This window comes from Labeo rohita, chromosome 5 (genome assembly GCF_022985175.1).
Source record: "Labeo rohita strain BAU-BD-2019 chromosome 5, IGBB_LRoh.1.0, whole genome shotgun sequence".
Lineage (NCBI taxonomy): Eukaryota > Metazoa > Chordata > Actinopteri > Cypriniformes > Cyprinidae > Labeo > Labeo rohita.
The window spans coordinates 43,326,052-43,447,947 of record NC_066873.1 but is presented as its reverse complement, the minus strand read 5'-3'; the positions used below and the strand labels follow the sequence as shown (position 1 = coordinate 43,447,947).

General features: G+C 32.9%; 2 protein-coding genes across 3 annotated transcripts; both read right to left on the bottom strand.

Annotated features, from left to right (window-relative positions):
• Window positions 1-2,951: 2,951 nt before the first annotated feature.
• Window positions 2,952-64,972, bottom strand: lmx1ba (LIM homeobox transcription factor 1, beta a). Its single transcript, XM_051110140.1, has 8 exons — window positions 64,520-64,972; window positions 63,079-63,265; window positions 8,364-8,596; window positions 8,105-8,283; window positions 7,131-7,208; window positions 6,211-6,277; window positions 5,931-6,095; window positions 2,952-3,801 (listed from the first exon to the last, which is right to left on the bottom strand). Exons 1-8 carry the CDS (start codon window positions 64,584-64,586, stop codon window positions 3,644-3,646), a joined length of 1,134 nt encoding a protein of 377 aa, XP_050966097.1. The 5' UTR covers window positions 64,587-64,972; the 3' UTR covers window positions 2,952-3,643.
• A 10,461-nt stretch (window positions 64,973-75,433) lies between these two features.
• Window positions 75,434-107,504, bottom strand: mvb12ba (multivesicular body subunit 12Ba). 2 transcript variants are annotated; one of them, XM_051110142.1, is made up of 10 exons: window positions 107,270-107,504; window positions 98,769-98,891; window positions 92,328-92,435; window positions 89,632-89,728; window positions 89,144-89,273; window positions 86,142-86,291; window positions 82,042-82,133; window positions 80,363-80,418; window positions 80,119-80,178; window positions 75,434-77,996 (listed from the first exon to the last, which is right to left on the bottom strand). In XM_051110142.1, the coding sequence occupies exons 2-10, from the start codon at window positions 98,880-98,882 to the stop codon at window positions 77,910-77,912; spliced, it is 894 nt and encodes a 297-aa protein (XP_050966099.1). In that variant the 5' UTR covers window positions 98,883-98,891; window positions 107,270-107,504; the 3' UTR covers window positions 75,434-77,909. The 2 variants fall into 2 exon arrangements, with proteins under 2 accessions (XP_050966099.1, XP_050966098.1); XM_051110141.1 differs by lacking the exon at window positions 107,270-107,504 and adding an exon at window positions 107,038-107,257.
• Window positions 107,505-121,896: the final 14,392 nt, after the last annotated feature.

The following is a 121,896-nucleotide window of genomic DNA, read 5'->3' as shown; positions in this document are numbered from 1 at the left end:
TCTCTCTGAAACTATTTTCAATTAACTTTATTCTTCAATCATTGTTACATTTATTTCAGATATCTCAAATGTAAAACTAAAGCATAGTTTGAGGCCAAAATGAACCATGTCTGAAATGGACTATATTTTAAAAGAAAAAAAAAAGTTTTATACAAACATCTCTTACTGAAACTATTTTTTAATTCAAAGTATTTTTTGATAAGTTCCCCTGTAGTCAAAAAATGTATCCCTTAAAACTGATCTTTGATCATCAAAATAACATTTTAAATGTTGTTTCATTTACTATACGTGGATCTATGAATATGCAAATTAGCCCCGCCCCCACATAGTCACACCAGCCAGAGCCCCCTGATCCACTAATTGTAGCAAACGCGATATAATGGCGAAACACGGATAATGACTTTTTACTAGCGGACAACTACAGTGAATACTGTAAACTGTGTTAAAGTTACTTACTTGACGATGTTGTGCCCTCAAAATGCCTTAAAGGCTGGAATGCAGCCTAGTTTGTGATTCCAGTTCGCTCCTGCGAGCACACTTGCGGGTGAAGTGCAGACGGCAATGCGGGAGAAGTGCGTCTGACCCCGGGCTACTTTTACACTTTTGCCGCGGCTTATTTTTTAAGTTAGTGGTTAGCGCCTAGCGGTTGTGCTCTATTTAATGCTCTATGTGCTCTGTTAACAGTGTTGCCAGATCGGGTTGACGATTTCCAGCCCAAAAGCTCACCCAAACCCGCCCACTTCAACAAAAACCAGCCCAAAATTTTTACTGCCAAAATAATGTGATGGAATTTTATTGCCATGTCAATCAAGGTTGATAAGGACCATTTTTATCTCCTTAAAAAATAAAGATGACAAAATAAAATAAAGATAAATCAGTTTCACAGCAATATGGATGAAAACAGGGCAAATGCATTAAAGGGAGTCAGAAAATATGCTTAAAATGCCCAGAAATATTTTAATAATAATAACAACAACAATAATGTGCTTACCGTTGTCTTGTGCTTTATCTTCAGACAGAACTATAGCACGTATTTCATAAAGTACACATCATGCAGAACTTTGCACAGTTAAAACTGTTCAAGTCCAGCAGCTGTCAATGGCAACCAAGTATACCAGAGTAGTCTGGACTGTTTAAAAGATGTTCTCATGCAGGACAGCATCGTATAGTCCCCATATTCAGTTTTGATTTTTATTAAATCATTCAACTGTTCTCTTATTTCATTTACAAGTATACTTAGAAATCTTCTATTCATCTCTCACTACATGTAATCCACGTTGTGAGATTTAAGTCACTCTAAAACTTTTTATCGTGTAACTTATATTTAGGCCACTTTGCCATCGCAATCACTCAAATAAAACGAACGAATGAATATATAGCTGCACATTCAAAATCTTGCCCTTTATAGCGCCAAAACCCCATCACTCACGAGTCATCACATCTCACCGTCATAAAATATGGTAAATTGATTGACAGGTCTCTGTTAAATGATGTTGATGACTGCACTACACATTTTTTTACTGTGATACTTTGAGCTCGAACATATTAAAATAACATGACTAAAGATAAAAGCGAAGAAAAAAGCAACTGATTGGGCAGCTTTTAATTGTTTTAAAGCAGCCCAAATTTTGTTTACCCGCCCAATGCGTTATTCTCCGGTCCAAGTCGATCAAAAGAAGCCCAAATGGGCGGCAACCCGCCCAATCTGTCAACGCTGTCTGTTAAATGCTCTATTTAATATCTGGTTTTGTGCTGATAGTCCTGTTGGTTACTGGAGTTTGTGACGTAGCGAAAAAAGGGCTGTTTCAAAGGCATTTCTGGGACAGCCTTTGGGAAACTACAGTTTTAAGGAGAAAATACTCAGCAGTAGTGTTGATTAATGGACTGGCACATGGTTTGTCTAAAAGCATATTAAAAACACCACATAGACAAATAAACAACCTAAAAACTTGATTTTCACTACAGGGGGACTTTAAAGGGGTCATCAGATGCCCATTTTCCACAAGTTGATATGATTCTTTAGGGTCTTAATGAAAAGTCTATAATATTCTTTGGTTAAAAATTCTCAATGCTCTGCAAAAATCATCCCATTCTGAGGGATTGTTCCTTTAAATGCAAATGAGCTCTGCTCGCCCCGCCCCTCTCTTCTCTCTGTGGAGTGACGAGCCTGTTTACTTTAGCCGCGTTTAGCCGTGAAACTTGCTAACTAGCACGTTTAGGAAAGGTGATTGCAGAGATTAATAAAAAAACCTTATACTCACTTCTGCTGTAGGTGAAGTTGGGTCATGAATGATTTGCGCAAAAATAGATGCATTTATGTAGATCAGGAGGTGCATTCCCTTCACAAACAAACATAATCCACTGCATCTTCAGGGGCTCAGATGTCAGGAGTAAACAAGGACTACCATGTTCATTATTACATCCAGCAACACAACACCTCAATCGCTCAATCTGAGATATTCTTGTCTAACTTACAGCCCTGCTCCAGCATCAAAACAATGGAGGTTGGACTGTTACAGCTGATTTAGGGCGGGTCTGAGGTAAGACGCTCATGTCAATCAAGTATCGTGGGAGCAGCCTCTGTCATCTGAGAATGGCTCGATTTGAAAAAGGGGATATTATTTTTACAGATTAATTAAAAACCACTGCATAAATTTTATCATGGAGTAGATGTGCACATATAAAGTCAACACATTAATGTTCAAACAACATGTAAAAGTGAACTTTGCATCCGATGACCCCTTTAAAAGAAAAATGAAAAGTACATCTTTTACTAAAACTTCAAAGATATCAAATGTAAAATTAAAGCATGTTTTCTATACGTATATATATATATGAAAATGGGCTATTTTTTTTAAAGAAAAATGAAAAGTTAAAAGATTTTTTTATTTGTTTATTTTTAGTACCAACAAACTTTGGTAAATTTAGCAAGTTTGAGCAAAAATGCATCCTCTACAACGTCCAAGAATGCAAATGACAAATAAATAGCACAGCGAAATAAACATATACATCTTTAAACATCAACAGTAATACTACAATCTCTTCCGGGGACTTACATAAAGATGCTTATGGTACTTACTCTAACACAATTCATTTTAAATAAAGCTTTGCAGGTTTACTTGGCACATGTACGTAATAAATAGCTAGTCGTCTTTATCAACACACAGCTGTTTCGGCTGGAGTCTCTTTCGAAACATTTGAAATTCATTCAACAACAACATTTGTTGTACCGTATGCAGTGTTTCCAACTTTTTGCATGTATTGCATTTGTCTATTTACGGTCTAAACTTGTTTTGTCAGTTCAATATACTGCAGCAAATGTCCTGTAGCTCCTTTGGAGATATTTGGTTGAGATTTTTTTCTACAAAGTCTAGATGAAAACCTTCTCATCTCATCTTCACATAGGCTTGGCCAGCACATCTTTGAACCTGGTTAGACTCAAGAGCTCCCCAGCACGTCTCCTACAGCTCAAAGCCGAGATCTGGTTTCATCTGTAGCGTCAGTCGTTTGGTTTAGTTTGGTTTTCTTGTCCTTACAGCCTTGAGATTCTAGATGGCCTTTTACTGGAGGTTTGTTGGCGTACAGGAGACATGGACGTGGCTGTTAGGTAGTTTTTGTGGCTGCTTAGTCTCAGGATTTGGTTTCAGGAGGCAAAGTAGGAGCTCTGCATGGAGTAGAGGCGGTCGATGGGGTTTCCCACGCGGGTCTGAAGGGATCCGGCTTCGGACGCGGCCATGAAGCAATCGCTCAGACTGGTTAGAGACGTGTCGCTGTCAATGTCGTGGAAAATCGAGTCGTTTCCTGAAGAAGAACAGCAAAATTAGATCTAAGGTACCGAAAAAGTCACATGAAAAAAGTCTCTTCGGCTCACCAGCGCTGCTTTTGTTTGATCAAAAATACAGCAAAAACAGTAATAATGTGAAATATTATTACCATTTAAAATAGCTGTTTTTTATTTGAATATATTTTAAAATTTAATTTATTTCTGTGATGCAAAGCTGAATTTTCAGCAGCTTCAGATATCATTCAGAATTCATTATATACTGATTTTGGAAGTATTTATTTTAATTGTTGAAAACAGTTGTGCTGCTTAATATTTTTGTGAAAACCATGAAATATTTTTCCAAGGATATTACAAGGATATATTTTTTTTGATAAATAAAAAGTTTATTTATTTATTTATTATTATTATTATTATTATTATTATTATTATTATTATTATTATTATTATTTCTACTATTTAATTTATTTATTATGAATACTTATTATTTATTAATTATTAAGTTTTTTTTATTATTATTACTATTACTACTATTTTTTATAAAATGTCTTTACTGTTACTTTTGATCAATTTAATGCTTCCTCACGAATTAAAATAATTAATTTATTTAAAAACAAATCATACAGACAGTCCTATCTTTATGTGATAAAATACAAAAAAATAGCACAAAATGATAAATAAATAAATAAATAAATACAGGTGGATAAATAAATAAATAAATAAATACATAATTCAATTAATTAATTAATTAATTAATGGTAATGTACGTAATAAAAATATTAAAAATACAATAGGAACAGTGACATAGTTTTTCATCTAATATTTATATTTTATTTTATTTCAGCTTTACTTCAGCTTAATCATTTAAGTATTAGTTAAGAGTAACCCTGCACTCAAGAAAAAAAATTTAGCAAATGTAAAAAAATAATAAAAATGTATTTAACTAATTTCTTTAAAAAGAAATCATACAGATCCTAAATGTTATCTTTATGTGATAAAATACAATTGAATTGAACTGAATAAATAAACTTAAAAAAAAAAAAATAATAAAATTGTTAATCCTTAATAAAAATAAATGTTTTACACAACATTTACTCAAAATCACTCATCATAAGAAATGTAAGTCGAGTACTAATTTTAAGAAGAAAAAAATCACATTAAATATTCTTTTTTTTTCCTTCTTCCAAAGAACCTCATTATCAATAAATGCAAATAAATAAATAAAACAAATAAAATAAAATAAAACTGAATGGTAGTGGACACCCAGGCAGTGTATATATATATATATATATATAACCCTTTTTTTAATTAATTGGTAATCAGATCCTTAATATCAGGTCCACCACTAAATGCCACTATTTGCCATATTTACAAGCAAATTAACTTATTTAATGTGCTGTCTAAAAAAAAAAAAAAAACTATTTTCAATCATTGAAAAGTAAATAAATAGATAACTAAATAAATAAATAATAATTACAACTATTATTAACTATTATAATTATGATTAATTATACATAAAACTGAAATAGGTTTTTCATCTAATATTGGTACCGGCCATGAAAAAGCAATACTGACTGATCTCTAATAGTAATAGTAAAAGTTTTAGCAGGCACAGCTAATAAACAAATATGGTAAACTCATTGAACTAAAGCTTTTAGTACAAAAAGTTTAGTATAAAGAGTTTGTTCAGTCCTCAAGGACGCAGTTTACCGTAAGCCATAGAAATATGATTACCCACCCGACTCTCAGCTGCTGTTCAAAGCCGTAATTGGCTATAAAGCGTTACATAAAAGAGCATATAAACTACTCATTTGCGTCAACTCGCAGCAGGACAAAAAGCGCTCATCAATGCGTAATCGTGTGCGTCTGAAGGCCGCAGATCGACGCTCGCTTTTCTCGGGAGCGCTGAGTGTAATTTTATAGTGTAATTTTATAGGCTTCTCAAAAACTAATTGACACTGTTACATAAGGGTGAAGACAGTTTAATGGCACATTTATTTTTATTGGGCCCATACGTGGCATTAGCAGCCGCTTCTGGTCAATATCATTGTGTAGAAATGCAGCGGGACGAGAGGATTGCTGCGGTAACTTCTCTCCAGAGAGAGCGCGTACAGGATTACGTGATTCTCTATATGCGTTCGACGCTCACCGTATGGATTCATGTGATCTCCGGGCATCTGCGGCGGGGTCAGGCCCTGCTGGAACGGGTCTGTGCTGTATCCGTTTGTATCCATGGAGACTAATTGATGTTGTGGAGGCGGAGCCAGCGGCGTGTAAGAGTTCATCAGATTCTCCATACGGCTTGAGATCACATCTGCACAAAACACACCGTGAGAGAGTTATTAGAAACAGAAAACTGGGTTAAAATGGCTAAAGACTAGCATATGTTGGCTCTGTTGCATTTGAGACACTGTGTGTGTGTTTAGTACCTTGTCCGAGTCTCTGAGAGTTTTGCTGCTCTTGTTGCTGCTGTTGTCGGCGTGCTAATTTCTTCATCTGACCGTGAAAAAAAGAGGAACAGACAAATGTTGAATCATTTTTAAGATCATAAATGATTTTATGGTTAATGAACCATATTAAAGAGTAATTTTAGCCAGGGGTTCGCAGTTGTTGTTATTTTATTTAATTGTTGTTATATATATTTGTTATTTGTTTATTTAAAAACAAAACGATATATATATATTATAATTAAATTATTATTATTATAATATATTATAATTAAATTATTGTTTTTATACTTTAAATTTGTTTTAATTTCAGTTGCATTTTAGTTGCTTTTTTAGTTTTTTTTTTAATTATTATTAAATATTACTATTTAGGCTTATTTTTTATTTTAGGTTCAATTTTAGATCTTCAAATTAAACTAAACAAAAATCAGAAATGTTGTTTTGGCAGCTACCTGAAAAAAGTTTTAGTTTTTCATCTAATACCTATATTTTGTTTTGTTTTGTGTTATCTTAATTTCAATTTACAAAATGTTTTAATAATTTTAGTATTAGTTAATAATAACCCTGCTTTCAAGAAAAAAATAAATAAATAATAAAAATGTATTTAAATAATTTCTTTAAAAACAAATCACATGGACCCCAAATGTTACCTTTATGTGATAAAATATTATTGAACTGAATAGACAAAATGTAAACATACAATAATAAAGTTAATCCTTAATAAAAATAAATGTTTGACACAATATTTACTCAAAATCACTCATCATAAGAAATGCAAGGTGAGTGCTAATTTTAAGAAAATAAACACACTAAACATTCTTTTCTTTCCTTCTTTCAAAGAACTTCATTATCAATAAACACATAAATAAATAAATATGAATAAATAATCTGAACATGCTCACCTTTGCTCTTTGGTTCTGAAACCACACCTGGACGACTCTAACACTCAAACCGGTCTCAGCTGCCAACGTCTCTCTCACCTGAAATAGCAAGAACAATACATTACTTCATTTAAAGTCATCTCACATACCCAGACATTTAACCAGAGGCATTAAATGTTTGGCATTTTTACATGCAATACACATCAGATGGCCGATAGTTTTGCCATTTTTACAAGCAATATGCATACTGTCATCCATATAGGTTTTGTCAATTTTACATGCAATATGCATCAGATGGTCCAGAGTTTCTGCCATTTTTACATGCAATATGCATTTTGTCAACCATAGTTTTTGCCATATTTTCATGCAATATGCATACTGTCATTCATATAGTTTTTTTTTTTTTTTTGGCATTTTTACATGCAATATGCATCAGATGGTCCAGAGTTTTTCCTATTTTTATATGTAATACACAAGAAGATCTATAGTTTTTACTGTATTTATATGCAATATGCATAATGTGGTCCATATAGTTTTTACCATTTTTACATGCAATACACCTCAGAAGATCCATAGTTTTTGCCATATTTACATGCAATATGCATACTCTCATGCATTCAGTTTCACATGCAACAGTCATTTTTACATGCAACATGCATCATATGGTCTGGAGTTTTTGCCAATTTTAGATGCAATATGTATAAGATGGTCCGTACAGTTTTTGCCATTTTTGCATGCAATACACATCAGATAGTTCATATAGTTTTTCCTATTTTTATGTGTAATACACATGAGAAGATCCATAATCTTTACTGTATTTACATGTTTTACATGCAATATGCATACTCTCAAACATTTACTTTCTGTCATTTGGTATGAAAAAAACTGTTTGGTCCAGAGTTTTTGCCATTTTAACATGCAGTATGCACTTTAAAGAACCAAATACATTAATTAGGTTTTATTCCATCTAGAAATCTTCTGAGTGAAGCTCTCACCTTTCGACATGGTTTGGATGACACCTCAAAGGAGGCCTTGAATGCACGCCGCTGCTGGGTGGTGAGTATGGTGCGTGGTCTTTTGGGTCTGCGCGGGTCTTTGCTGTCATCTGCGCCTTTGCCCTGACCTCCTGCTCCTTTCTCTGGCTTCACATCCAGATCTTCATCCTCACTCTTGTCTGCAGAAACAAGCATTTTAAAACCACCTTTCTATGGAAAGCAGCTGAGATGAGAGGAAAGGAAAGATTCATGTTCTCACCGGAATCAGACATGTCCGGGCTGACTGAGTGCAGCAAGTCCTTCTCTCTCTCGTAGTCAGTCTTGCACAGCAGCTGTCCCTCCTTCAGGACGAACTCATCTCCTTTACACAGCTGTCGCTCGCACACACAGCAACAGAAGCAGCCGAGATGATACACACTTTCTAGTGCACGCATCACAAACTCAGTGGGAGCGATCTTTTCCAGACAGCCACTGCATTTGGCCGCAAACAACCTGATGAGGAGAAAGAAAACAAAAATTAATGCTATTTAAACATTAAGTGTTTGCCATTTTTACATGCAATACACTTCATATGGTCTAGAGTTTTTGCCAGTTTTAGATGCAATATGCATAAGCTGGTCCATACAGTTTTTGACATTTTTACATGCAATATGCACACTCTCATGCATTCAGTTTCTTTCATTTTTACATGCAATATGCATCAGATAGTCTGGAGTTTTTGCCAATTTTAGATGTAATATGCATAAGAAGGTCCATACAGTTTTTGCCATTTTTACACGCAATACACATCAGATGGTCCAGAATTTTTCATATTTTTTTATATGTAATACACATCAGAAGATCTATAATTTTTACTGTATTTACATGCAATATGCATACCATTTTTAGATGCAGTACACATCAGAAGGCTGATAGTTTTTGCCATTTTTACATGCAACATGTATTTTGTCAACCATATAGTTTTTGAAATATTTACATGTAATATGCATACTTTCATTCACATAGTTTTTGTCATTTTTACAAGCAATATGACTCAGAAGATCGAAAGTTTTTGCCATATTTACATGCAATATGCATACTCTGATGCATTTACTTTCTGTCATTTTTATATGCAATATGCATCAGATGGTCCAGAGTTTTTGCCATTTTAACATGCAATACGCCACAGAAAATCTATAGTTTCTTTTCTGTATTGACATTCAACACTGATAATAGAATTTTTTTTAGAGCACCGAATCAGCATATTAGAATGATTTCTGAAGGATCATGTGACACTGAACTTGATTTGAACATGACATACTGTAAGCTACACAGCAGGACCTCCTGTTGTAATTATTGGAAGTACAATGTGAAACGGCGACGCACAAGAGCGAGTCATTTCTTCGGTTAATACTCAAACCCCCTGACGTGAGACTCGCTGCAAAGCTCAATAATTCTGAAGCATTAAGCAGATCTTCCCTCAGAGCTCGGTCTTCTCCCACACCAATAAAGTTCATCCATAAATATCACAGGCACACAGATCAATGCATGACTGACACCGGACGCCCCGGCGGTGCCGCGCTCCTGATTATGACTTTGAAAGAGATTTTTAATAAGCCTCGAGATACGATGGTATCATGAGGTGAGACGCGCAAAAGAGTTTTACAGAGGAGTCAATATTCAGCGACGGACCCATAGGAAGGAAAAATCACAGATGAGATCTCTTTAATATCTCGATTGTTTCTCCCAGACAGCACTGAAAGAGACTTGAGCTGAAATCTCCTGCTATACTTAGATGTTTCTCCTGAGGAAAAAGACCTCAGATCTCAAACTATGCTCAAAGTTTGCACACATTTCCACTCTCTCTATCAATGAATGACATATTCGTTTTTGTATAAACACTATCATTCAAAACAATTAAAGAAGTTACTACTTTCATACAGCAAGGATGCATTAAATTGATCAAAAGTGACAGAAAAGACATTTATAATGTTACAAAAGTTTCTATTTTAAATAAATGTTGAACTTTCTGTTCATCAAAGGACCATGAAAAATAAAATGCATTACAGTTTTAACAAAAATATGAAGTGTTTTCAACATTGATAATAGAAATGTTTCTTGAGCAGCAAATCAGCATATTAGAATGATTTCTAAAGGATCATGTGACACTGAGGACTTGATTAATGATGCTGAAAATTCAGCTTTGCATCACAGATATAAATTACATTTTACAATATATTCACACAGAAAACAGCTGTTTCGAATTCTAAAAATATTTCACAATTTTACTGTCATTTTAGTCAAATAAATACAGCCTTGGTGAGCATTAGAACTTCTTTAAACTTAAGAAAAAAAAGAAAATCATACCAACCTCAAACTTTTGAACAGTAGTGTATATTATTTCTCCTAAGGTATTTCACAAGAAGCAACCGAGACAAAGAGTCTGCAAACAAGACTGCACTGAGCCAAAACAAACAACCTTTGAGCAACACCATGTCCAAAGAGTATAATAATAGTGTGTAAACACTATTGTTTAAAATAATAAAAGAAATCACTCCTTATATTCATTAAGGATGCAATAAATTGATCAAAAGTGAGAGTAAAAACATTTATAATGTTACTAAAAATTCTATCTCTGTTCTATCTAAAAAATTAATCTCTGTTTCAACAAAAATAGTACGTGTTTTCAACACTGATAATAATCAGAAATGTTTCTTGAGCAGCAAATCAGCATATTAGAATGATTTCTGAAGGATCATGTGACACTGAAGCTGCTAAAAAATCAGCATCACAGATATGAATTATATTTTAAAATATATTCACATAGAAAACAGCTATTGTAAATTCTAAAAAATCTTTCACAATTTTACTGCTTTTACTGTATTTCTGATCAAATAAATGTAGCCTTGGTGTGCCTTAGAAACATCTTTCAACATTAAAAAATCGTACCGCCCCCAAACTTTTGAACATTTGCATTTTATTTCTCCTAGGGTATTTTACAAGAAGCAACCGAGACAAAGTTGATCAATGAAACGGAGTCAAAATGAGCAGCCTTTGAGCAACACCATGTCCAAAGAAGCAGTTCAATCCTCTCACCTAAACCTCTTTTCTTTCTCTATAATCAAACGTTAAAGTTTCCCTGCTTCCTGTGTCTGTCACTTCACATTATGCTGCTGTCTGTAATTCCCATGATCCTGCTGGAGATCTTCCTTTCTTCTATTGTGCTTGAGAACTAATCCTGTCTTTTTTTCTCTGTCTTTGTTGACAGGACCTCAGCGACAGCAGCGGCTTTGTCTCGAGTCTTTGTCAAAACAGCCACGCATGACACTCTTGTATCAAGAGGGGTGTTTATAAAAAATATTGTCTCATGAAGAAAAAAAGTCGCCGACATGATGCAAGTGTGTTGTGGGTGGTTGCTAGAATAGTCAAAAGTCAAGAATGCCCATTCATACATTCAAAAGTAGTTGTTTAATACATTACGCTATTAAAAAAAAAGTTGTAAATAAAACAATAGCATTTTTTATTTATTTATTTATTTTTATTTATTTATTTTTTGGTTATAGCATTATAGCAATTTTTTTTTGGTGTATATGATTCCTCATGAACAAGTACACTTTTAATACTTTTTTTTAATTATTATTGTATTATTTTTAATTAATAATTATTTTATCATTATTTCTTAATTATACTTATATGAAACGTATAGTTTGAACTATACTAACATATACAGTACTTTAAAGTAATTTCTATTAAAAGTTATATTTTCTAATGATGTTATACATTTCTAATGATGATGTTGCAATTTAGTACATGCAAAATATATTAAAATGCTATAATTATATTTTTGAATGGCAAATTGGAGCACATAAATATTAACCTATAATATTAAATTAAACGTATTAAATAATATTTAACCATTTAAAACACTTTTTCCTATATATTTTGTTTAAATTTAATACATTTAGAAGAAAGTCATAATTTCAGACACTTAACTGCATTTACAATTAAATTAAAATACATTATAGTTAAAATTGTATTAAATGCAACTAGTTGTTTTTTTGTCCCCACTTAAGTTGGACTTAAGTACATCTTTTTATGTAATTTCATGATTATTTTTAATGAATGGTATTTGAAATATTTTGAAATATACAAAAATATACACTTCTTTAATGTAATTTCTATTAGAAGTTATTTTTAATTTAACATTTCTAACAATCATGTTATAATTTAGTACATTCAAAATATATTAATTGTATTTTAAATTAAAAAAATATTGTTATTACAAAGTGCACTTTTAAAAGCATACTTAAATGTGCTAATAAATAAAATGTTGAAAAATAGTCATGAAAGTGACTATTTTGAAAGTGGTGTGGAAACAATTTTCATACAGAAAGTACTAATAAATTTTAAAAACATTTACAGATAAATTGCAGTTAGCACATAGACTTAAACATGACATTTTTAAGTATAGAAGTGAGATATTTTTCTTGCAGAATGCACTACAGTCATTTTTATTTACAACTTTAAAACAATTCTTTTTTAATGTTAGTGGTCTTTTAAGATTTTTAAGCATCACTTCCAAGTACACTAAGTGTACATTAAATTAACATTACCACATTAACAATTAAGCACTACTTTTTTTTTTTACAAGGAATGCTTTGAGTAATAATATGGAAATTAACAAAGAAGATGCATGTGGTCTCTTTTATGTCTAAACGTGTGTGAGAATGCAGTAGTTTTGATTGACACAGTGCAGTGGTTGAAACTAATCCCTCTTTAATGCCACTAAGAACAGTCTAAAGAAGTGAAAGTCTTCATGCTCAGTCAATCATGCTTAGAAAAGCCTTCAAATCTGTGATCTTCAGTGTGTGGATGTGATACTCATGTTTGCATGTGTGTGGGGGGAGTTTATTTATCCTCCTCTGTGTGTTTGTTTGCTATAGATCAGAAATGTAACAAACACAAACAATAATTTATCCCTCGTTTGCCGCCACCAAAGTTGTGGAGCGCAGCCGCGTCTGAATGGGCTTACGGAGAACCAGCAAACATCTCCAAACACCAAACACCAGTGGAATGACACACAGAGCTTAAGACCAGAGATTACTCAGCACAACAGCTCTCAGATCAGCTTTAAGTGCTTTAGAAACATGAAGATATCATGTAGAATGCAAAACAGGTGCCAAAATATACAGTGATACTCAAGAGGAAAAATATGCTGCTCATTCATAACTAAACAGGTTTATGGTTTTAGTTTATGCATAAACTTTGTCTCAGTTCCTTAAAAAAAATACAGACACAAATTATTACCATAAAAGAAGAGTATAGAAATATATATATCATTCAGAAATTTTGTGTCTGTTTGTTCGGTCATATGCTAATCTGTAGGACTAAATGAATGTGGAGCAGCTCTGATCATTCGGTCGTTGGAGATGATGAGAAATGATTGATTTTATTTTGAGATCTCTGACATTCAGTTGCACGACGTTGGTAAATCCAACCATATTACATTAATTTCATGTAAATAATAACCACATTAAATACAGTTAATAAAGTTCTATCTATCTATCTATCTATCTATCTATCTATCTATCTATCTATCTATCTATCTATCTATCTATCTGTCTATCTGTCTATCTATATCTATCTATCCATCTATCTATATCTATCTATCTATCTATCTATCTATCTATCTATCTATCTATCTATCTATCTATCTATCTATATATATATATATATATATATATATATATAACAATATTTTTCAATATATTTTAGCACATCAAGTTAATTTGTTTTTTTCAATACTTCCATTTATACATCATTTATTTTATTTCAGTTTCAGAAATTTTTGTACATTTAAAATAATTTACTAATTTTATTTTATTTCAAGTAATGAAAAGAATGAAAATGATCAAGCAATAAACATAAACAAAGTTTTCATTTTTCATTTTGATCTTAATTTATTTTTCCAAATTTATATATGTGATTTTGTAATTTTTGGTAATTAAAAAAAGCAAAAAAAAAAAAAAAAAAAAAAAAAAAAAAAAAAAAAAAAAAAAAAAAAAAAAAAAAAAAAAAAAATATATATATATATATATATATATATATATATATGTGTGTGTGTAAATGTAAATCTAAGCATATATACTTTGTCTCTATTTAAAACATTAAAACATACTTTTTCTCTATCATTTTTATTTAAGTGTAATACTATTTTTTGTTACAATTTTTTTAAATATTGTAAGAGATTTAATAATTTTGCATTGCATATACATACACAAAATTGCATATACATAAGTAATATGTAATATAAAAATAAAATAAAATATAAAATAAAACAAAGTTATTAAATCACACACACACACACACACACACACACACACACACACACATATATATATAGTTACCTACAGTTATCTTTTCTATATATTTTATCTAAATGTAATAATACATTTTTGCAATCATTTAAAAAATATTGAAAGGCAGTAAATAGTTTTGCATTAAAATGCTATAATTATATTTTTGAATGGCAATTTGGAGCACATAAATAATATATACAGTTAATAAATATAATGAAAAAAGTTAAAATATTGTAAAATATTAATATTTAAAAATAATAGTATTAATTTATATGTTAAATTTAATACAATTTTTAAATACTAATATTTAAAAAAAGTTTTTAACTTTTTTCATTATTTTTACACTTAATGTACTTACAGTAGGGCTGGCAAACGATTAATCACGATTAATCGCATACAAAATAAAAGCTTGAGTTTGTCTAATACATGTGTGTGTAGTGTGTGTAATTATTATGTATATATAAATACACAAATTAAATGTATATATTTAAGAGAAATATGTTATTTATGTACAAAATATTTTTATTTATATAAAATATAAATTCTAGATAAATTATAATAAATACATATACTTGTAAATATTTCTTAAATATGTACATAATAATTGCACATAGAACACACATATATATTAAGCAAACTCAAACTTTTATTTTGTTTGCCAGCCCTAATTTACAGTCAAAAACCTCTGAAGCTCCCAAGAAAAACATATGTATGTTAAGGACACTTTTGTCCACGAGAAACAATTGAAATATTAATAAGATCTCATTTGTGATGTTTCTTACTTTATGAGTTTACAAATTCACCTGATGAACCTCTAAAATCCACTGGTCTCTGCAGACACATGTATTCAATTGTAACTGGTACGTCATTTGAAAGTAATTACATCCTTTTTAACCAGTCTTTTCACATTGCCCTTTGATGCCATTATGGACTTGCAGGCCTCTGTGTGTGTTTGTGTGTGTGTGTGAGCGTTTGATTTTTCCAACCGCCTCTTCCACATCCATACAGCGCAGATGCACGTGCACTACAAAAGAGCTAAACATGTCATTAAACACTGACGCTTTCCTCTGAAGGTACTGTATGGAAAATACCCTGTAGTCCACACAGCACATTTACCACGTTTAACTGCGTTCTGACCCTATCAAAGCGTATAAACCACATCCAGTCTCTTCTGTAAAATTCAAAAGGTCTCGGATGTATTGAGTGTCGGATGTGGGACTCCTGATTTAATAATAAAATGTAAAAAATAATTATCTTCCTTAATATTTTTGTCTTGTTAATTGTAATGAACTGTAATTCACTTCACATTTTGTTTAAATTTAATACTGTCAGTGTAGTTAAAATCAATAATATTACTGAATATTAATTTTCTTTTAATCCCCAATCATTTCAGGTATTAAAATGTCACTTTTATTTAGTTAAAACTACTTGTTTGTCTTTTAATAGGCTGATCTATCTAATATCACAACAACCACTTCAAACATGTCACCATTAATCATGTAAACTAATGATTATGCTTTGATTTCACTGCAGTGTCTGTGTGAATTAACACTAGATGTGGCTAATTAGGCTGAAGTGAAACGCTGAGAGAGCGCAGAGAGAAGGCTGCAGTAAAGGGAGCGTGTGTTTGTCCGGGGCCCCAGAGTAAACTCCAGCCCCAATACAACACCTCCAGAAGCTCATCACTCATCGCTCAACACATATTAGCATGCTAATCGCCCCGCAGACATGCTAAATTCCCGATTAGGATCAAAATGTAAACACAGGGAAGCGGAAAGGAAGCGTGTCAACGTACCTTTCAAAAAGGGTTGTGAAAAAATAGACTTTGATGAATATTATGAAATCTGATAAAAAAAAATGTCCACGCAAAATAAAAACAGAAAGATAATTAAAGACCATTTTTAATATGGATGTAGAAAAGTAAGCCTAATGCAAAAAAAAAAAAAAAAAAAAAGATTAAAAATGATTTAAAAATACAATTGTAATTGTAATAATGTTCAGATGATAAGATAAGAAATAAGCAAATTAATTTTCAAAAAAATATATTTATTAATGTTTTATAATACATTCTATATAAATACTTAATATAGAACATTTATTATATATTTGATTACTTTCTCTTTATTATTTTAGACCATAAATGATTTCGTAATATACTGTAAACTGTGTAAACTGTGAATATTTTAGTTTATTTTACTTTGTTTTATTCATGCACAGTACTTTTTATTATTTTAATGTAATGATAATTTAATACAATTATTTTCATTTTTCTTACTTTAATTTATTGAATTGTAATTGTATTTTTTTAATTACTTTCATTTTTCCTCTTCCTCTTTTTTCATTTAAATTATATATATTTTTTATTTATTATTTAATTAATTTTATTGTTATTTATTTAATTAATTTTTTTTATTTAATTTTTTTGTTAGTTTTCCTACCTACACAGCCTGGCATGATTATGCCTTAATAATACTCTTAATAATACTCTCTAGCTAGGCTATATAAGACCTTTAATATTTTTACAATTATTTATATATTATTGTATTTTATTTTATTAACGTAATATAATGTACTTTTTATTATTTTCATTTATTTAATTGTAATTTTATTTTTAAAATTATTTTCTTTTTTCCTCTTTCTCTTTTTTTGTTTTATTTAAATTAACACTAAAATGTATGTTTTATTTAAATTATATTTAATTTTTAAATTTATTATTTAATTTATTTCATTATCATTTATTTCATTTATTTATTTATTTATTTTTTGCCATGAATAAGCCTATGATTCCCAATAATACTCTCTCCAGCTTGGCAATATAAGACAGTTATTATTTGTTATATATATATATATATATATATATATATATTTATTTATCATGGCTTAATTGGGAAAACATCTTTATTTATTGATTGTTTGGTTAATTAATCGTTAATATGCCTACCTAGACAGCATTTTTGGGCTTGAATATGCATTTGATACCCAATAAAACTATATAGCTAAACTATAAAACACTATTATATTTTATATATATAAATTCACCTGTTCAATTGTAATGCTCATAGAAAACTAAATTATGATCTGTTTTAAAGAGAAATCATGCATAACCACACAAAAATTAAACGCTTCAAAAGCAACAGCAATAGGAAGAGGACAGAGATGTAGTCAGATGAGAAAGGAGAGAGAGTGTGTGAAAAGGAGCGCTCAGATACAGCAGGTACACAGTGTGTGCGTGTGTGTGTGTGTGTGTGTGTGTGTGTGTTGGACAGCTGGTTTTCCTAAGTTTGGCAGCTCTATTCAGACTGAAGTTTACTCAGCTCGACCACAACAGCAAACAGAGTACGAGCGAATAATGGAGCATGCATACAAAAGACAACACACACACACACACACACACACACACACACACACACTGTGCTATACTTACTTTACACTTTAAAATACAACCTAAGCTTTAGCAAAGACCTTACCAACAACTATTTGTGGCTGTATAAGGTTCTTGAGTTGAGCTATAGAGTCTTTTAGAGACTTTGTAAGTTCTTCAGATCTTAAAGCACTAAAACAGATGGTTTTCTGAAGATCATTTGCTTAAAAAGTTCTCCTATGACATACGTTCTCCTTAAACCCTTACTGGAAGCTTCATTTTCAGCGTCTATTAGGAAATAGAAGCGCCTAGAAGCTGATTAGAGGGTAATGTCTTACAGATCAGAACAGATCTTAGCTCATGGTCTAAAAATGGGCTCTCAGAAGTCCAGGTTTTGTGTAGGTAGTAGTAGAAACCCTGGCCGCAGCATCTGTGCAGTATCGGGCCGCATTATCAAAGCCAGATCTGACCACAGGCCTGAATGAGTCCATTCTCTCTCAGCTTCTTATTGGCTGCGCTTCAAACCGAGTGCTGAGCAACATTATTGGGTATCACAGGCATACTCATGCCCAAAAACGCTGTATAGGTAGGCAAACTGACAAAAATAAAATAAAATAAAATAAAATAAAATAAAATAATAAAAAACAGACAAATAAATAAATACATTAATAAATAAATAGATAAATACATATGTGAAAAAAAAATATATATATATATATATATATATATATAAAATCTAGAAGTGGGGAAAATATATATATATATATATATATATATATATAAATATATATATAAATATATATCATATGATAGTGTCACTTACTAAACTTTGGGGAAAATGTGCTGAATGTGCACCAAAATAATAATAACAAAGAATGTTGAAACATTAATGCTAAAATTAATGACTTATATTTTTTTAAAGAATGAATAAAGAAAATTAATAAAAATTATTAATGGTCTAATACAGCCTAGCTAAATAGTATCGAATTAAACTAATATAATAAGAATGATGTTTTCACATTAAAGCAATGATAAACTTTAAGGGAAATGTCCTGAAATGTCATAAAAATAGTAAAAAAAATATGTTAATAAAGATGACGTTAAAATAAATAAGTTAAAATTAATATTGTCTTATATCTAGTTCGATTGCATTATTGGACACAAATGCATGCCCAAAATGTTGTACATATAATATTTAATTTTTAGGTCAAATAAAATAAAATAAAATATAGAAAATGATGCAGAAATTAAGCAAAATGCATTTTCATTACTACAGTGTAAATTAATAAAATGAAATTAAATAATATAAATAAAATATACAGAAAAAGATATAGAAAATTAGAAAATTAAACAATGCAAAAACAAAATAAGTTTCATTACTATAGTGCTAAAAAATAACTTAGTAAATAAAAAAATTATAAAATAAAATAAACTGTAAATAAAATAAATAATGAGACTAAAATATATGGAAATCAATAATATAAAATTAAACAGAATGCAAAAATATATATATTTTTATTACTATAGTGCTAAATAAATTAATAAATAAATAAAATAAAATAGAATAAAAAAAATATAATAAATAAAATAAAATAAAATAAAATAAAATAAAATAAATTGCATGTTCGAGCCCAAATACGCTGTCTTAAAATAATCATCAACAAAAAAAAAAAATCAATAAATAAAATATTTGACTGAAGCAGGGACTGAAGCCATATCTGGGGACCAGAATATCATAGTGACTTGCCTAGCAAACACCCACAGCCACATGGCAACAAAGCAGGTTTAAATGGGCAAACACCACTCAAACTTTCAGAAAGAAAAAAAAACTATAGTGACATACTTTTTCATCCCCACTAACTAACTTAGTAACCGAAGCGTTGACCGAACACTCCTTTCCCTTAAATCTGAAGCAGTTTAATGAGTCTCTCTCCTCATCTGGCCCATTTCCATGTTGGTTTGGCTGATGCAAAGCAGACGTCGCTGTTTAGCAGCTCAGCGGGACTCCATATGTTGCTAAAGTGAGCGATCTGACAATATACCCAGAGCTGCAGTAACGCGGCTGCTAATTGCTGTCTAGGGCCTGCAGCTGCCTGGCTTGAACACAGACCAATCAGAAAGAGGCCAGCACATGATTGACAGGAGGATATTGCTACAACCCCCACCTCCCGAAGCGTCCCATTGGCTGACACAAAGAACAGCGGGTTTATTTTACATGAGGGGCATCTGTGCAAACCAATAAAGCCTGGTAGAAGCACTTGAGTGGCGAGCCAGATTTTCCTGAAGATCTATAGCGTTGGTTAATCTCTGGCTTAACGTAGATGTCAAAAGGCCGGCGCGGCCTCCGGAGCAGATGTGCCGGCCATTGTTGTCCGGTATACACCATATGAACTACTTCTGGAGAGAATCAAAGTGAAGAGATCATGACGGAGAGTTAATTAAGTGGACGCTACTTGAAGTGAAGAGCTCTTGCTTTTAGGCTCCGTTCCAAGAACTAGTGAGCTGCCTAGCTGTTTACCATCTACGTAGGGAGCGGAATGACCCAAACAGAACTACATGAAAGCTCAACATACTACACACTTTGTGAATTATTCAAAAGCAAAGCTATCAAATTTATCAAAAGCTATCAAAATGACACACTAAGCTTAGCTGGCATACACATATACATTTCTTTAATATTTATTGTGCAAATGCACATTTAAAGGAAAAAAAACTTAAAGGAAAAGAAAAAATACACTGTTGATAAATGTTAAATGATACAACAATCAATTTTAATAAGTTAAAAATTTCTTAATATTTTTAAGTACAGCATATAATTATATATAAAATATATTTAAATGTAGAAATAGAATTATAAGTATGACAAATATTACAGAAAAGATATAATATGAATAGATAAATTGGAATTATATAGAAAATAAATATAATATATTGTAAAAATGGAATTTTAAAAATATAATTAAATTACAAATAATTTATTACATGGTCTTATATAGCCTAGCTAAATAGTATTAAATTAAACTAAATAATGAGAACAATGTTTTTGCATTAAAGCAATGATAAACTTTGGGGGAAATGTGCTAAAATGTCATAAAAATAGTTTAAAAATGATGTTCATAAAAATATTGATGTTCATAAAAATTAATAAGTTACATTAATAAAATGAATATAGAAAATTAATATTATTATTTTTTTAATGGTCCTATATAGCAATATTGGGCATCATAGGCAAATTTATGCCCAAAATTCTGTACATTTAGGCAAAAAAATAAATAACTAAATAAATTAATAAATAAATAAAATATAATATTGTATAATATAAATATAATAAAATTACAAATAATTTATTACACATATAAACACACATGCACACAATATGTTTACATTTATACAAATGTAAATATTATTATATTACTACATATATTTGTATATTTATATGGATTATGTAATATAATGATGCTTGATAATTTTAAGTATAGAATAATTACATATAAATATAATATAATATGAATATAATTTAATAAAATAAAATAAGAATAAATAAAATTCTAATTATATATTAATAATATATATAGATTTTATATAATAAAAGTAAAATAAAAAATAAAAGTATATATAATAAATTATATTTAAAATATTCATAATTATTAATAATTATACACACACAAACACAATATATATATATATATATATATATATATATATATATATATATATATATAATTTTTTTAATATAAAATAAATAGAATGGGCTTCTTTAATATATGTAGCAATAAAAATGATTGTAAGTATAAATTAGAATTGTAAATAACAAATAGAATATAAAATGAGAATATTAAAAAATATAAACAGAATTTTAAGAATAGCATACAATTAAAAATAATTTATTATACATATTAATATACATATAAATACACATATACATTAATGTGTGTGTATTAATATGCATATTATATGTCTAATACATTTCTTATTTTTTTCTATGCTTATATTAATTATATATTATAATTACTACAAGTATAGAATAAGATTATATCTAATATATTAAGAAAAATAGGAAGATATCTTAGAAGGATCATTATGCCTCCCATGTGGATCCATCTTGGCACTTACAATGCCTTAAGATGCTGCCTAGGTAGGCAGCTCACTAGCTTTTGAAACAGAGCCCCAGTTTAGCAACCATGAGGTTACGGCATTGAAACACAAACGTTAAATAAGGCTGAGTCTTTGCCTGAGGCTGGATAAGCTCACAGTGCGGTTTTAAATTACCGCTGACCCCCTTGCTCGGCCCACAGAGACTAAACAAACAGTAATACGGGGCGTTTTGAAGAGGAGGTCCTCGAGCATGTGAAAGGAGGACTGCGCTGGAGACTATTTAACAAGGGCCCTTAATCTGTGGGTGAGGGTTTACGACGCTGACCCGGCCGAGAGATTACGGCCAGTCTCGAGTGCCTCACCTCGACCCCGATCAATCCCTCTTAGAGGAGCTTTAGCCACATCTGAGAGTGACTCTGGATCAGTCTGTGTGTTTTCCCACCATTTTTACGGACCTTTGGCTGTGCAAAGGGATGTTTGTTTGAGTTTTAATTAGCACTGGTAATCCTTAGATTATTAGACCTGAGGTCTGGAATGTTTACTCGGCCAGAGCCTGCGACATATCGGGCTAATTAATTATTGATGCCTTGAAATTCCTCATTTGATTCTCTCTTACAAAAGTCTCAATTCACATATGTATGTATACATAAACATCTGCACCATAAAGCTAACTGTCCCCAGTAACTACCTAGACTGGATGATTGATTGATGACCCAGGCAATTAAATTCATGCATTAACATTACATGTTTATGCTTAGAATAAAAAGAAAAAAAAATTCAAAAAGTAAAATGAAATAATCTATATTCTAATTATCCAAATTATGAAAACAGATTAATAATATATTTATTATATTAATAGCAGTTTTAATTATTTTGTATAATTCATGTATGCATTTAATAATAAATATTTATGCTTAGAATAAAAATAAAAAAACTGCAAAATGTAAAATGAATTAATACTATATACTAATTATCAAAATTATGAAAATACAATAATATATTTATTATATTAATAGCAGTTTTATTTATTTTATCATTTATTTATGCATTAACATTACATGTTTATGCTTAGAATAAAAATAAAAAAAATGCAAAAAATAAAATAAATGTATATTATATACTAATTATCAAAAATATAAAAGCATACAAATATATTACTTGTATTAATAGCAGTTTTATTTTATTGTATTTTTTAGCATTTATTCAAGCAATAATATTATGTTTATGTTTAGAATAAAAAGAAAATAATTTGCAAAAAGTGAAATGAATTAATACTATATACTAATTATCAGAATTACGAATACACAATAATATATTTGTTACATTAATAGCAGTTTTATTTTATTTTATTATTTTTATAATTTATTCATGCATTAACATTACATGTTTATGCTTAGAATAAAAAGAAAAAAATGCAAAAAGTAAAATGAATTAATACTATATATTAATTATCAAAATTATGAAAACAGATTAATAATATATTATATTAATAGCAATTTTAGTTTATTTTCTAATAATCTACTTGCATTAACATTACATTTATGCTTACAACAAAAAATATTTTTAAATCTTTTTTTAATTCTTATTTTAAAGATGTTTCAATATTTCTACTGAAAAAACAATACAAAATATAGATTTAGAAACGTACTTTCTACACTGTATTTTGCCTGTTTATATATATATATATATATATATATATATATATATTCTAATTTTTTTTAGAAAAATTTTACTGTATTTGTGTATCATGTATCATTTTTTAACATGAAATAATTTTGAGCTCAAATCAACTTTTTATTCATATTTTATATATATTACTGAGTGTACATTATTTCTTACTTATTCAAAAGACTTTAAAGTATGTAAAATCATCATCCTCATTTTCTTCTTTAAAAACACATGAACTGACATGTGTTTCCCACTAATGCACGAATATTTTCGAACTCCGTAAAAGTTCAAAATCCCCATCTATTTGTCTCATTTGGCCTTGTAGTTGGAACGCTGGAGCACAGAGAGCGGAGAGCCAACTCTGTCTCCACTTTAAGAGTAAATATTGGATGTGCGCTGACACGCAGACACTCAGCTCTGACTCCACAACAAAAGACCCAAACGGAGCACGAGCCATTGTCAGAGCGACACGTTTCCATAGCAGCACTGGCACATTGTGGGATGTTGGATCCTGATGAAGGCTGAGCCGAGAGAGGCTGAATCCTGCAGACTCAAAGAACCGGGGGGAAAGTCCAGCTCTGACAACTTTTGTGGTCTGTGGCGACTATTACAGTACAGGCTTCAACCAGACCGAAAAATATGAGACATTTAGAGTCAAGACAAGTCAATTTAAGTTTTTTTTATGTAAAATGTATATGCAATTAAATACAAATGTGTATCTATACCACTGTATGTGCTGTGACCCGCATTAGATGCAGAAAAACTAGCTCTTAAAAAAAAAAAAAACACAATAGTCCTATATGCTTTATAAAATGTATAGTTCTAGTTCAGAGTACAATTGATCTAAAATAGTAGCCCAAACATTTAAAAACTGCCATATTTATACTGAAAAATAATGAAATAAAATATTTAAAAATATAAATATATTAAATAAAAATAAATAATAAAGTCAAGGTAAATTTTCCAAAGGTAAAGTTGCAAATAAAAACACACACACACATACATAGTCGATGAGGGAATGCTGTGAGTAACCTAAAGCGATGAGTGAGCTGTAGTAAAGGGTAAGCAGGTGCTTTACCGAAAAACCAGCTCCTTTAGAAAGAGGTGATTCAACTTACTAAACAAACAGAGATCTGGAGAGCAGACGTTCAGACAGTAAATGTGAAGATTACCATAGAAACCATGAGAAAAGATCATCTACAGTCCCAGAGAACGACTGCCAAAGCAACATGTCTTATTTTCATTTAGTTTATAATAAAATAAAATAAAATAAAATATAAATATAAACTATTTAAAAATATAAATATATTTAAAATCTAAATAAAAATAAAAAGATAAATATATAGCAAAGCCATGGTAAATTTATATAAATAAAATGACTAAAAACTACAGACAGATTAAAAAATAAATAATTAAAATCGACACAGTAAAATTACTAAAACTTTAACTAAAACTAAAAAGAAAACAAACAAATATAAAAAATAACATTTCAAAATATAACAGCTGTTATAAAAAAAATGATAATAAAAATGAAAAACAACACTAATGCATTACAACACCTTAGAACTGTTATATATATATATATATATATTACAATGGAAAAAAATGTTTAAAAAAATGAAATAAATAAAATCCAAAAATATATATACAGTTTGAAATGTAAAAAAATATTATATATATATAAAAAATGGCAAAGTCACACAAAATAAAACACTAAAATAAAAACAGAAAATATAAAAGTTACATATAATTTATATATACAATTTTACCATTAATTTACCATCCTCTTCTTTTTTTCTTTCACATACAGAAGCAACATTTCTTATTTTTGTTTAGTTTAACTTGACTAAAATAACTAAAAATGAAATAAAATGACTAAAACCTATATACATATACATTTCTTTAGAGTCAGTTTAACTATAGACACAAAAAAAACAAATAAAAATGACAAAAATTGCACAGCAAAATTACTAAAACTTTAACTAAAACTAAAAAGAAAATGACAAAAAAAAAAAAAAAAAAAAAAAAAATCTAAATATAACAGCTGTTACAAAAAAAAAAAAATAAATATTGATAATAAAAATTAAAAATAACACTGATGCTTTACAACACCTCAGAACTGTGTTATAATTTTTTTCATAATGGAATGCTGTTTTAATAAAACTGAACAAATAAAATCCATAAATATATATAAAATATGAAATGCAAAATATATTACAAAAATCATTAAAATTAAAATTAAATTAACTGAAAGTACAAAAACGGACAAACACACACACACACACACACACACACACACACACATACATACATACATACATAAATACATATATATATAATTTTAACATTAATTTACCATCCTCTTGTTTTTTTTCTTTCACATATAGAACTTCCTCTGATGATTCCAACCACAAAAACATCCATAAAAGCTCAAAAATATGAATATGGTCTCTGTAACAACAGCCTTTAACTAAAGCAAACAACACGTGGTGACTTTGAAACATTAGATGTGGGTCAGACTCGTGGGCTTGGATGACGTACTGTAGAAAAACGAATAAAACACGCTCGTTCTCTCTCCCACACATGCAATGTAACCCGGCGAGACTCAGATGCTATAAAGAACAAACCCTGAACAACCGCAGTAAACAAAGAACTAAAAGGTGTTTTGAAATTTGCGTTGCGTGCTGAAACATGCAAATGTCAAATTTTATTGCTGATAGAGATTTCTCAAGACATCCTTCACAATTCGATCTTTGCTGATCAGCAAACAGGTTGAACTAAATTCCTTGTACTGATCTCATCAAACAGCGCCACGTCAATGTGCTGGGTGTGTGTGTGTGTGTCCAACTGACAATGTTTACGTCACAACAACTCCAAATCATCAGAATGAAAAAGATCTCAAAAGAAAAGAAAACTAAATTTGAAAAATTTAATTTTTAATCTTATTTTTTTTTCTTAACACAGCCACCTAGCAACCAGCCACTCATTACTGTTATTATTATTACATAATTTTGAGGTGGTAACAGGCTTCCATAGCTGAGAAACACCCTAGCTTCAACTTTAGCTTGTTTCTGTTTTAATTTTATTTTTTATTATTTTTTTTTATTGAAGCCTGTTTCCATTTCAAAGCAAAAAATAAATACATAAAATAAATAAATTAATTAAATAAATAGATAAATACATTAAATAAAAAAATAATAATTTCTGAGATTTACATATATATATTATGTAAATTAAATAAAAATAAATTAAATAAAAAAATAAGAATAATAGAGTATATAGATTAAATAAATAAAACAGGAACAATATAAAGTAACTTTTATAAAGTTTAAAATAAGAAATATTATACACAGTAAATAAATAAAATGAATATATTTACATTTACAATTAGAAATAAAAAATATACAAATAAAAAATTAATTAAATAATTACAAAATAAAAAATAATATTTTGAGGGGTTTTTTTTACTCTGAGGTATCATTTAGGAATTTTACTTAAAGTTCAAAATGAAATAAATATATTAAAATATAAAATAAAATTCTGAGATGATTTAAAAAAAGAAATAATATAATATATAAATTAAATAAAAATAAATTCATAGAAAATAACAATAATTCCTTTTATTCAAGGCACCTTTCACAGCCCTACAGCAAAATAATTAAACTAAAATAAAATAAAAACCAATCAAATCAAACATCACTAAAAGCTATTCTAAATAAATAGATTTTAATCTGAGGTTTAAACTGGGAAACAGAATCCAGTTGACGGATATGCAATGGTAAAGAATAAACATGATTTAAAAAAATAAATAAATAAAATATTATATAAATTAAATAAAATATAAAGTAACATTTTGAGAGTTTAAAATAAGAAATAAAATATTATGTAAATATGTAAATATAAATTAACATAAAAAAAATTATAAAGTAACTGTGAGATTTTTTTTTTTTTACTTTGAGGCAGGAACGGCTTTCATACCTGAGGAACTGACTAAGACATTAAGTTGGTATTTACAGGAAACAAAACAGAGACATAACTGCATCTGTTTAACCAACATAACCACCAGCCGTATGCAAATTTCCAGCACAAAGCCTGACAGCACAGACCCATCAATCACCCTCGACGTCGTCCTGTTCCTCAGCTCAACGAGTTCACACCGAGCGCGGTAAAGATTGATCAAAACACGCTGCAGCTCTGAACGCAGGGCTCCTTCAGGCAGTATCAGTATCAGGCCTTGTGTCCTCACAGCATTCCCATCTTCTCGTGGGCCTCAGGCTAACACACAGAACTGGTTGCAGGTGTTTGACACCCACTGGCTCTCTGTCTTTCGCTCTTTCTTTCCCTCCGGCAGTCGATCACCTGCTGTCCCGCCCACAGCATTGACAGTTCACGCTTAGAGATTCATGTCTAATGACTCCCATGGGTGACCCTCACCACCACACTACACACATGCATGGACAGGACTGGGTATATACATGTTTGCATGAGAAACAGAACGGTTTCATTTGTCAAATTTATTTGCATAGCACTTTCACAATTTACATTGTTTCAAAGCAGCTGTACAGAAAACAATGATGTTAATGTTTATAATATCTTAAGCGTGACATGTATATCCACCTTTTTCTTCTTGAGTGCGGCTGTTTGTAAATTTTATGGGTGTGGCTTCTGGTCTGATCTGCATCCAGCTATTTTTAGCTGTACAAAACAGCTTGTTTTGCTGCTTGATATTGCAAATGGGTGTGTTTTACCATATTATTTTAATTTAATAAACTTAATGCATCTTAAATATGAACACAGTTTAAAATATAAAGTAACATTTTGACCGCCTAAAACGTGAAAAAATAAATAAAATGATAATGTAGCATTTTATATAGCTTATATAAAAAATAAATACTAATAATTATATAAATAAGCAATAAATTAGTATATAGAGTCTTTGTTTTGTACTGATTGTATTTTATTGATTTTTGCTGTAGGGTGTCCTTGAGTGCCATTTTTTATTTAATTTATTTTTATTTAATTGACATAATATTTTATTTCTTATTTTAAACAATCTCAGAATTTAATTTTATATTTGAATGTATTTATTTAACTTTGAACTTTAAAATAAAAATGTATATTATTTTATTATTTATATGTTTATTTTTTCCTTTGAAATGGAATCAGCCTTCAGTAAAAATACCAAAAAAAATTAATGCAGAAACAAGTTAAATACTAGGATGTTCCTCAGCTATGGAAGCCTGTTACAAATCTCATAATGAAATGTCATTAATAATAATAATAATAATAATAATAAAGGTTTATTAATTTATTCTTTTATTTTTATAATTACTAATATTTTTATATAACTAATATGATTAATATTACTATTGAAAATAGACCATATTTTAAAATAAGAAATAAAAATTATACACAGTAAATATAAAATGAATAAATTAAAATATAAAGTAACCTTTTATAGATTTACAAAAAGAAATAAAATATTATACAAATAAAAACTCTAAATTAAATAAGCAAAAATATAAAATAACATTTTGGGATTTGATCTTTTAACTTTGAAGCATTTTCAGTGAAACTGTAAAGTTTTAGAAATTGTATTGTGTGTTTTTGTTCATTTCTGTTCAAATTAAAATTAAAATAATATTTTGAGCTAAGATGTATTAGTTATTTTTATATATATATCTATAGCATTAATTTCTTAATTGCACAAACGCAAATGTTTAGTTTTAGCTTTAGTTTAAGAACACTAAATTTAGTTTAATATATAATGGCATATGCAATATGCAGATAAAGTTTGACTTACTTGTATATCCAACTTTATATAAAGAGTTAGGTGATAATATAGTTACACTTAATGACAAAATAAATAAAATGAGGCAGCTGAGGTTTATATATATATATCTATTTTTGCAAATGAACTGTTCATATATATATTTTGTAAGCATACTGTATAAAAGCGGAAAAAGTTGGATGCAGTATTTAACTTTATATACAGAGCTGCAATTAATTTTTTCACCCAGGCAAGATTTGCTATATAGTATGTATTAAGCTTCTCTTTAGTCCCATCAAAAGCTGAGACGCACACACGCACACACGCACACACGCACACACGCACACACACACACGTTTGTTTTTGTGAATTGTGGGGACTTTCCATAGACTTCTATAGATTTTATACCGACCAAACAATATTGTCTATCCCCTAACCCAACCCTAACCCTAAACGTAGCCCTCACAGAAAACATGTTTGCATCATTACACTTTCATTACACTTGACACACACATTACACTTTCATTACACCATCATTACACCACAGGCCGGTCCCCACAATGTCAAAAATTTCAGGTTTTACTGTCCTTGTGGGGACATTTGGTCCCGACAATGTAGCAAAAACAAGTACACACACACACACACACTTGTATTAACTATCAGCCATAAAGTGAGTGACAGGAGCTTCATTGCGTCTTTATCCATGTGTGTTCTCTGTGCCAGGGCTTCTTTTGTGTGGGCGGGACAAAGGGACGTCTCAGAGGAGTGTGTGCTCACAGCTGCCGGCTGAGAGGCTGATGACAGACGGGTGTCTAATTCAATCAGGACCGAGCCCAGGCACACGAGCGCAACACACACTCTCAACACTGCTGGAGGACACATGCTTGTGTGTGTGCATGACAGCGTTATTAATCTAAAACCATAAAATAAACCTTAACTGGAACAAAGTCAAGACAACATTTCTAATTGCTAATTCTATAATTATATATAATTATTATAAAATTATTATAAAATTATAATATACTATGATCCTTGTTTTTAAATCTCGAATTGGTTTGGCTCTTACGTGAATTACTGACTGAGTATCAACCCACTAGATCCCTTCGGTCTTCCAACCAGGATCTCTTGGTCATTTCTAAGTCGAGGCTTAAGTGTAGGGGAGATCGTGCATTTTGCATGGCTGGCCCCAGGCTTTGGAACGCCTTACCACTCTCCATTAGACAAGTTACTTCTGTTAATATTTTTAAAACAAGTTTAAAGACATTCCTATTTTTGAAAGCATTTGGCTGATGGGATACTTGTAGAATTTATTGTTGTATTGTATGTTTGTATGTTGTTTGTTTTTGCTTTTCTGTTTTTATTGTTTTATTGGAAAGCACATTGGTCGACTGAAGTTGAAATTAATTGTGCTATATAAATAAATTGTCATTGTCATTGTCAGATAATTCTAAAACATTTTTTAATCTTAATTTGTTAATTTTGACATTTACTAATGCATCATTCAATTCAAAAGCTGTATCTGTTATTATTATCTATTATTTAACGGACCTGAGCCAGTATAAACTAACAATGAACAGTTCTATTTTCATTAGCTGAAGATGTTAATGCATAAACTAAAAAGATTTTACTGATGTTCTTAAATAACTACAGCTAAAACTGAACTAAAAATTAACAAACGCTAAATAGATATATACACTACCAGACAAAAGTGAGATTTGTTATGTTTTTTAAGACTCTTCTGCTCACCAAGCAGATCCGAAATACAGTAATATTGTGAAATATTTTTACTATTTAAAATAACTGCTTTCTGTATGAATATATGTTAAATTAGAATTTATTCCTGTGATCAAAGCTGAATTTTTAGCATCATTACTCCAGTCTTCAGTGTCACAAGATCCTTCAGAAATTATAATAATATGCTGATTTGCTGCTGAAGGAACGTTTATTATTATTTTTTATATGTATTGTTATTATCAATATTTAAAATAGTTGAGTAATTTTTTCAGGATTCTTTGATGGATAGAAAGATCTAAAGATCAGCATTTATCTGAAATAAAAAGCTTTTGTAACATTATACACTATACCATTCAAAAGCTTGGGGTCAGAATAATTTATATATATTTATTTATTTTTGGAAATAAATTACAGAAATTAATACTTTCATTTAGCAAGGTTTTCAACATAATAACAATAATGCTTTCTGAGCAGCGAATCTGAATATTAGAATGATTTCAGAAGGATCATGTGACTGGAGTAACGATGATAAAAATTCAGCTTTGAAATCACAGGAATAAATTACATTTTTTAATATATATTCAAATAGAAAACAGTTACTTTAAATATTAAAACTATTTCAAAATTTTACTGTTTTTGCTGTACCTTGGATCAAATAAATGCAGGCTTGGCGAGCAGAAGAGATTTCTTTAAAAACCATGGTGTAACACTGGTGTTTTACCCAAAAAAAAAAAAAAAAAAAATGTAACCAAGTAATCAAGATTTGGGCTGATAAAAAAAGTAAAACTACAAATTGAGCTTAAAAATATAAAATATAAATAACAACAAATATAAATCAAACTTGCATTCGTTTACATACCCCTTCTGTAGATTTATAACCAGCTGGCAAAATGTATACAAATGTAGCAGATAAAATAAACGTATGCAATGAATTGTGTATACCATTTATCCATATTATAAGTGACTTACAATTAATATAAGCAGAAACATTTAATGCAAGAGAATTATATAATTATATTAAAGTCGTGCAATTATATTAAAGTTGAAGAATAATTCAAACAATTATTTTTTTTTTTTGCCTTTATATGAAAAAGATCAATATATCTGTCTTTTTAATGCAGGATTTGAATTACTATCATTATAGTAAATGCAAATAAATAAATATTCTACAAGGTAGTGTACCCTACGGTAACTGTTGAGTAAAGTTACAGAAAGCTGATGTTCATATTGCATGTTTTGACTGACAATCAAATAAAGGTCTGTCATTTTGATGACATCTGACATTTGAACTTTCTGTTTGGCTGTATATGATCTCAACATGACAACATAATGTAAACAACATGCCGCTTTTGGCATCTGCCACACCGTTTTCCTTTCATTAAAGCAAGCAGCACTTTTTATCATGTCAACTGCTAGACGTGATAGTTGTGACTCATCTGACAGGCTTTAAAAGATTCGTTACACATATTCACCAATCATGCGGAAAGCCCAGACAAGAAGATTCAAACAACAACTCCTGGAAAACATGCCAGTGGAAACATCACCAGCTTGATTTTTGGTGAATTATGGCTGATCAATGAAGAAACTTCAAGAAAAGTACCAGGTTCAATACAAGATCAGCTCTATGAATGGCATCTGTCAAAGACTGAACCCAGAACATTTTTTTCCTTCAACCAATTAAGGGATTTAACTTAATTATTTTAACTTGTAATTTTCTATTGTAGTAACATTCTTCGTAAACACGTTCTCATTCAAAAATCAGATCAGATGAAGGATGGGCAGAAGTAATAAACATTATTTCCCACGGGGATTGAAATGACGAGAATAACTCTCTCGCTCCCTATGTCTTAGTTATCTAATTATTGACAGTGATCTCCAACAGATAATCAGAGATGACCGGCAGGTTATGGGTTTTATTAGACCTCGGTGAACCTGTGGCCCTGGACTGGCCCTCGCCCCGAGGATGTGCCACGCTGGAAAATAATTCTGCTATAATATACACACTTAACGCTGGGGGGATAAAATAAAAAAATAGAATAATACGAATGACAATAAAATAAATTAAATATTAAATTAAATAAAATTTTTAATTTAAATGAAACACATTTTAATGTTAATTTAAATTAAACAGAAAATGAAAAATGAAAATAATTTAAAAAATAAAATTACAATTAAATAAATTAAAATAATAAAAAGTAATCAAATAAAATAATATAAACATGCTGTCTGTAATGTGCCTTTTTTGCTTATGAGAATATTGCAGTATGCAAACAGTAAATCAGAATAATTTATCAAAAAAGCACATTTCAGTATAAAGAGCTAAGTGCACTGAAAATACGGTTTAGTCAATCACACACACACACATAACAAAATGAAAAAAATGTAACTTAAATAAAACATAAATTGTAATGTTAATTTAAATAAAACAGAGAAAAAGAAGAAATAAAAAAAAAAATAATAAAAAAAATAAAAGTACAATTAAATAAAGTAAAATAAAGTAAAATAAAGTAAAATAAAGTAAAATAAAGTAAAATAAAATAAAATAAAATAAAATAAAAATGCTGTCTGTACTGTGCGTTATTTTGCAAACAGTAAATCTGAATCATTTATCAAAATGCACATTTCAGGATAAAGAGCACAGTACGGTTTAGTCAATCACACACATATAACAAAACGAAAAAATATAATTTAAATAAAACATACATTATAATGTTAATTTAAATAAAACAGAGAAAAATAAGAAAAACAAAAATGAAAATAATTTTAAAAATAAAAGCACAAATAAAGTAAAATAATAAATTGTATAAAATAATACAATTAATGCAAACAGTAAATCGGAATCATTTACAAATTGTAAGATACTAAAACAATCACTGAATATGGATATCAAAAAAAAAAAAAAAAAAAAAAACACATTTCAGTATAAAGAGCAAAATGCACTGAAAATATGATTTAGTCAACTACACACACATGTTCCCCCTACAGAGTAAAAAAGTTGCAAATAAAACAATGAAATATATTTTAAAACAAAAACGTACAAGGTACTGTCCCAGTAAAAGCTTTTGTGCTTTTTTCTGAGAGTGTACTTGCTTTCTTTCTAATTATTTGCGAAATTCAATTTCTGAGTGAAAAAGGCTTCAAAGTGAACCCTACACCGGCTTTTCTCTTCAATGTGTATATATACAGACATCAAGAAAGCGGAGCACACTCACAGCACTGTTTTCATACGTGGCTCTTTTGAACAGAGATTGGAAGTGAGTATAATTGTGGTGGGGGTCATAATCCGTGCGATGAAAAGCCGGGAAAGAAAACACGCGACAGGGGCCAAAAGGAATCTCAGTCCGGCCGCCTCCGTGCACAATATGGGCTCTCATACAGCGGGGCCGGGGCCATAAACCACACCGCGTTATTCACTGCGCTCTTAACACCCACAGACCTAATAAAAGATGACTGTCTGTGCCTCCCTCATTCCCCTCTTCTGCCTCGTACTCTTATTTTCTCCATATATACTGTTCTGGCAAACGTGTGTGATTTTGAACACACTGCGCTTAGGTTCCCGTTACTAGGCTCTCAAAACAGAATGGAGTGATAATTCAGCTGCCATCGTGTTTTATATTAAGCCTCTGGATCCTGAACCCGTGTCTCTAGCAGGTTTAAGACCAGGACGAGTTTTCGATGCACTCTTTTAGCTGATTTGGATCTGATTTAGAATGCACTTGTCTTCAGAAATTGTAAAAATCAATGCCTTAAATAAGAGTGTTTAGGTGTAATGAGAGAGAGTGCCGCTTTATTTCAGTGTATCAAGTGAATTCACCTGGCACACACTCACACACACATCTGTTAAGGATTTGTGGATGTGAACGCTGCCCGGCCATAAGAAGACTCAGTCTCTTTAAGCCTGTTCTTTAACTTGACTCACTCCAGTTGTCATAACCACTCAAATTCATGCAAGTACCACCAGCAAAAAGAAAAAATCTGACAGATATCATAAGAGGACTGTAAGATGAAGTCTCTTCTGCTCACCAAGCCTGCATTTATTTGATCCAAAATACAGCAGTAATACTGTGAAATGTTTTTATTATTTAAAGTACGTGCTTTCAATTTGAAAATATTTAAAAATGTAATTTATTCCTGTGATCAAAGCTGAATTTCTTGCATCATTACTCTCAATCAACACTTTTATTTGGTAAGGATGCTTTAAATTGATCAAAAGTGATGATACAGACATTTATGATGTTACAAAAGTTTTCTTTCTATTTGAACTTTCAATTCATCAAAGAAACCTGAAAAGATTCTACTCAGCTGTTTTCAACATCATCATCATAATAAATGTTTTTGAGCAGCAAATCAGAACATTAAAATGATTTCTGAAGGATCACGTGACTGAAGTAATAATTCTAAAAATTCACCTATGAAATCACAGGAATAAATTACATTTTAAAATCTATTCAAACAGAAAGCAGTTATTTTAAATAGTAAAAATATTTCAAAATGTTACTGTTTTTGCTGTACTTTGGATCGAATAAATGCAAGCTTGGCAACTTCTTTAAAAAACGTTTAAAACACACACACACACACACACACACACACACACACACACACACACACACACATATATATATATATATATATATATATATATATATATATATATATATATATATATATATATATATATATATATATATATAAACAGAATATAATATTAAAAAATTGACTTGTTAAATATATATAGAATTTACATTTTTACTTTAAGGTACTTTAAAATATAATTTATTTCTGTGGTGCAAAGCTGAATTTTCATCAGCTGTTATTCCAGTCTTAAGTGTCACATGATCCTTCAGGATTCATTCTAATATGCTGTTTTTTTTTGTTGTTGTTGTTTTTGTTTGTTTGTTTGTTTGTTTGTTTTTAGAAATATCAATGTAATTTTTTTTTTTTTTTGGAAACTGTGATTTCTTTTTCAGGATTCTTTGATGAATAACAAGTTAAAAAGAACAGCATTTATTTAAAATATAAATCTTTTAATTAATTTAACACATCCTTGTTGAATAAAAGTATTTATTTCTTTCAAAGAAACAGTAGTGAATATTGTTAGAAAACCTTTCCATTTTAAGTGCATGCTGTTCTTTTTAACTTTTTATTCATCAAAGAATCCCAAAAAAAGTATCACGGGTTACAAAAAAAATATAAAGCAACAACTATTTCCAGCACTGATAATAAATCAGTATATTAAAATGATTTCTGAAGGATCATGTGACACTGAATTAAACACTGAATACTAGAGTAATGATGCAGAAAAATTCAGCTTTTATCACAGAAATAAATTAGATTTTTAATATATATTAAAATAGAAGAACGTTGTTTGACATCTTTTTATAACATTTCTTTTCTGTATTTTTGATCAAATAAACCGCAGCCTTGATGAGCATTTAATGTATTTAAAATATGTTAAAAATCTTACTGATTCAAAACTTTTGAGCGGTTGTGTGTGTGTGTGTGTGTGTGTGTGTGTGTATATATATATACACACACACATATATATATATATATATATATATATATATATATTAGACACACACACACACACACACACACATTACATTTGCAACCTCTCTAACTCTTTGATACAAATATAAAATGTATATATTTTCTCTGTATGTGTACATATCAGATTCTTATTTCAAGAGCAAGAAGGATCCTTTTCCATTACATGAACTTATATTACAACAACAAAATGACTCATATGTTGTCACAATGTCACAGACTTACAGAGTGCATACAGCATGTACAGTATGACAGTAACGTCAAGAAGTGGAAACTTACTCAAGTCCAACACAAGCAAATCCTCAACAGCCTGTGGCTCGAAAACAGGCCAACGAAGGAAACAGCTTGAAGCAGTTCTGCTCTCTTCCGTTCACAGGAACACATTTCCATGTCGGAATGAAAATCTTAAGTGCAGTGCTGTCGTGAAAGGATGGATCTCTTACCCACGGCTCGCTGAAATGACGCGCTTCTATCTGATGCATTTAATACGGCACCATCGACCGTAATGGCTTTATTGGCATGGAAGAAGTAAATTGTCCCGGTTGAAAGATATCATAAAGCCAAACGAGGCTAACCAAGGCAGACGCAGATGATAGCGCTCGCTCACTCAAATCTGATAAGAATTTCATGCACACTTACCTAATCAAATCATGAGGCAGACAAATGACATGCACACACTTCTGCCCATAAATACACACTCCAACACACATACAGACACCCCAAAGAGGAAAACTGTCTGAATGTCATCAAACAAATACTGCTGGATCTTTTCTCTAACTTCATCATTATTGAGCAATATCTTTTAAATCAACTGTGTTTCGGTGATTTTTAATGGATCTATGAACTCCTCAAGTTCACACGGGTGCTTCACAAATGTTGCACAAACCTCCTAGTAACCACACAGCACACCCTAGCAACTACCGACAACATTCTAACATTGTGAAATGTAATATATATATAGTCTTAAGTCGCACAGGTATATTTGTAGCAACAGACAAAAACACATTGTATGGGTCAAAATTATAGATTTTCTTTTTTAATGAAAAAAATCATTAGGATATTAAGATCATGTTCCATGAAGATATTTTGTAAATTATCTAGCATAAATATATCAAAACTTAATTTTTGATTATTAATATGCATTGCTAAGAACTTAATTTGGACAACTTTAAAGGCAATCTTCTTAAGATTTTTCATTTTTGTGCACCCTTACATTCCAGATTTTCAAATAGTTGTATCTTGGCCAAATTTTGTCCTATCCTAAGAAATTATACACTAATGGAAAGCTTATTTACTCAGCTTTTAGGTATAAAAATGGAAAATTTACACTACCAGTCAAAAGTTTTTGGACAGTGAGATTTTTAATGTTTTTTAAAGATGTTTACTGCTCACCAAGCCTGCATTTATTTGATCCAAAGTACAGCAAAAACAGTAACATGTTGAAATATTTGTACTAATTAAAACAACTGTGTTCAATTTGAATATATTTTAAAATGTAATTTATTCCTATGATGCAAAGCTGAATTTTTAGCATCATTACTCCAGTCACATGATCCTTCAGAAACCGTTTTAATATTCTAATCTGCTGGTCAAAAAAAAAAAAAAAAAAAAAAAAAAAAAAAAAAATATTATTATTATTATTATTATTATTATTATGTTGAAAACAGCTGAGTAGATTAAAATAAATAAATCTTGGATGAACAAAGTTCAGTAGAACAGCATTTATCTGAAATAGAAATCTTTTGTAACATTATAAATGTCTTTACCATCACTTTTGGTCAATTTAAAGCATCCTTACTAAATAAAAATATTAAGTTTTATAATTTCTTTACCAAAAAACGAACAAAAAAAAAACTTTGAAAAATATATTCAAATAGAAAGCAGTTATTTTAAATAGTAAAAATATTTCACAATATTACTGCTTTCGCTGTATTTTAGATCAAATAAATGCAGGCTTGGTGAGCAGAAGAGAAAAAACATTAAAAATCTTACTGTTAAAAAATTTAAATTATTGACGCACTTTCTTTAAAAAAAACTCTTTATTTTTTAAAACTCACGACTTTGAAGTTCTCTCATAGCCATCATTATTCTGTCGGTGTGTCAATCAAACCGCTGCCTCGGGGACCCCGGCCTCATGTTGCGTTCAGATTAGAAAATGCGTGTGATTAGAAAATGCCTGTGTCACGGCTGTAATGAACCCAGGAGACTAACCTCACTGCCAGCGCAAGCCTCCTCCTGCACGCGGCCCGAATGCGAGCCGAGAAAATCTAATCCTCAGAGCTATGCGTGCGATTCCCCCGCTGCGTCAGGTGCAGACAGGTTCAATCGTGCTAACGGGAGCGAGAACGGCCCCTTTGTGCTCTCAGCACTTTGAAGAAGCGAAAAAACTTGTTTGCTTTTAAGCTCTTCAGGTGTGAGTGATATGACATGAAAGCCAGGAATTCCTTGATTTCACATTTTCTAGGATTCATTGCATGCATCAGAGTTATTGTTTGTGTAGCTGTGCTGTAGTGATGCACAGGCATCAATCAGGTCAGTGTCTATAGTTTTGTCACATGGCTCCTGGAGACATGCCAGATACGAGGGACAGACAGACAGAGACGTGCAGTGGGGTCTGAATGAAATTACAGGCATTCGTCTCCCCGCGAGTGAGCAGAGATTATGCAAATGAGCCACCGCTGGGTTATTGCAAGAGGAATATCAATGGAGTAATTACTGTTACACGACGGGCCGATGTCTTTCCCCCAAATCACTGTCACACACACACATACACACACAAAGAGGCCGAGAGTTAATAAAGAGAGTGTCTGGGAGGAAGAGCTTCCCTGAGGGCCGCAGATATCTGAACACTGCTAAATGGCTGCTTGGGTTCCTACCAGGAGCCCACAGCACAGATAAAATGATTGAAGAGCATAGGGGAGAAAAGAAGAGAAAAGAAGAGAAAAGAAAAGAAAAGAAAAGAAAAGAAAAGAAAAGAAAAGAAAAGAAAAGAAAAGAAAAGAAAAGAAAAGAAAAGAAAAGAAAAGAAAAGAAAAGAAAAGAAAAGAAAAGAAATGTAGCAACTCCAAGAGGGTCCTTGCACCATCAGTGCTCAGGCCCTACAAGAACAAAAAAAAAAGCACAAGTATAGCACAAGATAGAAAAAACGATAGAGTGAACGATAGAACGGACAATAGATAGATAGATAGACAGAATGATAGAACGATAGAATGAATGATATAGAACAAATGATAGAATGATAGATAGATAGAACGACAGATGGAACGATAAAACGATAGAACGATAGAACGATAAATAGATAGATAGATAGATAGATAGATAGATAGATAGATAGATAGAATGAATAACAGATAGATAGAGCAAACGATAAAACAAACGATAGAATGAACAATAGATAAATAGAATGATAGAACGAACGATAGAACAAACGAATGAACAAACAATAGATAGATAGATAAACAGATAGATAGATAGATAGAATGACAGATCAATAGAACAAACGACAGAGCGAATAATAGAACGTATGATAAAGTGAACAATAGATAGATAGAACGATAGACAGAATGATAGAACGACAGATAGAATAAATGATAGAGCGAACGATAGAAAGAAAGATAGAACAAACGATAGGATGAACGATAGATAGATAGACTGATGATAGAGCGAACGATAGAGCGAACGATAGAACGAACGAACGATAGATAGAATGATAGAATGATAAAACAATAGAATGATAGATAGAACAATAGAGTGATAGAGCGAACGATAGAACGAACGATAGAATAATAGAACAATAGATAGAAAGATAGACAGATAGAACGGTAGAACAATAGAACAATAGATAGATGATAGAACAAATGATAGAGCAAACGATAGAACGAACGAACTATAGAATGATAGAACAATAGATAGAATGATAGAATGATAGAACGATAGATAGAACGATAGAACGATAGATAGAACGATAGAACGATAGAACGATAGATAGATAGATAGATAGATAGATAGATAGATAGATAGATAGATAGATAGATAGATAGATTTGTGTTGTTGTCTTTTCCCTGTACGCTTGTGTATTGTGTGTTTTTGTGACATATCAGGACACAAATTTGTATAATGACATGGGTATGACATAGATATTACAAGGAGAGGGTGACTTATGAGGACATTGCCCCATGTCCCCATTTTTCAAAAGGCTTATAAATCATACAGAATAAGTTTTTTTGAGAAAGTAAAAATGTGCACAGTTTCCTGTGAGGGCTTGGTTTAGGTGTAGAGTTGGTGTAGGGAGATAGAAAATTTGGTTTGTACAGTATTAACCGTAACCATAACGTCTATGGAATGTCCCCACAATTCACAAAAACAAACCTGTGTATGTGTGTGTGTATGTGTGTGTGTGTGTTCAACCCTCCCTGAAGATGTAACTCAGAGATCTGACGTCCCCCCTGGGTACTGACTGCAAACCCACCAGCTGATATTACCCCCATCTGCAGTGTCATAGAGTACACACACACACACTCACAACGTTTCCACAATATTAGCTTTTGGAAATAAAGCGCCATGTCTCCCATGAGCCCTAGGTGACAAATTTTCCTTGTCAAATCTCAGCGCTCTGGAGCGAAGCGTTCATCTGACACTACAACAACACACCGACCCACACACACATATTCAAACCATCCGACTGACTGTAGAGATGCAGTGTAATCAGACTTCTGTGTCATATGTTTACTAAAAATATCTAAAACATAAGTCTTTTCACTTGACACATTTCTCTTTCTCTGTCCTAATTTCAAATCTGGATCTCATTTGGTGCTTAGGTGATAAAAATAATTAATTCAGCAAACGTTACTTTTCTCCACGACATGCTCCCCCCACCCAGAGATACCCTATAAATCTGTGCAGTAATGTCAGCTGGGCTGCTGTTTGTGTCTCTTTCACACACTCACTCTGATGAGACTTTGATCCTTAAAGCCGTTATGAATCTACCACATAAACGGTTGTTTCTCCTGGACACTTTAAGTGCCACTCTGCCCCGCTCTAGACGTCGGGACGGAAGTCCCATCAGGGGGGAAAGTCTGCGGAGGCTTAGCTGTCTGTCGAGGAACGCCCGTGACAGAAGATGTTTAGCATTTCACTCATGCTGAATCAGATGCACTATCAGAGTCCTAAACTATTTAGATTTGTTTAGTTTAAACTGACAGCCTTTAAGAATTTCAGAAGACAAAAAAAAAAAAAGTTCTATAATCAATCATAAAAAAATGTGTATAAAAATTAAAAGTATCTGCCAAAAACATCCAATGCTCATGAATAATAATAATAATAAATACATAAATATTATTTAAAAATATATAAATATTTATACACAATGATAGTATGTTACTGCCTTTAATGCTTTTGATCATTTTAATATTTTTAAATAATTGTATTCAATTATTTTTTTCTTTTGCAATAAAAATATGGTATTAGAGTAATCAGAACAAACAATTTTAATTACACACACACACAACCTTAACTCAAAAGTAACAAAAAAAAAAAAATAAAATAAAAAAAATAATCACCCCAAAGGCATTGCGGTGATAAAAATATTTTTTCCATTGTATTTGGGGGGGGAAATGTGCTTGCAATGCAATGCAATAAAAGCAATAAAATGCAAAAAAAAAAAAAAAAAAAAAAAATGCAATGCAATAAAATGCAATAAAATAAAATAAAATAAAATAAAAAATGTTATATATTCACATAAAAAACTGAACATGAACAAGTAAAATTCTTTGCCAACAAATATGCGAACGACTCCAATAAACAACTATGCATCAAGGCATTACTATTGTGACAAACAGGCTCTGATTAGTATTACTGGCAATATTTTATTGCATACAACAAGGCAAGACATGACAAACTCTCTAAAGATGCCCCAAAAAACACATTTAAAAACATTCCTACAACTAGATTCAAGGGAATATATTCTCATCGCTGTTGTGGTGAATAAAGTGACAGTGAGCCTGACTGAAATTGTGAGTCAGCAGGCACACACTCAGTGTCTCACACACAGTGGTTGGTATGTGGCATGGTAAGAAAATATCATGCGGTCACACTTCAACTCTATAACCCGTCTCACTGCGGCATGGCCACCGTTCTCACCCTAGTGCCGCCAGCAAAACATACACACACACACACACACACACACACACACTGATTCTGACAATACTGGTCAAGAACATGTCCAAGGCATATTTCACATGCATAATCAAAAAGAAAGAAAGAAAGAAAGAAAGAAAGAAAAAGAAAGACTCCAGCTCAAACTCCAACACAAAAGTACCACACTAAGCGAGTAATACTAGTAATGCAGAGGTGCACAGAGCTGAGAGAGGAACTTTATCGAACATACTGCGATTTATAACGACAAGAAACCACGTAAGAACAACAACATAAATCTGGGACAGACACCACGAGGGGCGGAGGCTATAAACTACAGCGAGGTCAAAGGAAAATATTTTTGGGAGACACAAGACAAGGAAGCAACTGGATACTGTATCAGCATAAAAACAATAACAAAGGGAAATTGAATTATCTGTCTTGGGGAGCAAAGTTCAACCGCACTGTCAAAGCTGTAGTGTTTATTCAGTCGAAAAAATGGATCGATGTTGTATAGTGAATCAACGGGATGATCACTGATGTGTAGATATAGTTACTGAAGCCTGAAAGTATGCTTAAGAAAACCAGTCTTAAATGGTTTGTCAGTCTTAGCTGGTTTGCAATAATGTGTATATTCTTGTTTAGTGGGACATTTTAACGCATACTAGCCTAAATATTAGCATGACTTTGAGAAATCTGAGAAGTCTGGAGGACAAAAATTGGATAACAATAGTCTCAAGACAGTGTTTGAGTTTGGAATGACAAAATTTGAATATGTAAACAACAGAATGATAAAAGAATCGTAATTTTTAGGTCAACTTTCACTTTAAATTTGGGGGGGGGGGGTGTTGTCAAAAAGTGAAAATTAAAGGAATAAAGAAAGGCAATGAATAAAGAAAAATAGTTAAAGAACTAGAACGTATTGTAAAGTAATACATTTGATCTATTTGCAAATAATATTTTTATTTTGACAGGTTAAATCACTGTCCTAACTACAACTTATAAACACACTTGTCAAAGCCATGCAATGAATTTACTTAAAGTGAAAGTGTAACAAAGTTAAAAATTAATGAAGCATATTCCTAATATGCATTAAGAATGGAATCTAGGTAAATATGCACTAAATTGCATACATTTCCAGGAAACATTAAATAAAGCCAGGTTCATAATTCTTGCTTAATTTTGTTGACATATTAGAGTTTAAAGTTTTTACTGAGGGGATTTTGGATATGCATTGTAACTGAAATCTACAGATGCAAAAAGATGAAGTGCAATAATACAACCATGCAAACGATATATGAACAAACCCCTCAGTAAAAACCTTTAGAATATAGATAGGAATAAAAGTCTGGTGTATGCACGTGCTGCTGAGGTGGAGAAAAAACTTTTTAGAGAAACCGGCATTAACAATATACACTATTTGAAATTTACAAATGCAATCATATGAAGTGTAATAATACAACCATGCAAATGAAATATGAACAAACCCTTCAGTAAAAACCTTCATAATATAGATGGGAATAAAACTGCTAAGTCTGGTGTATGTAAGTGCTGCTAAGTGGAGAAAAAATGTTTTCTGAGAAAACAGCATTATAGATATGCATTGTAAGTGAAATCTACAGATGCAAATAGATCAGATGTAATTAATTAAACACTTAAAAGTGTATCTGGATGTCTTTCCACTAGTCTGAAACAACAAAATAGCCAAAAATATCAAAATTGACCAGTGCAGGAGAAACATGTATTTGGCCTGTAGTGTCTCGCCTTAAAACAGCTGAGAGATCACGCTATGACCAGACTGCCTTCATACCGTAAGCTGCATGTGATGACCCAACTAAAGTTGCTTTGATGTGGATGCTGCTGGTTAAGATAGTGGGAAGGAACTGACCCAAACCATGTGCCGCACAGACCCGAGATCAGCCCCGAGCATCACACAGGCGCCACGCACAGTGGCAGGTCTCCGCACATCTCCCCCAAAACGCCTCCATCCACCTCCGTCAAAGCGCGATGCTGAAGCCCCTGCTGGGAGCAGAAAGCTAGAACGGGGCTCGGGTTACGGGCTACGGCCTGGGGAGGGAGTCTGCGTCGCTTTCTTCTTTCAGACCTCCAGCCTGGACCCACTACCGGGTAGAGACAAACCCAAGCAGGGCCCGTGGCCGGCGGAGAGCCCGGGTGACCTCTGCCAGCAGGGCGAGGTGACGAACAGCTAAAGCATCACGGCTGAAGAAGGATGGGGCCGCCAGTGGCCTCCAGCAGGTTTCTTTGAGGAGAAAAGTGCCACAGCCTTAGGGAAGGAAGATTTTATGAGCTGGAAAGCTGCAAGAAACCCCTTAAGCATGTGTATTATCACTTTTCCTAATAAGGAGTTTCTTGTCAGTAGGCACTAAGTGAGTTGTTGTCGTCGTCAGGACTGTGCAAAAATCAGAACTGAAGAACTGGCTTTCGTAGAACTGAATGACTGTAAATTTGAATTGAACTAGCCCAGTTTTGTTATTGTTAACTAAAATCAATTTTGTTCATTTAAATAATGTTTAAATATATATATATATATATATATATATATATATATATATATATATATATATATATATATATATATATATATATATATATATATATATATATATATATATATATATAAATAAAACTTAAATAAACTTAATAATAAACTTAAATGAAAATTAGAAATGCTGTCTTGGCAACCATCTGAAATAAGCTGAAGTTTAAGGAGAAATAAAATAAATTAAATAAAATAAAACAAAATTAAATAAAATATTAGATTGAATAAATAGAGATTAAAAAACTTAGAAATGTGAAGTTTAATAAGTGTGAATCTGAATCAAATTGATCCAGTATTGTTATTGTTAACTAAAACTATTAAAAATTATTTTCATTAATTTAAATAAGGTTAAAATAAAACAAAATAAAATAAAAAATAAATCAAATAAAAAACTTAGAGTTAAAAAAACTTGGCAACAAATTCAAATAATTTGAAGTTTAATGAGGGTGAATTTGGATCAAATTGTTCCAGTGTGGTTACTGTTAATTAAAATTAGAACTATTAAAATCATTTAATTAATTGAAATAAAATCATTAACATTTGAACACTGAACATTAATAAAAAATGTAAATAAAAAAATAAATTAATAAATAAAATAAAATATAATATAATATAATATAATAAAACAAAAATCATATGAAAAACTTTAACTTAGTCTTGAGAACTAACTTAAATAAGTTATTTATTCAAATATACTCAAATAAGAAATACTAAAATTGCTAACACAAAAAAAAACTTAAAAAAAAGTTACTGAAATAAAACTTAATACATGTGATGCATTCTGGGAAATGAAGTGTTCTTCCACCCCGATTACCAATAGTCAATTAAATAATCTATCTATCTGACTTTTAACAAATTTTTCAAAACTTTTAAACAAGCTTTTGTCAAGACACAAACTTTGACAAATCTCAAAAAACTTTGATTTTCTTGTTAAAAATGAGTCATAAACTTATTTGAATTTCATTTAATGAAGTCTTTTTCCTTGCATTCAGATATGAAATGCAGTTTTACATCCTGTTTTACATGAATTCAAATGCAGAAATTTAATCCTAAATTCAGTTCTGATTACAGCAGCAAGTTGTTCAACTGCAGCCAATTTTTAAACATAATCGCTCCTTAAAGTCAAATAACTCTTCCACATGTAAGAGACACCGTCCAAAAAAGAACAGTTAGCATGTGCAATCTTCACACTTAACCATTTAGTGAACTCACATTATCCTGTGTACGTGTTTAAACCATTCTGCAGCGATGGTCAAAGAGGTTCACTCGAGACTTGTGCTGGTGTCAAAAAAGTCCACTCACTTTCGATTGCATGTATCAGTTTTGACGCACAACCTTCAAATTTAGCAGAGGGAAGTTACAGGCTATTTCTGGGCCGCTGAGGAGGAAGACATGCCCTACTTTGAGCTGGTCATCGGTACCAGGCAATCCCCTCACACACGCAAACTCACTGCGAGGTGTTGTAAGGTCATGGAGAACGGGGAGAAGAGTTTGCCAAAAGACCCTAAATCAACAAGATTTACCCCCAATACTTGTGCAACAGCAGTCACAGAGCATGACGATGAATCACAGAGCAGATAAACCCACGGATCTCAGATTAGTGTTGTATTACTTAGTCTTGGCAGCCTGTAGCGCCAAAGGCTCACACTGTATACATTTGCTGTATACAGTGTGTAAACTACCATTCAGAAATGTAAGGTCAGTCTCTTACGCACACCAAGGCTGCATTTATTTAATTAAAAATACAGTAAAAATCATGAAATATTATTTTACCTTAAAAAATCTGATTTATATGTGAATATAGTGTAAAATGTAATTTATTCCTGCGATGCAAAGCTGAATTTTCAGCATCATTACTCCAGTCTTCAGTGTCACATGATCCTTCAGAAATCATTCTAATATGCTGATTTGCTGATCAGTGTTAAAAACAATTGCGCTGCTTCATATTTTTGTGAAAACCTTGATAAATTTGATAAATGGAAACAGCATTTCTTTAAAAAACTAGGAAGGAATTAGTACTCAAGTGTTTCTCCAAGACATCATTGAGGTTAAATGGAGTACAAATGGAGACTTTGAGATGTGCTGAGTGTCAGCGGAGAAGTTTAAAGTACTGCACACTGCCAGCTGTCATCACCTCCGAGCGTCCCAAACCCTCCTACCCCGGCCAACACTGTTCTGTGTGAAGCTCCTTTAGGGTCAGGAAACCCAGTTTACAAATCATCTTAAGATGAAGAAGCACTAGTGCAAGGAAAGCATTGCGTGGGTCTTTGCACTGGAGGCATGAAACATGATCCTCAGAACACTCCTCACCGAGTGCTGTTTTTGCAGCCCAGGACGGGAAAAACGGCTGGTGATCAGCTGCGGTACCAAAACAGAGCGAATGCTGTGGTTTATTTATGCCTCCTCCCTCCCCTCTCCGCAAACTGAAGAGTATTTCGAGGTCCTGGTGACCCGCTGTGCCCGGGATCCTGGATTTACACCCGGATACACGGCCCTGGACGGCCTGATCCCTTTGATAGACAGGGAGCACAGTAGATCTTGTGGTTTGTAATAAAACGGAGCGCTTGGTTTTTACAACGTGACGCCTCTGCTTGCCTCCTCATTTGAGGAGAGTTATGGAGAGTTCGAGCAGTGGGCATAAATAGACGAGTGTTTAAACGACTCACGCTGATTAGAGACTGAACTCTTTAAACTTTTCATGGCATTAGAAAATTAAGATTAAAGTTTAATTTTTAAAGTTTTATTCAACGTCTATATAGTTTTTATTCATTTTAATTTCTGTTTTAGTTTACTAATTTTAGTACCTGAAGTCTAACTAAACGAAAATGAGAACATTTTGTGGCCAACTACCTAAAATTAAAGTATTTTAAAATAATTTGTTATATAAACAAATTGAAATTGATATATAACATCATATTAAATATATATATATATATATATATATATATATATATATATATACATATACACTACCGTTCAAAAGTTTGGGGTCAGTAAGACTTGTAATAGTCTTTAAAGAAGTCTCTTATGCTCATCAAGGCTGCATTTATTTGATTAAAAATATAGAAAAAAAACAGTAATATTGCAAAATGTTTTTACAATATAAAATAATGTTTTTTATTTGAACATACTTTAAAATAGAATTTATTCCTGTGATGAAAAGCTGAATTTTTATCAGCTGTTACTCCAGTCTTAAGTGTCACATGATCCTTCAGAAATCATTCTAATATGCGGATTTATTATTAGAATGATCAATGTTGGATAATATCAACAGTTGTGCTGCCAAATATTTTTTGGAACCTGTGATTTTTTTTTTTCAGGATTCTTTCATGAATAACAAGTTTAAAAAGTACAGTGTTTATTCAAAATATAAATATTTCACAACAATGTAAATTATTTATTATTAACTTTTAATAAACTTTTAATTATTAACTTAATACATCCTTGGTGAATAAAAGTATTAATTTCTTAAAAAAAAAAAAAAAAAAAAAAAACAATTAAAATGTACTGACCCCAAACTTTTGAACGGTAGTGTATATATATATATATAATATTATATAAAAAGTTAATGCAATTATAAATTGCATTAGTTATTGCAATTTTAGTTTCAAATATAGCTGCAAGCAGCAATTGCGGGGCCAAGCACAAAAGAGGCAGAATGAGGAGCTAAGCATGGCACGGAGAAACAGACAGACTACAACAATGACTAATTAAAGCCATTTTAGGATGAGATCAGTTGAAATGGCTGAAAAATTATAAATACAACCATTAATAATATAATTTAATGGTTTATCACTTTTGACCAATAGGTGGTGCTGTTTTCAAATTGTTGTGACGTGTTCTGTGTGAGGTGACAATGACACACAAAGTTTGGTGTGGTTATGTCAAAGCTTTGCAGAGATACAGTCTGAGAGTCATTTTGGCGTCATGCCTCAAATGTGTAGCGGCGCTGTACGAAAACGTGTCTTTCGACACAAAATCTATAACTTTGATGTGAGTCCAATTTGGTGAAAATCGGACCAACGGTCTAGGAGGAGTTCGAAAAAGTAGGTTTTGAACATTAATCAAAATTGTGGACAGGAAGTTGGGCCAACTATGGTATATTTGCAATGCAATCAGAAGTTATTAGCATTTTTGGAAATTTCATTATTAATGTTTAATGAATGGTGTATTACTTCTGACCAGTAGGTGGTACCAAATTAATGTGGAGTGGTCAGTGTGAGGTGACAATGCCACACAAAATTTGGTGTCAATATTTCAAAGCTTTGCAGAGATACAGCCTCAGGTGCAGTTTGGCCTCTTTCCAGCAAATTCGTTGATGCGCTAAACAGAAACTATTGAATATCGAAACGAAATCCATAACTTTTTGCCAGCATGGTCTGAAGATGATCTGAGTCAAACTTGGTGAAAATCGGACTAACGGTCTAGGAGGAGTTCGAAACATTAATCAAAATGGCGGACAGAATATTTGGCCAATATTGGCATAATGGGTATCAATGTTCTCGGCCTGACCCAAGGAATCTAATCTATCGCTTTCATTACAATAGGCTAATGTAAGCACAAGTTATTAGCATTTTTGTAAATTTCTTTATAACTTTTGGCCACAAGGTGGCGCTGCCACCAAACTTTTTGAGTACTGTCAGGGCATGGTGCCGAAGACACATACCGAGTTTTGGAACGATACGTCAATGCGTTCATAAAATATAGCATTTTTGGACAAAATTCAATATGGCCGACACCCAAAATGTCTGACTCGGCATGATGCACCGAATCTTAAGAGATCAGTTTTGTGATTTTTGTCTGAACTATTCAGAAGTTATAAGCAAAAACAGCCATTTTTCTTATCTCCTGACCACTAGGTGGCACTGCGCTGAAACACTGCAGGCAGCCTCAGGTCATGCTTGTTATTACACACACTAAGGTTGGTCTCAATATGCCAAACCGTTGTGGAGATATAGCCTCACAACCATTTTTGCGTGCTTTTCGTAGAATTCATTTGCGCATTATTCGAGAACGGTTTCACTAATCAACTGGAATTCCATGACTTTTTGCCAACATGGTCTGATGATGATCTGAGCCAATTTTGGTGAAAGTCAGACAAACCGTCTAGGACGAGTTCGAAAAAGGTTTTACGAACAAAAATGTATAGAAAAAAAAACTAAACCTTAGGATTTTTGAATTTTGGACATTCGACTCGGCATGAGCCAAGGATTCAGAGGAAAAATTTTTCCTTTTGTGCCATATGGTTCAAAAGTTATTAGCATAAAATGATTGAAAATTTGGACAAGTGGTGCTGCTAGAAAGTTTGAGTTAGAGACTTCAGACTTGCTATGGTTAATGTTGAGACTGTCATCTGTGAGTGTGCCAAATTTCACAAATTTCCCGCAAGCGGTTCTATGGGCTGCCATAGACTCAAAGCGGAAGAAGAAGAAGAAGAACGCCAACGGATACAATAGGTGCCTACGCACCTTCTGTGCTTGGCCCCTAATTATTTAATTTTACAAGCACAAAGAGTAACACGAGAGACATAAAACTGGCAATTATACAACTATGTAGCAAACCAGTTTCCTGACACAACTGCTCATTACGGCAAAAAAAAAAAAAAAAAGTTCAATTAGAATCACGTTTGTTTGATGGTTGTTTAACTTTGCATGCTTAGATTGAACACACTAGCATGCACAATAGCAAGTAAGCACACTAACGTGTGATACAATGTAATAAGCATAAAAGGGAGATAAATTGACTTTGTATCTTTTAAAGTATCTTTATTCTAGAGCTCACATTGCAAGGTTTTTGTTTGTCTGTTTGTTTTTGTTTTAAAAAAAAATCAAACCAAATTGTGGCTAAACAATTTTTTCCATGGTCAAGTCCTTATGGAAACCTCTAAAACTCTTTAAAATGAGAATATTTAAAGCTTTAAGGGAAGTTAAAATATTTGCTCATTCACTACAATGCATTTAGTTATTAAACTGTGCAGTTTAAACTGGAAAATTATGCCTACATGGCATGCACAAATCTTGAAAAACAAAAAGCAGCTTAAACACACAAGTGTGTGTGTCTTAAGCCTTATATTTTTATATTTTCAATTTTCAATTTTTTTTATTTAAGGTTCTAGTAATGTTTTGTCATTTTAAATATGTTTATATAGTTGTATTCATTTTAATTTCAGTTTTAGTTTTACTTAACTTAGTACATCAAGTTAAACTGCATAAAAATGAGAATATTTTGTTGCCAACTAGCTGAAATAAAATGATTTGTTGTTGATAAATTGTTTTTTAATATTTCATTTTAGGCAATGCTTATTTTAAGTATCAAAAACGTTTTTTTTTTATAGTTTTTAGTTTTAGATAACTAAGCCTGCTTTCACTCAGGTTTTCAGGTCCAGGTTTTACAGTGAATTTTTTTGGCCAATTTTGTGACCCAACCAAAAGTAACTAAATACCATTTCAATTTCCATTGAACTTTCAACTGTTATTATTACTATTCATCTGTTTCGGTCACATGACCTTTTTCACTCATTCACCATAATTATGATCATCAGCATTGCCGATGATTACAAAAACACATCCGCAAGAGATGTCAACAAAAAATGTTGCCGGTTTGGATTTAATCTACACCAGGTCTTAGAAAACATACAAGTTATAATATAATAAGTTATAAAACATAGATACGATTTATATTATATATATATCAAGTTCACACATTGTGGTCGGTAAGTCTCTTTTGCTCATTAAAGCTGTATTTATTTGCTCAAAAATACAGCATCATTACTTCAGCATCATTACTTCAGTCTTCAGTGTCACAGGATCCTTCAGAAATCATTCTAATATGCTGATTTGCTGCCCAAGAAACATTTCTGTTTATTATCAATGTTGAAAACAGCTGTGCTGAATAGTCCTAAATATGCACGGGATAAACCCAAGCATTTTGAAATGATGAAAGTCTCGTCTGTTGTGGGACGGGACAGTTGAGGAAGCTCAGAAGTCTAAGGGAATGTGGTTTTGAGCCGGTCTCCTGCAGACCACCTGTCAGCCCCACATTAGTTCTGACCCACTGGAGGTCAATGCAGGGGGAGGCTGTGGAGCACCTGAGCTCCAGATAATGAGCTTCATCTCACTCCATCTGTTAAACAGACGTCCAGCCGCAGTTGGCTGAGTAAATAAAGGCCCGCGGATGCTGGAATCCACCTGCTACCAGATCGATTGCTACGCAGGACAGAAGGACAGCAAAACAAGACCAAGATGCATCTTACGGTTCTGTTTGATTAAACTGCATCAATGAATAAATATTATTCTTCATATTAAGAACATTTACTTTGTTGTGTTTTTTTTTTAGCAGGTGCACGTGGCAAATTTACAATTTTTGCACCACTAAAAAGTCTCTATGTGTTTGTTTTAGACTCTTTTCAGAGGTTTTTGTAGGCCTTGGTTAGTTTTTAAATGGTAAAATGTGGTGTTTGCAACAATGAACAGTGTGGAAGTAGCTAGAACAAAGGAAACACCATTATCACAACAAGAAATAAATAAATAATATGTTATATAAAACTATATAAAAAGGTGATATAATATTACATTAAAATTTTTCTAAAAATGTATTTAATTTAACCTTTAAAATGTATTAAAATTATATAGAAGTATAAATAAATAAATATTAGATATAAATGATAATATTATATTAAAAATGATCATTATATAAATTAAATAATGATATTTTAAAAATTATTTATAAAAAAATATATTTTAGTTTTGATTATTTCATTAAGCACAAAGTAAGCATAGAGTAAAACGAGTGACATAAAACTAGCAATTATAAAACTACAGGGCTCAACGCTAAGGTTTTTTTTTTTTTTTTTTCAAAAAACATAAATAGTTGCTGTTATCGTTGTTCTTGACTCATGTTATCTTTTATTTTAATAAATAAGCTTATGAACGCTACTTTAAATGCATTATACAAAGGGAAATAAAAAGAAAACGCCATGCAAACATTTCTTAATACAGTCAGTTCCCCTCAGAGATGCATTAATATAAACCCTGTTTCAATATTTAGGATAATATTTCCAATATTTTGCACAATGTGAACCGTGATCTTGCTCTACCTGCTACAACATTTTTTCCTCTTTGCGTTCGTCTTCAGCGTCTCTGACCTCTGTTAACGGATGTTTAAAGAGTTCGTAATATTTCCACACTCATGACATTTTGAAAATTTATTGCAAAAAAAAAAAAAAAAAAAAAAATGATAATCTTTCGTGCCGACGCCGCAGTGGCCCGATCAGTGACAGATTCGTCAACTGTCCCTAGCGCCATTCACGCTGGCCCCGGGCCATCGAGCACTCCTTACCGTAAAGCCCTGAACTATGTACTGTATCAAACCTGTTTTATACAGTTAATTATACTGTTCAGAGCTCATTACGCAAGTAATCATAGATTAGCCTATTAGAACCAGAGATTCAAGTTTGTTTATACTGTTGAATGCTTTAATCTGATTGGCTGACAAACGTTCTAAGGTGTGCAATTATTTTCAGAGAAACGAAACATGAATGTAGTTCCAGGCAGTTCTTGACTGCATTACATGTCCATATCCCTTTGCCACATGACTTCAGTTATTTCAAAGGTCCTTATAGCCAAAAACAGCACAATGACACTGGCCAAACAAATAAATACAGTAAACAATAGGATAAAAAAGACAGATTACTTGCGTGTGGCAAGGAAACGAACGACGACGACGAGAGTAAAACGAACAGGCATATTTAATCAAATCCAAACTGGTAATTCCAACAATGACAGGAGAACACACAACCAAAATAACCTTGAGATCGGACAACGGAACTAGAACTGAGAACAACTTATAAAGGGTGGTGAATCAGACACAGACAGGTGAAGCAAATTAACCAATTAGGACATAATGAGGACAGGAAGAACCAAATATGGGCACAACAGGAAAAACAAACATAAACAGTCCAAATGGCACACAGATCTCTGACATTACCCAACCCGACTGACGGTGGCGGAGCAGGTGGAGGTGGAGCCCGAGGTGGAGACGGAGAGCCGATAGTCCTGGGCGACTCCGAGGATCCGGAGGGTCGAGGCGGAGCCCGAGGCTCTGGCGACCGAGGCGGAGCTCCGGAGGTCCGCGGTGGAACAGGAGCAACCGAGGACAAAGGTGGAGCTGGAGGGAGGGAGGAGCCCAACGGAGCCGGTGGGATGGAGCGACGAGGCAGAGCCGGAGGAGCGGAGTCCTGAGGCGAAGGCGGGACAACGACCGACCAAGGCGGAGCCGGAGGGACGAGGGAGCCCGGTGGACCTGGTGGGCCGATGGGCGACGGTGGAGATGAGGGAGCTGAGAGCCGGGGTGGAGCCGCTGGGTCGGAGGACCGAGGCGGAGTCTGGGACTCAGAGGCCGGAGGTGGAGATGAGGGATCCTCCAACCACGACACCGATGGGGACTGACAGACCTGCAGCGAACCCACCGCACTGATGGTGGGCTGAGGGTGAGCAGATGGGCTGCCAGGAGACAGCGGTGGCGGGACTGAGGCTGCAGAAACGATAGACAGAGGGAGGGTGGGTGGGAAATCCAGGCAGTCAGGTAATTTAGATGGTGGAAGAAGAGCGGGCATGTCTTCATATATATCTTCAACGAAATTAGTCAAATCTGTTCCAGGTTGACAGGCAGTTTGGATGGTGGAAGAAGAGCGGGCATGTCTTCGTATATATCTTCAACGAAATTAGTCAAATCTTGTTCTAGAACTATTAGTCCCAGATCCAGGCGTTGCTCACCCTCAGCGGTGGTGCAGTGGGCGGTGCTGTCCTCAGCACCCTCACGCCCATCAGGAACGTCCACCGTCGCAGGCTCTGTGGCCGACTCTCGCACCTGGTCAGAAAGGAGAGGCTCTGGCTCCTGGGCGATCCGCAGTCCTGTCGCTCCACATGGCGATGACTCGGTCACGCTGGGCTCTGGCTCTCCGTCCACGGTGGGCTCGGACTCATGCTCCGCGAAACGGGGTGATGGTTGGCTGGATTCTGAGTCTGGAGTGGGGCTGGTGTCATCCTCCGTGGTCCACGAAAGATCTGCTGGACACCAGCACCCACTCAACATAGGCGGCGAGGCTCTCTCGAGGACCATTTCCGGATAGCTGAGCTTGTGTGGTCGGGTTAAGTCCAGTTAGATAGAACGAGCAAATGCTGCTGACCGGGTAGTGTGTCATGGAGGCGAGGTACATAAAGTCCTTAGTGTGGTCCTCGAGAGAACGATTCCCCTGCTCCAGGATAGGGAGGAGGACGGTAGGGAGATCCATAACGGTGAAAAAACAGAAAATAAAACACTGAATAAAAAACGAAAAGAAAACGTGGGGAAAACGCCGCTAAAGTTTTGTGGTCTGATCTTCTGTCACGGGTTGCGTGTGGCAAGGAAACGAACAACGACGAGAGTAAAACGAACAGGCATCCTTAATCAAATCCAAACTGGTAATTCCAACAATGACAGGCGAACACACAACCAAAATAACCTTGAGATCGGACAACGGAACTAGAACTGAGAACAACTTATAAAGGGTGGTGAATCAGACACAGACAGGTGAAGCAAATTAACCCATTAGGACATAACAAGGACAGGAAGAACCAAATATGGGCACAACAGGAAAAACAAACATAAACAGTCCAAATGGCACACAGATCTCTGACAGCGTGATTCACTGTAATAAAATGTATGAAAGTGAGATCAACTGACAGTAGCTCTAATGTAAAACTAGTATTTTTTTGAAAATACTAAAAACTTTTGCAGTTAAAGATTTCTAATAATAACCATGCCTTTACAGAAACCTCCAAAACTCTTTAAATGTTTAAAGCTTTAAGTGACGTTAAAAGATTTGCTTATTCAGTATACAATGCATTTAGTAGTTAAACTATGCAGTTTAAACCGGAAAATGATGCCTACATGCTCAAATCTCGAAAAACAAAAGACAGCTTAAACACACGTGTGTGCGTCTTAAGCCTCATAATATCAATCTCATGTTCTCTTATTTGGTTTAGGAACAGAGTTGCAGGGGGGGCTTTTTCAGAGCCCCTCCTCTTCTATTCCATATTGTTCGGTCGCCTCTTTCTTCACCCTCTTTCTCCACACGAATAAGTGGATTAGGGAACAGGCTTCCGGTGGGCACAAAGCGACGGGGAGCTCAGTGTCACAGTCAGTGATAAAAGTGTGGAGCTCAGCTCTACAGCCGGGGCGGAAACACGGGGGTCATACTGCTAATCCCATTATAGGAAGAAGAGACCACAAGAAAGACAGAGGGAATCTGGGTGGTGCACGGCAGAAGAAGGAGCTCAGGGGCCTGCAAGGAAAAATGTACTGCTCAAAAAAAAACTGGAGTTTTCAAATATGTCAACTCTGTCGTATGTTTCTCCTAAAGTCCTTTGGAGAAGTAAAAATAAATGCAAATGAGATGTGAAATGATATTAAATGAATGTGGACAGCAGCTCAGATTATCTAATCTTGAATTTGATGATGAATGTCTGATTTCATACTAAAATCTCCACAAAACCATAAGTCATAAGTAGCACAGGTATTTTTGTAGCAATAGCCATCAATACATTGTATGGGTCAAAATGATAGATTTTTCTTTTGTGTCAAAAATCATTAGGATATTAAGTAAAGATCATGTTCCATGAAGATATTTCCAGCATAAATATATCAAAACTTAATTTTTGATCATTAATATGCATTGCTAAGAACTTCATTTGGACAACTTTAAAGATTTTCTCAATATTTAAATTTTTTTTTTTTGTACCCTCAGATTTCAGATTTTCAAATAGTTGTATCTCAGCCAAATATTGTCCTATTGTCCTAACAAGCTATACATTAATTAAAGCTTATTTATTATGTTTAAATATGTTTAAATCTCAATTTAAAAAAAAAAAAATGACCCTTATGGTTTTGTGGTCCTGGGTCACATATGAAGAATAAAAATATGTCATGTGTCATCTTGAATATATATATATATATATATATATATCTGCATATAAAAATATTCATACTTTACACTTTATTTATATAATATCTATTCAGTAAAACAAATAAATAATTTCTTCATTTCTGCTTCTACACCATTTTTTCAGTAAAGCAAAATGCTTTTAATATTTTAATATACTTCATATTTTCTGGAACCTTTTTTCAAGTTCCAAAAACACTTTTTTCAGGATTCTATGATGAATACAAAGTTAAAAACAGCATTTATTCAAAATAGAAATCTTTTGTAGCAATACATACGCTAACATCTAAAAGTTTGGGGTCAGTACTTTCTTTATTTATTTATTTTTTATTTTATATTTAATTTTTTTTTTTTTTTTGATTGGTTGATTAACTGATATAAGGTGACAGTAAAGAGTTCTATTTTGAATAAATTTTTTCCATCAAATAATCCTGAAAAAAGTATCAGAGGTACCAAAAAATATGAAGCAGCACAACTGTTTTCAACACTGATAATAATCAGAAATGTTTCCTGAGCAGCAAATCAGCATATCAGAATGATTTCTGAAAGATCATGTGACACTGAAGACTGGAGTAATGATGCTGAAAATTCAGCTTTGATCACATAAATAAATTACATTTTAAAGTATACAAAAACAGAAAACCGTTATTTTAAATTCTAATCATATTTCACAGCATTGCTGTATTTCTGATCGAATAAATGCAGCCTTGTTCTCCACTAAATGTCATTGCTGTCTAAGAGAAAGAACTGCAAGATCTCATAGAAGTGGTATAAAAGTGGGGTTATCACAGGGAATGTGCTGGTGTGAGACGTGCCACACTGAGCCGCTGCTGAGACGCGTGTGTTTCTGCATGTCTGCAGACTCTCACATGTTCCTGAGAGTCTCTCTCTCCTCAAATGCTCTCCCGCTCTCCACACATGGCTAGAATGTGAGAAGAGGGTGCGAGAGCAGGCCTGCAGGTACACAGCACCTGGGTGGAAGCACTTGACAGAGCTGTGCCAACCTCTCCTCACAGCTGGGTGACAGCAGCAGCAGCGAGAGGTGATGTTTGAACAGACATTCCAGCCCAGAAAACCACAGAGACACACGAGGCAACACAGAGATGTGGAGAAAGACACAACATTTTCAGAATAGTACCAAAATAAATTCTGCAAAAACATCCAATGCCAAAAAAAAGCTGCAAAGTTGATGAAACAATCTAATCTGTCTTTAAACGCACAATAGTTTCCAAAAAGCACTGCTGACACATCACAAACATCAACCAGACCATCAAACTGAACCATTAATGAAAAAAATAAGTAAATCAAAATACTACAGGGCTGTGTGTGTGTGTGTGTGTGTGTACATATATATATATATATATATATATATATATATATATATATATTTTATTAACAAATTATATATTATTTTTCAAATTATATATATATATATATATACACACACACACACACAAGTATGATTATATTATATGAAATTATAATAAAATAAATAAATAAATAAATAAATAAATAAATAAATAAATATATAGATAGCCTTAGGATATAGTTTATGGATATAAATGGATATTAGGATATAAATAAATAAATATGTAATTAAATATATAAATAATCTATGAAAAAATTCATATTTTTACACATATTTATATCATATATATTTCATATATATATATATATATATATATATATATATATATATATAATAAAAAATAATACTAATATATTTTTTGCCTAATGACAAAATTGTATTTTAAGTATAAGTATTAATAACTAAATAAATAATTAAATAAATGCTCTATGAAGAATTCAAATAATATATATAATTATATATGAAATATATATGATATACATGGTTATATTATGTACAAAAAAATGTGTATACACATTAATGAATGAATATATTTTTATTTTATATATATATATATATATATATGTATGTGTGTGCGTGTGTGTGTGTGTGTAAAAGAAAGAAAGAAAGAAAGAAAGAAAGAAAGAAAGAAAGAAAGAAAGAAAGAAGCAGAGGGGTTTTGTGTGTGTGTATCTTAGTGTATTTCACACTCTCTCTCAAAGGAGGCCAGAGTGTGCAGAGTGAACGATCTCACACACACGCGATGAGCCAGAGGAAAAACACACAAACACACCCTCAGCTCCTGCCTGCGCTCACACACATCCGTTATCACATTTATAGGATATTGCAAAATCATCCTTCGTTTAGTTATTGTTTCTTAACAAATTTTGCCAGCACATTTCAGCTTATCTGCTCAGACTAAATGTTCCGGTTTGTATTTGCCAAGCAAACCGTTTCTTGTTCATGCATTAGTGCACACTCTCACAAAACTGTTACACTAAAAATGGTTTAAAATAAAAAGAATAAGGTACATGCTGGAGACAAGCAGCAAAATCCTAAACATCACATTAGTAAATTTAATTACCTATCAATTACCCTGCTTAAAATCATATCTGTATTCAATAAACCAAACTCTTTTACAACTGTTTGCATAATCTCAAATTTAGAATATTAAAATACTGTATATATCTGCTGTTTAATGTATCATTGACATTACGAGAATTGTCTAAATTATTTGTACATCATATGAATTATGCCAATGCAACAAGAGTGAATGTTTTTGCTGCACAATATGGCACTGTCTTTTCTCTCATATTTAAATGAGCTTTTCACTGGAAAGCTGACATGTAAATGTTTGTCAAGCTTTGCTAGTATATGCACAACAGGAATCTGCTTGTCAACACAAAATAAGGAGAATCACTCAAAATATGTCTACAGATTATCTAATGTTTTATACACAGTAATCTGGTCATCTAAAAAGAATGTGAATACTTATGTAAAGTGTGTTTTAATATATATATGCATCAAAAACCAAAACATCAACAGGTTCGACGTCATGCATCCACCAAATAAAAATCACTGCCTCAACAGCTGATTAAAAGTAAATGAGCAAAAGCGGTGTAAAAAAGTAAAAATTAGTTGTAAGACCTGCTTGTGTTTGCTATTTTTTAACCGCAACTTTGAGCGAACAAGTACTTGAGTCACAAATGATGGAACAGGCTAGAAAAGCCAAAGTCTAATTCCCACATCATTTCTGAAGGGCTAATAAGCGTGTTTGTTGTTTCTGTAAACTGAGATATTTCTCTGAGCAGAATCTAAACATAGAAAGTGGAGAGAGGAGAGTTGAGCAATTCCTTCTCTCAGTATCTTACAACAAAAAACTTCTGCTAGATCTGACCAAAACCATTGATGGTCCAAAACTGTTTAATGAATTGAGCAGAGAAAGCAAAGCCACGAAAAAAGCCATTAAAGAGTTTGAAAGAGACTTTGTGTGTATGTATATGTTTCCTAATGGTCCACCAGCGGTTGTAAAGTGGCAAAAAAAATTCTCTCTCATAGACAGAGGCCTATAGCTCTGTTTACAGCCCCTTTGGGATTGGGTTTCTGCCATATTAGAGTTTATGGAAAACTTGTTCTTTAGAGCATTTCAAGTCAAAACTAAATTGTGCATGCAGAAAATCACAATCCCTATCAATAAACCGTTTTACAGCAACAAACCACAAACAAATCAAATGTACAGAAATTATAATAAAGTAAAAAAAAAAAGTTCCATACGGTCACCGTACTGTCAGATCAAAATCTTAAACATACTTGATTTTCATGCTAAACTGCTGAAAAGAAACTCCTGTAAATTTAGGAACACGGACTAAATTCACAATCTCTATGATCTTGGCTATTAAGGGACAAAATATGCTTTTAAACTACTATGATTCAGCATGCCGTATCATGTCATGAGCCGAGTGTGAAATCAACACAAAACATCACACGTTCCAGCTATCACCCTTAGATGCTTGATGGATGTCTGACATTCACTTAGTAGTAAACAAATTTATCCACGAATGGCAGAAAATCTCCTTTCTCTTCCTATAACACACCAACTAGAAGCTTTCTCAACATACCAAGCATGGAGCACAGCAATGTTCAGAGGATGTTTCTGCTATTGCGTATTTGAAAACCATTACATCACTGTCTGTCCCCTCGAAAAAAGGGGAATATGTGCGTCTGCAGTGCTGTGGACACTAAAACACATACAACACACCTCTAGCTCTTACTTAAATGTATCGCATTAACTACAGCACAAGCACGTTCCACTAACACCTAACAATCAGGAAGTTCAAATACTTCATTTTGAACGCCACATCTACTGTTTTATCATTCATGGAAACATAAACATTCTAATGTAAAAAAAAATGCAGACTTGTATCAGCACACTGGATGAGTTATTCAACAGAAACGTCTCCATAAGTGACAGCACAGAGAGCTTTACTGTTTGACTCATTACATGTGCGTCTGTCAATTAGAACAAGTTGAGAGTGGAGGTGTGTGAGTGTGAGTGTGTTTTGTGGCTGTCTGTGGTGCTTGTTAATCTCTGTTAAATGAGAGTCATAAAAAGCAGGCTGGGTGTGAATTAGGAGGGCTAAGTACCTCATCACTTCTTTATAAATGCTACTTTAAAAGAGACAAATAACATGCTGTTTACAAATAACACACTGTTAAAGCCACTTCATACAGTTTGGGGTTTGCAGTTTTGCATTTTGCACTTTGCACTGGTGCAATAGAATGTTTGTTCAAATGTATCTGGTGCTACTTGTTTGCTACTTTTTCAGAATGTTCAGAGAACATTCAAATGTAACATTCCCATAATGTTTGCAAAATGATACAATGTAAAAAATACGGGTGTACTGAACGTTCCAGAAATAACGTTTTCATAAAACGTTATCACATGCGATACTAAAGACGTGAAAAAGCTAGATAAGCTCTGAATTTAACAAGTTAACTACTAGTACATTACGTGAAAATTATAAAAACAAAAAACGAGGCTTTTTAATTATAATTCTTGAATTATAAAGTCTGGGTCTTTGACATGACAAAAATAGAGGAATTCCAGACTAGCCTATGTAACACCCTTAAAAATAACTGAAAAGACGAATATATAGATAGAATATATCTAGTTCTGCTTGCTTACGGGGTCTTGTGAAAAACTGCTCGCTGTCATGTCGAATGAGACGCCTTCAGTGAAGAAGAGGCTTTTAAAGGACTTGGACAAAAAAAAAAAAAAAAAAAAAAAAAAAAAAAAAAAAAAAGTCAAAAGAAACTGTTGACCGCCACTGAACACTGGATTCTCACTTACTGTACAACACACCACGAGCTCTGTGATTTATGCCGAGGCTACTGTTCTGACACACACACACGCACACACAACATAAACGGCTGTAAGAACGAGACTGTTTTTTTTTTAGCAAAATATTACATATTAATCATTTATTGACGTGCATTTTATTATAATTATCGTAATTCGCAATGCTAGAATTGTTTGTTTTTACTTCACACACAAATAATGCATCTATGCCTATATTGTTATGTTTTATGCAGCGTTTGCTATTGAATACGTGTAAAAAAATGCAAACAATATTCTATTACTATTAATAATAAGCCAAAGACAAAAAAAATAATTAGCAATCTTGTTCTTATTGCCGTCATTGTCATATGCTAAAACACTAAAAAGTAATAATAGTCTATCAAAATACCAAAAATATTTTGATGAATATTATATAGTCTATCCATAAAATCCTTGTGTAAAAAGTAAAACCAAAATTTTAATTACTTGCTTCGAAATGTTCATTTTCAATAAACACACACTGAACACACACTTTAAAAAAGCGAAACTCGTGCAGCGTAACAGAAGACACACATGACACGAGATGAATGAATCAGCCCTTACTGTTGGTAGTCGTGTTTACAGTAGAGTTTCTGATCTCTGGAGTAGCAGCTCATGGTGAGGAGCTGCTGACACACGGAGCACTGCAAGCACTCTTCGTGCCACGAGCTGTCGTTGACCCGCAGGAGGAAGCGATCAGAGATCGGTCTGTGACATCCTTCACACACACTCTGATGGACACAGTCTGAACCTGATGACAACACACAACCAATGCACATCAGATATACTTCCAATGGACAATTTAAACAAATACAACACATAAACAAATAAATGCGACATACATTTCTAAACTCGTTTGCTAAAAATATTGTTTCCTTAAGTATCATAATATAATCTAAGTGAAAATGCGCAGTTGTTACTTTAAGGCTACGTCAAAAAATGTGTATTTTGTTTTTAAAGTGTCGAATAAAAATAACTCCTAACGCAATCAGACTGATTCAGCAATTTAATTTAATATACGAAATTGTATTAAAAAAAAGAATCATACAAATAAAAGTAAATAAAATGTTTTATGTTAATTATGATTTACCACACACTATTACATCTAAATTACTGGCTTCAAAAAAAAAGGTTAATTTGTGAGTTACCTGAAAAAACACTTCTACTGTATTAATTTTGAATGAACACGCAAGTAGCACTGAAAATATACGTCTATTAAACTAAATATTTGGGTATTATATTTTCTGCCTAGGTTGCTGTTATTTAATACAGCTGTGTTTATATTACCAAAAAATAGAAACAAAAGAAAAATGCCTTTATCCACACAAAATATGACATTTTTTTGTTACAAATTTATGACTGATTTTAATATTCGTCCTAAAACAGCTGATTTGTAGATGAAAACCAATAACAATCTGATAATGATTAAATGATAAACACAAATACATTAGTTTCCATTTTTATACTACTGATGAAAAATGTAATATTTATTTTTTTTGTTTAGATGTTTTTAATTACGCAACGTTGTTGTTATAATAATTAAAACAAACATGTACACTCTTAAAAATACAGGTTCTTTACAATGCCACAGGAGAACCTTTTTTGTCTAAATGGTTCCATTAAGAAACTTTAACATCTGAAGAACCTTTCTGTTTCTTTGTTGCGAGGTGGTTCTTTAAAGAACCTTTGGCTGAATGTTTTTTTGTAGAACCAAAAATGGTTCTTCTATGGCATCGCTGTGAAGAACCTCTCAAAGCACTTTTATTTTTAAAAGTGTAGTGTAATTTCAAAAACAGTATGTGTCATTTTCATAAACTTACAGGCGCTGCACAAACACGAAAAGTGCACATTTATCTAATCTGACCCGTAAAAAGTACTGTAATTGCAGTCACGTAATATTTTGGACTTATAATTTTTTGACTAACTTATGTTACATTTCTGAAACGAGTGCAACTTCGATGCGAATTTCACCCATCATTTGTTTCTGTGAGGGTGTGAAACTCACCCAGCATCACTCCCAGAGACTCTGCTCCTGTTCTGAACTGATCTTCAATTTTGATTCCGTCCAACATCTTGAAACGGCAGGACTGATGTGTTTGCAGGACAGCGACTCTTTGCTGACCTGTTGCAATGTCCAAAAGAAGTGTAGAAGCAACTGCAGGCGGACCGTGACGAGACAGAAACTAAAAGTAAAATAAAACTATCTAGTCTCGCTTTGCTAATTCTACAAGGCGAGACCAAAACACATTTTTTTTTTAGAGTACGAGGTGTTCAGCCGATCAGCGACGCTTGATTTTGAGGTTCTTCCAACGGGGTCCTGCGAGAGAAACAATATAAAACCGTCCAGCTAGAGCTTTCTGTTCTCGGTCTAAAGTGAGATCCTCCAGGAACCGGCTCTGATAATCCAGCAGCGGGAGGTGCGTGTGAGCTGTGAGCTCCTCACTGAGTGTTCACGAGTCCTGTGCTCCTCTTGAGGAGTCCGTGGAGCTGCTCAACTCCCTCTGATCGCGTCATTCTCCCGAGCTGCATGTGATGCTATTGGTGCTGGATCACAGCAGAACCGCCTACAACACCAGATGTTCTGAGGACAAACAGACAGCAATAATTGTTAATATAAAAGTATCTGGACGTCATGCACTATTAAAATGGTTCGCAGAAAATAAACCGCATATGGACATATCTGCATTCAAAAGTCAAAAACATAATTTCATCCCTGGAACAATTTAAGTGACTCCAACTTTGGTATTTTTAGAGGTCAGATCAGGTAGAAAAACCTCCTTCAGGCAATAACGACACACTTTCATGTTTCACAGCGTGTGACCACAGTATTTGCGAATACAGGTTACCGAATTCATCATGAAGATTTCATCTGCGATAACGACAACATCAAAGAAAACAGTACTTTATAATAAATAATGACGATGATTAGGAATATTATTGGTTGTGTCTAATATTATAAACTAGACTGCAAATATAAAATACGTTTTATTATTTAAAAAAAACTCATTTTCATACTTTAAATAATAAACCTATAAACAAACAAGAAAAATCAACATGTAATTTTGGATCGTAACCATATTAATTCTCAAAATATTTTTGTTCTTGTTTCTATTGTCTTTTATTACAAAAATGTATATATCAAGACAACTACAAAAGTGCCTTTCTATATAATTTACCTGAATATGAAATACAGACTATAATTAATTATAGCTTTTAAAAATAACTTTTTAACTTAAAAAGACAGTCTGTTCCTTAAACATCGAATATTAACTTCTTACATTCGATTTTCCGCTTTCTATCGTGTTTTATTGAATTGCTTTCGTCATAAACAAATTCTCAATGCATTCAGCTGTGAAATCAAGGCAATATATTTAGAAGCTCGAGTCAGATATTTAACAAAGAATCATTTCATTTCTCGCGCAGCTGCTATGAAAACTGCGCTTTTATCTTCATGAAGTGACATTATCTGCATGATTAATAAAGACCCAGATAAAAGCTGATTTAATCTCTCCGCGCATAATATCCATGTAAAATTCATAAGGAGAATCTTTTGTGTTTCAGATCTGCGCAAATTCATTTCGCAGACAGACATCTCGGAGCAATAAACCTGCGAGGAACAAGAAAGAAAGATAAAGGGGGAGTTTGTATCTTTATTACTTTCCTCATTAGTATTCTTCTCTTCTTTAATTATGACAGGCTGATTTACGTTCTCTCATGCGGACGAAATATGCCTTTCTCCTGAACATCTCACCATGTTTTTTCAAGTTTTATATAGGATAAATAAGGGAGATTTAATTCGTCCCGCTTCATATCTGAGAAAAAGAATGATTTATAGATATTTATTATGTTTTTATATAAAATAAAAAAAATAAATAAATCGAGATCACTATCATTTTCATTCACGACATAAAACATTTGTGTACATTAACACGAAATAAAATTATTTCTGACAATTAAATTGCATTATTTAAAGCAGATGCCCCTTTTTAATGATCACTAGGATATTTGAACGTATTAAAAATAGTATCTTATTTAATGCTTATTTAACAGGCCTGGTGTCTGAATAAGTGAGCCGTCAAAGATGAACGAAGTATGCAGTAAGTGTAAACAATCATGCATTAATAATAATAATAATAATAATAATAATAATAATTATATATATATATATATATATATGTGTGTGTGTGTGTGTGTGTTCAGGAGTGGCAATAATAAGCCAGTCTGTTTTTTGTTTATGTGAATGTTTTAAAAGAAAAGCGTTCTCTGTTGCTATGGTAACCTCCTCCCGCGAACGCGATTTGCGTTCGCCAATGTCAATTTCGCGCAATCTTTACTAGCATTCTTATCAGTGTATACTTTTATGTAAAATAAATACATCCTACCGAGAACACCCCTTTATTTAAAGAGTTTCAAGTCAGAACTGCCATGTAAGCGGACACAAAACCTTCAGAACTCTTATCAGGTCATTTCCAATTTCTTCGTTATTTTTTCCGTAAACGGTATATTTAGAAATAAACGTAAAAGTCTTTTAGTTCTGATTTTATATAAACAGTGTAAACCAGCAGTCGTTCACTTTGTTCTGTTTTGAGTTTGCTACTTCTGGGGGAAAAAAGCTCACAGGTACAGCCATATTTAGCTAGACAATAGCATAAACGCTTTTAAAATCAAACTTAAACACAAAACAGCATAAACAACATGCATGCATAATTAAATAAATACTATAGTTATGTAAATACATAATTAATACTCCTTGCGCCTGTTGTTTTTCAATAGTCTGTCATAAACAGCTCTGCTGCGTTGTTTCATATTGTGTTCTTGCGCCCTCTAGCGCCAATCGTCCTGCTATTGAACTTATTGGTCTGAAATGCTCATCTAATTCATTAAAACAGGGGTGTCCAACCCTGTTCCTGGAGATCGACTTTCCTGCAGTTTAGTTCCAACCCTAATCAAACACACCTGTCTGTAATTATCAAGTGCTCCTTCAGATCCTAATTAGTAGGTTCAGGTGTGTTTGGTCAGAGTTAGAGCTGAACTCTGCAGGAAAGTCTATCTCCTGGACCAGGGTTGAGCACCCCTGCATTAAAATACTGAATAATAACCCTATTAATAACTATAATAAGTTTGACATTAAAAAAATAACAATGCTAACCTCTCTAATCTTCAAAACCGGTTTTACTAAATCTTATAAATGGCAATATTCGGGTGAAATTACCAAATTTAGAAGAGCGTAGCCATTCATTAAATGTGTTGAGACAAGTTTTAATGCCATCTCAGGTAAAAACTAAGGTGGGAAGTCATCTTTCTCCATCTCATGCTGCTTATAATTTTTACATGATTTCTTTACTGCATGATTTCAAAACATCTGCATTGAAATCTAATTGGATATTTAGTCCTGTTGCATTTGATATCGAATGAAAGAAATGCAAAACTCTTGGGATATATTTTTCTGTTTTAAGTCATTAGAACCATGACTCAAAACACTGAATAATTTGAAGAAAGACCAAAGATTGTCATAATGCACCAGTGGGGTATGCATTACAAGTAACACAAATTAAATTTACAAATTTACAGTTACTTTTTCAAATATGTAACGCAAGCTACATTATTTTCCCATTTACTGACTGACAGCTCTCATGTCAGTGTGAACATGATGTTTACTTTAGTTTTAGACTTAATGTGACTAAATTCACTCATCTCACTTGTACAAAAACAGATTCAGTATTCCTCAAAAAAAAGAATAAAAACTGTGAAATGCAAACTCAGAATATGAAGCAAACCTGCAATAATTAAATATTAACACAAATAGCCTTGTATTTCATCTCATCTTATTAACCATGTCTTTGCTGCTGTCCTTTAATGATCCAATGCAACCATACTAATAAGCAAAAATGATTTTTTTTTCTCCTGCATTCTACTGTACAAACTGTAAAAAAAAAAATTACATTTTCTTCGGCCCGAGGCATACTTTTACAAACAAGCAAGCCTTGCCCAGATTCAAAAAGTAATGCAAAAGTAATGTAACATTACTCTCCATAAAAAGTAACCAACGTAATTAGTTACTTTTATAAAAGTAATGCAAAATTGTAATGCATTACTTTTAAAAGTAATTTTCCCCAACTCTGTAAAGCACTGTCATTTCATATCCTACAGATAAGAATGAAGTTAGTAATTGTGAGCAAATTCTTTTCATAACAGTGGTTTATTAATAGCACCATTTATCAATCTGACAGCCATACACACCTGCAGATTTGTGTCAAAAGTCAAAAGACAGTCTGGTCTTATTCTGGTTAATAGTGATGCTCATTTCAGGAAACTGTCCTAAACTACAAACCTGGAGATGCAAAAATGTAAATAAACATAGAATCAGATAAGTTTAAATGAATCAAACCTTCTCAACAAGCAGACCACAGTACATGTGCGAGCTCTTCTTGAAGCCATTATCAGCTTTATATCTAGCATGTTTTGTGACTTTACGCTTCTATCTCATCTGCCAACATGTTATGAGAGGAAACCAGTGGACTCCGAATATTAAGTTGAGGATGTTTGGTATGAATGTTAATTCAGGAAAACCTCCCAATGAGCTTCATTAAAAACCCTCCTGAAAGAGCAGCATGTCTGATCAAATGACTTTTACGATATTAAAGCTAATTCATGTAATCTCCACTTATGTGACGCATGTTTTCTTCCAAATGGAAAATATTGGATGTAAATACATTTAACAAGCGGGGAAAACAAACCAAGCTCTTAAACTGTTTATTGTGGGTACGTTTAATAGGTTCCGTAAGGCAACAGGATCTGCGGCTAATTCACATTAAACCTTCTTCAGCGACAACAAATTTGTGTTGGCCATATGTCAATATGATGCAAAACAAAATAATTTAAACTGTTTAAACCAGGGGTCACCAGATCCGGTCCTGGAGGGCCAGTGTCCAGAGTTTAGCTCCAACCCTAATCAAAGGCACCTGAACCAGCTAATCAAGGTCTTACTAGGTATACTTGAAACTTCCAGGCAGGTGTGTTGAGGAAAGTTGGATGTAAACTCTGCAGGACACCGGCCCTCCAGGAACAAGTTTGGTGACCCCTGGTTTAAACTAATAAATTTAAATTATTATTATTATTATTTTTTTTTTTTTTTACTTTACAAGTTTGACTGTGTACAGAACAACATACTACTCAGTCCACTGAATAATGGAGAGTACATACTGTATTAAAATACTAAGTGAAACTGCAGTAGTTTGCTACATTATGGTCTCATCACAATGTATGCATCCATTGGTCAACTTGGAAATAAATAAAATTATTTTGCATTTTTTAGTTTATATATCTAAGAATTGAGCCTACAGAAATAGACAAACAAACAATAACAAAAAAAGAAACAATCTGTTTTACATCGCACATTACAGCAAATGTGCAAGATACAGATATTATATGTGCACATAAAATTCACATGCTGTGAGCAGAGCACATATATGCAGAAATAGCAGGACTATAGTTTATGTTTGCTATTCCATGTGTAGCTGAAATTTATTTGGACTGCTAAAGTTACTAGAATGTTTTAAAGGGACAGTTCACCCAAAACTGAAAATTTGCTGAAAATGTATTCACCTTCAGGCCATCCAAGATGTAGATGAGTTTCTTTTTTCTTCATCAGATTTGGAGAAATGTAGCATTACATAACTTGCTCACCAATGCATCCTCTGTAGTGAATGGGTGCCGTCAGAATTAAAGTCCAAACAGCAGATATAAAAACATTACAATAATCTACAAGTAATCCAAACCACTCCAGATGATCATTTAATGTTGGGTGTGAAGTGAAAAGTTATGCATTTGTCCATAATCCATAATACCGCTTCCAGTATTTAAAAAAAAAAAAAAAAAAAAAAAAAAAAAAAAAAAAAAAAACCTGTTGTTCTCCCACATCGAAATACATTGACATATTTGTTTCAAACGGTTCACTTTTTTCCTCTTGGAAATGGTGCTTGATCTGTACATATTTCTCTCCTGATTCAGACAAGGCAACTTTTCCACTAGAGAAAGCAATATTAAGGATTATGGGCTCATATTTTAGCCAGAAGCAACAGCTTAAAGTTCAAAATATATTAATACATGTATGCATTTCTTACAAAGATGCAGCTTTTTGCTTAATAAGATATTAATTGATGGACTTGAGTGGTGTGGATAACTGTGATGTTTTATTCAGCTGTTTGGACTCTCATTCTGACAGCACCCATTCACTGCAGATGATCCATTGATGAGCAAGTGATGGAATGCTACATTTCTTCAAATCAGTTCTGATGAAGAAACAAACTCATCTATATTTTGGATGGTCTGATTTGTAGCAAGTGTTCATTTTTAGGTGAACTATTTAACTTTAAAATTTCTTTACCATAATATTAAAGTTCAAAAATCATCAGTCACATTGACATTGCATCAAATCAGTCTAAATTTGATCACTAATTAATACTAATTCTTAGTGTATTGAATTAAATATTAACAAAACTGCATTTATCTTTCAGTTCAGTATAACCTATTGCATGATTTGCCATTTTTGTCACCCCAAGAGTTCTAAAGGTTAAGAAAGTTCAGATTAGCCAAATCTTTTATTACATCTCTGGAGAGAGTTTTGGTTTAGATGTTTTTTCTTTTTCTTTTTCTTTTTCTTTCTTTTTTTTTTTTTTTTTTAATGGTTTGGCTTCATTATTTAAACAACCTTACTTGTTTTATTGTCCTGTGGCAAAGGTTCCTCTGAAGCTAATGGAAAAACAGCCTTCAAAAGACTCTATCAAAGCTGAAATGACACACGCTTCAGAGGCTGATGTGACTGGGAGGTCTTTGTGCTGCGCTGTAAACGTCTGGTAGGAAGCCCAACTTTCTTTCCATGACGGCAAAACTACACATCAGAAGTGTTCAGAGGCAATACAGTAGTTAACTGAGTCAAGCACATCATATTTTGACATGTCACACCAACACAACAATCTGTTCTCTTCACTATTGCATTAATGTAAACAAAGTCTACAAGTTTGTGATCAAACTTGTAGCATTTACAGTGAAATTGGCATTTTAAATGAATAGTTTACAATAATTATATTGATTTCTCACCCCAAAAAAAAGCATTGTTATTATTTACTCACCCTCATGTCATTCCACATTCATATGCTAGGCCTATTATTAGCCTACTATGTGAAACACAATTGCTGTCATCAGGAGAAATTTTAAAGAATCTATGCAGCTCTTCATATGCTGGTTGCAGTTTTCTCCTCTGCATATTTAAATGCTCACGCTCTTTAAAGCAGAGTGGATTCTAACCGACTGCTGATATGATGTAGTTAAGCTGAAAAAAACAAGTTTTAAAAGTTTTGTGGTGTAATATACACTACCGTTCAAGAGTTTGGGGTCAGTACATTTTTATTGTTTCTTTTTTTTTTTTTTTAAGAAATTAATACTTTTATTCACCAAGGATGTATTAAGTTAATAATTAAAAGTTTATTAAAAGTTAATAATAAATAATTTACATTGTTATAAAATATTTATATTTTGAATAAACACTGTACTTTTTAAACTTGTTATTCATGAAAGAATCCTGAAGAAAAAAAAAAAAAAAAAAAAAAAAAAAAAAAAAAAAAAAATCACAGGTTCCAAAAAATATTTGGCAGCACAACTGTTGATATTATCCAACACTGATCATTCTAATAATAAATCTGCATATTAGAATGATTTCTGAAGGATCATGTGACACTTAAGACTGGAGTAACAGCTGATAAAAATTCAGCTTTTCATCACAGGAATAAATTCTATTTTAAAGTATGTTAAAATAAAAAAACATTATTTTATATTGTAAAAACATTTTGCAATATTACTGTTTTTTTTCTATATTTTTTATAAAATAAATTCAGCCTTGATGAGCATAAGAGACTTCTTTAAAGACTATTACAAGTCTTACTGACCCCAAACTTTTGAACGGTAGTGTATATACAGGTGCATCTAAAAAAAATTAGAATATCGTGAAAAGTTCATTTTTTGTTTGTAACTTATTTAAAAAACTGAAACTTTCATATATTCTAGATTCATTAAATAGAAAGTAAAACATTTCTAAAGTTTTTTTTTTGTTTTCATTTTGATGATTAGAGCTTACAGCTCATGAAAGTCAAAAGTCCAGTATCTCAAAATATTAGAATATTTACATTAGAGTTTTATTAAATGTCCATCCCTACAGTATGAATTCCGAATTCTCTCTTGTTCTTTGAAACCACAATCATGGGGAAGACTGCTGACATGGCAATGGTCCAGAAGACAATCACTGACACCCTCCACAAAGAGAGTAAGTCACAGAAGGTCATTACTGAAAGGGGTGGCTGTTTACAGAGTGCTGTATCAAAGCATATTAAATGCAAAGTTGACTGGAAAAAAAGAAATTGGGTAGGCAAAGGTGCACAAGCAATAGGGATGACCACAAGCTTGAGAATACTGACAAGCAAAGCCGAATCAAAAATTTCAGAGAGCTTCACAAGGAGTGGACTGAAGCTGGAGTCAGTGCATCAAAAGTCACCATGCGCAGACATCTTCAGGAAAAGGACTACCAAGCCACTTCTGAAACAGAAACAACGTCAGAAGTCCTCTTTTCAGATAAAAGTAAATTTTGAATTTCATGTTAAAATCATGATCCCAGAGTCTGGAGGAAGACTGGAGAGGCACAGAATCCAAGCTGCTTGAAGTCCAGTGTGAAGTTTCTGAAGTCAGTGATGATTTGGTGTGCCGTGACATCTGCTGGTGTTGGTCCATTGTGTTTTATCAAGTCTAAAGTCAATGCAGCCATCTACTGGGAGATTCTGGAGCACTTTATGCTTCCATCTGCTGACAAGCTTTATGAAAATGCTGATTTCCTTTTCCAGCAGGACTTTAGCACCTGCCTACAATGCCAAAACCACTTCCAAGTGATTTGCTGACCATGATATTACTGTGCTTTATTGGCCAGCCAACATGCCTGACTTGAACCCCATTAAGGATCTATGGGATATTTTCAAGAGAAAGATGAGAAACAGTCAATCCAACAATATACAGACGATCTGAAGGCTCAATAGTGCCTCAGCAGTGCCACAGGCTGATTGCTTACTTTACTGATGCTGCAGTTTGTGCTAGGAGCAAGGAATTTGCTGTAATATGTGCTGCCGACAAGTATTGAGTGCATAAATGAACACACTTTAAAAAACGTGAACTTTTCTGTTTTGCAAATACATTTTTTGATTAATCTTAGGAAATATTCTAATATTTTGAGATACTGACTTTCATGAGCTGTAAGCTCTAATCATCAAAATTAAAACAAAAACAACTTTGGAAATGTTTTACTTTACATGTAATGAATCTAGAATATATGAAAGTTTCAGTTTTTGAAATAAGTTACAAACGAAAAAAATGAACTTTTTCATGATATTCTAATTTTTTGAGATGCACCTGTATATATCATGGATAATGAGATTTGAAAGCTGTAGTGAATGTTATGTAAAATCCATGTAAACTTGTCTAAAACAAAGGTCATGTATCATACATCAATATCTAAAGTACAAATAAGTAATAATTACCTCAATCACTGGTCGTTGCGGTCTGTTCTTCATCATTATGATCGTCCAGAATCCCACGGCTCTGAATGGCTAAAGTTATGAAATGAACGCTGCAATAAATTTAGCATTAGCTCTACTTCAGTTGACTGACAGATCTTGGCCTGGATCTGAATCCAGCTCTGGAGGGACTAGTTTTAGCCTTAGGGGGTCTTATAATAGTGCACAAGGGTTTATACCAATAAAGATATTTGCAGGACATACTACATGATATTTTTCAAGTGGTAGAAATTCAAGAGAGACAAGTAGAGCCTTGTAGAGCCACAGAGCCTTATAAAACCTGAAGCAGTTATTATTTATAGGAACTTTTCGGTAAATTACGCAAAAACAGACGCATGCACATTTAACGCACATCTTGCTACTAAAAGTGAAGCATAAACCAGAAGAAAGATATCATGATTAGGAAAGAAAATGAAATAACCTTTGTGTGGTTTCTTAAACGCTCAATCATTGTCTATAAACATGCTTTGCTGTGCTTCTTGTCCAACTTCTCATTCTCTTAAGAAGTCATTAAAAGCCACACAAACAGTAACATATTGCCCAAAACCATCTGCAGCATTTGAGGGGATTTTATGCTTGACATCTTGAAAGTTTCCCTGCGGTTTGTTGCGCATGTTCAATCTAAATAAAGTGACTTGTCAAACGGCCACAGGAAGCTCAGAGCGTTTGTGAACCCAAAACAGAGACAGATTTCCAGTAAACATGAATTACTCTGTGGCGAAAACCATCCCGTTTGTGCTTACAAATAGGGGTAAGATGTGCCAAGAAGAAATGCCTTGCTACTGTGCACAAATATTTAACACTGTTAAAGGAATAGCTCATCCAAAAATGAAAATTTGTTAAAAATGTACTTACCCTCAGGCCATCCAAGATGAGTTTATTTGTTCATCGAAAACAATTTGGAAAAATGTAGCATTACATCACATGCTCACCAATGGATCATCTGCAGTGAATGGGTGCCATCAGAATGAGAGTGCAAACAGCTGATAAAAACATTACTTGTGGATTATTGTGACGTTTTTACTAACTGTTTGGACTCTCATTCTGACGGCACCCATTCACTGCAGAGGATCCAGTGATGTAATACTACATTTCTCCAAATCTAATGAAGAAACTAACTTTTCAGACAGTAATGAAAACTTTTAAGAACAATAAAGCACAAAATTTAACCAGCATTCAACAATGGCAATCACATTTATAAAAGAAAAAAAAAATTAAACCAGTTGACAACGCAAATGACAAACACACAGCAGGTTCATGTAGAGGCAAAACAATGACTTGATGGATGATACACATTAAACGGCTGATAAAATCGTGAACAGGAGTTTATTTACGCAGTGCAGTAACTAAACATGTTTTATTGTATTTGTTTATGTGACCAACTTGGAAACTCGACACACGCAACAATTCCCAACATAACGTTCCAAAAAAATATATATATATTGGGGAAACATACTAGCTACATTCCTAAACATTTAAATTAGTCTTCATATAAAATCATTAAATAATTAGACGAAAGAGTACTATGAAATGGCAAATTAAATCCTCACTTTAATGTTGAAAAAAATAGATAACGCTGCATGCATTCCTATAGGGCCTTTGAGATAAATAAATGAATGAAATGAAAAATCGACATCAACGTCAGCATGTAATATTAGCCAACAACTTCAGATATGATGTTAAAACTATAATTTTGGTTCCTAGATCTATAAACCTGGTTTTCCATACAGGTTAGACGTATTCTTGAATTTTAAATTATATTCAATAGAAGTAAAAAATGCATCTCAGGCTCGATCGATGCCTGAAAAATCAGTTTAGAAAATCCGAAGGTACTGACTGCCCCAGACAAGAAGAGAAAATCAGATTTGTGGTTAATTGCAGAAAAATTCAAAGTTTTAAAATAGTGGTTAGAACATGTAACAATAATATAGCTGCTTAAACATTATAATCCACTGTAAGAAACCTAAAACCCATCTGAGTGTTTGATTAAAGTCTCACAGTGAAGGTGTCAAGCCATCTGAACGGACTGGCGTCTTTAATCACTCAGACGCTTGGTGTTTCCAAGCTGAACACTTTCACCTGAGATGGCTGTTTCAGCAGGGCGTTCTTAGAAAACGTCCGGACATAATAACACTGTACTTTCAATATTAATCATCACCATATTAATAAAGCAGCAGTGGCACACGGAGCAAATCACACGACTCAAAATTTCACTGCGTGAGCTGCTTCCGGACTGCAATGGTGCACTAAAACCGAACGGCTAATGACAAAGTTTGAATCACAAAAACTGTCGAGAAATGTTTAGCCCATCCCAAAAAAATCCAAAGAAAGAAATGAGAAATTGTATTTTGCATAAAGAAGCAAAAGAGCTGCACTTTTCTTTTCTTTTGGACTTACTTTTTCATCAGATATAAGCACATTTACCCTAAATTCCCATTGCTGCAATGCAATAAAAAAAAAGTCTGTTATCACTTTAAAGCCTTTATAATGCATTATAAAAGTAACTTTAATGCATTGATAATGCACCTTATAAAGCATTTATGATTTAATTAATTGAATAACCAACTTTAGAAAGTAGAATAATTAAAATACATAACGATGTTTGCAATTATTACTGAAAAGATATAATGTATTATGACATATTATGAATACTTTATATACATTATGTATTTATATACATTATACATAAAGGCTTTAAGTGCTACCAAAAGTTTCATTAATACAATATGGAAAAAGAGTACATAATTTGTATTGCAGTAATGAGTATTTGTGCAGAAAATAAGTTTCAATTTCATAAAAATCTATATAGTTTTTTTTTCTTTATGCAAAATGTAATTTTTTATTTTTTCTTCAAATTTTAGGGTGAGACATGACCGTGAAAATACTTGCTTGTTAAACAAAAAAAAGTTTCAAAAAAATATCACCATAAATGTCAGAAGCCACAAATGGACTGGTAGAAACAATATCCGAACGCTTGAGCACCATCGAACATCATAACGAGATTGAAAGAGAGTAAAATCTCAGTAAAAGGTGACCAGTGGTGACAGGAGTGACAGATCAGTTCAGGAGGAACATTACAATGACAAAAAGGGGAAAACACACAATTCTAAAACAACGCATTCCTGATTCATCGCTCGTCTATGTACAAGGGTTTGTTCTAATCTCTTTTTCTCCAGACAAACACAAAAACATTGAAATGTTTCAGAAGTCCTGTAACAGTGCAGTGAACTAGGCTCCATTTCTAAACGAATCGAAAACAAACTCATGCAGTCGCTGCGATCTAAATAAAACTGAGCAAGCGAATGAACCAAAAGAGGCAAAAAACTAAACAAAACAAACAAAAAAAAAAATACTCCTCCACATGTACGCAGACTTTGGGGCTCAAATGTAAATTCTTAAGGGTTTGTCCAAGTGTGACCCCTCATGAAGTTATTATGGTAACAGCATCTCAGTCCAGCAGCCAGAATAAAGTCAGAACACAACTTTAGATGCAATACTAGTCGCATAATAAAAGAAACACGGTAGTGGTTTTGATTTGATCACTGTAGCGATGGAGATCCGCTCGGCGTCCAAAGCTCTTTATGAAAAAGCAGCATCAACTTAAGAGAGACTGAACTTGACCACAAGAAACATTTGTTAATTTTATGGAAAAAAGTGAACAATATCCCTATTTTTCCCTCTGTCTGTTTTACTTTCAGAGAGGTGGATGAGTCTCTGCTCAGATCAGGTCTTCAGAAGTCAGAAGATCTCCTCCTCTCCATCTAACCCTCCAGCGTGTGAGCGTTAGGCCTCAGAGCCCAGAGACGTTCTGGTGGGGCTGGGTGGCAGACGGGCCGCGGCGCTGTGCTCCGTCCGGAAACTATATTCATACTGACAGAGATGCAGACAGAAAGAGTTAAACACCATTTGAGAGAGAGTTTCAAAGCAAACACTGCCCTCTAGTGGATCAGTCAAAAACAGCTACACATACTGGTACTGCAGCACACAATTCTACTGATCTAAAGTTGAACATCAGTGGCGGTGCTAGGGGTGTTTTTATTTCAGTGTCTTGTGTGTATCCAGGCTGAGTTTTCATGCACATTAAAATGATTTCCATTAAACCAGCAAAATACAGCTGCTTCAGGTGTCTTTAAAATACTGTAGCCTATAAATTCATAATACTGATCTCACCATCTGTTAAAAATAGATTATTGTTACTGTATAGATAGATTTTTAATCATGGTATTATTTGACTTTCTAGGGCATACACACGCATTTAGAACAATCATATGAACAGAATTCATAAAAACTGTTTCTTACTTCGTTCCTGAATAAATTGTCCGTTTTGAACGATTTGATTGAATAAATGATTCAACGAGTCAGTCATTAAGACAATCGCTTGCTGCAACCGACTGTAATTTTAGTCTCATTCTTAAAAATATTCTTTCTATCATTTGATATTTATGTTCTAAATTTTATATTTCAAACATTAATTTCATAATATTATTTATGCAATTTGCTAATTATAATTAATTATACTTGTCTCTTAAAAAAATAAAAAATAATTAAGCTACTTAGCCAATGTAATTTTAGCCAATGTAACTGAATAGCCTATTTTATTTGAAATGTATCCTGTGTATTTTGATACATACATAATGTCTCTGGGCTAAACCCTGGATATCCACTTACCCTAGAACCACCTGTTGAACATTAAATTTCAAAAGAAATCATATTAAATAAAACAATTAGGCATATATATATATATATATATATATATATATATATATATTATATATATTATATATATATATATATATATATATATATATATATATATATATATATATATAAAATGATATATTAAGTATAATGGCAAAAGACAAAATTTATAATTATTTTTTACATCTTCTGTTTTCACTTTAATTTTAATTTTGTTGTTTTTGTCACTTTTATTATTATTTTTGATGTCTATATAGTTTTGATTTATTTTTATTTTATTAGTTTACTTTTTTTTTTAAGTTAAAATGAATACAGAAAATATTTCTAGATATAAAAAAATATAGAAAAAACAAAATAATATAAAATAAAATAAAGAAAGATTAAATTCACTTTATTTCATTTAAAGTTTATTTCAAGTAACATTTTTAATTGTTTTAACTATGATAACCCTGGTTTACTCACTAAGAATTATTTAAAAAAAATAATAATAAAGAAAGAAATTAAATAAAGAAAGAAATAAAACTGACAAAACAGACATATCGAGGAGATTTAATCTGAAACTCAACTTGACTTAACTGAATACCTCTAAATTCCATAATACATATTTATACCACAAAACCAGTCAATTTTTGAAATTTTTGCTGAATAAATAAGCTTTCCATTGATGTATAGTTTGTTAGGATAGGACAATATGTGGCCAAGATACAACTATTTGAAAACTGGAATCTGGGAAAAAAAAAAAAAAAAAAAAAATATTGAGAAAAATCGCCTTTAAAGTTGTCCAAATGAAGTTCTTAGCAACGCATATTACTAATCAAAAAGTAAGTTTTTATATATTTACAGTAGGAAATATACAAAATATCTTCATGGAACATGACTTACTTAATATCTTAATGATTTTTGGCCCATATAATGTATTTTTGGCTATTTCTACAAATATATCCGTGGTACTTATGACTGGTTTTGTGGTCCAGAGTCACATACAGTGCAAAGGTCTTTAGTGCATAAACTTTTTACACCGTATGGTTATAATTAACATTATATTTATGGTTCCTGGTGTGAACAGGCCTTTTTCCTGACTGTAAACTGACTGTAGATAATAGGGAAATACTAATTCAACGGATATGCATGTAAAGGATATATCATATGACTTATCCGATCAGATTTAGAGTAATTCTTTTTACATAAGAAAAGCACAAATATTTGAAAAACATTTTTGCATTCACATGGACAGAAAATACCTGCTTGGAAACAAAACACCACTTGTCATGTTTGAAGCTCAACAGATTCTTACCTCCTTCTCAATCTCTGCAAGTGATTTAATTCTGATGCCCATTAGATCCACCTGCTGCAGCTGAAACACAGAACAACACTAAGTTCTCCTCAATGTCCAGATCAGCTCTTGTGCTAATTTTGAGAACTTAAAATACATTCCTCTTTGAAGGATTCCTCTAAATCTATATTTAGTTTACTCTTTGTGGCCTACAGACTATGCACTAGTTCATATGAAGCATCTGACTGAATGAAAACAGACTCACATCACTGGAGGCGCATGCAAACTTCTCCGAAATCATGAAAGGCACTCCATCCATAGCTGTGAAGTCAAAAAAAGAAGTCAGCGTTAACCAGAGTTCACCAGATCTAATATATTTTGCCTTGCACAAAAAGCCACAAAATGTTAATAAATCATTTGGCATCTACGAAATAAAACTACTAAAATGACCTCCTTGTTTATAAGTCGCTTTGGATAAAAGCATCTGCTAAATGAATAAATGCAAATAAAACTAAACTGAGACATTTTATTTCCCCAAGAACGTGTGACAAATGAGAAGCGTGCGGTAAGAAACGAGAGCTCAGAACAGAAGGAGAGATATTCTGACTCATCACTGAACACCATCTGGAACAGTTAAACAGATTCCACCTCCAGAAGGGTTTATTATTACATCCCTAATGACAGCAGTCATGAATCCACACGAACGCACTGGCCGTCATCACTCTGAGTGCTGATGGGATTTCAGACAGAGGATTATTACATGCAAATGTAACCGACTGCTTTCTCACTGACCTTCGTCTCAAATGTGAGGTGCTCTCTCACGTCAAGCATTCTAGAAATGCACAATATGTCCAATATATAATATAGACTGCCATTCAAAAATTTGGGGTCGGTGAGAAAACATGCTAACCAAGGCTGCCTTTATCAAAAGCACAGTAAAAATAGATAAATATTACAATTTAAAATGACTGTTTTTTTATGTGAATATATTGTAAAATGCAATTTATTTCCGTGAATTTTCAGCATCATTACTCTAGTCTTCAGTGTCACATGATCCTTCAGAAATCATTCTAATAGGCTGATTTGCTGCTCAAGAAACATTTCTGATTATGATCAGTTTTGAAAACAGTTGTGCAGCTTCATATTTTGCCTTTTTTTTCAGGATTCTTTGATGAATAAAACGTACAAAAGAACAAATTAAAAATGTTACAATTTATAAAATTTCTGTAACATTAATGACTTTACTTTTTACTGTCAATATTGATCAATTTAATGCATCTATGCTGAATAGAAGTATTGGGACAGACGGACGGATAGATTGGATGGACGGGACTGGATGGATGGGACTGGACTGGACAGATTGGATGGACAAATGGGACGGACGGATTGGATGGACGGACAGGACAGAATGGACGGATAGGATGGATGGATTGAACTGGATGGACAGGATGGATGGATGGAACGGACGGGATGGGATGGACAGACAGGATGAACGGGATGGACGAACGGGACAGACAGGATAGACGGACAGATGGACGAGATGGGATGAATGGACAGATGGATGGATGGATGGACGGACGGGAACGAATGGATGGATGGGACAGGATTGATGGACGGGAGAAATGGACGGATGGATAGACGGACAGGACAGGACGGATGGATTGGATGGGATGGGATGGACGGATGGTGTGACCCCAAACTTTTTAACAGTAGTGTATCTAGCCGATATATAATACTGAATAACATTATGTTGATACTTCGATCAGGGCTTCTTTTTTTCAAATTACTTTGTAAAAGGACATAAAATTCTAGACTGGAACTTTAAGAACATTTATTTCTGTCACTTTTTTCTGTTCTTAGGTTATAGTCCTTTCTGTTTGTTAGTGTTGATGCTATATTGAGGTGTTCAGTTCAGGTCAGGTGTGTTTTGTGCAGTTCTGGTACCAGAGATGGCATAGAGGTTGGAGTTCTGGTGTTCGAAATCTGGTCTGGTTGTGCTTTTTCTGAAACATGCTGGCAGGGTCATGGATATGTGCCTGCGAAGAAACAAACGGAAAACAATTACCACTAAATCAAATAAATATTCAACATATCTTCTTCTCAGACCTCACTATTATCACAGTGGTTTGTGTCTCATTACAGTTGCTTTTCAAATCAGTCCCAATGTCACTACCAATCTGTCAACTGACTGACAACCCTAATGAAGACTGAAGGTTGTGTCCTGTAACACAGACATGCAAATTGTGATATTTCAGTCTCACAGACTGCATGATGATACATCTACATCCTAATAAAACAAACTGTTCACCTGATGCTAGAAACTTTAAACAGAATTTCTTCTTATTTTAAGCTTTATTTTTAGCATTTATGCTTTAAAGACTGTCAGAAATAGTTTTGATATTTTTAGCAGCAGTTCTTGAAATAGCACACCAAACAACATGGTTTGCTTTAGTTGTTAGCTAGCTTGAAAAGCAAAAACTGCTAAAAAAATCTCTTTGGTTATTGTGCACATCCTACGCATCCCACCACGACTGTTGTTTTTATAATGGCCTGACAAGTTAAAAATACCAAAGCATAAAAAAAAAAAAAAAAAAAAAAAAAAATTGCATTCCAAACAGCTGTTTTTGTACACAAGACCCAGTGTTGTTTTTGTATTATTTATATATTTTTCATTAATATTATTTTGAATAAGCTTTGATTTTCAGTTTTCATTTTGTTATTTTTATTATTATTATTATTATTATTTTATTTTATTTATATTTAAGCTATAATTTATTTTTATTTCAGTTTATAATTTTAGTACTTCAATTTAAACTTATTTTATTTCAACTGATTTTTTTGATAGTTTGAAAAAGGCTTTGATTTTCAGTTTTTATTTTGACTTTTTTTATTTTATTAATTTTGTTATATTTATTAGTTTTTTTTAATATTTATATTTAAGCTATAATTTATTTTTATTTCAGTTTGTAATTTCAGTACTTCAATTTAAACTTATTTTATTTCAACTGACTTTTATCATTTTTATCTTATATTTATATTTTTATCTTAATTCAATTAACAACATTTTCTTTTTAAATAGAAAAATTTAATAGTTGTGCATTTACCACAGATACACTTTTTAACAGGAGAATGCTGTAGGCCTTAGGGGAAACGCCCACCATTAAACGCATTCATAACATAACTAAGTCACCACACACGACACATGCTCTAACCAGTTGATGTTTACAGTATGTACTCTTACGTGTTCTGCTGGCAGCTGCAAGGGAAATGCTGCACATTAAGGAACAAAACAACAGTATATGAACAGAATTTGGTTGTTTTGGGTTGCTTTGTTATGTGGTTTTGATCGCTGCCTGAATTTAAAGGACTGCACACATAGCATTAAAATGTTTTTGAAAGAAGTCTCTTCTGCTCACAAAGGCTGTATTTATTTGATCAGAAACACAGTAAAACAGTAATATTGTGAAATATTATTAAATATGCTGATTTGAGCTCAAGAAATAATTATTACTATTAATTTTGAAAACAGTTGTGCCATTTCATATTTGAGGAATTCTTTGATAAATATAAAGAAATAGAAAACATTTTTTTTTTTTAATTAAAAACTTTTTTTTTATTTTTTTATTTTTTTTATTTAAGCTATAATTTTTTTTATTTTAGGTTTGTAATTTTAGTTTTTTTTAATAGAAAAATATAACAGATTGATTAGATAGAGAAAAAAATATTTTTATTATTTCTGGTTAACAATAACAACAATGGCAAGGACATATTTTATGCAAACACCTCATAAGAAATGTCTGATTAGGGTTGGTTCAACCTGAAACCAATCAATAATACAGGACTTTTTCAGGATTTTTTGCTAAATAGAAAATCAAAAAACATTTATTTAAAACAGAAATCTTTCGCAACATTATAAATGTAAATGTCACTTTTGATTAACTAAATGCATCCTTGCTGAATAAAAGTATTAAATTTATTTTTTAAAAATTATATATTTCAGTGTATAATTTTAGTACCTTAACTTAAACTTATTTTATTGCAGTTCTTTTTTTTGGTTTAAGTTTTTATCTTAAGTTTTTATCTTATTTTCTTATCTTATGTCAACTAACAAAACATTTTTTTAAATGGAAAAATTGAATAGATTGATTAAATAGAGAGAGAAAAAATATTTTTAATAGATTTGGTTAACGATAACAACAATTGCAAGAACATATTTTATGCAAACACCCCATAAGAAATGTGTCTGATTAGAGTTGGTTCAACCTGAAACTAATCAATAATACAGGGCTTTTTCAGGATTCTTTGCTAAATAGAAAGTCAAAAAACAACATTTATTTGAAACAGAAATCTTTCGCAAAATTATAAATGCATTTACTGTCACTTTTGATTAAACAAATGCATCCTTGCTGAATAAAAGTATTAATTTATTTTTTTTAAAATGTTATATTTCAGTTTATAATTTTAGTACTTTAACAAACTTATTTTATTTCAGTCCTTTTTTTAAGTTAAGTTAAAAAAAGTATTAATTAATTTATTTTTTTTAATTATATATTTCAGTTTATAATTTTAGTACTTTAACTTAAACTTATTTTATTGTAGTTCTTTTTTTTGGTTCAAGTTTTTATCTTATTTTTTATCTTGTTTCAACTAACAGAAGTTTTTTTTTTTTTTTTTTTTTTTTTTGAAAAAAAATAGATTAATAGATTGATTAGTTAGAAAGAGAAAAATTACTTTTTAATACATAACAACAATGGCAAGAACATATTTTATGCAAACACCCCATAAAAAGTGTGTCTGATTAGAGTTGGTTCAACCTGAAACCAATTAATGATACGTTGTTTTTACAGGATTCTTTGACAAATGGAAAGTCAAAAAACAACATTTATTTGAAATAGAAATCTTTTGCAACATTATAAATGTATTTACTGTCACTTTTGATCAATTTAATGCAATATCTCTCACTGGCCTCTAATGTCTAATACAGGAACAAGAAATTCACTTATGTTAGTCTAGGTTTTCCGCACTAAATTTAGCTTTACAAGATCATTTCCTGTTTTAAATTTCGATATGTAAATAACAGCTGTTACGACTGGCTAATATCCACAGATTAGTGTAGTTCACACTGTCATTCATCAAATAATCAACTGATTAATCTATCTTTTTCTACTTTTATAAAAAAAAAAAAAAAAAAAAATTCCAAGAAAGAAAGATCCTGTTTTCCATGATACGACCCCTGAATTGTTGTGTAACACTGTGAGAAAGAGCCCAGGCATGTGTTCGGGGCCACAGACAAGATGACCACTCCCTCATTGAGATGCATTTCTGCTTATGTGACTTCACTGCAGTTGTATCCTGCTTTACATAATAAGATCGCAGACGGACAGTATCAAGAGAGCAGACAGACAGAGAGGAAGCCATGAGAGGGAAACAGCTGGAACACACACTTCCCATTTGTGTCGGAGAAATGCTCCGGGCGTAAAAAACCCTGAGATGCAAACAAACCCGTAAACATCAAGTATGCGAGAAAACGTACACATTTACACAAGAGTAGCATGTGAAAACACTTTAAAACATTTAACTAGTCCAGTTATATCATGGAAAACAGGATGTTTTTTGCTTATTTTGATTATTCAAGCAAGGATGCATTAAATTGATCAGAAGTGACAGTAAACACATATATAATGTTTAAAAAAAAAACTTTTGAACCATCATGATGATCACATCACAACCATGACTTGCCAGTGTTTGGTTTTATCCATTAGGAACTGACTGTGTGAGAAGTGCAATGTGATGTTGACTTATGTTTCAGATGTAAGTGTAACTACAAGCTCTGCTGTGAATTATATGGGAATTCCTGACAGACCACAACTCATTTATTCCACTATATAAGGAATGCTATGTTGGACCTGCTGATTAAAGTGTTTTATCCTTCCGTGTTTCTCTTCCTGCTCTCGGTTTGTCTCAGTCGCTCCTTCTATTCTGCAGCTGCTGCAACAAATGCAGTTCACACTTCCTCAGACTTTTTAGACTACACAAACACGTACTTGGGCAAGACTGGCGCTGGAGTGGAGTTGTTGGTGACAGTCTGGATGTTGTTGGTGCTGTTGGTGGTTGAGTTGTTCTGTACAGGCGAAGAGTCCTGGGTCCGTGGCACCTTTCCCATACGGTACCAGATCCCCATATTGTTCAGCTCGCTGTAAGGAAATACAGAATTAAAATCACATTATGAAACTAGAACCACACCAACACCTGGAAACACAGGACACAGATGCATTTAATAGGAATAATATCAATCAAGACAGTGCCAAAGATATATAGATACCGCAAGGTTGAGAAAGACACATCAAAACAATGGCATCTTCTTAATAGACAAGTGTTTTTTTAATTTAAGGAATAATAACAGGATATCTGCATGTTTTAAGGGAAAGAAAAAAAAAAATCCAAAGTTATACAAAATTATTGTTTAAATCAATAATTTCCCCCCCCAGAGAAATAAAAAAAAAATTCAAAGTCAGATACAATTTTTTAAAGTTAAAAAAAAAAAAACACTATAAAAATATAGGTAAAATATTATTAACATATAAAATATTAATATAATAAATATTTATATTTATTTAGTGTTTTTTTTTTTTTTTTTTTTAAATACATAAGTTAGCTCATGGAAGTATTAAAACAGTATTAACAAACATTAAAATAAATAATGTTAGTATATTAAATATTAATCTTTTCCTAATATGCATTTTATTTATTTTAATATACAATATATGCCTATTAAATATTAATATAAAAATATTACAATATATAAATATGGTGAGTTCATTCATAAAAAAATAAAGTGAAAATGTATTATTCAAATACATTATTATTATTATTATTGTTGTTGTTGTTGTTAAATATACTAAAATGCCATGGGTGCTTCTATTCAAAACTTTACTGATCAAATATAAAGCTGTTGATGGTCATGTTGATGTGCTCAGTGTTGTTTTATTTTATATTGTGAACAAAATCATCCCAAATATATTATTTTTTTTTTTTTTTTATTATTATATTGCCTAGCTCAGTACCCACCAGCAGAATACTATACATTTTCTCATTGAATATTAACAAAATGTCCTTTAAACTAGGGATGCACAATATTGGATTTTTGCCGATATCCGATATGCCAATATTTTTCAACTCATTTTGGCTGATAGCTGATGCCGATACGATTATTTCCTTTTGTTTGAAAACAACACCAAGTCTCTCCTGTGCCGAAATTATAAGCAAATTAATTTTACGTTTTGGTTAGTTTTTAACAAGAAATTATTTGTTAGAATTAAATAAACAATAATGAAGTTCTTTTATAATGAGAGTGCAAAGCTTTGAAGAATTATAAATAAACTGTATATCAATTGCTTTTTTTTTTTTTTTTTCAGAAAAATGCACTGGTAACCTTAACATTTTATTTTAAGATTTAACATTTGTAGATGGTCTAAAGAAAAATTGTAAAAAGTGTAAAAATTCTGAAAATCTTTTAGAGCTAATAATGTTTCAAAAATATATTAATGAATAAATCAGTATATATAAAATGATTTAATTTTAATTTTAAGTGTCATGTTAATGATTTTTTTAAAAGGAGAAGTCCACTTCCAGAACAACAATTTAGAGATGTACTCACCCCCTTGTCATTCAAGATGTTCATGTCTTTCTTTCTTCAGTCGTAAATAAATTGTGTTTTTTGAGGAAAACATTTCAGCATTTTTCTCCATATAATGGACTTCATTGGTGCCCCGATTCTGAACTTCCAAAATGCAGTTTAAATGCAGCTTCAAAGGGCTCTAAACGATCCCAGCCGAGGAAGAAGGGTCTTATCTAACGATCATTTATTTTCATTAAAAAAATAAAATGTAAGTACTTTTTAATCTCAAAGGCTTGTCTTGTCTTACTTTCTCTGAATTCTGTGTATTCTGGCTCAAGACAGTTAGGGTATGTCGAAAAACTTGTATTTTCTCCCTCAACTTCAAAAATCATTTCAAAATCATCCTACATCGCTGCAGAAGTTCCGACCCAGTGAACATGCAAAGTAGATCAAACACCCCTAACAAAAAAGGTAAAACAGCGATATAGGACAATTTGGAAGTTGAGGGAGAAAATACGATCAGAGTTATCTGACATACTCTAACTGTCTTGAGTCAGAATACACAGAGTTCAGGGAGAGTAAAACAAGACAAACTTTTGGCATTAAAAATATATAAACTGTATTATTTTTCTGACAATAACCGATCATTTCGCTAGATAAGACCCTTCTTCCTCGGCTGGGATCGTTTACAACCGCATTTGGGATCGTTTGAAGCCGCATTTAAACTGCATTTTGGAAGTTCAAACTTGGGGCACCATAGCAGTCTATTATATGGAGGAAAATGATTAAATGTTTTCCTCAAAAAACAATTTCTTTATGACTGAAGAAAGACAGACATTAACATCTTGGATGACAAGGGGGTGGGTACATTATCTGTAAATTGCTGTTCTGGAAGTGGACTTCTCTTTTAAGCTATAGCTTCTGACCTTTAAATCAAAATATATACATGATTTTATGACATTAATTACTGCTTTATTTAATCAGAAACAGTCTAAAATGTCATTTGTGTATTTTACTTTCATTTTATTAGAGTAAATAAAGCGCCCCCTACGGAATGAAAACTCCTTACACAACAGGCATTAGGACCTGTGTGAGGCTGCTGCTGCTGCCACTGCATATGCCATTACTGTTTACTCTATCATACACTGAACACGTCATTCTGTACGTGCATTCTCAGATTAAATGCAGTGATCCAAAACAGTGAATCTAATCATTCAGGCAAACCTTTGCTTCAAGAATGAGCCACACTACTGACGTGATCTAATCGCTGTGAGTTAACATATTCCTCTTATCGGCAAGAGATACTGGCATAATTTTTTATAAGGGGCCTATGCCGATATCGGTCCAATAATATCATGCATCCCTACTTTAAATATTGGTAAAACAGTTTAAGTTCTTGAGTATAGAGACTTGTGTGACGTAACTGACCCTATGAACGTATACTGTGGCGGCGCCTGTTTAGAGCGTCCTAAGATACGGATATCACAGATGGCAGCTTCAGTGGAGTCTCTCGGGATGAACTTAATACATAACCTCCTCTTCCTGAACGCCGGCTCCTCTGTAAAGAGAAAGAGTGAAACGAGACATGTTGAAGAAAGTGAAAGGGAGATTCACAATAGAAAAAGAAAACAGAACAAGGTCAGCTCTGGAATTAAAAGCGGATCATTTCGCACAATCGATTAATTATTTAACACAAGATAGAAACTAAATCCACAAGCTTTTAACGCCACGTATCAGGCTGCATGTGTAAAAGCAAAAACATTAGTGGAAAACAAATTCCTTTTAACTCTGTTCTGGAGTGTCACTGCCTTATTTAAGCTAAAATAATGGCTTCAAATGCATATCATTTATGGAAAATGTAAATAGATGGAGAATGCTGCTGTAAATGAACAAGAGGAGATCTGGGGAGTGCTTACGTGTGTCCACAGTTTCCTGTATGGGAATGAATCCCACAGGCAGCGTGTCCTTGATGTCAATGAGCTTCATGTCTACAAGCACATTTCCTAAATGGCTCTGTGGAGAGATACAGGAAGCACATATAGGAGAACGTGAACAGACTATATCTCTACCAGTGTCTTTGGTTGCATGCTTTGGGATTTAACATTATTTGTAGCTTATACGCATATAATATTTAAAGCATGGCAATAATAATAAAAATAAAGTAAGTCAAGGTTTCTTGTAGCAAAAAAAGAAGCGATTCAGGGCTCTACAGTGTGCCCGAAAATGACTGCGTGCGACTATGAAAAAATATTTAGGAGCACTATGTGCTCTGAGACTTTTACGTCATCTGAAAGTTGGCCGAGATACAACTATTTGAAAATCTGGAATCTGAGGGTGCAACAAAAATAAAAATACTGATAAAATCGCCTTTAAAGTTGTCCACAAAGTTCATAGCAAAGCATATTAATAACTAAAAATTAAGTTTTGATATATTTACAGTGGGTACAAAATATCTTCATGGAACATGATCTTTACTTAATATCCTAATGATTTTTGGCATAAAAGAAAAATCAATAAATTTGACCCATACAATGTATTTTTGGCTATTGCTACAAATAGACCCGGTGCAACATAAGACTGGTTTTGTGGTCCAGAGTCACATTTGTGTTTGCGCTGAGGGGAGCTTCAAAGGTTTCTACGCGTTTTTGCAACGTTGAGTAATGCATCACAGATATATCTCACAAATCCCTTCATAAACAAAGTGTAGAGAGAGTGTAAATATTCATTGTGCAGTGTAGTGAGCTTCGCTGATTATAAAGGAACTTTGTGAGATCGCGATGAACTAAGATGAGTGACAGCTTTGAATGATTTTTACGTTTCTAAATGAGATAATGATAATATAACAGTTAAATAAAAATGAAGTTAATATTAAGTGACTTACATTGTCTGACTATAACACTATTGCCTGATTTAGCTTTATTTCGTCATCAAACATAGTTTGAAACAAGTCACAACTGAGCAGCTGCACATCTCCATTCAAACACAGCGATGTTTCATTTATAAATGAACGTGTTAATGATTTAATTTCCCATTCATAAGGACAGTCACTTGCTTTATTCCTGAATGAATCAGCCGTTCGAACGAATCAAATTAATGATTCAGTAATTAAATCAGTGACTTGCTGTCACCTAATGGCAGATTTAGTTTAATTTTTTAAAGTCTCTTTTCATTTATTTAAATCATGTAATATTTCTGTATTCAAAATGTAATATGTAAACCATTAATCTCAACTTGAATTTATGAGTTTGACTGCACTCATGCCACCTCTGAGCCTCATTAAACATATGACAATACACCCACAAGCCACTTTTGTGTTCTTCTGTGCCACCTCTGTAGTACAAATTAATTTTGTTAATACTGATTTTATTTAATTTTTTAAAAAATTGACAAGATGACATACTTTTAATAAAGTTAGAAAAATGCCACTACAAAAGGTAAAAAAAAACAAAAACAAAACAAAACAAAACAAAAAACAGAAAAATCACTTCAAGAGTCAAATATCACCTCATAATGGGAAGGCTAATTTTTAATCAGATTTTTTGATTATTGATTAGAAGGTGCTCCTAAAGTTTGGACTGTGCTCCTAAATATTTTAAAGTTAAGAGCACAAGTGCTCCTGAAAAAGAAAAGTAAGCGTAGAGCCCTGTGATTTAGATTTTGCAAAACCAACTTCTACCATCTAACTGTTAAAACAGGCCGTTTGTTACTACTGTTCCTTTAAGGCTTCTATATTCAAATGTTGTGTAAACACTGACAGTGATATGTTCATTATGGATGCATTACAATGCATCAATTAAACAATCTAAAATAAAATCCTAACATAGCCTTGTCTTTTTTATTGCAAAGTATAATTTCTTATTTATTTATTTTGAGTTTGTACTGAACTGTATTATATGGCTTTACTTGCCAGTAACATAATTCAGTACAGGACATCCTGTGGGTTTTCCCAGATGTCTGTCTTTTCTTTTTTTTTCTTTTTTTTGTCAAAATGCTCTGCTGTATGACTTCAGAGTCTAAATTTTACAATAAACAACGGCTATTGAACCACTAAACATTTAAGCAGGAAAAATGTAACACCATAAACATTGTTTTAAAGTTCTTTCCGCTCGAGGTTCGTCCTAGAAAGAAGAATGAGACTAAACACTGCAGGGACGGCACAAGCGGAAACAGCTTTGTTTCCATGAACAAAAAGAAATTGTATATAAAAAACAAAGAGATGAGATCCTGTGACAAATTACAGAGAGCTCTTCAATCCGGACAACATATTACATTATACAAACACTCCAGCATCAACATGTTCTGGATCTTTTAAATGTTCATCTGCCTTTTTAGCCTTCAGACTGAAGTAACTCAGTACTACAGGGTGTTGCTAGACATGCCTCAAGTGCCTTAATTATTAAAATAAAATAAAATAAAATAAAAATATTACAGTCATAAATGAATTTAAATGTTTTTATATTAAGTAAATTATTAAGCATCTTTGTAGAAGCATTACAGAAATGCTGCATTAATGAATCAGCATCTAGGACTGGAAACATCAATTTGTAAAATGTTACCATACTTCAAAGCAACGTCCTCAATTATCTGATAAAGATCTGAAGAAATGACTCACGTTCTCTTTGGAGAAAGCCCTGGTGAAGCACAGATAACGGGTCACCTTGGATTTGAACAGGCCGTCTTTCCACAAGTCTGCATCAATTCCATCTGTGGTTTGTGCAACCTAAAAGGAATAAAAGATTTGATTTGATTATGCATTATAATTTTTTTTTTTTTTTTCCCATTTGCAGAAGGTCACTTATTTTATTCCTGCAGTTTATCTGATTGAAGAACTTTTTCAAGGAAAGTACTTTTTAAAGGAAGACCTTATTTAGTTCAAAATGAGTCCCTAATTTAGGATTCTAAAGTAGGCTGGTCATTTATAACAGACTTTAATTTGCTTCTCAAGAACTTCTGGGAAATTCCAAACCTCAACAGATTGGAAGGAACAGTCAAAATTGTTGTCTAGGACTTGCCTAGACATACAACCACTAACTAATCAATTAGTGAGGTTGGAGTATTTTAGGGTGACAAAAACATTTTAGGCTTTTAAAACATTTTGAGAAGTTATGTCTGTAAAAAACAATGGAGCTAGTTAGTAATACTAGCTGTACAGTACAGTTCTCACTCTGATGTCCATCTCAACAGCAGTCAACATGCATGATTGCTCAATTAACAGCTTGAGCTGCCCACACAAACAGCCGCCTATCAGTGCCATGGCAACTGGCTTCCCACGAGCGGCTTGACAAACAGTGGTGAGCTGCTAGATTTTATACAAGTGTTACGGAAAGACCGCTGTCTGAAATGACACAGCATTAAGTCTTAGGACCAGACATGATAATGCACTCTTTAAAGGGGCCCTATTATGCTCTTTTACAAAGTCTTGATTTTGTTTTGGGGGTGTACTAGAACATGCTTTCATGCTTGGTAGCTCGAAAAACACATTACTTTTAACATAATTTACATTATTACAACACATCTCTCCCAGCCTGGCACAAATGGCTCGATTAGTTCTGGGTTTAATGAAAGCCCGCCTTCTAAAAAACAAAATACGTTGCGATTGGCGAACAGTTTAGACGGTGTTTCAGTACTGCCACGCCCCTTGTCAAAGAAGCAATTTCTGTGTAAAGGATAAAGATTGGGATCTAAATGTCCAAGACTTGAAATTTGGGATTTTTTTTTTTATTAAAAAAGGGGAAAAAGTAGTTACAGTTACAGTAAACAAGTTAAATAAATGAATCTCTGCACTATTTCTAAATGACTGAAATGTAAAGAAATGACTTTGACCATATAAACACATCCGGATGCTCTTGCTTTCATTAAAGCTCAAGATGCTCTTTGAAAAACATAATGCTGGAGAACATCACCAGGTTTTGTTCATGTAGCTGCAGTGCAAAAGAGACACAATCCAAATACTGAGACGTTCTCAAACTCAAATTTTCAATGAAACTTTTGACTCACATTCTAGTGTAGATAAAATAATTTGCAATGACAAAAATAATGCATGAATTAATTTTAACTTTCAACTCAAATTATATAATTTTCATTGAAAAAAACTTTACATTTTTATTTAGAAAAAAATGCAAAATGTGCACAACTTCACATTGTACAGACATCTTAAAAGATGGCTTTGTATAAAGATCTTAAAAGAAGGCTTTGTCTTCAGACTCTCCGCCCGTTACCCACTCTGCTTTGTGATACAACTTGCTGCCCTCGTTTTTTCCAGGTCAAAGCACACAGCATCATGCAAAAGTAGTTAAAAAAAAAAAAAAAAAAAAAAAAAAAAAAGAAAGAAAAGAGGAGGAAACATTAATACAAGGCCACCGGGTGAGAGCTGGATTAAATATAAAGTGCTAAAATGGTCTCTTTTTACTCCCTGCTTCCTGTTGTAATAAAATTGTAAAATTGCACCAAAGCTTTTTCATTGACCTGCTCAGTATCAGCAAATAGCATAATCTTCTCTTTAGATATATATTACCAGTCAAAAGATTTTTGAAAAGTAAGTTTTTTTTATGTTGTTCTGCTCACCAAGCCTGCATGTATTTGATCCTAAGTACAGCAAAAATTTTACTTATTTTAAAAATATTTTTACTACTTAAAATAACCCTTTTCTATTTGAACATATTTTAAAATGTCATTTATTCCTGAGATTTCAAAGCTGAATTTTTAGCATCATTACTCCAGTCACATGATCCTTTAGAAACCATTCTAATAGTCTTATCTAATATTTTGATTTGCTCCTCAAAAACATTTAGTATGTTGAAAACAGCTGAGTACAATTTTTTCAGGTTTCTTTGAAGAATAGAAAGTTCAGAAGAACAGTATTTAGCTGAAATACAAATAGTTTGAAATCTGAAATCACTTTTGATCAATTTAAAGTATCCCTGCTAAAAAAATAAATAAATAAATAAAATATGATTTCTGAAGGATTTTGTGACACTGAGGACTGGAGTAATGGTGCTTTGATCACAGAAATAAATTACATTTTAAAATATAGAGTTAAGAGTTATTTTAAAGGGGTCATATGATTCTAAGTTCACTTTTACATGTTGTTTGAACATTAATGTGTGTTGGCAGTGTATGTACAAATCTACCCTATAATGACAAAAATCCATGCAATGGAAAAGTATATTATAGACTTTTCATTAAGAGCCTAAAGAATCATATCAGCTTGTGGAAAATGGTCATCCGATGACCTCTTTAAATAGTAAAATTATTTCACAATATTACTGTTTTTGCTGTATTTTGGATCAAATAAATGCAGGCTTGGTGAGCAGAAGAGACTTCAAAAAACATTTTTTTGACTGATAGTGCAAGTTGCTAACCATACAATTGGTTTAAATACCAAATCCCACGATAGGGATTGATAATAATAATAATAATAATAATAATAATAATAACAACAACAACAACAACAACAACAACAACAACAATAATAAATTATTATTAGTAGAATTAGTATTAGTTATATATTTTATAATAATAATTATTATTATTGTTATTATTATTGTTTTTAGGTATATATTATTACCAGTATTGGGGTTAATAACTTGAAGTTGTAACTTTAAATTTAGAATTAAGAGTTAAATTCTCAAGTACCACCAGTTCCTTTGTTTTCCTATTTATTGATAGCTCTCCTGTTCACATGTTGAGAGAAATCGGGAGTAAATGCAAAGGCGTTGTGTGCACTGTGTGAACATGATGTTACTATAGTTCTAGATTAAATGCAACATTCAGTATTCCTCAAAATGAATAAAAACAGCAAAACACAAATGCAACTTCCCATAAAAAGTAACTAAATAACAGAATTAGTTATGCAAAACGCAAAACTGTTATGCATTACTTTTAAAAGTAACTTTTCCCAACTACACTTGGCTTTGAAAGCACCAATAATTAACAAAATGAATAATCAGTGGTGCAAAAGATAGGCCTAGAGCCCTCATAACATTCATAACATCTGTACCAATGTTTCAATTAAATTGAAGACTGAAACACTTTTCTGCCTACTTTTGCAGACCATTCACAGACAAATACCAGATCTACATTCATATGAACTAATTAGACACCTAGAAAAGACACTTGATAAATGATGAGTCAATAAAGTCACTGAAGAGCTCAGACATTAGAGGTTGTCCAAGGGTCAAACCTCAGACTTCTGTAGTCTGATACTGAACAGACAAAAAGACACAAGAAGCTCACTGTTAGTGCTGGAAACAACCGATTTCTCTCTCTCTCTCTCTGATGCTTTGCGTGTAGACTGTAGTGTTTCTGCGATTTGAGAAGACGTTTGGGGGTGGAAAGGGTGCTATCAACAGACCCCGCTTTCACACACTCTCGCAATCCACACAGGAAGCATTGTTAAGCTCTGTTCTGGGGTGACGACAACGACTGGAACGGCCAAAGGAAACACAACAACCCCGCTGCGTCTTCTATTGCCAAAGTACATCTAGATCGTGTGCGTTCCTACCAAAAAACATGCAAACGCAATGGTGCAAAAAGGTTTTAACGGCACAAAAGGTCATCAGCTGGGCCTGTGATTAGAAGTGTACTTTCAAGGGTGCGATGTGACGTTCACGTCGGGGTATTAATGAGGTGCATCATTAATCATCAAGCTATGCTGTGGCGCTTTACCAAAAGGTTTTGGGAAAACAGTCTAAGGGAGATTTTACGAAATAAAGCAGATGTTACAATAGAGCAGAACACTGATACTGTACGCAAAAATGTTCTTAAAGACGCCTCCTTGGTCCCCTTGACATTTCTGGTGGTAAATTACGTATATCTCGCCTGCAAAGCTGTGTACATTTAAAAGTCAGGTGCTGGGAAAACAACCGCACCACATACAGATCATGTTTCTTCAGTGAACGCCTTTGAACTGAGGCCACCACGATCAGGGGTTTTCTGCAACTGAGTTCAACATGGTTTGTGAGCAGATCTACAGGCCTCTTTGTTGATACCAACTCTAAAACCTCAGTGCAACACATCCAACAACGTTCTCATATTGCATATCAACAGTTCCACAAGGCCTGCCATGTTACAGCACTCACGTAAGTCTGTTTTATCCATCAGTGTAGACCAAGAGCCTCATGAGACTGAAATATGACATAGAAATAGCTGTTTTGTACATTGATGGAACAACAGCATTTGAAAACCTACTGTGCTGCCTATCTAGTCAGCATTTTAGGGTGGCCATACACTGATCCTGGTTATTTAGCAGGTATTTGACCACTACTGCTTGCATGAATTAACCATAGCCTGCCTTGTGTCAATCTACAAACATAAACATTGTGTTTCTAGTAATTTGTGTGAATTTTATTGTGTGAAACTAGTGTGTATATACACACTACCAATCAAACGTTTTTTAACAGTAAGATTTTTAATGTTTTTTAAAGAAGTCTCTTTTGCTCATCAGGCCTGCATTTATTCAATCCAAAGAAGTACAGCAATAACAGTAAAATTCTGAAATACTTTTACCATTTAAAATAACGGTTTTCTATTTGAATATATTTTAAAATGTAATTTATTCTTGTGATCAAAGCTACATTTTCATCATTACTCCAGTCTTCAGTGTCACATGATCCTTCAGAAATCATTCTAATATGCTGATTTGCTGTTCAAGAAATATTGTTATTATTATCAATATTTAAAACAGTTGAGCACATTCTTTCAAGATTCTTTGATGAATAGAAAGATCCAAATATCAGCATTTATCTGAAATAAAAAGCTTTTGTAACATTTTACACTATACCATTCAAAAGTTGGAGTCAGTATATTTTTTGGGGGAAAGAAATTATAGAAATTAATACTTTTATTTAGTATGAATGCTTTAAATTGCTCAAAGGTGATGATAAAAACATTTATAATGTTACAAAAGAGTTCTATTTCAGATAAATGCAATTTTTCTAACATTTCTACTCAAAGAAACCTGAAAAAACTCAACTCAGCTGTTTTCAACATAATAATAAATAACAACAACAATAAAGTAATTTTTTTTTTTTTGAGCAACAAATCAGAATATTAGAATGATTTCATAAGGATCATGTAGCTGAAGTAATAATGCTAAAAAGTCAGCTTTGTAATCACAGGAATAAATTACATTTTAAAATATATTCAAATAGAAAATAGTTATTTTAAATAGTAAAAATATTTCACAATTATACCATTTTTGCCGGATCAAATAAATGCAGTGTATACACACAATCATTTAAACGTTTAGTAAAATAGTTAGTACAATTTTAATGCTTTTGAAAGAAGTCTCTTCTGCTCACCAAGGCTGCATTTATTTCATAAAAAATAATAAAACAGCAATGTTGTGAAATATTATTACCATTTAAAGTACTGAATATATTTTAAAATATAATTTATTTCTGTATTGCAAAGCTGAATTTTCAGCATCATTACTCCAGTCTTCAGTGTCATATAATCCTTCAGAAATCATTCTAATATGCTGATTTTGAACTCAAAAACACATTTCTGATTATTATCAGTGTTGATAACAGCTTCATATTTCATATTTTTGTGAAAAACATTCTTTTATTCAGAATACTTTGACAAAAATAAATAAATAAATAAAATCAAAGAACATAATTTTTTTTTAAATGCACTTTTGAATAATTTAATGTATCCTTGCTAAATAAAAGCAAAATTCTAAATTCTATTGCTAAATATTCATTAAAAAAAAAAAAAATGGAATCTTACTGCCCCTTAAGTTTTCCTCATTTCCAAGTTGCCTTGAATAAAAGCATCTGCTAAACTAATATACAGTGTAGATATCAGCAACACACGGAAAAAACAATATTAATCTATGACTAAAATGCTGTCTAGGTAGGCAAATAACTATACATTTTCAATCACTGCCATAGCTTCTCAAGTAGAAACAGCATACTAGGGACTAACCCAAACCCCAAAGGAACTAGAAAGGCTTCCTAACAGATGTCATTTCTTGAAAAATGCGTTGGGGGAACAAAGAGTTTTACTTTCTAATGCACTTCCGTATGAGTGTACTGTATAGGACCCTTACCACATCATAGCCGGTGGGAGCTCTGTTTCTTGAGGCCACAACGCCTACGCCAGTGATCGGGTCCATGGGCATCTCTGGCAGGGCGTCTGAAAGGTCCCGTACCTCAGGCATCATGGAGGAATTCTGAGAAGACAGAAGTGTTAAAACATTTACAATCTAAACAACAAACCACTTGACAGAACATGTCGGATCCGTGTTTGTTTTGTCTACAAAAGCAGATGCATTTACTCTTCGTTAGACTCCTCCTGCCTTGGTTACTGTTGCCAATGCAGATTCAGAACATCTCATAGGACTGAACTGGGGATTTCCATTTTTTAGTAATATATGCTCAACGTGCCATTTTTATCTGTCATTATACCATAAAGAAATTGTTAAATTATGCATGCAATGTGATTACAACCGGTCTCATTTGAAAGCAAAAAGTGAAAACATACCATGCATGAACCCTTTAGTTCCTACTGACATAATACATATAGAACATACAGAACGTGCATTTGCATTCCGACATGGTTGCAGCTGTTAATGCACAATTACCATTTTAGATCAACAAACTGCACTATGAAACCCATTAATTTCAATGGCTTACACCGCGCGAGGACGGCTTGTTTCCGCGCACGCCACGCTTAAAGTTCAAAATAGTTATAGAACGCTTACAGAAAGGAATGCTTTCCGCGTTTGGTGTGAAAACCGCTTCTCCCAGCGCAAATTCTGTGCAATGAAGCCCGCCACATCTCTAGCGCGTGCCACATGCAGGGAAAAAAAAAAAAACAAGCTCCGAATCGATTCTGAATCGTTGAAGAGAGAATCGCGACCCCTAATAATAAGTAACGTTTTGCTATATTTTTCCATAAAATAGTTTAAAACCATCCAAACATACAGATCCTCTATAGAAATGCATAAAAATGCCCTAAAGCTCGTATGGCACACCTACTTTTCATGATTCAACTAATTAGTTAATTTCCAATTTCCAAGGCTTCATAACATTGATGGCATTTTAAAATGCTCTCTTAGTTTTGGTGTAAAATTATGCAAAATATAGCCTACATTGTTTGTCAGCAATATAAAAGTGGTTTTAACCTCAAACACTCAGAAATAAAAGCACTAATATGTACTCTTCAGGTGCTGATATGCACCTTTAAAAAACTAATATGCATCTTTTAGGGGTAAATAAAGTACAAAAGAATGCTTTTTGCAAAGATACCACCCCAGTGAAAGCTTTTGTACCTTTTTTTCTGAGAATGCACTTACTGTAACATTCACATTTACAAAAGCCGATACCTAAATATATCTTGACAACACAGAACAGAATAAAACATGAAGGCACTGCCAAAACATGAAGAAAAACTAAAACTGACAAATGAAACCAAGTGACTGTGTAAGGGACATGTTTGAACAGAGAACAATGTTCTGGAGAATATAAAAAGAGTCTAGTGGGAAAAGCACAAGAGGGTGGGGATGAAACACAGAGCCAGTTGAGCAAGCCTTTCTATAGCCTTTCCCTTATCAACCATTCCTCTAATCTAACACACTGATTAGGCTACATCATGGGAAGAAAATGTCATCATTAGCTAGATTCTGATAATGAAGTTTGTTTATTCACTTTGAGATGAGTAAACACACTTCCAGACCGTCTGCGAGCACATAATGAACTAAAACGTGCAAGTTCCTCTAGAATGTAAACAGTCTTGCAAGTAAAAACGGAAAACTGTCTACCACAGATCAACAGATTAAACAGAGTTTAGAGGAAGAACTGACTGTGCAAAGACCACAAAAGACACATTCTGGAGGCGTTCTGCTGCGTTTGTTTTCATCAGGAGACACTTCACAAATCAACTGATTTGAGTCAGGGTTTGTTCTTCCTGAGCATCTGAGGAGTTGTGTGGTTGAATACAAATGAAACGCAGTCTTTGGATGGAGCTAAGCGCTTTGGAGGCGCCTTGGCAACCGGGCCTGCCCTCTGCGATCTCCCAAACAAGCCACAAAGAAGCTGTGTCAAGCATGGAAGCAGCTTGCAGCAAGGCAAACAGCAGACAGTGGCGAAGAAAGAGAGCGAGATCAAACCGAGAGCATGTGAGAACTCTGCTGGAGCCAAGAGAGAGTGTTAAAAAGAGGTGTGACATGATGATCCCTGGAGTCGACAGTGAGAAAACCAAACAGGAATACACTGCATTCGTTAACAGGGAAGGAATACAGTTCTTACACAAAAGGAAATTGGGTATTTTAGGTTAGTTTCTGAAGAATCACTTCAAGGCTGCAAAATATCCTGATTTCAAAATTACGGATTTCATAGACGTTTTTCAACTCATAATGTGCACAACCTGGTTTGTTTTTACACAAAAAGGCTGTTCTGGGCCTTACAAATCTTAAAACCAGCTGGTTTAATATTATACCAGACTGGTATAATAGACATGGGCTGCACAGTAATGGTTAAATAGTTAATCATGATTATTTCGCTCAAATATATAAGCATGATTATTAAACACAATTATTTTAATGTTACATTTTCACATAAGCACAAGTCAAGAGAATGTCAACTTGCAGTATTTGCTTGCAGATTCAGTCGCTGCAAACTGTGCAAACGACTGCACGAAATAAAACACACTGGCTTTATTACACTTTTATTTGAGCAGAATATCTCAAAGATTGCTAAACTTCAGCTTACATGTTTGCCTGTGTTTTCAGCTCATCACCGCTTTTTCCATAATGTAAAGAGAACATGTTAACATGGTTGGTAAGACTAAGTAAAACACTAGGCAAAAAATTTATCAATTTCAGTAAAAAGCTCTGATTGGCAGGTTTAAGCTCTTTGATATCTGGCAGCCACAATCATGAACATTTGTGGAGGTTTGTAAAATGCAATGCAAAATAACGCAAAAAACAAAATAAAATGAAATATTTTCAGGACACTGTTTTCACAGATAAATATTGCAGATCATGAAGCTTAATCATTTGAGAGTAGCAGAAAAATGTGATCATGATTAAAATACAATTTATTGTGCAGCTGTAGGATAACGTCCTCACAGAGTTCAGTTTTTAGAACAATAATAATGAAAAAACACACCAAAAAAAAAAAAATAAAACTTGAAAGCTACAGCAGTTTCAAACGATTCTACCTACAAATACAAAGAGAAGTTGATTAAAATAGATTTTATTTGTTTTATATTTCGAATAATCAATGACCGATAGATTATAACCAGTTTGCGATGGCTTAAAATTCTGAATTCAATTGCTGAACACTTGCTCTACAAACGTCACATCATTAATTCAATCTCGAGTTAGTAGAAACGTCATCCAGATCTGAAAGAGGTTTGCAGAATCCAGCCAAGGAAAGAGGTAAATGGTGGAACACTTCCAACATCCATCCATTTATTATTATTGAGCCAGTCATTCATTTACTACTCATTGATGTTTTGATATATGAAGCCTCTCTTTATGATTTATACAGCCAGCATTGCTGATCAACAGCATTTTTTTTTCGCATTTTGGATGATGGGCTGGTCTACTGGTGTGAACATCAGGCCTCCAAACTAGTTTAACCAACAAGCTGTCCTAGCACAACCAGAATCAGCAATGAGCATGCTGATTTGACTGATCCACCAGCACCGTCACTAATTATTAACTAGATTAAACCAAGCTGGACCAGCACTAAAATGCAGTGTTTACATTCACATGCAACGTAATAATCTGTTTATAATGGGACTGATAAGCCAAGCAGACTAAAAAGTCTTCATGTAAACACCTCAATCACCTCTAATGGAAATATAAATAGCTACTTTTACATGCATCCAAATAATCAGTTTATAATCAGGTTAGTGGCTCAATTACAGGGCTCTAAATATGCTCCCGGAATTTAATCTGCGCAACCTCAAAATTTGGGAGCATTTGTGCAAGTGCGAGTAATTGTTGTGGTGAGACCATTTCTTTACAAAACTTTCGCTAAGTACTGCACAGTATATGACTGCTGTGAGCTGATACAGTGAGCCATTCTATCTAACATAACCAATTAAACTTCATCTTTACATTCTTAGCTTTAATGCAGATTTTAGATATTAACCGTCAATCACTCACATTGCACTCCACTGGAACTCGGAACCGGCCGTTTTTTGCTCGAAACGTTTTCTTTCAACCAATCTCTGTTCCGGATTTGCACTGAATTGCAATTGGGGTATGCGATATGAACATTTTTTATTCTTGGCGATTAAAATATCCCTACGATCTGCTATTATTGAAGAAATAAATTAAGCCTATCGTGCTACAGCGCACATTCTATCAGTTGCAGTTCTGGTGCCTCCGTCTCACGTGACATACATTCACACCAAATGTTTACTCAGCAGCAGAATTCTACTCACTAAACACTGTACTTACTTGCAATCACACAAGTACATTATTTGCATGTGCTTTAAACCTTGCTGCTTAAACATTTCATTCACGTGCTGTTCTGACATGCACTTACATTTGAAGTGTGCGCACTCAAAAAAATAAATAAAATACAAAGTAAGTTAACGTTCATGTGTGGTTTGGCCCAGGTGTTTTATGTAGCATAATTTCACAAAGCTAAAGTCTGTCAGATCATTCTGTTTTTGCTTCAGATATTAAATTTAATCTAATTTAAATCAGAAACGGCTCATGCATGCAGCATCTTTGTGTGGATTAAGTTTAAAAATGTACTGGTTGCCTCTAATTTCAATGGCCACAGAGAGTTTGACCTGTTGACCTGGAGTTGATAGAGAAAATAAACATCTTGTTCATGTACTCATATTTTCATTCTTTCTCGTCCCTTTCTTAAGGCAATAATTAATTATTAAAATAGCCCATTTGTTTGTAAAGCATCGGCAATCAGAATCGGTGTGTGGTAAAGAATTCAGGATCAGGTTTGATTGGTGATGCTATTAATCATCAGGATGCTGCTGGCTGTTCCTCTCAATTGGCAGTTGTGGTGCTCCTTAATATTCATTGGGTGCTCCTAACTTTTTGAATTTGGGAGCACCAGTGCTACCAAGTAAAAAAGTTAATTTCGAGTCCTCTATTTGAAGCAAAAAGCCTTCATGTAAACACCTCAATCAGCTGTGATGTACAACTATGTTTGCATGCACTAAAATAATGTGTTTAGAATAGGACTGATAGTTCAATCGGATTGAAAAGCCTTAATGTAAACAATCCAGTTGATCCAATTTTGCTTGATCCAAATGAAATTTCAATTAAGCATGTAAATGCTTGAATCCGACTATTTTCTCCAACTGAACTATCTTGCACACATGAGCAGAGCTAAGATGCGCATGTTTACATACGTTTTAGGGCTCCAGACTAACATTTGAGAGCATTTGTGACTGCTCACTAAATTTAGTCGCACCGGCAGAAAAAATGGTCGCAGTCTGAAGGCCTGCATTTGATGTTTTACAAATGTGCTTCATGAACAGGTCAGCGATGGAGACTGAATGGGCTAAAAAAGCTCTTTTGGCATAAACTTTTTTATACAAGCAATCAAGGCAAGATTGACAACTATACAATGCACTATGCATTCATTTTGTTTGGAATATATGCAATAAACATGTAAATGAACAGAAACAGAACTGTCAGAATCTGAAATTGGATTGGATTCATCCGGACTGATGAAAACTAGTGCAAGTAAACATACTTAATGAGTATTTTAATTGGACTGGAAAGCTTGGAGTATATATGAACATTACATTTAGAATCTGCGGTCAGATTGGACTTGTTCAGATGAAAATGCATGCAAACATAGGCCTATGTGATGTAGCCAAGTCATATTCTTCAATAGTCATGGTCTTAGAATAGTCATTTTAAACAATCAAATGCTGGAAGAAGTACATTAGTCATAGGCTTTCCTATCCCAACCCCAAAAATCTAAAGAAAATGACAGGTTAAATGGAAATACCTACTGGATAAGTCACAATGACGCAAAATTTATGCAGCTGGGTAATTCTGTGCAAATGTCACCCTTACCATAAAAAAATTTTAACCAAGTTTTAACCAAAGTACTTTACTATATTGATAGCACAGATGTCAACATTTAGTGGTTCAAATACTCATGTGAGGTCTCGCTTCTCTATTTGTTGGGTATTATTGCGTCTGGTTTGTGCATTTTAAATTGCAGAAATCCTACAAAGTATGTAGTTTCTTAAAAACTGTCTGTCTGTGTCTATTTTTGTCACATCCATAGAACATGATTATTTCCCTCTTTAAACACAGAAAACTCGTGCATGGACTGATATTTTTTTGATGTTTAGACTCTATAAATAAAGGTTATTAAAATATAAACAGATGGTTTGGTATATTGGTAACACATACATTCTCCAAGCATTTATATGTCACACCCATAACGCTGGATTTGCCCAGGTGTAGCCATTAAATATGATGAATCTTCATAAACAAATGCACACCAAAGCAATTATCACAAAAAACGGAAACAAACCTTCCTGAAATATAAGCAGGACGGGCTCTGAGATGCCCTTCGGACATTAGGGCCAGATCTGCTTTCATATCACTCATCTGCCAGGAGGACAGAGAGCAGCCTCAGATGGCACAGACGCTGGCACTGTCAACACACTGTCTGGAAGATATTTCAGGGCTCAACAATAAGGATGGCCCGGAGCCAGTGTGAGAGAAGTTTGAGCCAGTTTACAGACGCTTCACTTGTCCAGACCACTGCTGCATTTATGCTGTCAGTTTAGTTTGCAGATACGCATATTTAGGGGCCTATGATTTGCAAATTTCAGAAAACGTGGACAGAATCAAATCCAGTCACAACAACGGAATTTCATGTATAATGCAAAAAGTCACAGAACTTTAACATACCTGTTTTGCAACATTTTATTTGTCAAAAAAAAAAAAATATATATATATATATATATATATAAGAAAATATATACATATTTACAAATGTAATTTGAGTTATTCCTAATCTAGTTGTCTAATAAACCTGGCACTGTATATTATGAATATTTCTGCTCTTAGACCAATTGCTTTTGTTACTCTTTTGTAAGTTGCTTTTGGACAAAAACAGCTGCTAAATGTAAATGCTACAAATATGTCAACGCGTTCTTGAGGGCCAGCGGAAATATTTAGAGGGCAAGTTAAAATCTGATTCCCTTTCCCAACAGCGACAGAAGAAAAAAAAAAAGCCCTGCATGTGTTAGTTTCATTGCTTGTTCAAGTTTACACCACCTCTCTAAGAAAACATGTTTGTTTGCACAGGTGGTTGAAGCAAACACCGTCACGGGAAACAAATCAAATCCATTAGCACTGATTCTAACATTGCGACAACCACTACACAAAAGGATATTTTCATTTTTGAGAATACGCTAAATGAAACCAGTCATTACATTACAAGCCATACCACTATATACATTCACAATAATCGTACAAATACATAGAAGCTCTTGGACTAAAACTGAAGCGTATAGGCTCCAAATATCTCACAAACAACAGCAGCATTCATTAGAGACTGATGATAATGTGTTGATTATTCTAACTCTGGAGTATTTGACAAAATGACACAGTTTCAGGTCTTGCCTTATCAAATTCATTAGGCACTGCTAATCTGATCTGAAAATCCAATTTTAACGTTTTCAAAAAGCCAAATCATAAGACATCATTTATTTCTTATAGCATTACCTTTGTTTACACACTCACTTGCTTTCTGTGAATTGAATGAATTGGCCAGAAGCTGCATAACGGGCATATCAAACATCTGAATCATGCACACACAGAAATCTGATACTAATGTCATAAATTAAATTACCAAACAGATTAGATATTGACCAATGTAGACAAGCAGTGCTCTCTATAATGAATGACTATACACCATCATACTCATATTAATACAATTATACCCCATAATCTTAAAATAGCTCCGCGTTTGTTTAAAATATGCGAGATACAAAAGCAAACAAGCGATATTTCATAAAGCAATTCTTCACAATAACATTAGCTGCCCAGTATTTATTAAGTTACCCCGCTGAGCAATTCACAACTCTTTAAACATTTTAACCACTTATCTTGATGTTCTTATAATGATGTAGTCCATGATATGAATAAATAATACTGGCATTATAGTGCGTTTTATCATTTGGCTAAAGCCCAATTTTAGCCATTAGCATTATCCGGCAGGTTGCTAGGAGACTTCATAGAGATTCTATACTTAGCCTAGTCGAGCTAACAAGCTAACCCAATTCTTCTCAATATTCCTTATTCTTCTCGAAATTTGTGCAAAAAGCATTTCAATCATAAAGCGCCATATTGACTTAACTGTAAAATGCACTGCGTCCTTCCTTTTCGGACAAAAGCAGCTTTTCATGACCCGCAGCACACAGCGGTAGCAGCAGGCGTATCAGCAGGCCGCAGGAGCCTCGGCAGCGCGTTAAGAGCAGAGCGGGGCGGCGCGAGAGGGAATGCGGCGGGGAGAGCGCGAAAGCTCGGCAGCGGCAGGCGAAAGCAGCAGCGAAGCTAACAGTGCTAATGCTAATCGACGTCTCTCTTACCCCAACAAATACACTTCACACAGATAGACTGACAGACGCTGCGGTTTGAAAAGATACACGCCGCTGGTTCCTCTTCTGTCTGTCGTTACAGCTCACGACTGGACTGTTGACATTCCCGTTAATGATTTAATCCATTTTAAACGACGCATTTCTTCTTAATTTGCCAGAGTGGTTTAGGGGTCCTCAGTTACTGCCATTTCTAACCAGTGACTGAAACTGAGAGGGGAAGGAGGTAGGGGTGTGTGTTTGTGTGTGTGTGTATGTGTGTATGTGTGTGTGTTTTCTGTGGTTTTGTTGCTGATGTAGTTGTGATTAACTGTGATTGTAATATATCTTTATTAAAAGCCTAATACTTACACACTCGAACCTCGAATAATACTACTGCTGTAATACAAAATTAAATCTTTATTATATCGAGTATATATGGCTTTATTTTTTTTAAGTTTAGAAAAACAGTGTAAAAATAAATAAATAAATTGTAACATTTATATTTATAGATTTAAAATGTGGCCTTAGCTTGCAATTAATTTTTTTTTTTTTTTTTTTTTTTTTTTGAATGTAGTCAAATAAAGAAATAAGTGATTAAAACAAACATATAAATAAATAAATACATAAATAAATAATATATTTAAATAAATGAATAAAGACATATCCATAAATAAATACTACATGTAGTATTTTCCTAATGTGGTTTTACATATAATTGTTGGGTATTATACATATATTTTTACATATAATTATTTTCACATTTAATTTATACGTACAATTTTAATGTCAGTGTCATTGTGCCACTGAAAATGTTATTTTAATATAAGCAAAGGCCCAAAAGTTACATATTCAAATTAATACTCATATATATATATATATATATATATATATATATATATATATATATATATATATATATATATATATATATATATATATATATATATATATATATGTGTGTATGTGTGTGTGTGTGTGTGTGTGTGTGTGTGCTTTTGGTTTATATATCCTGGTGGGGACTTAAACCTGAATACACACATACTAATGGGGATTCGTGTCACGATGGGGACCTAAATTGAGGTCCCCATGGGTACAAAAGCTTTTAAATCATACAGAATGAGATTTTTTGAGAAAGTAAAAATGCAGAAAGTTTTCTGTAAGGGTTAGGTTTAGGGGTAGGGTTAGGGTAAGGGGATAGAAAATACAGTGTGGACAGTATACAAACCATTGCGCCTATGGAGAGTCCCCACAAAGATAATAAACCACATGTTGTGTTTACATGTTTTATGGGGACATTCCATAGACGTAATGGTTTTTATACTGTACAAACCCTATTTTCTATCGCCCTACACCTACCCTACACCTAAACCTAGCCCTCACAGGAGACTGCGGACACTTTTACTTTCTCAAAAAAACTTATTTAAGATTTAATTTATAAGCCTGTTTCCTCATGGGGACCTCACAAATGTCCCCACAAGGTCAAAATTTACTTGTAGTACTATCCTTGTGGGGACATTTGGCCCCCATAACGTGATAAATACCAGGTGCACACACACACACACACACACACATGTCTGTGTGTGTGTATATATATAATACTATATATATATACAGTGGGTACGGAAAGTATTCAGACCCCCTTAAATTTTTCACTCTTTGTTATATTGCAGCCATTTGGTAAAATCATTTAAGTTCATTTTTTTTTCCTCATTAATGCACACACAGCACCCCATATTGACAGAAAAACACAGAATTGTTGACATTTTTGCAGATTTATTAAAAAAAGAAAAACTGAAATATCACATGGTCCTAAGTATTCAGACCCTTTGCTGTGACACTCATATATTTAACTCAGGTGCTGTCCATTTCTTCTGATCATCCTTGAGATGGTTCTACACCTTCATTTGAGTCCAGCTGTGTTTGATTCAGTGGCGGCTACTGGTCTGTCAAATAGGGGGAAGCTCATTTTCGGCCTACATCATAAAATTGTCTATTCATTTATTCACAAGAATGTGCTTTATTGTCATAAGTAAGTCACAATGCAAACAATCGTAAAAAAAAAGCTCTAGTTTTATTATGCAAAATATGATGTATTTTTTCTTTTAGTCAGATGCTACTATATAGTATAAATATTTTGCAATTTAAATAAGGTTATTATGGAGATTTATTTATTTATTTATTTATAAAGTATTTTAATAGAAATATAAGGTTTCATTATGTTATGTTAAAATTTTTCAAGATTACTATATATATATATATATATATATATATATACATATATATATTATATTAATTTATAGTCATCCTCCATGTTAATATTTAATGTAGTAATCTATATATATATATTGATTACTACATTAAATATTAACATGAATGAATGAATGAACGATCTAAAAAAAATATTAAACTCTGTAAAAGTGAAACAAGGAATGTGGTGTATAATTGTGTGAAATGTATGATGAAAATCAAGCAATTTCGCCAAGCAAATATAAAGAAATAGGTTGCAGCAGTTTTTATTTCGACTGAACTTGAGAAATCCGCGATGGGACTGAGCGCGAATAGCTTCAGCGATTCCTTATAGTACAAAATCGCTGTCAGTCAAAAGGAGATGCAATCTTTCGACAGACCCTCAATCATCACGCAGAAGCTCGGCGTCCAGGCCAGCCCACTCCTCATTTGCTCCTCATTCACCCCCAGAGACGCTGAGCGTCCGTGGGCGGGACATAATCGCAGCGTTTATCCAATGACCGTCTAGTTTCAAAGCACTGAAAAAAAACGTTCAAAGCAGCCGCATTGAAGTCAATGGACGCTGGGCTTCAACGGGGAAATGCACTGTGACGCTACGGGAATGTATGAGAAGAAAATCAAGTCAGCCGACCTGCTATATCTAACTGATTCTGAACGAACTCGTCTTTGAGATGAACGTTTTCTAACGCATTTTTAGTCAATAAAATGTTAATACAATAGTACATAATTTGACCATTAATTTTGTGACATTATAGGGAAGCTGAGCTTCCCTTGCAGTCTTAAAGAAATCGCCACTGGTTTGATTATACTGATTGGACTTGATTAGGAAAGCCACACACCTGTCTATATAAGACCTTACAGCTCACAGTGCATGTCAGAGCAAATGAGAATCATGAGGTCAAAGAAACTGCCTGAAGAGCTCAGAGACAGAATTGTGGCAAGGCACAGATCTGGCCAAGGTTACAAAAAATTTCTGCTGCGCTTAAGGTTCCTAAGAGCACAGTGGCCTCCATAATCCCTAAATGGAAGATGTTTGGGATGACCAGAACCCTTCCTAGAGCTGGCCGTCCGGCCAAACTGAGCTGTCGGGGGAGAAGAGCCTTGGTGAGAGAGGTAAAGAAGAACCCAAAGATCACTGTGGCTGAGCTCCAGAGATGCAGTCGGGAGATGGGAGAAAGTTGTAGAAAGTCAACCATCACTGCAGCCCTCCACCAGTCGGGGCTTTATGGCAGAGTGGCCCGACGGAAGCCTCTCCTCAGTGCAAGACACATGAAAGCCCGCATGGAGTTTGCTAAAAAACACCTGAAGGACTCCAAGATAGTGAGAAATAAGATTCTCTGGTCTGATGAGACCAAAATAGAACTTTTTGGCCTTAATTCTAAGTGGTATGTGTGGGGAAAACCAGGCACTGCTCATCACCTGTCCAATACAGTCCCAACAGTGAAGCATGGTGGTGGCACCATCATGCTGTGGGGGTGTTTTTCAGCTGCAGGGACAGGACGACTGGTTGCAATCGAGGAAAAGATGAAGTACAGGGATATCCTGGACGAAAACCTTCTCCAGAGTGCTCAGGACCTCAGACTGGGCCGAAGGTTTACCTTCCAACAAGACAATGACCCTAAGCACACAGCTAAAATAACGAAGGAGTGGCTTCACAACAACTCTGTGACTGTTCTTGAATGGCCCAGCCAGAGCCCTGACTTGAACTCAATTGAGCATCTCTGGAGAGACCTAAAAATGGCTGTCCACCAACGTTTACCATCCAACCTGACAGAACTGGAGAGGATCTGCAAGGAGGAATGGCAGAGGATCCCCAAATCCAGGTGTGAAAAACTTGTTGCATCTTTCCCAAAAAGACTCATGGCTGTATTAGATCAAAAGGGTGCTTCTACTAAATACTGAGCAAAGGGTCTGAATGCTTAGGACCATGTGATATTTCAGTTTTTCTTTTTTAATAAATCTGCAAAAATGTCAACAATTCTGTGTTTTTCTGTCAATATGGGGTGCTGTGTGTACATTAATGAGGAAAAAAATGAACTTAAATGATTTTACCAAATGGCTGCAATATAACAAAGAGTGAAAAATTTAAGGGGGTCTGAATACTTTCCGTACCCACTATATATATATAATATATATGTGTGTGTGTATGTATATTATAAATTATTTTCTTATATCGGATCTTTATATTTTATTATTATTATTATTATTATTATTATTATTTATATTTTTATCTGTTTTTCCTACTGGTGGAATGACCTGCCCAACTCCTTAGCCATCTTCAGGAAATGGCAAAAAAAAAAAAACATCTCTTTATTATAAATATCTTTATTTGATCCTCTAACTCTAGCACTCTCTATTCTAATTCTATTCTTTAAAAAAAATCTTGACCCTTTAAGACTTGCACTCTATTCGTTTTCTAACTGGTAGTATCTGTTTTCTTTTTATTTATTATTTAATTAACAAAAAACAAAAAACTTTTGGTACTTGTACTGCGTTAGGCTAACTGAGACTTGTCATAGTACTTGCATATCATTGCTCTTTTGTTGATTTTGATTGCTTCCTATGTCCTCGTTTGTAAGTCGTTTTGGATAAAACCGTCTGCTAAATGACTGAATGTAAATGAAGATCTTGAGTATTACAGCTTTCAGATATGGTATATAAGCACAGCCTAATTACACAGGGTAAAACCCTGTTATAGAAAAGTATATGCAGGTGTTAGAGTGTGAAAGAGAGAGACTGTGATTGTGTTTTGCAGCAACACCATAATGGTGGGTCTCAGATAAAATCTCATTGACAGAGAGTGTTTTTCCCATAGAGGACAAACAGTGAAAGCTCTTGATGCCCTAGATCTCATAGAGAACTAATGAGATTGGTGTAATGAAGCCCGCAGTTCATTCTTGAGAAGGATTACCAGGTAAACGGAGCCTAAAGCTTTACTAGCAGTATATGTAGATTGTCAATCTTTGCACTATTTAATTTTTTTAATCACATACTTGAGTTTAATCAAAATTAATATTTGAGAAGTTGTGTAATTTGCATGCATGCATGACCTGATCTGTCATCCTAAATTTGATGTGAAGGTTGACTACAAGTACTATCCTAAGCAACCAGCCCAATCCAGATATTTGTTAGCTGTAAATGCCCTGTCAGCACTGCCCACTGATCTACAACCATTGTGAATGGTGCCATCTGGAGTACCATGCAGACATGATAATCTCACTTTAATTACATTAGCAGTGCCATCAGATAGTGAGAGAGTGAAGGGCTCCCCCAAATTATAAATGGTTGTAATAAGTCACATAACAGATGTGTGTGATGACGGATGGTGTTAGATAAATGAAAATGTGGTTTCCAGAAATCATAACTGTACATTCAGATGATCAGCAATGTTGCTGTAAATTAGGCCTTCTTTAGGCTGGATGTCTATGGCTTTAAACTGGTATTTTATTTTATTTTATTTTATATTTTATTTTATTTTATTTTATTTATTAATTGATTGCAAATTAAAATGTAAATGAGATTTCTGTAATGGTCCAGTGGTATTTCAGTATTATTTAATTATTTCTTTTATTATTTTGTTTTATTATTTATAGTCATTATTTTAATTATTTTTCATATTTTTAGTTTTCATTTAAATTTGATTTTATATTATATTTTTAGTTTAGTTTAGTTTAAATTTTAGTACTTTTATTACAGTCATTTTTCCTTTTAGCTTTAATTAATTTTTATTTGACATCCTTTTGGTGAAAGGTCCAGTTGAAATTTGGTAATATTTATATTATAGTATTTTTTGAATGATTATATTTATTTTTATAATTTAATTTTTAATTTACATTTTAGTGTAATTAGAGTAATTTTGTTACTCTTGTCATTTTATTAGTTTTACTTTTAGTTAAGCTTTTATTTTTATATTTACATTTTTCATATAAATTTAAATGTTACTTTATTTTTTATTTTATTTTACATTTTAGCAATTTTATTACTCTTGCCATTTAATTATTTTTATTTATTTTTAGATTTTCCATTTTCATATGAATTTAAATGTTCTTTACATTTTTATATATATATATATATATATATATTTAGTTTAGTTTAAATTTTAGTAATTTTGTGCTTTTGCCATTTTATTTGTTTTCTATTATATATATTCTATTCTATTTAGCTTTCATATATTTTATTTCAGTTTTAGCCATTTTAGGACTGCAACTTAAATTTTAATTATTAATTTGCAAGGCAATATTTTGAATTTTCTTGTTTTTTAATTATTATTATTATTATTATTATTATTATTATTATTATTATTAATTAATTAATTTATTTATTTATTTTTGGTAACCTTTTTAATTTTTTTGTTTTAAATAACCTCTGCTCTACATACAGTGCTTTGGTTGCGCATGATTTCTAGGTCAATTCTCAGCTACTTATGATGATATGAAGGGACTGAAAAAAAAGGTTAAATCGAAAATGGACCGAAAATCTGTTCTTTGGTTAAGACACTTTTTCAAAATCCTGTGTAAAGTGTGCTCTGATCTTGACTTCATCTGTCTTTGTCTCTTGTCATTCTGCTGTTTGGACACAGGAGGGTGGCATTGGTACAGCTGTGTGAGATGCTGCACTCACCGTCTCCTAATGTTATCTCTGGAGAGCCCATGTCTTTTCTTATTAAACAGCCGAATCAACTCATTATATGTCTGTGAACTGAGCTGAGTGTGTCAGACAAAAGAAACATCCAAAATAACGACAGCCTGTCTGCTGTTCATAGCTTATCTACTGTACTTAAATCCATTTGAAGAAAATGTCCCAAAATGTCTCCAAGGTAAATAAACTAGAGAATGAATAAAATGTGTTGCTTGCCTGTGCACCTTATAAGCTGGTGTTTGTGGTTCCCACCACAAGGTGTTTTGAGTGTTTTTTTAGCATATTCAGTTGCAACATCCTGAGGTATTCTGGACATTACAAATGTCTTGGTTTCTGTAAGATTAACACTTAGGCTGGGAGTTTGTTCAAATCAGTATCAATGTGTTATCATTCAATTATTGAGTATGAGTAATTCTGCCACTTCATATTTTTGTGGAAACCATGAAACATCTTATTTTTCAGTATACTTTAATGAATAGAAAGTTCAAAAGAACAGCATTTGTTTGAAACAGAAATCTTTTGTAATCTCTAATCTCTAATTTCTTCTGTCACTTTTGGTCAATTTATTGCATCCTCGATGGAAAAAAAAAAGTATTAATTTCCTCAAAAAATGAGCGGTGGTGTCTATCCCCTCCTCTATAATGGTTTTCTTCTGTTTAGTTGAATATCTCAAATGGCATTTGTAAAGTCGAGTCATATGAGATTGGCAGAGGCTGTGGTGTATATATAGTGTTTTCACTGTCCAGTTGGTGTGTAGGTTGTGTAGGTGCACTTGTTGTTTTCTTGTTTGTTTATCTGACACAGCGTTCTCACACATACATGACTGTCAGGGCTTCCAGCTACCTATTTTTATTCATGCCTGTTTTTAAAGCTTATTTCTTTTCTAAGTTTTATTATTATTTTTCTATTTTGTCTTTATCCACATTTTTCCTGAGTAAATGATGAGCGGCGCCATGAAGGATTCTAACTTCCGGTTGGGTGCTTTCGTGTTCCAGTCTCCATAGAAATCGAAAAAAAGAAAGAACGAAAAAGAAGAAAAGGGTAAAAGGTGGACTGAATTTAATCTTTTTCAATATAACTGACTCTTGGAAAATACAGAATCACCACAGACCGGAAATGTAAAGGTGGATATAAACTTTTTGTTTCATGCACTGGAATTTTTATGTATGTGTTTTGAATATAAAAAATATTTCTGTAAAAATAAGTAACTAAAATATATTCAAAGCACATATATTATATTATAAGTTCTATATATGTATATATACACACACTTCATGAATCTTTGTCTGTATCACTTTAAATCGGGTTTATTTAATTATGTTAATCTTGGATGATTTCCCATAACTGCACTGTCAATAAATGCATTTACTAAATTACTTTTTAATTGCCTTATTGTAGCATTTGCTTCATTGATTCTTAATAATCCCTGTTTCATTACCTACACTCTCAGGGAAAAAAAGGTAAAAACTGTTCATTTAGACACTAATGTGCTCTCTTTAGGTACTAATATGTACTTTTAGGTACTATTATGTACACTTTATGTACTATGTACTCTTTTTGTACTAATATGTACTTTAAGGTACTATATTTACTGTTTAGGTACTAATATGGACTCTTTAGGTAATAACATGCTACTATGTTTTCTTTAGGTATAAATATGTACTCTTGAAGTGTTGCCAAGTCTGTGGTTTTCCTGTGGAATTGGGCTACTTTAACCCTGTTGCCGTGGATTGTTTTTGATGTCCGCAGGTTGAAGTGACCCCAATAACGTCATATTTAGCCCCTGAAATATGAATTTACCAGGGGAACGCTGACAAAAAAAAAAAGTGTATTTTGTCCCCCAGAACATAATTTTTAACGAGGGACCCTGTTCAAAATATGATTGGGCTAGTTTTGCGCTCATTTTGAGTGGCATTTGGGTGGGTTTTGTTGTGAAAACCTGGCAACCCTGTTGTTATGTGCTAATATGTACTTTTGGGTACTAATATTTACTGTTTAGGTACTAATATGTACTCTTTAGGCAGTGTTGTCAAGTCAAGGCTTTTCCTGTGGAATTGGGCTACTTTAACCCTGTTGCCACGGATTGTTTTTGGGGTCCGCAGGTTGAAGCAACCCCAATAATGTCATATTTAGCCCCTGAAATACGAATTTACCAGGGGAACCCGTGTATTTTGTCACCCGGAATTAATGGGGATCCCCTTCGAAATGCGATTGGGCTAGTTTTGGGCTAGTTTTGAGTAGCAATTGGGCTAATTTTGTTGTGAAAACCTGGCAACCCTGTTGTTATGTACTAATATGGACTCTGTAGGTACTAATATGTACTTTAAGGTACTAATATTTACTGTTTAGGTACTAATATGGATTCTTTAGGTAATTATATGTACACTTTACATGCTACTATATTCTCTTTAGGTACTAATATGTACTTTAAGGTAATAATGCAGACTCTTCAAGTACTGTTATGTACATTTAGATGCTAATATGTACTCCTTGGGTACTATGTAAATGTAGGTACTAATATGTACTGTAAGGTACTAATGTGTACATAGGTACTAATATGTAATTTAAGGTAAAATGTACTGATTGGGTATAATATGTACCTTTAAGGTTCTTATACAAGATACAAAGGAGTAGTTTTCAAAAAGGTACCACTGACCGCTTTTGTACTGTTTTTCTGAGAGTGTCTTTGAACATTTTTTTGGTTCGTTTTTGCAAGCTGACAATCTCAAATGGGATAATTCACCCCAATTTTTTTCATTATTTACTCTCCTTCATGTAGAAGCCATTAGTTATCACATGTTTCTAATCATGATGTTGTGATTTTGATTGATATTGGTGGAGAGGAATATTTTCAGTGACTCATGACTTTGCTGTGATGTTATATATGAGTTTAGAAGACGTACATGTAGTATACAGCATTCAAACCATATGGGCTACTTTTATCTTGCTTTTTGTATTTTGACAGATGTGGAATAGAACAGAGTGAAGGTTCCTCAGAAGAAATAATAGCATATGAGTTTGGAACAATATATAATAGGTGAGTACATTTTGAACAAGAATAAACTAATGAACAAGCAAGGTTAAATTAGTTACGTGCAGTGACCATGTGATCATAAACATTAAGTAGAGTTTTTTCCTTTTACTAAATGCCAGTTAGCTAGTTTGATGCTGCTTTATCTGCTTGCATGCATCATGGTGAAGCACACGTTGTGTGAGAGGTTTCTCTCAGTCTGTAATGGGGTTATCAATCACACCTCCAGTGTCTGGCTCAGAGAGGTCAGAGGTCATTGCAGCCCATTGCCAGTGTCGGCTGAACTCTGATTTGGCTTCTTGTGTGAATGACAGGAAAGGTTTGTCTTATTGTCCACTTCCTAAAGAAGCAATATTCTCTCTCGAGCTGGCGATGACCAAGCAGGCATAGCAATGCAGCTGTGTTATTCTACTTTTAGCATATAAAAATTTATTAGAATATAGCAGAATATTCATAGTTATGGTAGATACACAATTTTATTGTATTTAACAAGTAAGCAGTGCTCTGTCTCTGAGACTGATCTGTTTTTTGCCGAAGGCTGAGAGGGTATTGTACAGCTTCATTCACCCACATTTGACTTTTTCATGCAAGCATTTATGGAAAGGTCAACAAATTACTTCTGACAAGTAATGCTAGTGCTCTATCTTCATATGAAGTACTATACGTATACATATACATATACAGTTCTCTTTCCTTACGCCGCCTTTACACAGAAAGAGAGACAGATAGGGAGTCTAGCTGGCTGTGAATATATGGTCCGTTGAGCTTCTCGGTCAATATTTGGAAAGCACAAGCATACACTTTTATGTTGCTTAATGCTTATATATTGTCAAATGTAAACAGCATTTGCATGCAATGTTTTATACACAAATATTAACATTTGTCATCGCATTATGCACCAGCTCTGAATGCAACACCACCATTTAAATGTGACTATTAGTCACGGAGTGATAAAATCTGACATCACACATTCAATTGTGAGTGCTATTTCAACAACCTGCACCTGAGACTGAGCAAGATGAGCCATCAACCAGACAAAGTGACAGTCCAAACTGAAAATAAATGATAATCTGTGAGGAACGGGAGGGTTGGGTTATGGCTGTCGAACCAAATACTGCTTCACACTTCACTGGCGCTAGCATAGAGTGCTGTAGGTAAAACCCCTTTCATTTTTACATACAAGATATTGATCTTTTTATATATATATTTTTTTTATATTTGGACTGGGGTACTTATTATGTGAAGGATGTGATCTGTTTTATGCTGAGAGTCAAGTAATTTTCTCCAGCTGATCTGGTGTATGAGTTTGGATGGTCTGTCTGTCAACATGCATATAAATGCATTGCGGTGCTTGACCTTTTATCATGACCGTTCTCTTTCTGTTCAGTCCTGCTCACCCTCAAGCACAAATTCATATGCATTAGACATTGTGTGGGCCAGTGCATTTCAAAATGTCCAGAGCCTGTCATGTTACAGGGTAAAATATGATGTGCACCATTTCTGTGGAAATTAACCTCAGTAACTCTATAGAAGCAATTTCCAGGCCTACAGGTGGAGGACACATGTTCAAGGAACACTTTTTGATAGTGAGGTTATTGATTAAGCTATATTTTAAGCGACAGATATACAGTATCATTGTTGTAGGTTTTTCTAAGGTATTAAAATCTGTAAGGATTTTTTCCCCTCTTTTTCCCCCACAATGTCTTCAAAAATGTAGTAGTGTAGTTCTTATTACTATTTAATTATGTTGCAGTAAAAACTAAGTAAATTAGTATAACTGAGATACTATGTTTTTTTTTTTTTTTAATTGTTTATTTTTAGTTTATTTTTATTTGATTCGTTTTTCTGCTAGCGACGTTATTGATAAAGCTATATTTGAAATGGTAAGCATACAGCATTATTGTTGTGGGTTTTTGTAATGTATTTATCTGCAATTTTTAAATTTTCTTTTCTAATTTTTTTTTAAAGATGTAGAAATTTAGTTTATGTACTTTATTTATAACTGATTTACTAATATAGTTTTTTTTTTATATTTAGAATTACTTAATTTTTTTGTTTTTCACTTTAAAGTTTTGGGATTTTTTTTGTGTTTTTGTCATTTTTATTTTTTATTTAAAACAATTTAAACAAGTAAAACAAGAAATTTTGGTTTTGCATCTAGTTGAATTTTTATATTGTTTTATTTTATTTTATTTTATTTTTGTTTTAGATTTAGTTATCTCTGACTTTTCTACAAATTTCTTCATGTAGAAATGTGGTTCTAATTACTATTGAATTATGCTGCAGTAATATTGAGCACTGGTATATTATATATATATTATATCAATAAGATACTATTATGTTTATATATATATATATATATATATATATATATATATATTATTTATTTATTTGCTAGCATTAAGCTATTTTTTTTTTTATTTTTTAATGGTAAGCGTACAGTTTTTTTTTTATTATGGGTTTTTCTAATGTATTAAACTTTGAGGGGAATATTTTTCCTTTTATTCTATTTTTTTTAAATCTCAATTTTCCCAATTTTTTTCTTTCTTTTTTTTTTAACAATTTCTTTAAAAAAATGTAGAAATATAGTTCTGTTAACTAATATTGAAATAATTCAGTGTAATTTAGGTATAATTGAGTTACTAATTTAGTTTTTTTATATATATTTTAAATGACTGTATATTTTTGTATTTTCCATTTTACAGTTTTAGTCATTTTTTGAGTTTTTGTCATTTTAATGTTTTATTTTTAAACAAGTAAAACATTGAGATACTATTATGTTTTTTTTTATATTTTGAATTATTTTTTTTTAATTTCAGTCTTAGTTTTGCTATTTTAGTACATTAGATTAAAATAAATGAAAAGGAGATGTTGATTTTTTTTTTTTTTTTTTTGTTATTGATTAAGATATATTTTAAATGGTAAAAAAAATTTTTTTTTTTTTTTTTTTCTAAATCTCAATTTGTTTTCTCCTTTTCATTTTTTCCCACAATGTCTTTAAAAGATGTTGGAAAGATTACTAATACTGAAGTGCTTCAGTGTAATTTAGGTGTAAATTAGTTACTAATATAGTTTTATATATATATATATATATATATATATATATATATATATATATATATAGGATTTATATTTTTGTATTTTTCATTTTAAAGTTTTAGTAATTATATGTGTTTGTCATTTTATGTTTTATGTAAAAACAAGAAATGTTGCTTTTGCAACTAGCTGAATTTATCTTTTATTTTTTGATTTTAGTTTTAGTTAACCCTGATTTTTCAAAAAATTTGTTCAAAAGAAATGTAGTTCTAAGTATTATGTTGCACTGCTGTATTACCCAGTGCATCACGTGGGTTTCTCTCACACACTAGAACAATATCCTGACTTAGTGTCAAAATATATGTAAGTTATTCCACTGTAAACTGACCTACATTAGCTGCAGTCTCTTGCATTCTGACAGCACACTAATGCAGTGTGGAGGACATGCGGTCCCTAAAACGAGAGGATTACGCTTCACAAAAGTCCTTTCGTTATGCTGATTACCACATCTTCATTTCCATTCGTTTGCAGATGTTTTATATGGAAACTTCCTTGAAATTGAGAATTCCACTGCCCTTTCTCCTTCATGCCATCATATGCACGAGTACATTATTCAAACTGATTTATATATGTGAGAATTCAAATGCTATTTAAATCCATGTTCTGATTTAGTTACTAGATCTATATGCATGCGAATGTATCGAGCAATGCATTAAAATTCCAACCATAATTATGCATATGACTGAATATGGATTAATCAGTCATTTAGTGCATTTATGGATTAATCAGTAAAAAAGAGATGTGCTGTTATTTTATTTTGGGTATTATGTGGAATTTATTTGGAATGTTTTAGCAGACTAATATGTGGTTTTTAGGGTGTTCTGGTATTTAACATGCTATTTTTTTTTTCCTGGTTATTTAAAATACGAATTATGCAATTAATTGCACACCTTATTTGTGGTGTTCATGAGTGAAATTATGTTAAACTATGTTTAATTTTTAGGGTTAGTGGTTTGTTAAATTCTCTGAGCCCAAGTATGAGGAGTAGTAATGCTTGCCTTAATGAATTATTAATTAAAATTATTAATTTATCAATTTAAAGTTACAGTAGGGTCAGAACTAAGCATAAGATTTTATTGTGATAAGTTATACAAATATTTTTCTGTATTTATTAGATTTCTCTTTCATTTTTCTGGAATATTCAAGTTCACAGATGTAATTTACACATGCACTAAGAATATATAAATGAAATGTAGGAATATTAAACAAAGCGAACTCTTTTTTTTTATTTATTTATTTTTTTTTTATCTCAAGGCTCAACAATTTCACACAACCAAATGTTTTCACAACTCATTTTCTTTCTTCTCTTCTCAAGATCAAACACAGCTGCTCCTAATGATCCTCCTTCAGGAGAAACATGAGTAATGATTAAAGGACCTTGTTGAGAACATCCTCATAAAACAGAATGAGAGGCTTATGAAAACATGCTCTTCGTGAATTCCACCATTCTTTGTTAACATTCAGATCCTTGGTTAATGTTTGACACATAATGAGGTGCAGAGCGCAAGTCTATTAATGAGAATATTAGAAAAGGCTTTTTTTTTTGTGCTGGAAGGAGAGAGCAAAGATTAATTTGGCCTATGGTTGGTCTGCCTCACTCGTAAATTGCAAAGTTTCCAGTGAGCTC

Coding starts and splice junctions, on each gene's coding strand:
- lmx1ba (XM_051110140.1), bottom strand. CDS start 64,586: ATGTTGGACGGAATCAAAATTGAAGATCAGTTCAGAACAGGAGCAGAG. Junction 63,266..64,519: donor GTCTCTGGGAGTGATGCTGG/GTGAGTTTCACA, acceptor TGTTGTCATCAG/GTTCAGACTGTGTCCATCAG. Junction 7,209..8,104: donor CATCCAAACCATGTCGAAAG/GTGAGAGCTTCA, acceptor TTGCTATTTCAG/GTGAGAGAGACGTTGGCAGC.
- mvb12ba (XM_051110141.1), bottom strand. CDS start 107,085: ATGAAAAGCTGCTTTTGTCCGAAAAGGAAGGACGCAGTGCATTTTACA. Junction 98,892..107,037: donor AGGACGCAGTGCATTTTACA/GTTAAGTCAATA, acceptor CTGTCTTCTCAG/AATTCCTCCATGATGCCTGA. Junction 77,997..80,118: donor TTGCAGAGATTGAGAAGGAG/GTAAGAATCTGT, acceptor CATCTCTGTCAG/TATGAATATAGTTTCCGGAC.